The sequence below is a fragment of the Bufo bufo genome, chromosome 6, assembly GCF_905171765.1.
Source record: "Bufo bufo chromosome 6, aBufBuf1.1, whole genome shotgun sequence".
Taxonomy (NCBI): domain Eukaryota; kingdom Metazoa; phylum Chordata; class Amphibia; order Anura; family Bufonidae; genus Bufo; species Bufo bufo.
In genome coordinates this window covers 79,766,360-79,894,695 of record NC_053394.1, presented here as the reverse complement: position 1 = coordinate 79,894,695, position 128,336 = coordinate 79,766,360, and the positions used below count along the sequence as shown (strand labels likewise).

The 128,336-nt window shown below is 43.1% G+C and overlaps 1 protein-coding gene across 1 annotated transcript; it reads right to left on the bottom strand.

The window, feature by feature from the left end:
• Positions 1 to 8,332: 8,332 nt before the first annotated feature.
• On the bottom strand, positions 8,333 to 116,353 carry HTR7 (5-hydroxytryptamine receptor 7). Its single transcript, XM_040436595.1, has 2 exons — positions 115,667 to 116,353; positions 8,333 to 9,086 (listed from the first exon to the last, which is right to left on the bottom strand). Exons 1-2 carry the CDS (start codon positions 116,191 to 116,193, stop codon positions 8,333 to 8,335), a joined length of 1,281 nt encoding a protein of 426 aa, XP_040292529.1. The 5' UTR covers positions 116,194 to 116,353.
• Between the last annotated feature and the right edge of the window lie 11,983 nt (positions 116,354 to 128,336).

Here is a 128,336-nt window from a genome sequence, read left to right as displayed (position 1 = left end):
CGCCTCCCACAGAGGACAGCTTGTCCTTACCTCTGGGCAGCCTGGCACACATGAGCGACTACATGCTGCAGTGCCTGCGCAACGACAGCAGAGTTGCCCACATTTTAACGTGTGCAGACTACTGGGTTGCCACCCTGCTGGATCCCGGGTACAAAGACAATGTGCCCACCTTACTTCCTACACTGGAGCGTGATAGGAAGATGCGCGAGTACAAGCGCACGTTGGTAGACGCGCTACTGAGAGCATTCCCAAATGTCACAGGGGAACCAGTGGAAGCCCAAGGCGAAGGCAGAGGAGGAGCAAGAGGTCGCCAACGCAGCTGTGTCACGGCCAGCTCCTCTGAGGGCAGGGTTAACATGGCAGAGATGTGGAAAAGTTTTGTCACCACGCCACAGCTAACTGCACCACCTCCTGATACGGAACGTGTTAGCAGGAGGCAACATTTCACTAACATGGTGGAACAGTACCTGTGCACACCCCTCCACAGACTGACTGATGGTTCGGCCCCATTCAACTTCTGGGTCTCCAAATTGTCCACGTGGCCAGAGCTAGCCTTTTATGCCTTGGAGGTGCTGGCCTGCCCGGCGGCCAGCGTTTTGTCTGAACGTGTATTCAGCACGGCAGGGGGCGTCATTACAGACAAACGCAGCCGCCTGTCTACAGCCAATGTGGACAAGCTGACGTTCATAAAAATGAACCAGGCATGGATCCCACAGGACCTGTCCATCCCTCGTGCAGATTAGATATTAACTACCTCCCCTTAACAATATATTATTCTACTCCAGGGCACTTCCTCATTCAATACGATTTTTAATTTAATTTTACCATTATATTGTGGGGCAACCCAAAGTTGAATGAACCTCTCCTCTGTCTGGGTGCCGGGGCCTAAATGTGTGACAGTGGCCTGTTCCAGTGGTGGGTGACATGAAGCCTGATTCTCTGCTATGACATGAATACAGATTCTGCGCTGACATAAGGCCAGATTCTCTGTTACGGGACCTCTCTCCTCTGCCTGGGTGCCTGGGCCTAAATGTGTGACAGTGGCCTGTTCCAGTGGTGGGTGACGTGAAGCCTGATTCTCTGCTATGACATGAATACAGATTCTGCGCTGACATAAGGCCAGATTCTCTGTTACGGTACCTCTCTCCTCTGCCTGGGTGTAAGGGCCTAAATGTGTGACAGTGGCCTGTACCAGTGGTGGGTGACGTGAAGCCTGATTCTCTGCTATGACATGAATACAGATTCTGCGCTGACATAAGGCCAGATTCTCTGTTACGGGACCTCTCTCCTCTGCCTGGGTGCCTGGGCCTAAATGTGTGACAGTGGCCTGTTCCAGTGGTGGCTGACGTGAAGCCTGATTCTCTGCTATGATATGAAGACAGATTCTGCGCTGACAAAGGCCAGATTCTCTGTTACGGGACCTCTCTCCTCTGCCTGGGTGCCTGGGCCTAAATGTGTGACAGTGGCCTGTTCCAGTGGTGGGTGACGTGAAGCCTGATTCTCTGCTATGACATGAAGACAGATTCTGCGCTGACATAAGGCCAGATTCTCTGTTACGGGACCTCTCTCCTCTGCCTGGGTGCCTGGGCCTAAATGTGTGACAGTGGCCTGTTCCAGTGGTGGGTGACGTGAAGCTTGATTCTCTGCTATGACATGAAGACAGATTCTGTGCTGACATAAGGCCAGATTCTCTGTTACGGGACCTCTCTCCTCTGCCTGGGTGCCTGGGCCTAAATGTGTGACAGTGGCCTGTTCCAGTGGTGGGTGACGTGATGCCTGATTCTCTGCTATGACATGAAGACAGATTCTGCGCTGACATAAGGCCAGATTCTCTGTTACGGGACCTCTCTCCTCTGCCTGGGTGCCTGGGTCTAAATGTGTGACAGTGGCCTGTTCCAGTGGTGGGTGACGTGAAGCCTGATTCTCTGCTATGACATTAAGACAGATTCTGTGCTGACATAAGGCCAGATTCTCTGTTACGGGACCTCTCTCCTCTGCCTGGGTGCCTGGGCCTAAATGTGTGACAGTGGCCTGTTCCAGTGGTGGGTGACGTGATGCCTGATTCTCTGCTATGACATGAAGACAGATTCTGTGCTGACATAAGGCCAGATTCTCTGTTACAGGACCTCTCTCCTCTGTCTGGGTGCCGGGGCCTAAATGTGTGACAGTGGCCTGTTCCAGTGGTGGGTGACGTGATGCCTGATTCTCTGCTATGACATGAAGACAGATTCTGCGCTGACATAAGGCCAGATTCTCTGTTACGGGACCTCTCTCCTCTGCCTGGGTGCCTGGGCCTAAATGTGTGACAGTGGCCTGTTCCAGTGGTGGGTGACGTGAAGCCTGATTCTCTGCTATGACATTAAGACAGATACTGTGCTGACATAAGGCCAGATTCTCTGTTACGGGACCTCTCTCCTCTGCCTGGGTGCCTGGGCCTAAATGTGTGACAGTGGCCTGTTCCAGTGGTGGGTGACGTGATGCCTGATTCTCTGCTATGACATGAAGACAGATTCTGTGCTGACATAAGGCCAGATTCTCTGTTACGGGACCTCTCTCCTCTGCCTGGGTGCCTAGGCCTAAATGTGTGACAGTGGCCTGTTCCAGTGGTGGGTGACGTGAAGCCTGATTCTCTGCTATGACATGAATACAGATTCTGCGCTGACATAAGGCCAGATTCTCTGTTACGGGACCTCTCTCCTCTGCCTGGGTGCCTGGGCCTAAATGTGTGACAGTTGCCTGTTCCAGTGGTGGGTGACGTGATGCCTGATTCTCTGCTATGACATGAAGACAGATTCTGTGCTGACATAAGGCCAGATTCTCTGTTACGGGACCTCTCTCCTCTGCCTGGGTGCCTAGGCCTAAATGTGTGACAGTGGCCTGTTCCAGTGGTGGGTGACGTGAAGCCTGATTCTCTGCTATGACATGAATACAGATTCTGCGCTGACATAAGGCCAGATTCTCTGTTACGGGACCTCTCTCCTCTGCCTGGGTGCCTGGGCCTAAATGTGTGACAGTGGCCTGTTCCAGTGGTGGGTGACGTGAAGCCTGATTCTCTGCTATGACATGAAGACAGATTCTGCGCTGACATAAGGCCAGATTCTCTGTTACGGGACCGCTCTCCTCTGTCTGGGTGCCGGGGCCTAAATGTGTGACAGTGGCCTGTTCCAGTGGTGGGTGACGTGAAGCCTGATTCTCTGCTATGACATGAAGACTGATTCTGCGCTGACATGAAGCCAGATTCTTTGCTATTCCATGAAGAGACTGATTCTCTGCTGACGTGAAGCCAGATTCTCTGCTATGGGACCTCTGTCCAATTGATATTGGTTCATTTTTATTTTTTTAATTTTAATTCATTTCCCTATCCACATTTGTTTGCAGGGGATTTACCTACATGTTGCTGCCTTTTGCAGCCCTCTAGCTCTTTCCTGGGCTGTTTTACAGCCTTTTTAGTGCCCAAAAGTTCGGGTTCCCATTGACTTCAATGGGGTTCGGGTTCGGGACGAAGTTCGGGTCGGGTTCGGATCCCGAATCCGAACATTTCCGGGAAGTTCGGCCGAACTTCTCGAACCCGAACATCCAGGTGTTCGCTCAACTCTATTCATAATGTAGATTTCTGGCGACAGCCGCCTCGTGGGTCCATCTACCGGCCACCATTTTAAGTCTCCATGGATGCACGTCGCCCCGACTTTCCGGCCAGTATACTCAGGGGACCGCACAAGGGTAGCCCTTACTAGGGTAACCAGACTCCCTGAGTCCAGCAGAGCCTCCGCCAGAGTGTCTCCCACTTCTACCTGGCAAAAATGATCTAGAGACTCTGGGGTACCTGTTACACACAGCCTCCTGGCATATAGCGACTGATGGTAGCCATAGTTAGTGTCCATGGGCGCAACCCGATGGGGAAAGTCAGCCCTTACATGGCCAGGCTCCTGACAACGCCAGCAGACTATCGGAGCCAGGTGTGCCATGGGTGCATCCCGGGCGGGTTTTATCGGCTCAAATATCCGGTCCTGGGGTGGAGATTTCTGGTGTTTGCCGAACCCCCTCCTGACAGAACCCTCCTTTAGATTCCTGGTAGCCTCATAGCGTTCCACCAGGTCCACCATCACAAGGGCATTGCCAGTAGACACCTGACCGATCCAGTGCTGGAGAGGGTATGGCAAAGCCCTCCAGAATATATCTGCTAACATAGGATCCAGCATAGCAGTGGGCCATTTTTGCAAGAGGTGAAGTAAGTTATAATACTGGAGTCTTGCAGGCTCAGCCGGGTTGAACTCCCACTGATGCCCCCGCTGGGCCCGGACCAACACATTCACCCCCAGTCTTGCAAAAATCTCACCCTTGACTTTCTGGTAGTCGGCCGCTTGATCATCCGGCAAGTCAAAATACACCCTCTGGGAATTGGATGGCAGGAACATAGCAACGACCTCAGCCCACGGGGTAGCTTTTCCCTAACGGCCACTTTCTCGTACATTGCCAGGTACACTCACCTAAAGAATTATTAGGAACACCTGTTCTATTTCTCATTAATGCAATTATCTAGTCAACCAATCACATGGTAGTTGCTTCAATGCATTTAGGGGTGTGCTCCTGGTCAAGACAATCTCCTGAACTCCAAACTGAATGTCAGAATGGGAAAGAAAGGTGATTTAAGCAATTTTGAGCGTGGCATGGTTGTTGGTGCCAAACGGGCCGGTCTGAGTATTTCACAATCTGCTCAGTTACTGTGATTTTCACGCACAACCATTTCTAGGGTTTACAAAGAATGGTGTGAAAAGGGAAAAACATCCAGTATGCGGCAGTCCTGTGGGCAAAAATGCCTTGTGGATGCTAGAGGTCAGAGGAGAATGGGCCGACTGATTCAAGCTGATAGAAGAGCAACGTTGACTGAAATAACCACTCGTTACAACCGAGGTATGCAGCAAAGCATTTGTGAAGCCACAACACGCACAACCTTGAGGCGGATGGGTTACAACAGCAGAAGACCCCACCTTGTACCACTCATCTCCACTACAAATAGGAAAAAGAGGCTACAATTTGCACGAGATCACCAAAATTGGACTGTTGAAGACTGGGAAAATGTTGCCTGGTCTGATGAGTCTCGATTTCTGTTGAGACATTCAAATGGTAGAGTCCGAATTTGGAGTAAACAGAATGAGAACATGTATCCATCCTCTGATGGCTACTTCCAGCAGGATAATGCACCATGTCACAAAGCTCAAATCATTTCAAATTGGTTTCTTGAACATGACAATGAGTTCACTGTACTAAAATGGCCCCCACAGTCACCAGATCTCAACCCAATAGAGCATCTTTGGGATGTGATGGAACGGGAGCTTCGTGCCCTGGATGTGCATCCCTCAAATCTCCATCAACTGCAAGATGCTATCCTATCAATATGGGCCAACATTTCTAAAGAATGCTATCAGCACTTTGTTGAATCAATGCCACGTAGAATTAAGGCAGTTCTGAAGGCAAAAGGGGGTCCAACACCGTATTAGTATGGTGTGCCTAATAATTCTTTAGGTGAGTGTAGGTTTCTATGTCGTCTGCGGGGGTCATCTTAGGAATCGCGGCACGTACTGCTTTACGTGTTGCTGCAGGTTTGACTTTAGCTGCTGCAGATTAGCCTCCATGAGGGCCTTCACGACGGCCTCCATTTTGTCGTGGAGCACTGGTTGTAATACCACTGGTTTAATGTACCACTGGTTTAATCCGGTCCGGTATTTGACCTCACCTGGCTGTAAATCAGCCCAGCATCACATGCTGGGAGCAAAATACCTGTTTTCCCAGACAAAACCTCTCACTGTGTCACACACTGTGCAAGATTTATCATCCAGCACCAGCCACTGTGATAAATCTAGTACATTTTTCGACTGTCTAGGCTACTTATACAGTAAATCTACCCCACAGACTGTTGTTTTTGCAGTTTCCTAGTATATAGATGTAGATTTACTGTTTATCCAAGCGTAAAGGGGTTTTCAAGCTAGCAAGAAAATGCTTTGAACACCTTCCCATATCCCATAATGCATTATGATTCCATTAATGTGAAAAACATCATTGTCACCGACACCTGTGATCCTGGTGAGCAACATTTGTGTTTGTTACTGCTCTATAATAGACTACATTTTCCATGAAGCTTTGCACACTATAACCAGTGTGCAGTAGGCTCATCCTTCCATCTCCTGGCTAGTGATGAGTGGCATAGGCAATATTCGAATTCGCAATATTTCGCGAATTTTTGGCCGAATATTCGCCATAAATTTGGGAATTCGAGAATTCGTGATCTCCATTCATTATTTACTTGATTGTGAAAATCAGCAGCGTAATATATTCGCGATAAAAATTTGCGATTTGAATATTCGCGATCAACACTAAGGGGTAAACAACTTTCCTATTGGTTGCTAGGGATGTTGCTAAGTGCCAATATTCGCGATAACTGCGTGAATACGAATATATAGCACTATATTCTAAATATTCGCGAATTCTTGAAGTGGCAATATTCGCAATTAAAATTCGCAATTCGAATATTCGCACTCAACACTACTCCTGGCCAGCTGTCCTTTTCCATTTGCACAAATTACAGTGGGTACTGTGCATGGGTGTTCTCTGCTGCAGAGCTACATGCCCCAGAAGCAAAAACTATTGAGGTCCCATATACTGGGCTCCTAGCCCTTATGATCGGTGTATGGGAAGTCACTGGGTCTAAAAAGACATGGAAAAAAGTGCAAACTGCTCCAGGATCCTCATCTGTAATTTGTAGGGAAACCGGACAAGTGTTCAATCATTTTCCTACAGCATCCCCACAGGATAACTTAAAGGGGCTGTCTCATCTGAGACAATGGGGGCACAACGCTGGGACCTGCACCTATATCGGGAACGGAGTCCCGCAAGGTGGTGGCTGGAGGACTTCAGTCCGGTCACCACCAAGCGCACTTCCTATAGAAGTGAATGGGTGCACACTGCGCATGACAGGCCACCGCTCCAATTCACTTCTATGGGCCTGACGGAAATAGCCGAGCCAGCACTCGGTTATTTTTAGTGGCCCCCATAGAAAATGAATGGAAGGCGGCTGCACATGTGCAGTGTGCCGTCCACCACTTTTGGGTCTCCGTTCTCAATATAGATGTGGGTCCCAGAGGTGGGACCCGCACCTATCAGACAATGGGGGCATATCCTAGCGATATGCCCCCATTGTCTCAGCTGAGACAACCCCTTTAATCATTACACTATCTTCTTTGAAATCAATGTCACTGTAATATACAGATTTGTCCTCCAGAGCAAGATGCATTCTTTTCTAACCACTCTCTTATTTGGGCTAATAGATTAGGGTCCTGAAAGGTAACTAACCCTTATTAAGTCAGAATTCCAAACAAATGGACTTCCTAAACCAGACAAGTAACTTTTGCTGGAGATTGAATTTAAAAACTTTGTGAGACATTTATCAAGACCAGCGTTTTACATACCAGTCTTAGGCTACTTTCACACTAGCATTGTTTTAATCCGGCGTTCAATTCCGACACCGGAACTGCCCGCCGGATCCGGAAAAACGTGTGAAAACGGATTACATTTAAATCCTGATCAGGATTTTGATCACAATGAAAAAATGCATTTTCACATTTTTCGGGTTTAACATGCAAAAGCCGGATCCGGTTTGACTGAACACACAGCGCCAGATCCGGCGTTAATGCAAGTCAATGGGAAAAAGGCCTGATCCGTCGTTCAGTCAAAGTGTTCAGGCTTTTTGGCCGGAGGTAAAAATACTGCATGCTACGTTTTTCTGAAAAGCCTGATCAGTCAAAAAGACTGAACTGAAGACATCCTGATGCATCCTGAAGGACTGACTCTCCATTCAGAATGCATGGGGATAAAACTGATCAGTTCTTTTCCGGATTTGAGCCCCTAGGATGGAACTCAGCGCCGGAAAAGAAAAACGCTAGTGTGAAAGTACCCTTATACTCTGCCCCGCTGGCATCTTATGTGCCACAATTATTAAGATGTTATGCATGCCTTCTAATATTTGCAGTGCATCACTGCGCAGATTTCCACTATAATCTATGCCAGTATCCTGAAGTAGATTATAATAAATGTGATGGGCTGCCGATGCCAGCGTGACACCACTCACCACTTTGAAAAGTTGCGAGCAGTATGTAACACTCTTTGTGACTTTTTGGTGCCAGTTTCCTGGCACAGAAGGGATGATATGTTTCCCCCCTTTGTATTTTTCTACTGAACCAATGAAACCAGTCAAATTGGTGCTAGGAATATTAATCATTCATAATTATTCATGGACGGTACATTTTAGAAGTAATATAGAATGTTATAATCGGTATTCTTACACAGTACGATCAGGCCTTTCTGCCAGCTTCAAAGCCTCATGCATCCCTGCAGCTGACAGCTTCCTGTTGATATTTCTGTACTTGCATTGTAACAGATTTCGATAGGTTGTCCTCAGGTCTCTGTTAAAAAAGGCATAAATGAAAGGATTTATCAGAGAGTTTGCATATCCCAGCCATAAAAAGGTCCTTTCCATCCACAAGGGAATACAGCTGCACTCTGTTCCACAGATAAAAGGTCTTGCGGTTGAAAGTATAAAAAAAGGTAGCCAGCATATAGTGAAAGCCCCTACAATAATTCCAAGTGTAGTGGCCGCTTTCTGTTCTCTTTTAAAAATGGAAATGTTTTTCCTGTCATTTTTCAGCAATTTTGACAGATTTGTACAGTCTTCTGATTCTTTGTGTATTTTTCCTACTCCATTTGCTGCTATCATTCCCTCCCTCTCCTCTGATCGCGGGAACCCGGTAAACTTGTGTTTGGCTGCACTCCGCTTAGCGGCTTTGAATATTCTGTAGTACATGAACAGCATGACTGACATGGGGATGTAGAAGGCAACAGCTGTAGAATAAATGGTGTAGCCAAAATCTTGACTAATTAAGCAAACTTTGTCATCATTTACATTCTGAGCCCAGCCGAAGAGAGGAGGCAATGTGATTGATGCCGAAAGGAGCCAGACGCACAGGATCATTTTGGCCATACATTTCCCGTTTTGCCTCACTGGGTAGGTCAAAGGCCGGGTTATTCCAAGATACCTGAAAATAAGCAGAACAATGTTAAATGGGTTGTCCCACGAAAAATAGTCTACAGTCTACAGTTTTAAAACCTGCATCTGGATCTGAGTACTTTTACAATTGCATGTAATTAAAAATGTATTATAGCTACTGAGTTATTCAATGAAATCCATCTGTACAGCGCCACCTGCTGTTTGCTCTTTTTCTAATTTATCTGTCCTGCTCACTGGAACATGCTCCATAGACTTCCACTAGCTGCAGCAATGGGGAGATCTCTGAATCCATGTCAGGTACAGGGCTAGTTCTAGCTTTTTTAGAAAGAGGTAGTCAATGTACTAGATTATGTATAATTTTCATTATTTACATTATTCATGGTATAACCCCTTTAAGTAATGACAAATATAATGCTCATAGCGGTATTTGGCGTAGCTGGAAATTTGGCCAGAAAAATAACAAATTTAGATTGATGGAAATAAATGTAAGGGCAGAGGAAACATATTCTACAGTGATGTATTAGACAATAAAACAAAGGATAAAATTGCCACTGAAAAAGTCTTGGGGATACTGTGGACAGTAAACTTAAAGGGATTGTCCGTTTTTCCGATTTTGCTGACCTATTCTCAGGATACGTCATCAATATCAGATCAGCGTGGGTCTGACTCCCAGTACCCCCGCTGATCTTCTATTTTTGGGGCAGAGCTTGTGCTCTTCAACATTTAGCTACAAGTCGCTGACACTGCATATTCAGTGCAGAGTAATTACAACTACCCCAGTCCAAGTGCTGCCACCCCTACAAATGGCTAATCAGCGGGAGTGCTGGAAGTCCGACCCTTACCACTCTGATATTGATGACCTATCTTGAGGATAGGTCATCAATGTCAGAAAACCAGACAACCTCTTTTTCTGCCAATGCAAATAACATCATGGGATACATTAAAAGAGGCATAGATGCTCATGACAAGAAGATAGTTTTGCCTCTAGTCACTAGTTTTGTCAGACCAGGTGTTCATGGTGCTAGGAAAGAGTGACACCCCAGCTTTTTTTTTTTCTAAAAAAGAGGATACCTGCACCCTGGATGTTTTTTTACTATAAAAAAAACAGTTCTGTGCCTGCATAGGGCTGCATGCCATGGTGATCCAAGCCACATGGCCATGACTCTAGTGTCAATAGCATCGCAGTCCTGTGACCACCCATTCATGTAATGTTGACCGATGGTAGCTAGCAGCTACCAAAAATAAGTCAAGTGCACCACTAGGTCTCTCTTCACCGCTGTTCAAACATCATGTTAAATTTGGGCAAGAACAAAACCACTTGTTGGAGGTGTGCTTAAATTTGATGAGACACCCATGCATCATGCCCATTTCTAGAGCTGGGCATCTGGCAGGACGCATGCATGTAACTTGCCCATGACACTTTGTTCCCAGAGCAACCTACAATATACTGCAAAAATAGTTGAGGGTGTTTCATATTAATGGTGGACAGGAGGTTGACAACCTTCTTTGCAAAATTAGGTTCTACAACAGATGAGGTGTGTATTGTATGGCTTATCTTACTTCCTTTTATGGATTTTTAAGAATATATAGAGTCACCTCTGATTCTGAGTATCATGTCTTCACAACTTTGATCTAACTCATATTATATTATTCATTAAAGATCACTGAACTTTTTCATATATCATAGCAATATATCAAAGGTTTTGATCGGTGGAGGCCCGAATGCTGAGACACCCACTGATTACTAGAACAAGGAGAGAGAAGTACTCACATAGCATGCTCTCTCTGCTCGCTGCAGGAGACTAAATCAAGACAGGCCGATGGACTTTCTATCGAGTCCGTCTCCTGCAGCAAGGAGAGAGAGCACGCTAATGTGAGCACTTCTCTCTCCTAAATCTAGGGCTCGTCAGAGTCATAAAACAATCAGCACTCGGACTCCCAATATATCAAAACCTTTGATATGTCATTATGACATATCAAAAGTTGTCTTTTTTAAGTTCAGTGACCCTTAAAATATCTTTGGATATCATTATTTTTTAAAATATTTGCAACTTCATATACCAGAGTTTTAAAAAAGCAATAAGTAATTATGTAAATTGCCAATTAACAAAAAGATATTTTCAACCAGGGAAATTTTGCATCTGTCACAGGAGAGTTATTTTTACCCCCCACATATTATCTCTGCACTGAAAAGCTACATCTGAAAGAGTCTGATGTGCTTCTTCATATATCAAAACTTTCACAAAAAAGTGACTATATTGCCAATGCTACCAATTGGAGCTACATTATATTTTTCCAGTGCAGTTAAAGAGGTAGTCACCTAAAAAGACAATGGTGACATATGGCTAGGATATACCACAAATGTCCAGTCGACACGTTCCAGTGTCAATGGGCATCCATGTATTGGCCTGGACACTGAAGAGAGCTGAGAGTGCCGCTGCCACTTCACTCGATCAGTAAAAGTATCAAGGGTCAATTTAGCATTGATGGCGTATCTAAGATATATTCTTGCAATAATCAGTGGGGTGGGGTGGCCCGACGCCAAAAGGCTTAGCCTGGAAGCCGTGGTGCTCCCCTTTTGGGTGCTGGGTTGCAGTAGTCACCATGTAGGGATACACCCAATAGAGTAGGGACCCATTTGAAAGAGGTTGCCATGAAGTGGCAAGTGAGCTTATGTATTTTGATCACAATGTATGCTAAGAACCTCATGTTCATTTCTATAAAGGAAGCATCAAGAGATCTTCGTGTAGAGTTTGAATGTGCAGTCCATGGGGCATATGACCATAGCCCGGCAGCATATTCAGGACTATAATAACCCGGTGGGCTATCGGATGCTGCATCTGAATAATTACGAGGTGTATACCTCATCAAAAATTAGGCACAGCATCCCGCAGTCTGTGCTCCCGAATTGAAACCTAAGCCAGCCCCTTGCTGGTGTAGAATTCAATGTTTGTTTGCACCAGAAAACTAGTGTAGAAGATGATAAATGTGGTGGGGTCTCCAGCCCCGCTTCCTTTTTGTCAAAGACTTGTGAAGAAAGGACACTTGCGCAAGTGAAGTTTGTCACTTTTTTATCATATCTTTAAATCTTTAAAATTTAATTCTGCCCTTAAATCTTTTTATACGGCAATTGTGAGGTATTCCTGTGAATAATATTACAGTTATCTTAACATTATACACTACCACTTGTATTTGAGGTTTACAAAATCATGTAAGCGACCTTTTATTAAATACTTATTACACCTAAAAAATATTCATTTTCACAATGAATATAAAAGCATATTCAAGCCTATATTTTTGCTTGCTGATATTAGCTTGTGTCATTGTTTTACAGCCATTTTCCCTGGTGATTTAACAGGTTGATGTACACAATAAAAGTGGGAACATGCTAACGTTTGTTCATGGTCTTCCAACTGACAAGTATAACATTGGCTAATTCATCAAAGTCATGTCTGAAAAAACCTCATTACCATACACATTCTCTCTTCTATTTCTACCTGGAATGATGACAGTGGGGAGCCAAGGGAACAAGGAAATTATAACTAGATACTGAATATATAGGAGTAAGGCCAACAATTTAGGGCACAGAAGATAGAATAGGAAAATGACTTTCAGGAAGCTTGCACTCAGGATGTAATGTGCACTGATGAATATAAAGTAGAGAGCTGGATTTCTGCTGATATTTAAAATTTCTCTGCATAGATTTTTGGGGTTCTTGACATCTGAAATATTAAATGTATTAAAGAAGAAATCATTGTGTTGTACAATAAAGGAATTCAAGAGGGGCCTGGATGTATTTCTGGAGCTTAATAATATTACAGGCTATAGCTACTAGAGAGGGGTCGTTGATCCAGGGAGTTATTCTGATTGCCTGATTGGAGTCGGGAAGGAATTTTTTATTCCCCTAAAGTGGAGAAAATTGGCTTCTACCTCACAGGGTTTTTTGCCTTCCTCTGGATCAACTTGCAGGATAACAGGCCGAACTGGATGGACAAATGTCTTTTTTCGGCCTTATGTACTATGTTACTATGTTACTAATCCGCTGCTTTGTGACATTCAGAGGCCTCACCATAAATTACACACTATATTTGTTTTACTTAGAAGAACGCCCCTTTGCCCACAGAGTAGTCTTAAAGGGAACTGGTTTTGGGGCCAGTAAACCATCAGCATCCCATTATGCTGCTGGAGTTTAGGGTCCCAAACCTATGCATATCAATCAATCCATCCCTCCAAAGTACAGTAAATAAATTCTAACTCCCCTGGAGACAATAGTATACAAAATCCAGGGCAATAGGTAAGGGCACTATGGGTTATGTGGTTGAAGAACCCTTTCAGTGGTACCTCACTGCATCACAACTGGAGTGCTATCCCAGGTTTTTACCTAGAGACTAGGGATGAGCGAACCCGAACTGTATAGTTCGGGTTCGTACCGAATTTTGGGGTGTCCGTGACACGGACCCGAACCCGAACATTTTCATAAAAGTCCGGGTTCGAGTTCGGTGTTCGGTGCTTTCTTGGCACTTTTTGAAAGGCTGCAAAGCAGCCAATCAACAAGCATCATACTACTTGCCCCAAGAGGCCATCACAGCCTTGCCTACTATTGTCATGGCTGTGATTGGCCAGTGCAGCATGTGACCCAGCCTCTATATAAGCTTGGGTCACGTAGCGCTGCACGTCACTCTGCTGATACAAATGTAGGGAGAGGTTGCAGCTGCGACGTTAGGGCGAGATTAGGCAGTGATTAACTCCTCCAAAAGACTTCATTCAGAGATCGATCTACAGCTGTGGATCATTGAACTGCTGCTATTCAATTGCTCAGTGTTTTTAGGGTGCCCAGAGCGTTTTTCAGTCACTTTTTTCTCGGGTGATCGGCGGCCATTTTGTGGCTTGCTTGTGCGCCAGCACAAGCTGCCACCAAGTACATTTAACCATCAATAGTGTGGTTATTTTTTGCTATATCCTACATCAGGGTCAAGCTGTCATCAAGTGCATTTAACCATCAATAGTGTGGTTATTTTTTGGCCATATACTACATCAGGGGCAAGCTGAGCCTGTCCCCCAAGTGCATTTAACCATTAATAGTGTGGTTATTTTTTGCTATATCCTACATCAGGGTCAAGCTTTCATCAAGTGCATTTAACCATCAATAGTGTGGTTATTTTTTGGCCATATACTACATCAGGGGCAAGTTGAGCCTGTCACCCAGCGCCTAAAAAATAGGCCTCACATTTATATTCATCCAAATCTGTCATTACTGTTTTAGCTGGTCAAGTTATTTTTAGTGTCCGTCAAAGCACAGTTTTTGTTCTGGGTTGAAAAACAATTCCCAATTTTGCAATTCTCAAAATTAGTGGTTTCTGCTGTATCAGGCCTACTTTAAATCTATCCCTAAAAGGGTAGATTAGATTCAAGGTGCTGATAGGGTCATTCTCAAGAACTTCACACACACGCTACAGTGCAGATCCAAGTCTAATTCTGTGATTAAACGTATACCTGTCACCCAGCGCCTAAAAAATAGGCCTCACATTTATATTCATCCAAATCTGTCATTACTGTTTTAGCTGGTCAAGTTATTTAGTGTCCGTCAAAGCACAGTTTTTGTTCTGGGTTGAAAAACAATTCCCAATTTTGCAATTCTCAAAATTAGTGGTTTCTGCTGTATCAGGCCTACTTTAAATCTATCCCTAAAAGGGTAGATTAGATTCAAGGTGCTGATAGGGTCATTCTCAAGAACTTCACATACACGCTACAGTGCAGATCCAAGTCTAATTCTGTCGGTAAACGTATACCTGTCACCCAGCGCCTAAATAATAGGCCTCAAATTTGTATTCAGCTAAATCTGTCATTACTGGTGTGCCTGTATTAGTGTAATACGGTACCTAAATAGATAGCCAGATAGTGTTAGGTGTCTGTAAAAAAAGGCCTGATTTTGAATTCAATACATTGGCCCGAATAATATTTTTCTTATTGTGGTGAACGGTAACAATGAGGAAAACATCTAGTAAGGGACGCGGACATGGTCGTGGTGGTGTTAGTGGACCCTGTGGTGCTAGGAGAGGAAGTGGCCGTTCTGCCACAGCCACACGTCCTAGTGTACCAACTACCTCAGGTCCCAGTAGCCGCCAGAATTTACAGGGAAATTTGGTGAGGCCCAATGCCGTTCTAAGGATGGTAAGGCCTGAGCAGGTACAGGCATTAGTCAATTGCGTGGCCGACAGTGCATCCAGCACGTTCACATTATCTCCCACCCAGTCTTCTGCAGAAAGCGCACAGATGGCGCATGAAAACCAAGCCAATCAGTCTGTCACATCACCCCCATGCATATCAGGGAAACTGTCTGAGCCTCAAGTTATGCAGCAGTCTCTTATGCTGTTTGAAGACTCTGCTGGCAGGGTTTCCCAAGGGCATCCACCTAGCCCTTCCCCAGGGGTGGAAGAGATAGAATGCACTAACGCACAACCACTTATGTTTCCTAATGATGAGGACATGGGAATACCACCTCAGCACGTCTCTGATGATGACGAAACACAGGTGCCAACTGCTGCGTCTTTCTGCAGTGTGCAGACTGAACAGGAGGTCAGGGATCAAGACTGGGTGGAAGACGATTCAGGGGACGATGAGGTCCTAGACCCCCCATGGAATGAAGGTCGTGCCACTGACTTTCACAGTTCGGAGGAAGAGGCAGTGGTGAGACCGAGCCAACAGCGTAGCAAAAGACAAAGAGGGATCAGTGGGCAAAATCAGAACACCCGCCGCCAAGAGACTCCGCCTGCTACTGACCGCCGCCATCTGGGACCGAGCACCCCAAAGGCAGCTTCAAGGAGTTCCCTGGCATGGCACTTCTTCAAACAATGTGCTGACGACAAAACCTGAGTGGTTTGCACGCTGTACCATCAGAGCCTGAAGCGAGGCATTAACGTTCTGAACCTTAGCACAACCTGCATGACCAGGCACCTGCATGCAAAGCATGAACTGCAGTGGAGTAAACACCTTAAAAACAAGGAAGTCACTCAGGCTCCCCCTGCTACCTCTTCTGCTGCTGCCGCCTTGGCCTCTTCTGCTGCTGCCGCCTCGGCCTCTTCCTCCGCCTCTGGAGGAACGTTGGCACCTGCCGCCCAGCAAACATGGGATGTACCTCCAACACCACCACCTGCGTCACCAAGCATCTCAACCATGTCACACGGCAGCGTTCAGCTCTCCATCTCACAAACATTTGAGAGAAAGCGTAAATTCCCACCTAGCCACCCTCGATCCCTGGCCCTGAATGCCAGCATTTCTAAACTACTGGCCTATGAAATGCTGTCATTTAGGCTGGTGGACACAGATAGCTTCAAACAGCTCATGTCGCTTGCTGTCCCACAGTATGTTGTTCCCAGCCGGCACTACTTCTCCAAGAGAGCCGTGCCTTCCCTGCACAACCAAGTATCCGATAAAATCAAGTGTGCACTGAGCAACGCCATCTGTGGCAAGGTCCACCTAACCACAGATACGTGGACCAGTAAGCACGGCCAGGGATGCTATATCTCCCTAACTGCACAATGGGTAAATGTAGTGGTGGCAGGGCCCCAGGCGGAGAGCTGTTTGGCGCACGTCCTTCCGCCGCCAAGGATCGCAGGGCAACATTCTTTGCCTCCTGTCTCCTCCTCCTCCTCCTACTCAGCTTCCTCCTCCTCTTCTTCCACCTGCTCATCCAGTCAGCCACACACCTTTACCACCAACTTCAGCACAGCCCGGGGTGAACGTCAGCAGGCCGTTCTGAAACTCATATGTTTGGGGGACAGGCCCCACACCGCACAGGAGTTGTGGGAGGGTATAGAACAACAGACCGACGAGTGGTTGCTGCCGGTGAGCCTCAAGCCCGGCTTGGTGGTGTGCGATAATGGGCGAAATCTCGTTGCAGCTCTGGGACTAGCCAGTTTGACGCACATCCCTTGCCTGGCGCATGTGCTGAATTTGGTGGTGCAGAAGTTCATTCGCAACTACCCCGACATGTCAGAGCTGCTGCATAAAGTGCGGGCCGTCTGTTCGCGCTTCCGGCGTTCACATCCTGCCGCTGCTCGCCTCTCTGCGCTACAGCGTAACTTCGGCCTTCCCGCTCACCGCTTCATATGCGACGTGCCCACCAGGTGGAACTCCACCTTGCACATGCTGGACAGACTGTGCGAGCAGCAGCAGGCCATAGTGGAGTTTCAGCTGCAGCACGCATGGGTCAGTCGCACTGCGGAACAGCACCACTTCACCACCAATGACTGGGCCTCCATGCGAGACCTGTGTGCCCTGTTGCGCTGTTTCGAGTACTCCACCAACATGGCCAGTGGCGATGACGCCGTTATCAGCGTTACAATACCACTTCTATGTCTCCTTGAGAAAACACTTAGGGCGATGATGGAAGAGGAGGTGGCCCAGGAGGAGGAGGAGGAGGAAGAGGGGTCATTTTTAGCACTTTCAGGCCAGTCTCTTCGAAGTGACTCAGAGGGAGGTTTTTTGCAACAGCAGAGGCCAGGTACAAATGTGGCCAGACAGGGCCCACTACTGGAGGACGAGGATGAGGAGGAGGTGGAGGAGGATGAGGATGAAGCAGGTTCACAGCGGGCTGGCACCCAACGCAGCTCGGGCCCATCACTGGTGCGTGGCTGGGGGGAAACGCAGGACGATGACGATACGCCTCCCACAGAGGACAGCTTGTCCTTACCTCTGGGCAGCCTGGCACACATGAGCGACTACATGCTGCAGTGCCTGCGCAACGACAGCAGAGTTGCCCACATTTTAACGTGTGCGGACTACTGGGTTGCCACCCTGCTGGATCCACGGTACAAAGACACATCGTCCATCTTACTTCATGCACTGGAGCGTGATAGTAAGATGCGCGAGTACAAGCGCACGTTGGTAGACGCGCTACTGAGAGCATTCCCAAATGTCACAGGGGAACCAGTGGAAGCCCAAGGCGAAGGCAGAGGAGGAGCAAGAGGTCGCCAACGCAGCTGTGTCACGGCCAGCTCCTCTGAGGGCAGGGTTAGCATGGCAGAGATGTGGAAAAGTTTTGTCATCACGCCACAGCTAACTGCACCACCACCTGATACGGAACGTGTTAGCAGGAGGCAACATTTCACTAACATGGTGGAACAGTACCTGTGCACACCCCTCCACGTACTGACTGATGGTTCGGCCCCATTCAACTTCTGGGTCTCCAAATTGTCCACGTGGCCAGAGCTAGCCTTTTATGCCTTGGAGGTGCTGGCCTGCCCGGCGGCCAGCGTTTTGTCTGAACGTGTATTCAGCACGGCAGGGGGCGTCATTATAGACAAACGCAGCCGCCTGTCTACAGCCATTGTGGACAAGCTGACGTTCATAAAAATGAACCAGGCATGGATCCCACAGGACTTGTCCATCCCTTGTGCAGATTAGACATTAACTACCTCCCCTTAACCATATATTATTGTACTCCAGGGCACTTCCTCATTCAATCCTATTTTTATTTTGCCATTATATTGCGGGGCAACCCAAAGTTGAATGAACCTCTTCTCTGTCTGGGTGCCGGGGCCTAAATATGTAACAGTGGCCTGTTCCAGTGGTGGGTGACGTGAAGCCTGATTCTCTGCTATAACATGAAGACTGATTCTGTGCTGATATGAAGCCAGATTCTCTGTTACGGGACCTCTCTCCTCTGTCTGGGTGCCTGGGCCTAAATGTGTGACAGTGGCCTGTTCCAGTGGTGGGTGACGTGAAGCCTGATTCTCTGCTATGACATGAAGACTGATTCTGTGCTGACACGAAGCCAGATTCTCTGTTACGGGACCTCTCTCCTCTGTCTGGGTGCCAGGGCCTAAATGTGTGACAGTGGCCTGTTCCAGTGGTGGGTGACGTGAAGCCTGATTCTCTGCTATGACATGAAGACTGATTCTGCGCTGACATGAAGCCAGATTCTCTGTTACGGGACCTCTCTCCTCTGTCTGGGTGCCAGGGCCTAAATGTGTGACAGTGGCCTGTTCCAGTGGTGGGTGACGTGAAGCCTGATTCTCTGCTATGACATGAAGACTGATTCTGTGCTGAAATGAAGCCAGATTCTCTGTTACGGGACCTCTCTCCTCTGTCTGGGTGCCAGGGCCTAAATGTGTGACAGTGGCCTGTTCCAGTGGTGGGTGACGTGAAGCCTGATTCTCTGCTATGACATGAAGACTGATTCTGTGCTGAAATGAAGCCAGATTCTCTGTTACGGGACCTCTCTCCTCTGTCTGGGTGCCGGGGCCTAAATATGTGACAGTGGCCTGTTCCAGTGGTGGGTGACGTGAAGCCTGATTCTCTGCTATGACATGAAGACTGATTCTGTGCTGACGTGAAGCCAGATTCTCTGTTACGAGACCTCTCTTCTCAGTCTGGGTGCCGGGGCCTAAATATGTGACAGTGGCCTGTTCCAGTGGTGGGTGACGTGAAGCCTGATTCTCTGCTATGACATGAAGACTGATTCTCTGCTGACATGAAGCCAGATTCTCTGCTATGGCATGAAGAGACTGATTTTCTGCTGACATGAAGCCAGATTCTCTGCTATGGCATGAAGAGACTGATTCTCTGCTGACGTGAAGCCCGATTCTCTGCTATGGTACCTCTGTCCAATTGATATTGGTTAATTTTTATTTTTTTTATTTTTATTTTAATTCATTTCCCCATCCACATTTGTTTGCGGGGGATTTACCTACATGATGCTGCCTTTTGCAGCCCTCTAGCTCTTTCCTGGGCTGTTTTACAGCCTTTTTAGTGCCGAAAAGTTCGGGTCCCCATTGACTTCAATGGGGTTCGGGTTCAGGACGAAGTTCGGGTCGGGTTCGGATCCCGAACCCAAACATTTCCGGGAAGTTCGGCCGAACTTCTCGAACCCGAACATCCAGGTGTTCGCTCAACTCTAATGAAGACTGATTCTCTGCTGACATGAAGCCTGAATCTCTGTTATGGGACCTCTCTCCTCTGCCTGGGTGCCTGGGCCTAAATATGTGACAGTGGCCTGTTCCAGTGGTGGGTGACGTGAAGCCTGATTCTCTGCTATGACATAAAGACTGATTGTCTGCTGACATGAAGCCTGAATCTCTGTTATGGGACCTCTCTCCTCTGCCTGGGTGCCTGGGCCTAAATATGTGACAATGGACTGTTCCAGTGGTGGGTGACGTGAAGCCTGATTCTCTGCTATGACATGAAGACTGATTCTCTGCTGACATGAAGCCTGAATCTCTGTTATGGGACCTCTCTCCTCTGTCTGGGTGTCGGGGCCTAAAAATATCTGACAGTGGCCTGTTCCAGTGGTGGGTGACGTGAAGCCTGATTCTCTGCTATGACATGAAGACTGATTCTCTGCTGACATGAAGCAAGATTCTCTGTTACGGGACCTCTCTCCTCTGTCTGGGTGCCTAGGCCTAAATATCTGACAATGGACTGTTCCAGGGTTGGGTGACGTAAAGCCTGATTCTCTGCTATGACATGCAGACTGATTCTCTGCTGACATGAAGCCAGATTCTCTGTTATGGGACCTCTCTCCTCTGCCTGGGTGCCAGGGCCTAAATATCTGACAATGGACTGTTCCAGGGTTGGGTGACGTAAAGCCTGATTCTCTGCTATGACATGCAGACTGATTCTCTGCTGACATGAAGCCAGATTCTCTGTTACGGGACCTCTCTCCTCTGCCTGGGTGCCTGGGCCTAAATATCTGACAATGGACTGTTCCAGTGTTGGGTGACGTAAAGCCTGATTCTCTGCTATGACATGCAGACTGATTCTCTGCTGACATGAAGCCAGATTCTCTGTTACCGGACCTCTCTCCTCTGCCTGGCTGCCTGGGCCTAAATATCTGACAATGGACTGTTCCAGTGTTGGGTGACGTAAAGCATGATTCTCTGCTAGGACATGCAGACTGATTCTCTGCTGACATGAAGCCAGATTCTCTGTTACGGGACCTCTCTCCTCTGCCTCGGTGCCTGGGCTTAAATATCTGACAATGGACTGTTCCAGTGTTGGGTGACGTAAAGCATGATTCTCTGCTATGACATGCAGACTGATTCTCTGCTGACATGAAGCCTGAATCTCTGTTATTGGACCTCTCTCCTCTGCCTGGGTGCCTGGGCCTAAATATCTGACAATGGACTGTTCCAGTGTTGGGTGACGTAAAGCATGATTCTCTGCTAGGACATGCAGACTGATTCTCTGCTGACATGAAGCCAGATTCTCTGTTACGGGACCTCTCTCCTCTGCCTGTGTGCCTGGGCCTAAATATCTGACAATGGACTGTTCCAGTGTTGGGTGACGTAAAGCATGATTCTCTGCTATGACATGCAGACTGATTCTCTGCTGACATGAAGCCAGATTCTCTGTTACGGGACCTCTCTCCTCTGCCTGGGTGCCGGGGCCTAAATATATGACAATGGACTGTCACAATGGTGGGTGACGTGAAGCCAGATTCTCTGCTATGGCATGAAGAGACTGATTCTCTGCTGACGTGAAGCCAGATTCTCTGCTATGGGACCTCTCTCCAATTGATATTGGTTAATTTTTATTTATTTTATTTTTATTTTTATTCATTTCCCTATCCACATTTGTTTGCAGGGGATTTACCTACATGTTGCTGCCTTTTGCAGCCCTCTAGCTCTTTCCTGGGCTGTTTTACAGCCTTTTTAGTGCCGAAAAGTTCGGGTCCCCATTGACTTCAATGGGGTTCGGGTTCGGGACGAAGTTCGGGTCGGGTTCGGATCCCGAACCCGAACATTTCCGGGAAGTTCGGCCGAACTTCTCGAACCCGAATATCCAGGTGTTCGCTCAACTCTACTAGAGACTCCAGTGGCATTGAATCACATGGTACAAAACTTTTGAAGCATTGTACTGATGAGGCGTAGTACTGCTCACTCAACCATATGCCACGCACATCAACCAAATGTGAAGTGAGGAGTACCGTCATTGACTTCATCGGTGCAATGTGCATGCTCCTATTGCCACTGGTCACAGACCTGGCTTATGCCAGTTACAATTTCATTTATTATACTTAGCAGGGATGGATGGGTTGGATATGGGAAGGGTTGAAACCCTAAACCCCTGTTTCATTTGTTGGACCGAGGTACAATGTGCCCACCACAGGAAGATATGGTGAAAACTGGATGATAAAAATAAAATAATCTAATAAGTCCTGATACTGTGAACAGTGGTCTTAGTTAAGACGTGAGGATGCAATGGACGATAAGTCTCAAAAACATTGATTTCCACATCCAATGTCAATCTATTGCATTAATTACTGCCATTTTCTACTGTACCCTGATCTGTTGTATTAATTATTGATGTCAATCAGAAATCGTACTTGTGTTAACTGTATAGGGTGCTGTTTAGAGGAGTAATGAGGTCATGATTTTCATTACTCCCTTTAAACACTTCCTTCATATTCTGTCATTGATTGACATAAAACTTGATTACATCTTCTTCCAAACAACCCTTTAACCTCAGCTGTCGATAAAGTCAGGAATATTTTTTTTCAGCTTAACCAGTTTTACTGTACAATTACTTTTATACTTATTAAAGTGAATTTATTTTCTAGACATCAGGACATGTCACCTTGTCAAGTGCTTGGCTTATAACATAAAACAATCAGTTCTAAGATCTCTGCAGACTTTTTTTGCCATGTGTCGGGTTGAATGTTAAAATGTTTACAGTAGGCAGTAAAGAAATATCTGACTGTGTGGCCGTCAAATAGCAAAGATGTCCGAAGGATGTACTGTTCAGGTGCTTCCATATGTCTTTCTCAAGAACACTATACATATATATCATGTAATGTGATTATTAATTGAAATTAGGAAATCATAGACACTGCAGTTGACTGATTACTTGCTACTAGTAACTTTTATACAATATGAAAATGTCCTGTAAATGATATATAATCTATACAGTTCTGTTTTAAACACTAAAGTCAGGCACTAACGGGGCAGAGTTACTAACCTTGTCTAAGGGTCTGTTCATTTAGCAAATTTTGACTCTGAAACCGTCATTGGTTTCCACAGTGGTAGTTCACTTTAAATGCCACAGACCTGCTTACGGCTAAGCTTAATTGATAGGAGCTAAGCGGTAAGCTATTGAGGCTTCAAGTGGCAGCTGTTCCCACACTATGCTAAGAAGGGACATGTCTGCGACTTTAAAGCGCCAGCCCCTGAATTGCAGAACTGTCTCAAATTGAAAACAATGGTCTAATCCCTTCTTCAGGTATCTTCTGTTTGTCATTTTAGGTCACCTGTATACATTGGGTAAAGCAAGGTTTTTAATTGATTCTCTAACTTCATATAACAGCTTAGTGATGTCTATACCTGGCTGCATTTCTGCAGTATGAGGTAACTGTTCATGCTTTATGCTTACTGACCTTTAGGTGGGGCTAGAAAGGGCCATTAGAGTAGAAAACACTTTGTTTTGGAAGATCAGCTCCATTGAAGACATCAGGGTAAGATATCTTGCTACCATCACATCTCTTTGTATCATATGGGTGTCGGCCGAGTGCCATGTTGGGCACTGGTCGATGGAGCTCGCCCATTTGTCTGCACAACTCTCGTGACTGTTACTTTACTTTATTTTTGTATACCTTTGTGTGTATATATAGCACACCATTGTTTTTCTTGTGAAATTCCCAATAAGTATGATGTGTCACATGACCCTCTTCCTATTGACAAAACTAAAGTTGGATTCAAAATGGCCAACTTCAAAATGGCCGCCATGGTCACCACCCATCTTGAAAAGTTTCCCCCCTCACATATACTAATGTGCCACAAACAGGAAGTTACTATCACCAACCATTCCCATTTTATTAAGGTGTATCCATATAAATGGCCCACCCTGTATATTGTAGTAAGGTGAACAGAAATTTGTATGGTAAAGTCCTGGAAGGGGTGTAAATCCCACCCAGGTTCCTCAACTGGGTGAGGTAAATGAAATCCAGAAAGTTAAAATGGTCTCAGCAATGTGTAGGTTTAGTTTATGGGCGGGATTTTATTGGACTGGGGAAGGTAGACTTGGTAGAGGGTCCTCCCCAGTTCCCAGTCTCACCTTACCCAGTGAGCTATAACTGGGGTTTGCCTGTATTGCCGGAGTGTAATGAAAAATAAAGCATAATTTGGACTTTAGCCCTGTGGTCTGCAAGAGAATCTGTCACCACCGACCCCTGCTTGAGAGAGCAATCCCTTACAATATACATATACAGGTGAAACTCTAAAAATTAGAATATCGAGCAAAAGTCCATTTATTTCAGTAATGCAATATAAAAGGAATTGCATTAATGCAGCTTAAAATTAGAATTTTGTGAAAAGGTTCAATATTCTAGGCTCAAAGTGTCACACTCTAGTCAGCTAATTAATCCATAGCCCCTGAGCAAAAGGTACCTCAACATTGTGACTTTGGGATTTCATAAGCTATAAGCCATAATTTTCCAAATTATAACGAATAAAGGCTTGAAATATCTCGCTTTGCATGTAATGAGTCTATCTCATATGTTAGTTTCACCTTTTAAGTTGGATTACTGAAATAAATGAAATTTGCACGATATTCTAATTTTTCGAGTTTCACCTGTATATATTTTTTTTTAACATAGATTAGTAAATTCTTTATGCACAAGTCGTGTTAAGTCTTTAAGATCTAACGATAATACAATTAGTACCAGAATTAGGGCTTGGGCAAAAAAAGTTGATATGAGTAGTTGTCTATTAGACAAGGGAAGGGTGTCAGTTTAAACTATCACATGGGAGCTCTACAAGCTAAATATATATCCGTAGAGTTCATTGACGCAGTCTGATAGTCTGCAGGAACTTGGGCAGTTGAGAGTCTGCCCATTGTAGATATTTGAGTTCATCCAATAGTTAATAAGGAAACATCATGAAAATGCATCTGTGTAGTTTTAAGTTTTTAGTGCCCTGGTGCAGTAGATCCATGACATGCGTTAGAGACTGGAAAATGAAAATATTTATGGAGTTAAAAAGTTAGGTAAAAATAAGGGTTAAGGGAACAGTGTATAGATTCCTTTGACTGTGGGTCCTTTTAAGCGGGGCTTTGACTGTCCATATAGGTAAACTGCCAGCCTTTCCCAGATTCTGTACTTGGGATGAGTTCGTATGAGAACACATGTATTTTGATTTTGAGTCTGTGCAGTTCAAAAAAAGAGAGGGGGAGAGTTCCGGGGACTAAATAACAGTATACTGCTATAAAAGAAAATGTAGTGATGAATCATTTTTATTTGTTTAATACAGATTACCGTATATACAAGAAGAAACAGAGTGAAGATTAATTATAGTTTTCTTTCTTTCACATACAAGGCTACGTTCTTAACTCTTAGGTTGAACGTGCAGCATGTATAGAGGGAAAAAAAGGAAAAAAAACTGTATTCATATACAGTATATGTGATTTTAATGATGATTGTATATAATATGGGGTATCCTTTATATAATGATTAAATCCATGTGGCATTGTATTGATCTTGTTTTTCTGCTTTTTTTAAAACCGCATTTGCATTTGTTTGTATAACTTTCTGTTTGTCGGACGGAAGATAAGAAAAATTTATATTATTAGCCAGAAGGAGGCAATTGAGTTTATAATATGTCTCTCTTAGTGAAACTATGGGTGTGCCTATGAATATCTGTGTGCGAATGCGTAATTGAGCTATACTTGTATGATGAGAGAACATCATGGAGAAGAACTGCACCATGAGCTCTCCACTGAGACTAGAATGGAGTGGTAAGAGGAGGTCCTCCTCCTTTCTCTTCATTTACACCCCATTCCCTATGTTAACTCCTATCTCACTCATGTATATACTACTGCAGACAGTTACAACCACTATTTCCTCATGTACCTCACCCAATAACCATTAAATATTACTGACCACATATATCTGTACACACTGCATCTATTATACCTTGTGCCTTACATATTAGTACACTGCTGTATATACTAGCCAGTAAAGGGTAGTGGGAGGGGCTATGAATGGGGCATGGGTCCCAATTTAGATTCTTGCTATGGGGCCCAGTGATTTCTATGTATTCCTCAGCTCTGAAACCTGTATTTAGGATTGTGATTACACCTGCAATCCCCTCATACATCAACACGGAGGAAGGAGGGATTAGAGACTGTGCGTGCTAGACAAAGTCACAAAGAGTGGACAGTGAACTTTTTTCTTTTGTACTACGTACATCTGGGGAGAAGAGTTCATGTGACCCATTTTGTATTCAACCTGTTTTTTATGATATCGTGCCTTTGAAGCATACCTGATTTTTTTAAAAAGGTTTGCATAATGGCTGTGCTTGTTTGTACAATCATAACTGTAACATAGGTTATAAGGCCGAAAAAGACATCTGTCCATCCAGTTCAGCCTGTTATCCTGCAAGTTGATCCGAGGAAGGCAAAAAAAAAAAACTGTAAGTTAGAAGCCAATTTTCTCCACTTAAGGGGAAAAAAATTCTTTCCCGACTCCAATCAAGCAATCAGAATAACTCCCTGGATAAACGACCCCTCTCTAGTAGCTATAGCCTGTAATATTATTACACTCCAGAAATACATCCAGGCCCCTCTTGAATTCCTTTATTGTACTTACCATCACCGTGTGGTCTGACTAGTGATTTGTAAAGTGGTAGGACTATGTTCCCATCACGGGCATCTATGCCCCTTTTAATGCAAGCCATTATCTTATTGGCCTTGGCAGCAGCTGCCTGACACTGGTTTCTACAGCTTAGTTTTCTGTTCACCAAAATTCCTAGGTTCTTTTTCATGTCATTGTTACTCAGTGTTTTACCATTTAATATGTACTGGTGACTTGCATTATTCCTTCCCATATGCATAACCTTACATTTGTCAGTGTTAAACCTCATCTGCCACTTCTCTGCCCAAGCCTCCAATCTATCCAGATCCCTCTGTAGTAGTATACTGTCCTCTTTCGTGTTAATTACTTTACACAGTTTAGTGTCATCTGCAAACAGTGATATTTTACTGTGAAAGCCTTCTACAAAATCATTAATAAATATATTGAAGAGAATAGGGCCCAATACTAACCCTGAGGTACTCCACTAGTGACAGTGACCCAATCTGAGTGTTTACTATTAATAACCACCCTCTGTTTTCTATCACTGAGCCAGTTACTTACCCACATACAGAAATTTTCTCTCCGTCCAAGCATTCTCATTTTATATACTAACCTTTTATGCAGTACAGTGTCAAATGCTTTGGAGAAGTCCAGATATACGACATCCATTGATTCGCCGCTGTCAAGTCTAGAACTTACCTCCTCATAGAAACTGATTAAATTAGTTTGACATGACCGATCCCTTATGAAGCCATGCTGATATGGGGTTATTTGCTTATTTTCATTGAGGTACTCCAAGATAGCATCTCTTAGAAAACCTTCAAACAGTTTACCCATGACAGATGTTAAACTTACCGGCCTATAGTTTCCATGCTCTGTTTTTGGACCTTTTTGAATATTGCACCACATTTGCTATGCGCCAATCCTGTGGAACACTCCCTGTCAGTATAGAGTCCTTAAATATCAGAAATAAGGGCCTGGCTATGACATTACTTAATTCTCTTAGGATATGGGGTGTATGCCATCTGGTCCTGGTGATTTGTCTATTTTAATCTTTTTAAGATGCCACTGTACTTCTTCCTGGGTCAGACAGGGCACTTTTAATGGGGAGTTTACTTTTACATTCTGCATTTCATCTGACAGTTTATTTGCCTCAGTTAATACAGCGGAAAAAAATATATTTAATAGCTTTATTTTCTCCTCATCGCTCTGTGCAACTCCCCCCTCATTACTCTGTAAAGGGTTTATACTTTTTACCATTTATATAATTGAAGAACATTTTAGGGTTAGTTTTGCTCTCTTTGGCAATTAATCTCTCGGTCTCTAGTTTGGCTGCTTTTATTCGTTTTTTCACATTTTAAAAAATTTTCCTTATAGTTTTTCAGGGCTTTCTCGCTACCCTCCTGTTTTAGTGATTTAAATGCTTTTTTATTGTTATTTATTGCTTTCTTTACATTTCTATTTATCCAAATTGTTGTTTTTTTGTTCCTTAATCTTTTATTTCCATAAAGGTATTTACCTCTCACAATTAGATTTTAGGATGCTTTTAAAAATATCCAATTTTGTGGCTGTATTTTTATTTTTGAGGACTTCGTCCCAGTTAGTTAGGCCTATGGCCTCTCTTAGTTGGCTAAATTTAGCTTTTTTGAAGTTTGGTATTTTTGTTCCTCCCTGAACAAACACTCTTTTGAATGACAATTGAAAGGTTATTACTTTATGGTCACTATTTCCCAGGTGTCCCCCAACCTGCACATCTGTTGTTTTGTCAGGTCTATTGGTTAATACTAAGTCCAGTATGGCCTTCCCTCCAGTCGGGTTCTGAACCAGTTGGGAAAGGTAATTGTCTTTGGTTTTTGCCAAGAACCTGTTTCCTTTATGAGATGTACAGGTTTCAGTTTCCCAATCTATATCTGGGTAGTTGAAGTCCCCCATAATAACCACCTCATTATGATCTGCCGCCTCGTCTATCTCGTTTAGTAGTAGATTTTCTGTAGACTCTGGTATATTAGGTGGTTTATAATAAACTCCTATTAGTATTTTATTATTGTTTTTGCTTCCATGTATTTCTACCCACAATGACTCCACATGTTCATATCCCTCACTTATATCTTCTCAGACTGTGGGCTTTAGACTGGACTTTACATAACAGCAGACCCCTCCCCCTCTCTCCTCATTTGTGAAGGAACAGTTCTGTTTGGGCTTCTCTAATTTTTCTTAAGCCATTTTTACTACCTGTTTCAGCTGCAAAGCTAGATGCATTTCACTCAGAAGCAGGGGACGTATCTCCTCTATAGAAGTCTGCCAGCACTATACTGCTGTGACATCCTTTCCCTTACTACTGACTATGTTTGTTTTCAGCTCTGGCGCTCACACAACAGATAAGGAGGGAAAAATCACACTGACAGTCACACAGGAGACTCCTGTGATGTTCAGAAAATGATGATGTCACTAGGAGGTGGAGCTGTACTAGGGGGAATTCTTGTCTCCATCTGGTGTGCATGCGATGTCTAGCCAACAAGTGATGCCCTGGTTGTGGCCTGTATAGGAGGGTGTGCTGCAGTCTTGTAATGTGAGTCGGCTGAGGGACTGACAAGTAGGCTTAATGAAGGGAGTCAGGAGAAGTGTCACCCAGGAGAAGAGTGGAGAAGATAGAGCTGGCTTGCCAGAGAGAGAGAGTGGTGCAAAAGGTACCAGCAGCATCTAAACCATAACCTTGTGTTATGCACTTTTTACTTGTACAGTGAATTGCAACCACTAGTCTTATGCACCTCTATAGAATGAGGCCTGTTTATTTTTGATCCATACTGACTGCTTATTATAAATGAAGCAAGAGCCACTGAAAAGAACATCTCCCACACCAGTGATCTTGAAACGGCCATAACAGCTAATGATCAGTGCGTATAAAAGTCAGACACTTAGCGATTAGTTGATTGACGGCTGCTTCTGTATTTATTCATAGGATATGATTGTAAATATGTTCTGTCATAGACAGTGTGACTTGATTCTGTATATGCTGTGCAATAAGGCATTTTAATAGCAGAATTCATAGAGTAACAGTGGTTCAGTGCAGCATTACCTCTACTTACTACAGTGATGGTGATTCATACATTATTGTTAGAGATGAGCGAAGTTATGAAATATTTGATTCGGCTGCTTCGATGAATTTCACATAGAAATTCGATGCGTGGTGAATAACTTCTAAATAAAAAAAAAGACCCCTATGGCCCAGAATATCTTAAATCAATATAATGGTTCCAATTACGACAGGCTATCAAAATTTAGTTTTTGGCCTTAAATATAACACTTTAAAATATAACCTTTATTTTTCTATTAGTAAAATAAAAAACAAAAACTGCTCAAGTGAATTAAAAGTTTCAGACTGCACCTTATTATGCTTTTATGTTTTATTAATCATATATAGTGAGGGTATTTTATTCATCCCCTTACACTGGACTGGATTGTTTGTCACTACAATAGCAGCCAGCTGGTGTATAGCTACATAGTTATATCTTATAGATGAAATGCCACTCTATCTCTTGCAGCAGTATTGCTTGCTATATTGTTAATTATCTAACTATCTGGCTCTCCCTGTGCTGCTAAGGAAGCTACAATCCTTCTCTCATTGTCTAAATATAAAGATCCTCCTGCCTGGATCGGTATTAGGGGGTGCCTACAGCACGTCCCTCCAATCCTTCAGTGTACTGGGTGCCAAGCTGTTTATTTAAAAACTATAGTACACGCTCCCCCAACATGTTTCGCCGAGTAACACGGTATCTTCAGGGGTAAGGAGGGCAACCGCACACAGAGCTCTGGGAAGCTGTTCGTTCTCTTAGGAAGGCTCTACGTTACTACAGAAGTACATTTTATAATGCAGTTTATAACAAAATAAAAATAAAAATAATCCCCCCCCCAATCCAGAAAATGAGGATCCCATTCCACCATCCTAATGGAGCTGCAGATTAATCATGTGTCCTGATGCTCCGTTCAATCTCTGTGGGACGGACAGAGATAGCTGTTTATAGAAAATAGACCATACTATATATTAAGGAAAAAACAATAAGCGTATTGGTATTCTTTTAGCTTCTTTAGCATCAGGAAAACAAAAAAGTAAATTGAGATTAAAATCGAGAGACGTCCTTAAATATGTGCTGTAGAGCTGAATTAAATTTTATGCTTTTTTCCGATTTACATCAACATCCCTTAAAATAATCATTGATGAAGTTAGCTGTAATTTTGTAATGTATTCCTTTTACCTTTATTGCTCCTATCTTCCATTCTGTGCTCCTATCTTCCATTCTGAGCTGTGGTCACATGACCATGTCCATGCTGCTATTTAATTCCTGTAATGTTATGTCCATGGGTGTGTCTAGGTAGTGTCTATGTAACTAGCTGGGTAGGAGGAGCTATAGACTAGTTGGGCACTGTTGAGGCAATGCTGAAGCTGTGGCAGAAGGAGAAGGGTGGGTTTATTTGGATACAGGAACAGGAAGTACTACATACAGGATGGAAAAAAACTGAGTGATTTGTTTACATGGAGAAAAAAAGCATGGGGAAGATATACACTCACCTAAAGAATTATTAGGAACACCTGTTCTATTTCTCATTAATGCAATTATCTAGTCAACCAATCACATGGCAGTTGCTTCAATGCATTTAGAGATGTGGTCCTGGTCAAGACAATCTCCTGAACTCCAAACTGAATGTCAGAATGGGAAAGAAAGGTGATTTAAGCAATTTTGAGCGTGGCATGGTTGTTGGTGCCAGACGGGCCGGTCTGAGTATTTCACAATCTGCACAGTTACTGGGATTTTCACGCACAACCATTTCTAGGGTTTACAAAGAATGGTGTGAAAAGGGAAAAACATCCAGTATGCGGCAGTCCTGTGGGCAAAAATGCCTTGTGGATGCTAGAGATCAGAGGAGAATGGGCCGACTGATTCAAGCTGATAGAAGAGCAACGTTGACTGAAATAACTACTCATTACAACCGAGGTATGCAGCAAAGCATTTGTGAAGCCACAACACGCACAACCTTGAGGCGGATGGGCTACAACAGCAGAAGACCCCACCGGGTACCACTCATCTCCACTACAAATAGGAAAAAGAGGCTACAATTTGCACGAGCTCACCAAAATTGGACTGTTGAAGACTGGAAAAATGTTGCCTGGTCTGATGAGTCTCGATTTCTGTTGAGACATTCAAATGGTAGAGTCCGAATTTGGCGTAAACAGAATGATAACATGTATCCATCCTCTGATGGCTACTTCCAGCAGGATAATGCACCATGTCACAAAGCTCGAATCATTTCAAATTGGTTTCTTGAACATGACAATGAGTTCACTGTACTAAAATGGCCCCCACAGTCACCAGATCTCAACCCAATAGAGCATCTTTGGGATGTGGTGGAACGGGAGCTTCGTGCCCTGGATGTGCATCCCTCAAATCTCCATCAATTGCAAGATGCTATCCTATTAATATGGGCCAACATTTCTAAAGAATGCTATCAGCACCTTGTTGAATCAATGCCACGTAGAATTAAGGCAGTTCTGAAGGCAAAAGGGGTCCAAGTATGGTGTTAGTATGGGGTTCCTCTGTATGGATCAGATCACTAATATGATGCTCACAGGTTACAACAGTAGATCTCCAGCTCTCTGAGATTTCCTACCCCATATATAGACTGATGAGCAAAAGGGTAACAATGTTTTGAACTTTGACTTTCAGGCTCCATATCTCACCATATATTAGACACAAAAAATACCAAATTACGGCCCAGAATATTTCATATCACAAATCAATAAAAAAAAAAAAATAGCCAATGGCTATAGTGATTCTGTTTTTGGACTAGTGTATTTTAAAAAATAACCTTTATTATATTTATTTTTTAAAAAGCTTCATGAGCCTAACTTATTAAAAGAATATCAAAAACTATGTAGTGCTATCTTATAGTCATTTATTTTTAGTTATAGTAGGGGATGCACTGTAGGTGGGTGATGTGTTAAATGTAACACAAAACCCACTGTGAGAGAGAGACAGATTCTCTTATAGGGGAGAAGGAGAAAATGAGGGCTCTATCTTTTGTCAGTTGCTTTTCACTGCAATTAGTATAAGAAAAAGGAAGCTATTTTTTTATATTTTTTTATTATCTCTTTATTGAAGAATAGAGACATGTTACAGTTGCATTTGCGGAGCATAATGACATCAGAAAACTTGGATACATCGTAGACAAGCCACCATTCATTTTCTGTTTAAGGTTGTACAACAAGTAAGTCAAAAACAAAACATCCCCCCTCCCTTCCCCCCAATAGCAGAGAACTTATCAGGATAATGCCTAATTTCTGCACCATTCCAATGGGTCATAATAAGACAAGAAATCATAATTCACCAGGAGGTCCTCTGGGGCCTTAGACCTCCAGTTTGCCTAGTTTTCCTCCTAATTGTGCCTCTAAGTACCATGTGGTTTGAGTGAAGGGAGATATCAGTTCCTTATTCTCTCCCAGTGACAAGGCGGCTTCTATGAATTTTCTCCATTTTTTGACAAAGTTGCTTATTGATTTAACTTTATGTATTTCCATTTCTAATCTTTATAAGTGGAGCACTTGTTTCATGGTCCCTAACACTTCTTCCCACGCAGGGGATGAGCTCTGTAACCAATGCCTTAAAATAGACTTCTTAACTGACATAAGCAAGATATATACTCCCTTTTTAGATACCCCTGCTCCCTCTGCTTCTGTTTGGTCCCTCGGTATGTACTGAAAGATACATTGTTGTGGTTTGAGTGATACTTGTACCCCCCAAACAGTCTCAATATACACTGCTCAAAAAAATAAAGGGAACACTTAAACAACACAATGTAACTCCAAGTCAATCACACTTCTGTGAAATCAAGCTGTCCACTTAGGAAGCAACACTGAGTGACAATCAATTTCACATGCTGTTGTGCAAATGGGATAGACAACAGGTGGAAATTATAGCCAATTAGCAAGACACCCCCAATAAAGGAGTGGTTCTGCAGGTGGTAACCACAGACCACTTCTCAGTTCCTATGCTTCCTGGCTGATGTTTTTTTTCACTTTTGAATGCTGGCGGTGCTTTCACTCTAGTGGTAGCATGAGACGGAGTCTACAACCCACACAAGTGGCTCAGGTAGTGCAGCTTATCCAGGATGGCACATCAATGCGAGCTGTGGCAAGAAGGTTTGCTGTGTCTGTCAGCGTAGTGTCCAGAGCATGGAGGCGCTACCAGGAGACAGGCCAGTACATCAGGAGACGTGGAGGAGGCCATAGGAGGGCAACAACCCAGCAGCAGGACCGCTACCTCTGCCTTTGTGCAAGGAGGAACAGGAGGAGCACTGCCAGAGCCCTGCAAAATGACCTCCAGCAGGCCACAAATGTGCATGTGTCTGCTCAAACGGTCATAAACAGACTCCATGAGGGTGATATGAGGGCCCGACGTCCACAGGTGGAGGTTGTGCTTACAGCCCAACACCGTGCAGGACGTTTGGCATTTGCCAGAGAACACCAAGATTGGCAAATTCGCCACTGGCGCCCTGTGCTCTTCACAGATTAAAGCAGGTTCACACTGAGCACATGTGACAGACGTGACAGAGTCTGGAGACGCCGTGGAGAACGTTCTGCTGCCTTCAACATCCTCCAGCAATGCCAGCATGACCGTTTTGGCATTGGGTCAGTAATGGTGTGGGGTGACATTTCTTTGGAGGGCCGCACAGCCCTCCATGTGCTCGCCAGAGGTAGCCTGACTGCCATTAGGTACCGAGATGAGATCCTCAGACCCCTTGTGAGACCATATGCTGGTGCGGTTGGCCCTGGGTTCCTCCTAATGCAAGACAATGCTAGACCTCATGTGGCTGGAGTGTGTCAGCAGTTCCTGCAAGATGAAGGCATTGATGCTATGGACTGGCCTGCCCATTCCCCAGACCTGAATCCAATTGAGCACATCTGGGACATCATGTCTCGCTCTATCCACCAACGTCACGTTGCACCACAGACTGTCCAGGAGTTTGCAGATGCTTTAGTCCAGGTCTGGGAGGAGATCCCTCAGGAGACCGTCCGCTACCTCATCAGGAGCATGCACAGGCGTTGTAGGGAGGTCATACAGGCACGTGGAGGCCACACACACTACTGAGCCTCATTTTGACTTGTTTTTTCAGGACATTACATCAAAGTTGGATCAGCCTGTAGTGCGTTTTTCCACTTTAATTTTGAGTGTGACTCCAAATCCAGACCTCCATGGGTTAAAAAATGTGATTTCCATTTTTTTATTTTTGTGTGATTTTGTTGTCAGCAAATTCAACTATGTAAAGAACAAAGTATTTCAGAAGAATATTTAATTAACGAAGATCTAGGATGTGTTATTTTTGTGTTCCCTTTATTTTTTTGAGCAGTGTATTTCACAGCCTGTTCCCAAATGGGCCTTAAGTTTGGGCAATCCCACAAACCATGTAAAAGTCCCGCTTTAGATAGGGTGCATTTGGGACACTGCCTTAAATAGTGGGCCGGCGCATTTTTATAGGATAAGTCAAAAGCATATGTTGCCCTGTGCATTATTCTAAATTGGATTTCACGCCATTGTTCGTTGCTTTCCTTACATACTCATATCCATCCCTCACCTGCCTAGTTAAATTTAGGTCGTCAAGTTCCTTTTCCCAGGTAGAGAATGTATTTGCAACCAGAGGTAAATTTTTAGTATTGTGGAGTTTACGATACATATCTATCAGGGGGATCATAGATTTGTCAGAACCTAAAAACCTGGCTAATCTGTCTGTCTCCCCTAGCTGCTCAGCCTGCACTCTGCAGTAGGAGCAAATTTGCTGGAACGGAAGAAATGGGAACAGTTTATGCTGTATATAACATGGAGCTCGTCACATGTGATTAGCTTCTGTTTTGCATTATCCAAAATATTATGCAATTTGTGAATGCCTTTTTGTTTCCAGACTCTGTACATTTTGTTGTCTCTTCCCTGGGAAAAGGAGGGCAGCGTCCACAACGACATGTGAGGGGTGAGGTATACGGGCAGTCGGTAGATTTTTCGTACTGCCTTCCAAGCCATGATGGTGTCTCTCAGCAGTATTGATTGTTTGATTTGGGTCGGAATATCTGAGCCTAGTATGCAGTAGTGCTGGGAGATCACATGGGGCGGCTAATTCGCGCTCTATTCTTCCAGCTGAGAAGAAGGAGGTGCCCCACCTATCAGAACAAAGCTGCTAGGTTATAGTGGCGCATGTTTAGCAATTGAAGGTCCCCTCCTATTTTAAGATAGTCAATTTGTCATATGCTATGCGTGGTCTCTTTTTTTTCCAAAGGAAATTTGTGAATGCTGATTGCAATTTCCGTATGTCTGAGTGTTTTAATAAAAGTGGGATGGTTTGTAGGGGGTATAATAATTTTTAGAAGCTAGTCATTTTTTGTAAGTTGGGCCCTCCCATTTTGGGACAGAGGCAGATCTCCCCATCTTTCTAACTCTCTTGTGATCTTCTGGATTAGTGGCGAGTAGTTGAGTGAGTAGAGGGAGGTAGGGGAGTTTCCTATTTTTACTCCAAGGTAAGTGATGTAGTCGTGTCTTACCTCTACCCCGTAATGTTGATGGTTACCCGGTTGCCTTGGAGATCCCAGTCTATGGGCTCTTTCTACTATGAACTGGCCTTGGAGCCCCAGGGCCTGCGGTATTTCTGTAGCGCATATCTTGGCCAGATGGCTTGACGGAACTGACTCTGGTATGCCCACAATTCTGAGATTACTCCTTCTGGAGCGGTTTTCCAGGTCATCGATTTTTTACTTAAGGGCCTGAATGGATTCAAGTGCCTCCTGAGTTTGAGTATGGGCCTTCTCCAGGTCTTCCTCGACTCTGCACAATCTCTGCTCTAACTCTGTGATCTGTGAGTTATGATGTTGTACCTTGCTTTGGAGCTGTTGCAGGGCTGTGGAAACTGTGACTTCTAGTGTGGCCTTGATGTCTGGTGCCAGTAGTTTGGCCACCTCTATTGCCATATGTTTACAGGAGATGGATATATCCTGATCAGGGGACATCCCACCTTCCTCTTCACTTAATGCTGCGGCCGATGTGTCCGTTTGGCATTGAGGTGGTTGCGAGGCGGACCTCGTGAGCCTGCTGGCGTGCTCTGGAGTGGTCGCCATCTTACCCCGCTGTATTTTGTCAGCGCACTGCAGGAGTGCCGGGATTTTATGTGGGGAGCCGCACTTCAGCAGGAACTTGTCCATGTAGTGTACCGGACAGGTTGCGGTGAGTTTCGGGGAATTCGGTAACTTCGTGGTATGTGGGCTCCCTGATTTTCGGGTGGTAGCTGGTGGAGCTACTCACTCTCCCTTCTCCATACACGCGCGCCGGAACTGGGAGTCCCAAGGAAGCTATTTTAGCTAAATAGCTGCTATAATGTACCTTTTGTCTCTCAGGTGCTCTATTAGTTTATTAGAGCCTAAGCAGAAAGCATCTATATTGATTGTTGCTTTTTAAATAATTATTCTTAACAGCTTTATTATTAGCTGACTTAGTTGTCATAAATCAGTTCTTATAAATGCTAAGTAGCTACGTATACCCTAATGTTGTACTCATTAGCTGTCTATTCTGCCTATCTAACTGTCCACCTTTGCTGAATTTAAACTATCCATCTATCTTAACAATGCTTTCCCCTACAACTAAGTAGTTTATGTCTATGGAGCAGGGAGCGCCTACAGGTCGATTCCTGTATCTACGTACATAGCTTTTGTGAACTTTAAAAAAGCTAATTTACTGCTCCCCCAACATGTTTCACCACTGAATGTGGCGTCATCAGGGGATAGGAGCAAATGACACGAGCGCCCTTTTCCTAAAGGTTTTATTAGGGGGATAATGCCTCCCCTTAGCTTTCATGTCCATTCAGAGCGCGATCTGTCAAAACGACACTTAAAAAACAAGAACAACATGATACAGTAGGAAACAGACAACAGACTCATCAAAATATGAGAGAATTAAACACAAATGCCATTCCTATGGCATCTTTTGGTGTCTTGCCATTTTTCTCTTCTGTTCAGCCAACCAACTCAATAATGGAACAGTGACAAAATTTGAATCCACAGCAAACTTCAATAACTGGAAATACATTGATACAAAAATCCAATAATGGACAAAAATACAACTATTGCCCCCCTTTTTTTAGGCCATCCAGGAGTGCAGTTGCGAGACCGAGAGAAATGGGGATACAACAAATATTATCCAAATTAGATAAGGATAAGCGAGAAAACAGGCAGATTATAAATCTAACATCACAGACTTTAATGGAATCTGAAGAATCCCTTTTATCAAAAGGCCTTACTTTTACACCTGTACCATTATATGATAAATTCACATGGATAGAAGACATCAATTTGTTCGCACGGAAGTTGGCACTTCATAAAACATACTCATATTTGGAACATGATGTCAAATATATGAATGAGAAAGAAAGACAATGTGTGGAAACTTGGAAAGTCTAATAAATGAGAATGAAGGCATAGAAATACCCCTAGATCCACCTTTTACAACTTTAAAACCCACATCTAGACTTCCACCACCTTTCGCTCAATATAAGAAGATAGATATATTTGTGAATTTAGTAACACAGGATATTCAGATCTTGAACCTAAAAAAAGCTTGGTGCCAATCTAATCTCACACCTCAAGAATATGAAGCTTTAGAGCGTTTAAAAAAAGATGACATATTGGTAATTAAATAATCGATAACTTCTTAGATAGGCACTCAGACATCTAGAGTACATGCAGCACACAAAATTTTAATTGGTCCCTCTAATCACAATAAAATAAGCAATAATCTATAAAAATATACACCATTAAAAACAATAAAATAATGTAGTAAAATAGAATATTAATCTTGACAGTTCATCAAATTAAAAACAGACCATCAATCCACCCTGGGATAGGCATTACTTAATCCATTGATGCACATAACACCTCATACTATTCAGTGCCTTTCATTTTATAGTCCATCCAATGTTGTAATCAATTAAATAGTTATCCTTTATGTACCCTGTTGTATATAAGTTTCAATTAATGTAGCCCTTTTATTCTTTCCTTATAAGTTTCCACATTTAGTTTATTAGTATGAATGTTCTATCCGAAAGGGGTAAGTGGAACGTATCAGTCTAACGGCATATACATAACTGCTAATAATTGGTACTACACTATTTCACTTTTGTGTTACAGAGGTACTCACTATTCGGTCGGTCTTTGCATGGTATATATGCAATAGCGTTTCCACACTAATTTTCAGTATGGGTTTTTCTTACCTCCGCTTCTAACCTTATTTTGTTGTATATCACCTGTGTTCTTGTGTGAGCGATCGTGTTTTCCGTCAGAATTCGGTGTCCCTCGTGTTACAGACTCCTCCTCCAATAAATCACGTGATGGAGATCAGCCAATTGAGAGGCTCTCTTTCCCTGCTTGCCTGCTAAGCGGGATTTCAAATGATAAATGTCCGTTCCAACAAATGAATCAGCTGATTATATAGTAACTTAATGCCGTTTATTCTCTCCAGCATACGCTAGGTACGAGTATCGTGAAGCCAAAGTTCCTCCCAGACGCGTTTCAAAGTCTGTTAATATTCTGACTTCTTCTTAAGCGGTAACTTGGCTTCTGAATAAGACATCTTTTTATACCTCACTTCTTTTTCCTTCTAATGACCACAAAACACGGTACTGGAATCTTTCCAGGATTTCTTTTTGTTGGGTGCATTTATTCTATATTTTACCCCTTTCCCATTGGTTAACTTGCATTATATCTTCCTTTCATTAGTAATAAATATATCATACTAAAATAAATAGTAAAAACAACATACTAGATTTCATGCGATTCTTATGCGATTGCAATGAGTTATTTTTTACAACTTGCATTTTTTATCTAATAGCTGCTGAAATCCTCTATTTTGTGACCTTAATGAAGGGATTTTCTCTAGTCTATTCATAAAATAGTATAAATTAAATCGAAACAAGACGACAACTTATCTGTTTATACATCGACATATCAACTTCTTTTTTGATGATCCAATTAAGGAATTCATCTTCATTTCGTAGAATAGGGGTGGGTGCTGACTGCCAAGGCAACCTCAGATGTAAGTAATACTATACAATCCGACCTTGCGTCTACAGAAAACCCCCCCCAATTTTTTTCTAAAGGAACCCAAATAATTCTATTTCCGAATTCAGACTCAGCGGAGTGAGGGTATTCAACTCAAAAATTTGTCTGGATTCTATTCTAGACATTTTACCCACATGGTCTCCTCCTCTCCAATCTTTCTCCACCCTTTCTATTGCTGCAAAGCTCAAACCCTTTGCTTGTTGATTATGATGTTCCTTAAAATGCTTGGACAGTGAGTGGTTAATATATCCCTTCTTAATATTGTTCAGATGTTCTGCGATTCTCTTCTTAAACATTCTTTTGGTTCTCCCCACATATATCTTCCCACATGGACATCTTATAACATAAATCCCACTCATAGTATTACAAGTGAGATAATCCTTTATTTTATGTATGTGGGAACTTGTAGGGGACATTATTTCAGTAGTTTTTTTTCGCAAAGGAGGTCAACCTACAACCCATGCAAGTTCCACATCTATAGAATCCATTAATTCCTAGCATCTTATGTACAGATTGTTTGGTTGGCTGTCTCTTTTTAATTGAAGGTGCTATCTTAAGTCCCAAATTAGCTGCTTTTTTAAAAACTAATTTGTGGGGTTGTCGGAATAATGGGGCCTATTATTTTGTCCTTTTGCAAATAATGCCAATTTATTAAATTATTTGTTGTATTTTACGATATTGAGCACTAAAGGGTAAAATTATTCTAAGCACTTGCTCTTTTGTAGATTGTTCATCTATATTTTTCTCAAAAAAAGATTGTCTCTCCAATTGATGTACTTTTGCCAATGCTGTATTTACCAGGGTGGTTAGGTATTTTTTCTCTAAAAAATGTTCTTTCATTTGTAATGCCTCCTCCTCAAATTTTTAATTCTTAGTGCAGTTACGCTTAATTCGTCTGAAATGAACATATGGAATATTCAACAGCCATCTAGGTAAGTGGCAGCTGTTGTAAAAAATAAATCCATTTTTTGCTACTTCTTTGTGGAAGGTATTACATATTAAATTTTCTCCCTCTACAGTAATGTTTAGGTCTAAAAACTCTATGTCTTCATTGTATAGGTTTGAGGAGAAGCGTATATTCCTATAATTTTTATTTATATCCTCCACAAACTGATTCTAGTAAAATAGAATATTAATCTCTACAGTTCATCAAATTAAAAACAGACAATCAATCCACCCTGGGATAGGTATTACTTAATCCATTGTTGCACATAACACCTCATACTATTTAGTGCCTTTCATTCTATAGTTCATCCAATGTTGTAATCAATAGTTCTCCTTTATGTACCTTGTTGTATATAAGTTTCAATTAATGTAGCCCTTTTATTCTTTCCTTACAAGTTGCCACATTTAGTTCATTAGTATGAACGTTGTATCCGAAGGGGTAAGTGGAACGTATCAGTCTAACGGCTTATACATAACTGCTAATAATCGGTACAACACGATTTCACTTTTGTGTTACAGAGGTAATATTGGTAATTAAACCGAGTGATAAAGGAAGCAATATTGTCATACTGGATAAAAAGAATATGTTGAGATTGTTGAGACTTCTTAATGATAGAAAAACATATCAAATTCTTGCCACTAATCACACAGAAAAATATTTGCAAGAGCTGAAACAACTTCTTACACGAGCAAAAACATACAATCTGATTAGCAAAGACGAATTTCAACTATTCCCACCTTTTATGCACTCCCCAAGGTGCATAAAAGGAAAACGCCAATTCCAGGAAGGCCCATTGTGTCGGGTAATGATAGTCTAGCGGAGGGGATAAGGAATTATGTCGACCAAATCCTGAGAAACTTTGTAACAGCATTGCCCTCTTACATCAAAGACACCAAAGATCTTCTAAAAATGAATGACATGTCCCTACCTCCGAACACTTTTTTGGCAAGTTTGGATGTAGAATTCCTTTACAGTAACATCCAACACTCACTAGGCCTCAATGCAGTCAAATATTTATTATACACTAAAAGTGTCACTTTTCACAAACACAATGATTTTGCACACTGACTTATCACATTATTTTCACTGAAGAGATGTCACTATATACCTGCCACATAATTTACTGGCACAGGTATATAGATGACATCCTCATTTTTTGGGAGGGAAGTAAAAACCTTTTTCATGATTTTGTTGACACTTTGAATAAAAATTAAATAGGGATGAAATACACACAAGAAATCCAAGGGGAAGAGATCTGTTTCTTGTATTTAAAAATAAAAAATCTAAGGATTGAGTCCTAAGTACAGACATCTATAGAAAGCTGACTGCGACAAATGGATACCTACACTGGATGAGTTAGCACCCCCTCCCACTGAAAAAAGGTATTCCAACAGGGCAGTACCTGAGAGCGCAGAGGAATTGTTCAGGTGAAAATTCCTTACAGTCCGAAAGTAACGAACTGTATAGACGATTCCAAAAGTGAGGCTATCCCACACACCCTCTAAGGAAGGCCTTCAATAAGGCCAAGACAAAAAGACGCGAAGATCTGATTCAGGAAATATTACTACTACAAAAGCTGATATTATCAGATGTATAGGAACATTTGATGGCTATGCGCATAAAATACATGCAATTTTAAAAAGACACTGGCATGTTTTGACATCAGATCAAGAACTCCAACAGGTCCTGAGTCCTCATTCAAGTATAACATATAGGAGAGGTTTAAATCTTAAGGACCAGCTTGTGCATAGCCACCATCAGGACCAAACAGATCTTATGAGCAATAAAAAAAAATGTGTTTAAAAGGGTTGGTACCATGTGGAGATTGCTCTTTTTGTAAATTTGTAGTTAAGACACATGACTCTACTAATCCCAATGATGGGAAAAATATTAAATAAGACAATTAATAACGTGTAAGACTCAGGGAGTTATTTATGTCGCAATGTGCGACTGCCCCAAACTTTATGTGGGGAAAACCATACAAGAACTCAGATGGCGAATATCTGAGTGCTATTGAAACAAAGATACATCTATTGCACGACATATGAAATATTTCCATTAGAATAGTCCAAAAGGCCTGAAATCCTGGGGCATAGAAAAATGAAAACTGGGACCAAGAGGGGGCAACCTGGACAAAAAAATTATTACAATCTGAATCCAGGTGGATATATAGACTCAATACTATGAGCCCCACTGGTCTTAATGATGGCTTTTCATTCTCAGCTTTTATATGAAATCTAAGGGGAGATAATTAATGTTATTATTATATAACTGTACAGACGTTATGGCTGTACAGCCATATAAAATAACGACAGGAGAGAAAAAATTAACCCAACAAAGATCAAGAAATAAAAAGGGTATCAATTATGAGAGCCATAGACTATATAATTCATTAAATGTCAGTAGACAATGATGGTTCTCAATGGTTAATATATGATATCTTCTCAAATATGAGTGGATGTACAGTACAGACCAAAAGTTTGGACACACCTTCTCATTCAAAGAGTTTCCTTTATTTTCATGACTATGAAGGCATCAAAACTATGAATTAAAACATGTGGAATTATATACATAACAAACAAGTATGAAACAACTAAAAATATGTCATATTCTAGGTTCTTCAAAGTAGCCACCTTTTGCTTTGATTACTGCTTTGCACACTCTTGGCATTCTCTTGATGAGCTTCAAGAGGTAGTCCCCTGAAATGGTCTTCCAACAGTCTTGAAGGAGTTCCCAGAGATGCTTAGCACTTGTTGGCCCTTTTGCCTTCACTCTGCGGTCCAGCTCACCCCAAACCATCTCGATTGGGTTCAGGTCCGGTGACTGTGGAGGCCAGGTCATCTGGCGCAGCACCCCATCACTCTCCTTCATGGTCAAATAGCCCTTACTTTCAAAGTTTTCCCAATTTTTCGGCTGACTGACTTTCATTTCTTAAAGTAATGATGGCCACTCGTTTTTCTTTACTTAGCTGCTTTTTTCTTGCCATAATACAAATTCTAACAGTCTATTCAGTAGGACTATCAGCTGTGTATCCACCTGACTTCTCCTCAACGCAACTGATGGTCCCAACCCCATTTATAAGGCAAGAAATCCCACTTAATAAACCTGACAGGGCACACCTGTGAAGTGAAAACCCTTTCAGGGTACTACCTCTTGAAGCTCATCAAGAGAATGCTAAGAGTGTGCAAAGCAGTAATCAAAGCAAAAGGTGGCTACTTTGAAGAACCTAGAATATGACATATTTTCAGTTGTTTCAAACTTGTTTGTTATGTATATAATTCCACATGTGTTAATTCATAGTTTTGATGCCTTCAGTGTGAATCTACAATTTTCATAGTCATGAAAATAAAGAAAACTCTTTGAATGAGAAGGTGTGTCCAAACTTTTGGTCTGTACTGTATATACAGATGTACCATGGTTAGCACTCCCGCTGTTAACTCAAATTTCTTAACTTATTTCATTATCTTGAGACAAAAGTCATTGAAAAGCAATTGAAGGTGTTTGCTTAGATTAGATAACCAAACTCAGAAATCTCAGAAAAAAGGAGTGTTAACCATGTGGGAATTGTATTTATTTAAGACCTATCAATCCCCTAAAAACAATTGATGCCTAATTCCTACAAAGTCCACAAACATCATGGTATAAATACTCTATGCCGAAACTCATAATATCTATAAGCATATGTGGTATTATGAGTACTGCTAAAAGAAATTACGTCAAATGTCATGTGCAAATACAGCAATGATGAATTTCTTCACCTTTCTTACTTCCTTCTCTTGCTTTCTAAGTTTCACGCGCAGGCGCCGACAGCAGGACAGGAGCGGGGAGTCAAGTGAATTGACTGGAAGAGGTTTGACATCATGTGGGGAAGCGTCTCTGATAGGTTATTTTTGTATATACCTACCTGTCAATAGGTGTTTTTAAGTGTCATTTTGACAGATCGTGCTCTGAATGGACATGAAAACTAAGGGGAGGGATTATCCCCCTAATAAAACCTTCAGGAAAAGGGCGCTCATGTCATTTGCTCCTATCCTCTGATGACACCACATTCAGTGGTGAAACATGTTTGAGGAGCAGTAAATTTGCTTTTTTAAAGTTCACAAAAGTTATGTACGCAGGTACAGGGATCGACCTGCAGGCGCTCCCTGCTCCATAGACATAAACTACTTAGTTGTAGGGGAAAGCATTGTTAAGATAGATGGATAGTTTAAATTCAGCAAAGGTGGACAGTTAGATAGGCAGAATAGACAGTTAATGAGTACAACATTAGGGTAAACGTAGCTACTTAGCATTTATAAGAACTTATGTATGACAACTAAGTCAGCTAATAATAAAGCTGTTAAGAATAATTATTAAAAGGGCAACAATCAATATTGACAGTTTCTGCTTAGGCTCTAATAAACTAATAGAGCACCTGAGAGACAAAAGGTACATTATAGCAGCTATTTAGTTAAAATAGCTTCCTCTTTCTTATACTAATTGCAGTGAAAAGCAACTGGCAAAAAATAGAGCCCTCATTTTCTCCTTCTACCTTATAAGGAGAGAATCTTTCTATCTCTCACAGTGGGTTTTGTGTAAGATTTAACACATCACCCACCTACAGTACATCCACTACTATAACTAAAAATAAATAAAGCTAGCACTACATAGCTTTTGATATTCTTTTAATAAGTTAGGCTCATAAAGCTTTTAAAAAAATAAATATAATAAAGGTTATTTTTTAAAATAAACTAGGCAAAAAACAGAATCACTATAGCCATTGGCTATTTTTTTCATATCTCACCATCCACTAGAGCTTTAAACGTGAGACTACCATCATTTTATAGACAATCATCTAGGGTATCTCATACATAAATTGGACTTGCAACTGTTTGGCATATGATTAGTTATTGATTAATGTAATGTTTTCCAAGAAAAGAGAAACAGCTTATCGATAGTGGTATCTCGGCCAAGAAAATTGCCAAACTGCATCATGTGAGTGCCATGACAGTTGGAAAAATACGAAATGAAGTCTGTCCATCTATTCCAAAGCAAAGAGGAGGACGTTCAGGAAAAATATAGAACTCAACAAGTCGGCTCATCACACGGTTCAAGTTTGCAAAAAAGTCAGAACAATTTGGAACGATGAGATAAAAGTCAATAGACTGGGCTCTGATGGGTGCAAATGGGTCGTGAAGAAACAAAGGAAAAAGGGGATAACGGATCGAGAAATTGAAGTAACTGTCAAGTTCAGTGGAGGAAGCCTGATGATATGGGTTTGTTTCACAGCCAAAGGCTGGATACTTGACCAGGATCAATGGTGGTCTCAATGCTGAGCTATATGTGAGTATCCAACAAGATGAGTTACTTTGTATACTCAAGTACTATGGGTATGAAAAAGACAACATACTGTTCCAGCAGGACAACGACCTGAAGCATATGTTGATATTGGCGAAGAAATGGTTCAATGACAATCAAGTAGAGGTGCTGGATTGGCAACCACAGTTCGCAGACCTCAACCCAATCCAAAACTTGTGGGCAGAGTTGAAGAAATAGCTATATTCGCACCCAAGAGAGTCGACCAGTATGCACCAACATTGGGAACCTGTAGAAGAGACCTCAGAACAGATTTTATCGAGAGCATGCCCAGAAGGATTGAGAGAGAAAGTGTGAGGGTCAAACGGATCTCTTGGAATGGCTTTCCACTAGATCTGAAAGACTTGAGGCGCCTCGGGTGGATAGGAGCGGGGTGGAGAGAAAGTAGGGTGATAGATGCTAGAGGCTGCTCAGGGTTTGATCAGGTCGACAAGGAAGTCTGCCTGTATAGGGTGAGGTAGTGAGCCAAAAAAAAAAAAGGGGGACTGGTGGGTGGGGATACCCTCCAAATCTCGCCTCTTATTTATATAAACCCTTGTGAGCGCCAATAGAGGATTAGTGTTGGGCTGCTAGGGTGTGTGATAGCTTGTTGTTGGGGTTATGTTATATTAATATGTAGAGGGATATCAATTGTGTAGGAAAAAATTGTACAGGAAAAAAATTGTACATACATGTATACACGTATAAAATCTGCTGAGGGAATAAAAGGATAAAAAATAAAAAATAGATTGTACGTAAAAGTGGGATCACTGCATACAGCCTCTATTGCCTAAGAGGCCGTGTTCTGCAGCGTCGTACACAATAGATGTGGTACAGTATGATAGAGCAATGGATAAAAAGTTTTTTTGTTTAAAATTACCGACATATATATTATAATATTGTGGTATCAAAAGTAAGTTTACTCACTTCACGGGGGGGGGCGGTTTACCAGGATAAGCATAATACACCTGCAAACCGAGTACCCCCCCAGCCTGGATCGCTTCTAGAGTTATAACGGATGAAGGCAGCCAAACAACACGGGTGCTTCTCTTCAAAGGTCTTTATTTGCATGTAAAAAATCCGGCTCAACGCGTTTCGGGACAGGCACGTCCCTTCATCAGGAGCAATAGTGTCTCTATGTATGGTCACAGGTATTTATACCCTAATAATCCTATTAGGATCTTTGTTAAAATGGCCACTAATTGGCTAGAAGGCGCCAAAAAACGGAGAAAACGCGCCAAAAGTGCATTGGGGACCGCCCCTGTGTGGTACAGGGCGTTTTTTTTGCTGTTCAGTGATGTCAGCCGGAAAGGGGAGTGTCCGGCTGCGCTTTTTCCATGACCGGAAGTTGTTTGCGTTCCAAGCTGGAACGCATTGTGGTCGCCTTGTAAAGCGGCACTGAGGATATATATGGGGCTATGTAGAAGGGAAGGTTATGGAGGGGCAAAGGATATAGGTGGGCCGCCGTTAGGGGGCGTTTGGCCAGCAGATCTCTGAAGCCGGCTGGGAGGGGGAGTGTCCGGATGTGTTGTGACGTCTGTGCGTTCCAGGTTGGAACGCAACACGTCATCCGGTCTGTTCACCTTGTAAGCTCCTAGGGGCGGTATCGTATTTCCGGAAGTTAGACGCTGCGTTCCAAGCTGGAACGCACGCGATACTTCCGGTTTGTCGATATTCTTTTTGACTGTGTGAGCTGTATGGTCTGCCTTCAAGTTTAAGGGGAAGTGGTGTCACTTGCAGTGGGATCTTCTCTGGGGTGTATGGGCTGGGCTTTGTTGCATAGTAAGGATAGATGTATTGGAGATTCTCCCCATGGCACATGTACAGTTTGTTATAGAAGGGATATACAATATATAAAAATATAAATATAATGTAATGGTGTGAAATATAGGAAATGGTATATAGTAGGTATAAAAAATATGTAAAAAATATATATATATAACCTAATATATATATATATAAATAAGGGGGGTTAAAACAATGGTGAAAAGTAGGAAAAAATAAAAAATAAAATATAAAATTATAAAATAAATAAATGAAATATATTTTCTCTATTTGTGTTATTTTTTCGTTCATTCTTCTCTATATATGTAAATATGGGCAAGTTAGATTTGTGTGCCTACTCTTCAGATGTAGTCTGCCTACGTCGCTCTTTGTTATATCTTTTTCTTTTTCTTTTGTTTCGTGTGTCGTTTGTTCATTTTATTTAGGAATTTCCACATATATCTATACGTACTCCTTGGTGTTTTTCTAAAAATACTTCGGTGTTTTTAAAGAATTAATATATGTGGGAGATACATGTTGGTTGGGCAATCTGGGGTGGTGGCGGGGTTATTTCTATATTGGGTGGTGTTGTGGGGTCTGGCTATTATGGTCAGTTTTTTGTTGGTAGTGGTTGTTGATTAGTAGTTGGCGTGTTCCAGTGATTCGTTTAGGCCAAATGGAGTGAGGGTGTTTAGTTTAAAGATCCAGAACATTTCCTTCCTACATAGTTGTTGGTAGGAAGGGGTTTGTTCAAGGGGGATGACTTTTAGATCTAGGGGGTTGCTTTCGTGTGCTAGTGTGAAGTGGCGTGAGACGCTATGTGTAGTGATTTTTCTTTTTATGTTTGATCGGTGTTCATTCATTCGTTCTCTCAGGGTTTGTGTCGTGCGGCCAACGTAGAAAATGTTGCAGGGGCAATGTAGTAAGTAGATGATATTTTTACTGGCACAGGTCATTTGGTGTAGGAGTTGGATTTTGCCAATGGGGTGTGGGATGTCTATCTCTCTGTTTACTGTTTTGATCATCCGGCAGCATTTGCATTTTTTTGCACCGCATTTAGAGGATCCTTTAAATTCTGGTATTTGTTTGTTAATTGTCGTCTGTGTCGTTGTCTTGAGGGTATTTTTGTTTGGGCATGAAGGGGCTAGGATGTTTTTGAGGGTTTTTGCTCTTCGGAAGGTAAGTCTCGGTGTTTTGGGGATTTCTTTACCTAAGATGGGGTCTTTTAATAGTACTGACCAATGTTTGGTTAGAATGTGTCTGATTGTTTGGTGTTTTTTGTTGTATCTGGTGATTAGCCCTGGTGTGAAGGGAGTTTCTTTGGTTGTTTTTATTTTCGGTTGAAGGCTTTCCTTTTGGTCTATTAGGGAGATTTTCTTTTTTGAGTTTTTAATGAGTTGTGGGGGGTAGTTTTTTTGTAGGAATCTTTGGCTCAGGGTTTCTATTTGGGTTTTCATGGTGTTTGTGTTGGTGCAGTTGCGTCTTATTCTTTTCATCTGGCTGAATGGTATGTTTGTTTTCCATTTGTGGTAGTGACAGCTGTTGAAATCAAGGAAGCTGTTGGCGTCTACGTTTTTGAAGTGTGTACTGGTGGAGATAATGTTGTTTTCACTGTTGAGGTGGAGGTCTAGGAAAACTGCGTTAGTCGGGTTTGATTCTAGTGTGAGTTTAATGTTCCAAGTGTTTTGATTGAGGGTCTGTACAAATGTTTTTAGGTCAGTGTTATTTCCTTGCCAAATGAAGATAATGTCATCTATATACCTCTTGTAAAATCTGATGTTGGGGTGCTTTAGTAGACCATGTTGGTCCTCAAAAGCCCCCATGAATAAGTTCGCATATGAGGGTGCAAATTTGGTGCCCATGGCTGTTCCTTTGGTTTGGATGTAGAAATTGTCTTTGTATGTAAAATAATTATGGTCTAGTATGAATTTTATGGATCTTAGGATGAATTCTTTTTGGGTTGGTGTCATGACTGTGTCGTTGGCCAAGTATCTATTTGTAGCATTGAGGCCTAGTGAGTGTATGATGTTGCTATACAGGGATGTTACGTCTAGCGTGACCCAGATGAAATCGTTTTGCCATGTAACTTCCTCTAGGTTTTGGATGAGGTGTGCCGAGTCTTTGAGATAGGATGGGAGTGTGATGACGTATCTCTGGAGGATACCGTCTATATATTCTGACAGGTTTGAGGTGAGGGAATCTATACCTGAGATGATTGGTCTGCCGGGGGGTTGGGACAGGGATTTGTGGATTTTTGGGAGGAAGTAAAATCTGGCTATGGCTGGGTGGGACACTTTTAGATATTTGTGTTGTTTTTTATCCAGTATTCCCTGTGTTGTTCCGTGTTCAATTAGGTCGTGGAGTTGGGTTTTATATTCTTTGGTAGGATCTAAGGTGATAGGTTTGTAGTAATTAGTGTCTGATAGTATTCTTAGGGCCTCTCTCTCATACTGGTCCGTGCTGAGGATGACTATTCCTCCTCCTTTATCCGCATTTTTTATGACTATATTGGGGTTGTCTTTTAGATTTTTCAGGGCTTTTTTCTGATTGTTGGTGAGGTTATCTTGTTTTTTCTTTGCGGGTATGGTGGTGTCTGGTCGTGTGCAATCTTTACTGGGTGAGAACGTGCTTTTTAGGTCATCTAGGACCATGTTATAATAGCTTTCCAGGTGTGGGCCTCGGCTTTCTAGTGGATAGTAGTTGGATTTGTTTTTGAGGGGGGGTTTGATGGTAATGGTCGGTTCTGGTGTGTCTGTATCGTTGTATATTGTGTTTGATGTGGAGGCTATTACCTCGTTTTTCTTGTCGTTGAGTGGGCATTTGTTTGTGTTGACTGTGCGATTTTTTATGCTGAAATGACGTTGTAGGGTAAGTCTTCTAATGAATTGGTTGAGGTCTACGAAAAGTTCAAAGAGGTCAGGTTTGTTTGTGGGGCAGAAAGATAGGCCTTTGCTTAAAAGTTCTATTTCGGTTTCGTTAAGGTTGTATCCGGAGAGGTTAAAGATGCCTTTTTCTTTGAGTGTGTCAGATACTGATTTTATTGTGACTGGGTTTTTGGTTTGTGTTTTTTGTTTATTGGTGGATTGTTTCCTGCCACCTCTGCATCCTCTGTAGCGGGGTTTGATCTTTTTTTGGGGTTTGAGATGGGGCTGTAGAAGTTGGTGATTTTTAATGGTTCCTGTGTTTTGCAATGGGTTGGATGTGTGGGGCCTGGTGTGGAAATGAGTGTATTCAGGATTTGTGTGCTCGATAGGTTTAGGCGGGGAGGAGGTAATGTCAGAGAAGGGGAGCCCCCCGTTGGTCCTGTCTGGTTGAGCGTGGATAATTGCTCTAGGAGAGGACTTTCTGTTAGAGTGGGGGGTAAGTCTAAAAAATGTTGGTCTGGGCTTGGGTAGGAAGAGCTTACTGAGTGTGTGGTGATGTTAAGTGGAGATGGTGGGTCTAAAAGTTCGGTTGCTGTGTCTGGTCTCGCTGTGTTATGATTTGAGGGATGTGGAGGGTGGGCAATTGGTGGGGAGTGTGCAGCTGTGCATTTGGGTTGCAACGTGTTTTTTGTGTGTAGTGGCTGGGTACAAAATCTTGAATTGTGTGTGGCCTGGGGTGTGGTGTAGATGGATAGTTCTGGGTCATACTCCTGTGGTGTGGTTGGGTTGTTTTGGGTATTGGTTGTTGGAAAAGATTTTTGTGGTTGTTGTGTTCTTTTGTTGATCGAGCTTGAGTTTATTGATGGTGGTTCAAGAGGGTTAGGTGGTCTATTCTGTTTTCCCCACTTGGTGTTTTTTATTGGGTACTTGTGGTCTTGCCTGCTTACAGCTTCGGCGTAGGTTTTTGGATTCTCATTTTTCGCTAGGTTGTAGTTCGATTCCATGGGTTTAGTTATTGGGGGGAAATAGGTATAGGGTGCTCTTTTGTCTTCTCTTGGGATGTGGTGCATAGGGGGCCTTTTGTGAAGTTTCCTTTCCCAAGATCTTACTAGGTCGTTGCTGTAGTCCCTAAGATCTCTGAGGAGTTTGGTGCATTTGGACCGAACAAGGTTGTATTCATATATTCTTAGGGGTTCTTTTTGATAGTTAAGCGGTGGAATTGTGTTGGGGTTGGCCCTATAACATTTGAGGTGATAGTCGAGGTTGGTGGTTAGGTTGCGGCTTGTATTTTTACGTTTGGCTATAAGAATCTTCATGAGTGATTGGGAACAGTTATCGCTGATGTGTAACCAGTCTGTGTTAAAGATGTGGTCGTTAGGGAATGTGGGTTTTAGCGATAGTCTTAGACCTCTCGGAATGAGGTTTAGGGCCAGGTAGATCCTCAGAAAAAAATGATCTATTTCATTGTGGATGTAGTTTTTTGTGTCATTGAGAATGGTATTATGCGATTGGTTGTCTGTCTCTGTCCAGTGTCTGTTGATTTCTGTGTTCCACGGGTTGATCTCGATTTTTTGGATAGTTTTATAGTCATTTTCGGTTAGCAGTAGGGATACTTCTTTTTTTATTCTCGGTATGATGTTACGGATGTCATCTTTCAGGTAGCTCCATCCCGTGTCAGCCTCTTTACCTCTGGTCGTTGGGGGTGGTATCCTCCGACGATCCATAGTGGGTATAAGAGAGAGAGAGAGAAAGTGTGAGGGTCAAACGGATCTCTTGGAATGGCTTTCCACTAGATCTGAAAGACTTGAGGCGCCTCGGGTGGATAGGAGCGGGGTGGAGAGAAAGTAGGGTGATAGATGCTAGAGGCTGCTCAGGGTTTGATCAGGTCGACAAGGAAGTCTGCCTGTATAGGGTGAGGTAGTGAGCCAAAAAAAAAAAAGGGGGACTGGTGGGTGGGGATACCCTCCAAATCTCGCCTCTTATTTATATAAACCCTTGTGAGCGCCAATAGAGGATTAGTGTTGGGCTGCTAGGGTGTGTGATAGCTTGTTGTTGGGGTTATGTTATATTAATATGTAGAGGGATATCAATTGTGTAGGAAAAAATTGTACAGGAAAAAAATTGTACATACATGTATACACGTATAAAATCTGCTGAGGGAATAAAAGGATAAAAAATAAAAAATAGATTGTACGTAAAAGTGGGATCACTGCATACAGCCTCTATTGCCTAAGAGGCCGTGTTCTGCAGCGTCGTACACAATAGATGTGGTACAGTATGATAGAGCAATGGATAAAAAGTTTTTTTGTTTAAAATTACCGACATATATATTATAATATTGTGGTATCAAAAGTAAGTTTACTCACTTCACGGGGGGGGCGGTTTACCAGGATAAGCATAATACACCTGCAAACCGAGTACCCCCCCAGCCTGGATCGCTTCTAGAGTTATAACGGATGAAGGCAGCCAAACAACACGGGTGCTTCTCTTCAAAGGTCTTTATTTGCATGTAAAAAATCCGGCTCAACGCGTTTCGGGACAGGCACGTCCCTTCATCAGGAGCAATAGTGTCTCTATGTATGGTCACAGGTATTTATACCCTAATAATCCTATTAGGATCTTTGTTAAAATGGCCACTAATTGGCTAGAAGGCGCCAAAAAACGGAGAAAACGCGCCAAAAGTGCATTGGGGACCGCCCCTGTGTGGTACAGGGCGTTTTTTTGCTGTTCAGTGATGTCAGCCGGAAAGGGGAGTGTCCGGCTGCGCTTTTTCCATGACCGGAAGTTGTTTGCGTTCCAAGCTGGAACGCATTGTGGTCGCCTTGTAAAGCGGCACTGAGGATATATATGGGGCTATGTAGAAGGGAAGGTTATGGAGGGGCAAAGGATATAGGTGGGCCGCCGTTAGGGGGCGTTTGGCCAGCAGATCTCTGAAGCCGGCTGGGAGGGGGAGTGTCCGGATGTGTTGTGACGTCTGTGCGTTCCAGGTTGGAACGCAACACGTCATCCGGTCTGTTCACCTTGTAAGCTCCTAGGGGCGGTATCGTATTTCCGGAAGTTAGACGCTGCGTTCCAAGCTGGAACGCACGCGATACTTCCGGTTTGTCGATATTCTTTTTGACTGTGTGAGCTGTATGGTCTGCCTTCAAGTTTAAGGGGAAGTGGTGTCACTTGCAGTGGGATCTTCTCTGGGGTGTATGGGCTGGGCTTTGTTGCATAGTAAGGATAGATGTATTGGAGATTCTCCCCATGGCACATGTACAGTTTGTTATAGAAGGGATATACAATATATAAAAATATAAATATAATGTAATGGTGTGAAATATAGGAAATGGTATATAGTAGGTATAAAAAATATGTAAAAAATATATATATATAACCTAATATATATATATATAAATAAGGGGGGTTAAAACAATGGTGAAAAGTAGGAAAAAATAAAAAATAAAATATAAAATTATAAAATAAATAAATGAAATATATTTTCTCTATTTGTGTTATTTTTTCGTTCATTCTTCTCTATATATGTAAATATGGGCAAGTTAGATTTGTGTGCCTACTCTTCAGATGTAGTCTGCCTACGTCGCTCTTTGTTATATCTTTTTCTTTTTCTTTTGTTTCGTGTGTCGTTTGTTCATTTTATTTAGGAATTTCCACATATATCTATACGTACTCCTTGGTGTTTTTCTAAAAATACTTCGGTGTTTTTAAAGAATTAATATATGTGGGAGATACATGTTGGTTGGGCAATCTGGGGTGGTGGCGGGGTTATTTCTATATTGGGTGGTGTTGTGGGGTCTGGCTATTATGGTCAGTTTTTTGTTGGTAGTGGTTGTTGATTAGTAGTTGGCGTGTTCCAGTGATTCGTTTAGGCCAAATGGAGTGAGGGTGTTTAGTTTAAAGATCCAGAACATTTCCTTCCTACATAGTTGTTGGTAGGAAGGGGTTTGTTCAAGGGGGATGACTTTTAGATCTAGGGGGTTGCTTTCGTGTGCTAGTGTGAAGTGGCGTGAGACGCTATGTGTAGTGATTTTTCTTTTTATGTTTGATCGGTGTTCATTCATTCGTTCTCTCAGGGTTTGTGTCGTGCGGCCAACGTAGAAAATGTTGCAGGGGCAATGTAGTAAGTAGATGATATTTTTACTGGCACAGGTCATTTGGTGTAGGAGTTGGATTTTGCCAATGGGGTGTGGGATGTCTATCTCTCTGTTTACTGTTTTGATCATCCGGCAGCATTTGCATTTTTTTGCACCGCATTTAGAGGATCCTTTAAATTCTGGTATTTGTTTGTTAATTGTCGTCTGTGTCGTTGTCTTGAGGGTATTTTTGTTTGGGCATGAAGGGGCTAGGATGTTTTTGAGGGTTTTTGCTCTTCGGAAGGTAAGTCTCGGTGTTTTGGGGATTTCTTTACCTAAGATGGGGTCTTTTAATAGTACTGACCAATGTTTGGTTAGAATGTGTCTGATTGTTTGGTGGTTTTTGTTGTATCTGGTGATTAGCCCTGGTGTGAAGGGAGTTTCTTTGGTTGTTTTTATTTTCGGTTGAAGGCTTTCCTTTTGGTCTATTAGGGAGATTTTCTTTTTTGAGTTTTTAATGAGTTGTGGGGGGTAGTTTTTTTGTAGGAATCTTTGGCTCAGGGTTTCTATTTGGGTTTTCATGGTGTTTGTGTTGGTGCAGTTGCGTCTTATTCTTTTCATCTGGCTGAATGGTATGTTTGTTTTCCATTTGTGGTAGTGACAGCTGTTGAAATCAAGGAAGCTGTTGGCGTCTACGTTTTTGAAGTGTGTACTGGTGGAGATAATGTTGTTTTCACTGTTGAGGTGGAGGTCTAGGAAAACTGCGTTAGTCGGGTTTGATTCTAGTGTGAGTTTAATGTTCCAAGTGTTTTGATTGAGGGTCTGTACAAATGTTTTTAGGTCAGTGTTATTTCCTTGCCAAATGAAGATAATGTCATCTATATACCTCTTGTAAAATCTGATGTTGGGGTGCTTTAGTAGACCATGTTGGTCCTCAAAAGCCCCCATGAATAAGTTCGCATATGAGGGTGCAAATTTGGTGCCCATGGCTGTTCCTTTGGTTTGGATGTAGAAATTGTCTTTGTATGTAAAATAATTATGGTCTAGTATGAATTTTATGGATCTTAGGATGAATTCTTTTTGGGTTGGTGTCATGACTGTGTCGTTGGCGCGTTTTCTCCGTTTTTTGGCGCCTTCTAGCCAATTAGTGGCCATTTTAACAAAGATCCTAATAGGATTATTAGGGTATAAATACCTGTGACCATACATAGAGACACTATTGCTCCTGATGAAGGGACGTGCCTGTCCCGAAACGCGTTGAGCCGGATTTTTTACATGCAAATAAAGACCTTTGAAGAGAAGCACCCGTGTTGTTTGGCTGCCTTCATCCGTTATAACTCTAGAAGCGATCCAGGCTGGGGGGGTACTCGGTTTGCAGGTGTATTATGCTTATCCTGGTAAACCGCCCCCCCCGTGAAGTGAGTAAACTTACTTTTGATACCACAATATTATAATATATATGTCGGTAATTTTAAACAAAAAAACTTTTTATCCATTGCTCTATCATACTGTACCACATCTATTGTGTACGACGCTGCAGAACACGGCCTCTTAGGCAATAGAGGCTGTATGCAGTGATCCCACTTTTACGTACAATCTATTTTTTATTTTTTATCCTTTTATTCCCTCAGCAGATTTTATACGTGTATACATGTATGTACAATTTTTTTCCTGTACAATTTTTTCCTACACAATTGATATCCCTCTACATATTAATATAACATAACCCCAACAACAAGCTATCACACACCCTAGCAGCCCAACACTAATCCTCTATTGGCGCTCACAAGGGTTTATATAAATAAGAGGCGAGATTTGGAGGGTATCCCCACCCACCAGTCCCCCTTTTTTTTTTTTGGCTCACTACCTCACCCTATACAGGCAGACTTCCTTGTCGACCTGATCAAACCCTGAGCAGCCTCTAGCATCTATCACCCTACTTTCTCTCCACCCCGCTCCTATCCACCCGAGGCGCCTCAAGTCTTTCAGATCTAGTGGAAAGCCATTCCAAGAGATCCGTTTGACCCTCACACTTTCTCTCTCTCTCTCTTATACCCACTATGGATCGTCGGAGGATACCACCCCCAACGACCAGAGGTAAAGAGGCTGACACGGGATGGAGCTACCTGAAAGATGACATCCGTAACATCATACCGAGAATAAAAAAAGAAGTATCCCTACTGCTAACCGAAAATGACTATAAAACTATCCAAAAAATCGAGATCAACCCGTGGAACACAGAAATCAACAGACACTGGACAGAGACAGACAACCAATCGCATAATACCATTCTCAATGACACAAAAAACTACATCCACAATGAAATAGATCATTTTTTTCTGAGGATCTACCTGGCCCTAAACCTCATTCCGAGAGGTCTAAGACTATCGCTAAAACCCACATTCCCTAACGACCACATCTTTAACACAGACTGGTTACACATCAGCGATAACTGTTCCCAATCACTCATGAAGATTCTTATAGCCAAACGTAAAAATACAAGCCGCAACCTAACCACCAACCTCGACTATCACCTCAAATGTTATAGGGCCAACCCCAACACAATTCCACCGCTTAACTATCAAAAAGAACCCCTAAGAATATATGAATACAACCTTGTTCGGTCCAAATGCACCAAACTCCTCAGAGATCTTAGGGACTACAGCAACGACCTAGTAAGATCTTGGGAAAGGAAACTTCACAAAAGGCCCCCTATGCACCACATCCCAAGAGAAGACAAAAGAGCACCCTATACCTATTTCCCCCCAATAACTAAACCCATGGAATCGAACTACAACCTAGCGAAAAATGAGAATCCAAAAACCTACGCCGAAGCTGTAAGCAGGCAAGACCACAAGTACCCAATAAAAAACACCAAGTGGGGAAAACAGAATAGACCACCTAACCCTCTTGAACCACCATCAATAAACTCAAGCTCGATCAACAAAAGAACACAACAACCACAAAAATCTTTTCCAACAACCAATACCCAAAACAACCCAACCACACCACAGGAGTATGACCCAGAACTATCCATCTACACCACACCCCAGGCCACACACAATTCAAGATTTTGTACCCAGCCACTACACACAAAAAACACGTTGCAACCCAAATGCACAGCTGCACACTCCCCACCAATTGCCCACCCTCCACATCCCTCAAATCATAACACAGCGAGACCAGACACAGCAACCGAACTTTTAGACCCACCATCTCCACTTAACATCACCACACACTCAGTAAGCTCTTCCTACCCAAGCCCAGACCAACATTTTTTAGACTTACCCCCCACTCTAACAGAAAGTCCTCTCCTAGAGCAATTATCCACGCTCAACCAGACAGGACCAACGGGGGGCTCCCCTTCTCTGACATTACCTCCTCCCCGCCTAAACCTATCGAGCACACAAATCCTGAATACACTCATTTCCACACCAGGCCCCACACATCCAACCCATTGCAAAACACAGGAACCATTAAAAATCACCAACTTCTACAGCCCCATCTCAAACCCCAAAAAAAGATCAAACCCCGCTACAGAGGATGCAGAGGTGGCAGGAAACAATCCACCAATAAACAAAAAACACAAACCAAAAACCCAGTCACAATAAAATCAGTATCTGACACACTCAAAGAAAAAGGCATCTTTAACCTCTCCGGATACAACCTTAACGAAACCGAAATAGAACTTTTAAGCAAAGGCCTATCTTTCTGCCCCACAAACAAACCTGACCTCTTTGAACTTTTCGTAGACCTCAACCAATTCATTAGAAGACTTACCCTACAACGTCATTTCAGCATAAAAAATCGCACAGTCAACACAAACAAATGCCCACTCAACGACAAGAAAAACGAGGTAATAGCCTCCACATCAAACACAATATACAACGATACAGACACACCAGAACCGACCATTACCATCAAACCCCCCCTCAAAAACAAATCCAACTACTATCCACTAGAAAGCCGAGGCCCACACCTGGAAAGCTATTATAACATGGTCCTAGATGACCTAAAAAGCACGTTCTCACCCAGTAAAGATTGCACACGACCAGACACCACCATACCCGCAAAGAAAAAACAAGATAACCTCACCAACAACCAGAAAAAAGCCCTGAAAAATCTAAAAGACAACCCCAATATAGTCATAAAAAATGCGGATAAAGGAGGAGGAATAGTCATCCTCAGCACGGACCAGTATGAGAGAGAGGCCCTAAGAATACTATCAGACACTAATTACTACAAACCTATCACCTTAGATCCTACCAAAGAATATAAAACCCAACTCCACGACCTAATTGAACACGGAACAACACAGGGAATACTGGATAAAAAACAACACAAATATCTAAAAGTGTCCCACCCAGCCATAGCCAGATTTTACTTCCTCCCAAAAATCCACAAATCCCTGTCCCAACCCCCCGGCAGACCAATCATCTCAGGTATAGATTCCCTCACCTCAAACCTGTCAGAATATATAGACGGTATCCTCCAGAGATACGTCATCACACTCCCATCCTATCTCAAAGACTCGGCACACCTCATCCAAAACCTAGAGGAAGTTACATGGCAAAACGATTTCATCTGGGTCACGCTAGACGTAACATCCCTGTATAGCAACATCATACACTCACTAGGCCTCAATGCTACAAATAGATACTTGGCCAACGACACAGTCATGACACCAACCCAAAAAGAATTCATCCTAAGATCCATAAAATTCATACTAGACCATAATTATTTTACATACAAAGACAATTTCTACATCCAAACCAAAGGAACAGCCATGGGCACCAAATTTGCACCCTCATATGCGAACTTATTCATGGGGGCTTTTGAGGACCAACATGGTCTACTAAAGCACCCCAACATCAGATTTTACAAGAGGTATATAGATGACATTATCTTCATTTGGCAAGGAAATAACACTGACCTAAAAACATTTGTACAGACCCTCAATCAAAACACTTGGAACATTAAACTCACACTAGAATCAAACCCGACTAACGCAGTTTTCCTAGACCTCCACCTCAACAGTGAAAACAACATTATCTCCACCAGTACACACTTCAAAAACGTAGACGCCAACAGCTTCCTTGATTTCAACAGCTGTCACTACCACAAATGGAAAACAAACATACCATTCAGCCAGATGAAAAGAATAAGACGCAACTGCACCAACACAAACACCATGAAAACCCAAATAGAAACCCTGAGCCAAAGATTCCTACAAAAAAACTACCCCCCACAACTCATTAAAAACTCAAAAAAGAAAATCTCCCTAATAGACCAAAAGGAAAGCCTTCAACCGAAAATAAAAACAACCAAAGAAACTCCCTTCACACCAGGGCTAATCACCAGATACAACAAAAACCACCAAACAATCAGACACATTCTAACCAAACATTGGTCAGTACTATTAAAAGACCCCATCTTAGGTAAAGAAATCCCCAAAACACCGAGACTTACCTTCCGAAGAGCAAAAACCCTCAAAAACATCCTAGCCCCTTCATGCCCAAACAAAAATACCCTCAAGACAACGACACAGACGACAATTAACAAACAAATACCAGAATTTAAAGGATCCTCTAAATGCGGTGCAAAAAAATGCAAATGCTGCCGGATGATCAAAACAGTAAACAGAGAGATAGACATCCCACACCCCATTGGCAAAATCCAACTCCTACACCAAATGACCTGTGCCAGTAAAAATATCATCTACTTACTACATTGCCCCTGCAACATTTTCTACGTTGGCCGCACGACACAAACCCTGAGAGAACGAATGAATGAACACCGATCAAACATAAAAAGAAAAATCACTACACATAGCGTCTCACGCCACTTCACACTAGCACACGAAAGCAACCCCCTAGATCTAAAAGTCATCCCCCTTGAACAAACCCCTTCCTACCAACAACTATGTAGGAAGGAAATGTTCTGGATCTTTAAACTAAACACCCTCACTCCATTTGGCCTAAACGAATCACTGGAACACGCCAACTACTAATCAACAACCACTACCAACAAAAAACTGACCATAATAGCCAGACCCCACAACACCACCCAATATAGAAATAACCCCGCCACCACCCCAGATTGCCCAACCAACATGTATCTCCCACATATATTAATTCTTTAAAAACACCGAAGTATTTTTAGAAAAACACCAAGGAGTACGTATAGATATATGTGGAAATTCCTAAATAAAATGAACAAACGACACACGAAACAAAAGAAAAAGAAAAAGATATAACAAAGAGCGACGTAGGCAGACTACATCTGAAGAGTAGGCACACAAATCTAACTTGCCCATATTTACATATATAGAGAAGAATGAACGAAAAAATAACACAAATAGAGAAAATATATTTCATTTATTTATTTTATAATTTTATATTTTATTTTTTATTTTTTCCTACTTTTCACCATTGTTTTAACCCCCCTTATTTATATATATATATATTAGGTTATATATATATATTTTTTACATATTTTTTATACCTACTATATACCATTTCCTATATTTCACACCATTACATTATATTTATATTTTTATATATTGTATATCCCTTCTATAACAAACTGTACATGTGCCATGGGGAGAATCTCCAATACATCTATCCTTACTATGCAACAAAGCCCAGCCCATACACCCCAGAGAAGATCCCACTGCAAGTGACACCACTTCCCCTTAAACTTGAAGGCAGACCATACAGCTCACACAGTCAAAAAGAATATCGACAAACCGGAAGTATCGCGTGCGTTCCAGCTTGGAACGCAGCGTCTAACTTCCGGAAATACGATACCGCCCCTAGGAGCTTACAAGGTGAACAGACCGGATGACGTGTTGCGTTCCAACCTGGAACGCACAGACGTCACAACACATCCGGACACTCCCCCTCCCAGCCGGCTTCAGAGATCTGCTGGCCAAACGCCCCCTAACGGCGGCCCACCTATATCCTTTGCCCCTCCATAACCTTCCCTTCTACATAGCCCCATATATATCCTCAGTGCCGCTTTACAAGGCGACCACAATGCGTTCCAGCTTGGAACGCAAACAACTTCCGGTCATGGAAAAAGCGCAGCCGGACACTCCCCTTTCCGGCTGACATCACTGAACAGCAAAAAAACGCCCTGTACCACACAGGGGCGGTCCCCAATGCACTTTTGGCGCGTTTTCTCCGTTTTTTGGCGCCTTCTAGCCAATTAGTGGCCATTTTAACAAAGATCCTAATAGGATTATTAGGGTATAAATACCTGTGACCATACATAGAGACACTATTGCTCCTGATGAAGGGACGTGCCTGTCCCGAAACGCGTTGAGCCGGATTTTTTACATGCAAATAAAGACCTTTGAAGAGAAGCACCCGTGTTGTTTGGCTGCCTTCATCCGTTATAACTCTAGAAGCGATCCAGGCTGGGGGGGTACTCGGTTTGCAGGTGTATTATGCTTATCCTGGTAAACCGCCCCCCCCGTGAAGTGAGTAAACTTACTTTTGATACCACAATATTATAATATATATGTCGGTAATTTTAAACAAAAAAACTTTTTATCCATTGCTCTATCATACTGTACCACATCTATTGTGTACGACGCTGCAGAACACGGCCTCTTAGGCAATAGAGGCTGTATGCAGTGATCCCACTTTTACGTACAATCTATTTTTTATTTTTTATCCTTTTATTCCCTCAGCAGATTTTATACGTGTATACATGTATGTACAATTTTTTTCCTGTACAATTTTTTCCTACACAATTGATATCCCTCTACATATTAATATAACATAACCCCAACAACAAGCTATCACACACCCTAGCAGCCCAACACTAATCCTCTATTGGCGCTCACAAGGGTTTATATAAATAAGAGGCGAGATTTGGAGGGTATCCCCACCCACCAGTCCCCCTTTTTTTTTTTTTTGGCTCACTACCTCACAGAAGGATTGAGGCAGTGTTGAAAGCCAAAGGTGGATTTAAAAAATAACAAAATAATTAAAATGTAAATTTTAGAAGCAAAACAGTAACAATGCAGTTACATGACAATAATCTGCATAACTAATCATATGCTAAGTAGTTGCAATAAAATGATGGTAGTCTCACATTTGTAGCTGTAGTGGATGGTGAGATATGGAGCAAGAAGAACAAAAGTTCAAGAGTAGAGGGTGTCTGGTTCACATAAAAAGGTAAAAAATTGATGGAAACACCACTGAAATTGTTCGGGAACAGCATGGGGAGGATGTCTGGATGCATCTTGGACTCCCAGGTCGCTGCTGGGAACTATGTTGTTCGAGTAGTGCGCCAATTTTTCGGACTGAAAATAATACGCACAAAACCGAAGATATAATCGATTTTAGAGGAAAAATTGATAGGAAACATTCTTTCCTGTATATTTACTTGTATATAAAGTGCAAGTGCTGCCAAACATTACAAGGAAGAGGCACTCTGATACAACCTGTATATCACATAAAGGAGGGCCTCATTCACATTGTGGTACAATTTTTCAGGTAGTGGGACTCCTACACTCATAAAGCCTATACACTAAGTAAAAGGGCTGCCAAAAATTGCAAAGACCCGCCACTCCAATACACCCTTTATTACACATAAATGAGGGCATCATACACACCCTTGAAAAATTATGATTGATGGACTGCTGGTGACCCTCAAAAACATTAGGAGCAAGGGCCTGCTGGTGACCCTCCAAAACATTAGGGGTGAGGGCCTGCTGCTGATCTGACCATCGAAAAAAATTATGGTTGAGGGTCTGCTGGCGAGCTGACTCTCTAAAAGATTAGGGGCGAGTGTCTGCTGCTGATCTGACCTTGGAAAAAAATATTGTTGAGGGCCTGCTGCTGAGCTGAACATGGAAAAAATTATGGTTGAGGGCCTGCTGCTGAGCTGACCATTGAAAAAACTATGGTTGAGGGTCTGCTGGTAAGCTGACTCTCTAAAAAATTAGGGGCGAATGCCTGCTGCTGATCTGACCATGGAAAAAATTATGGTTGAGGGCCTGCTGCTGAGCTGACCATCGAAAAAATTATGGTTGAGGGTCTGCTGGTAAGCTGACTCTCTAAAAAATTAGGGGCGAGTGCCTGCTGCTGATCTGACCATGGAAAAAATTATGGTTGAGGGCCTGCTGTTGAGCTGACCATCGAAAAAATTATGGTTGAGGGTCTGCTGATAAGCTGACTCTCTAAAACATTAGGGGCGAGTGCCTGCTGCTGATCTGACCATGGAAAAAAATATGGTTGAGGGCCTGCTGCTGAGCTGACCATAGAAAAAATTATGGTTGAGGGCCTGCTGCTGAGCTGACCATGGAAAAAATTGTGGTTGAGGGCCTGCTGCTGAGCTGACCCTCTAAAACATTAGGAGTGAGGGCAGCCTAATAGGCATGTTGATATGATGGAGGAGGAGGAGGAGGATGAGAAAAGGAAGATTGAACCATATACCCTTTTTTGTGGTGGAAGGGGTGCATGGGAATACAGTATATTCAATACACCATAAAAGCCACATTTAAAGGGAACCTGTCATCAACTTTATGCGACCTATTCTAACAGCAGAACAAAGTAGAGACAGGTAAGCATGAGATTATGAATACCCATGACTCTTCTCAAGTAGATTTGACTCTTTTAAAGGCCTGTGCTGCAATGATTACGATGCCGGTTCTCGGCAACCACTTACTTTTAGCTCATGAGTCTCACACCGGTGAAATCAGCATTTCTGTCACTACTTTAAGCTGTCCTCAGTGAGGTCAGCATAAAGTTGATGACAGGTTCCCTTTAAAGTGCCTTTATGTTCAGCCGCTTTCCTCTGGTGAAGTAGAGAAGTCAGGAGCAATCTAGGCCTTGTTTATTTTGATGAGAGTCAACTTGTCAGCATTTTCAGTTGACAGTCTGATGCGCTTATCAGTTATTATGCTCCCAGCAGCACTAAATACCCACTCTGATAAAACGCTGGTGGCAGGGTAGGCCAGCACTTCCAAGTCGTAGAGCGCCAGTTCGTGCCACGTGTCCAGCTTGGACATCAAATAGTTGTAAGGCACAAAGGGATCATTGAGAATGCTGACACAGTCTGCTACGTACTACTTCATCATCTTCCAAAACTTTTCTCTCCTTGTGACACTAGGCCGCGCATCAGGGTGAGGTTGCTGGCGGGGTGTCATGAAACTGTTGCCTTGCCTCTGTTGGAACTGCTGTGTGTTCCCCTCGTCTCCCCTCCTCGGTTGTCCAAGGAACTACTTACTCTGCTGCCAGTGTTGTCAGCTGGAAATGTTTGGAGCAATTTTTCCACAAGGACCTTCTGGTATTGCACAATTTTTCTAGTCCTCTCCACCACAGTAATGAGAGATGAGAAGTTCTCTTTGTAGCGGGGGTCGAGAAGGGTGAACAACCAGTAATCGGTGTTGGCCAAAATGCGTATAACGCGAGGGTCACGGGAAAGGCAGCACAACACAATGTCAGCCATGTGTGCCAGAGTTCCAACAGACAAGACTTCGCTGTCCTCATCAGGAGGATGACGCCCCGGGCCACGACCTCTGCATGCACCATCAGCAGCACGGCCACTTCCCTGTTCTTTACTGTTGCCTTCTGCATATTAAATGGTATACATGCTTGCAAGTATGTCAGACGTAGAGATGTCGCGAACATAAAATTTTCCGTTCGCGAACGGTGAACCCGAATTTCCGCAAATGCTCACGAACGGGCGAACCGGGTGAACCGCCATAGACTTCAATAGGCAGGCGAATTTTAAAACCCACAGGGACTCTTTCTGGCCACAATAGTGATGGAAAAGTTTTTCAAGGGGACTAACACCTGGACTGTGGCATGCCGGAGGGGGATCCATGGCAAAACTCCCATGGAAAATTACGTAGTTGACGCAGAGTCGGGTTTTAATCCATAAAGGGCATAAATCACCTAACATTCCTAAATTGTTTGGAATAACGTGCTTTAAAACATCAGGTATGATGTATCGATCAGGTAGTGTAAGGGTTACGCCCGCTTCACAGTGACAGACCAAACTCTGACAGACCAAACTCCCCGTTTAACGCACTGCAAACAACCGCAAACAGTCCATTTGCACAACCGCAAACTCCCCATTTGCACAAGGTTGGATACCAAGCTAGCCATGTCCCGTTCCTTGTCCTCACTGACGTCATTGAAGGTCTCTTCCTCCACCCAGCCACGTACAACACCAAGGGTCCCCGAAAGGTGACAACAAGCCCCCTGGGACGCCTGCTGTGGTTGGTCTTCCACCTCCTCAAAGCCACCTTCCTCCTCTGACCCCTCTTCTTCAGACTCCTCTCTCTGCGTTGCCGCAGGTCCAGCAATTGACGACGACAAGGCTGCTTCTGGTGGTGATGGTGACCACAACTCTTCCTTTTCATGCTCATCTGCGGCCTGATCCAGCACTCTTCGCAGGGCACGCTCCAGAAAAAACGCATATGGGATAAGGTCGATGATGTTGACTTGGGTTTGACTGACCAGGTTTGTCACCTCCGCAAAAGGACGCATGAGCCTACAGCCATTGTGCACGAGCGTTCAGTAACGCGGCCAAAACATACCTAGCTCCGCAGAGGTTGTCAGATAAAAAAAATCTGTTCTTACCAGTTTAATCTCTGTTTTGTCCTCTATCAGTGGCCGGTGTATGGAATAGATTTTAGGAACCGGGAGATGGAAAAAGATGGTTGGTCGGACCTCTTACTTCCAATTTGGGGCACTGCGCGTGTGCCGTGCAATGTACTGTGCCACCCTATATGAGTGGTGTGTTAAGTAGCACTATTCCTATCAGTTTAATCCCTGTTACGTCCCCTATCAGGGGCCGGTGTATGGAATAGATTTTAGGAACCGGGAGATGGAAAAAGATGCTTGGTCAGTCCTCTTACTTCCAATTTGGGGCACTGCGCGTGCGCCGTACATTGTATTGTGCTACCCTATATGAGTGGTATTTTAAGTAGTACTATTCCTATCAGTTTAATCCCTGTTACGTCCCCTATCAGGGGCCGGTGTATGGAATAGATTTTAGGAACCGGGAGATGGAAAAAGATGCTTGGTCAGTCCTCTTACTTCCAATTTGGGGCACTGCGCGTGCGCCGTGCAATGTATTGTGCTACCCTATATGAGTGGTATGTTAAGTAGTACTATTCCTATCAGTTTAATCCCTGTTACGTCCCCTATCAGGGGCCGGTGTATGGAATAGATTTTAGGAACCGGGAGATGGAAAAAGATGCTTGGTTGGTCCTCTTACCTCCTATTTGGGGCACTGCGCGTGCGGCGTGCAATGTACTGTGCTACCCTATATGAGTGGTGTGTTAAGTAGTACTATTCTTATCAGTTTAATCCCTGTTACGTCCCCTATCAGGGGACGTGTATCGAATAGATTTTAGACAACCGCAAAGAGTCTTCAATAGTTGACACAATCATGACATAAATTTTATTCTTCTATGCGTCAATCTTGGTGTAGTGATGACTGTGCTCGTGCGCACGTTTGGGAGATTGCAGGCGATAGCGGTTTTTCAAAGCCTATGGTCGTGCTGAGGTAGTTCAGTGACAGTTAAGTGACCCAGAAAACAATGATTCCGCAGTGTGGGCCCATTGTTGGCCTAGTAGGCTTTAATGATCACCTTAGATGATCACAAAGAAAATTAATGTTTTTTCTATGCAAAATTATCCAGCCGATCGCTATTGGTCTGTTCACAATGAAGCAACGACCTTATCATCTGGGGTGTGCCAACATTGCCATTGCAAACACACTCATAGAGGTGATCGCTTAATTGTGATACGCAAGCCCCTTCACCACAACAAGGTAACGATCACGAAGGGGAATTGACACATGTATGTGCCTTTTTTTTTGTTTTGTTTTTGCAGCCACAGTGCAGCAGCAGAGGCCAGAAAAATTAGGCATGTACACATGCCTGAAAAATTAGGTATTGTTGCAGCCGCTAATACCGGAAAAATTTATATTTTCCAGGCAGAAAGTGCGCTAAAACATTGCGGCTTCAACCCTAGTTGGTGGCGGAGAAGTCACGCAAGTCATCCAACATACAGAGATTAAAAACAGCAGCGTGTGGACCATTTTTAGCCCAAGGCATCTCATCAGGCCTTTTTTAGTCAAATGCAACCCCCACTGTCAGTCCCTTCGGGATCCATGCCTCATTCATCTTAATAAAGGTGAGGCAATCTAGACTTTTTTGACCTAGGCGACTTCTCTTCTCAGTGACAATACCTCCTGCTGCGCTGAAGGTCCTTTCTGACAGGACACTTGAAGCGGGGCAGGCAAGAAGTTCTATCGCAAATTGGGATAGCTCAGGCCACAGGTCCAGCCTGCACACCCAGTAGTCAAGGGGTTCATCGCTCCTCAGAGTATCGATATCTGCAGTTAAGGCGAGGTAGACTGCTACCTGTCGGTCAAGTCGTTCTCTGAGGGTGGACCCCGAAGGGCTGTGGCGATGCGTAAGACTTAAAAAGCTCTGCATGTCCTCCATCAACAACACGTCTGTAAAGCGTCCTGTCCTTGCCAGCAAGGTCGTGGTAGGAGCAGGATTACTTTCACCTCTTCCCCTGTTAGATTCCCGTTGTGCTGTGACATCACCCTTATATGCTGTGTAAAGCATACTTTTTAACTTGTTTTGGAACTGCTGCATCCTTTCCGATTTCCGGTAATTCGGTAACATTTCAGCCACTTTCTGCTTATACCGGGGGTCTAGTAGCGTGGCCACCCAGTACAGGTCGTTCTTCTTCAGCCTTTTTATACGAGAGTCCCTCAACAGGCATGACAGCATGAAAGACCCCATTTGCACAAGGTTGGATGCCGAGCTACTCATGTCCCGTTCCTCGTCCTCACTGATCTCATTGAAGGTCTGTTCTTCCCCCAGCCACGTACAACACCACAGGTACCAGATAGGTGACAACGAGCACCCTGGGATCCCTGCTGTGGTTGGTCTTCCTCCTCCTCAAAGCCACATTCCTCCTCTGACTCCTCTTCCTCAGACTCCTCTTCCAGCGTTGCCGCAGGTCCAGCAAGCGATGCTGATAAGGCTGTTTCTGGTGGTGATGGTGACCACAACTCTTCCTTTTCACGCTCATCTACGGCCTGATCCAGCACTCTTCGCAGGGCACGCTCCAGGAAGAAAACAAATGGGATGATGTCGCTGATGGTGCCTTCGGTGCGACTGACTAGGTTTGTCACCTCCTCAAAAGGACGCATGAGTCTACAGGCATTGCACATGAGCATCCAGTAATGTGGCAAAAAAATACCCAGCTCTGCAGAGGGTGTCCTAGCACCCCGGTCATACAAATACTCGTTGACGGCTTTTTCTTGTTGGAGCAGGCGGTCGAACATTAGAAGTGTTGAATTCCAACGTGTCGGGCTGTCGCAAATCAAGCGCCTCACTGGCATGTTGTTTCGCCGCTGAATATCGGAAAAGTGCGCCATGGCCGTGTAGGAACGCCTGAAATGGCCACACACCTTCCTGGCCTGCTTGAGGACGTCCTGTAATCCTGGGTACTTATGCACAAAGCATTGTACGATCATATTCAACACATGTGCCATGCACGGCACATGTGTCAACTTGCCCAAATTCAATGCCGCCAACAAATTGCTTTCGTTGTCACACACCACTTTGCCGATCTCCAGTTGGTGCGGGGTCAGCCACTGATCCACCTGTGTGTTCAGGGCGGACAGGAGTGCTGGTCCGGTGTGACTCTCTGCTTTCAGGCAAGTCAACCCCAAGACGGCGTGACACTGTCGTATCCGGGATGTGGAATAGCCCCTGGGATGTGGAGCAAGACGCAGCAGCAGAAAAGGACTCAGCCGAGGAGGTTAGCAAAGAGGATGGAGTAGGAGGAGTAGAGGAGGTGGCAGCAGGCCTGCCTGCAAGTCGTGGTGGTGTCACCAACTCCTCTGCAGAGCCACGCATTCCATGCTTGGCAGCCGTCAGCAGGTTTACCCAATGCGGTGTACGTGATATACCTGCCCTGACCGTGCTTTGCAGACCAGGTATCAGTGGTCAGATGGAACCTTGCCCCAACACTGTGTGCCAGACAGGTCATGACTTCCTTTTCCACAATAGAGTATAGGTTGTGGATTGCCTTTTGTGAAAAAAAAATTCGGCTGGGTACCTATCACTGCGGTGTCCCAATAGCTACAAATTTTTTGAAGGCCTCAGACTCCACCAGCTTGTATGGTAAAAGCTGGCGGGCTAAGAGTTCCGACAAGCCAGCTGTCAGACGCCGGGCAAGGGGGTGACTCTGTGACATTGGCTTATTACGCTCAAACATTTCCTTGACAGACACCTGACTGTGGGCAGATGAGCCAGAACTGCTGAAGGTGAGAGGCGGAGTGGCGGGTGGTTGAGAGGGGGCAAGGAGGACAGCAGTGGTTGACCTGGCTGAAGATGCTGGACCAGGAGGAGGATGGTGGCTTTGAGTTTGTGTGCTGCTTGTACTCATCATGTGTTGATCCCATAGGCGTTTGTGATGTGAGATCATGTGCCTTCGCAAAGCAGTTGTACCTAGGTGGGTGTTGGACTTCCCACGACTCAGTTTCTTTTGGCACAGGTTGCAAATGGCATCGCTGTTATCAGAGGCAGACACACAAAAAAAATGCCACACTGCTGAGCTTTGCAATGACGGAATTCTGGTGGTGGCAACAGCATGCATTGATTGGCGTGCTGTCTGGCTGACTTCAGGTGCCGATACATGCTGACTGACTGTGCCACTAGCTCCTTGCAACGACCTCCCCCTGCTTCGAACTCGTCTCCTCCTCCTCTCTGTCTCCCCATCTGAACTTTCCCCCTGTTCTTCTTCTCTTCGAGCGGGCACCCACGTGACATCCACGGACACAACGTCATCATCAACCGCTTCACTTGTATCTGAGAACTCAGCAAAGGAAGCAGCAGCGGGTACAACATCATCATCATCACACTGTACGTCCATGTGTGTAATGCTGCCTGACTGAGACATATCCTTGTTATCTACATCCTCTGGCAATAATGGTTGCGCATCACTAATTTCTTCCAACTAATGTGTAAATAACTCCTCTGACGGATCAAGTGAAGCGGCTGTGGTGCTAGTGTTGGTGGTGGCGGCAGGCGGGCGAGTGGTAACTTGAGAGGTGCCCGAAGCTGAGCTGGAGGAGGATGGTGCGTCAAGGTTCCAAGCGGAAGCTGTAGAAGATTGGGTGTCCTGTGTTAGCCAGTCAACTATGTCCTCAAAACTTTTCGAGTTCAGGGTACGTGGCCTCTGAACACTGGGCATTTTTCTAGGGCCAAAGGAAATCACAGCACCACGACCACGACGGCCCCTGCGGGGTGGCCTGCCTCTGCCTGTCATTTTTTTTTAGATTAGTGGTACTATGCGTGCAAGGTACTGTGCCACCAGATATGGGTGGTGGGCACTGGCAGTGGGCACAGTACACTCTGTGGGCCTGACACACACTGGCAGGCAACTGCAATTATATTATAGAGAAAACATTGTATTGCTTTTTTATCTGCAAGCTACTGTGCCACCAGATATGAGTGGTGGGCACTGGCAGTGGGCACAGTACACTCTGTGGGCCTGACACACACTGGCAGGCAACTGCAATATATATATATATATATATATATATATATATATATAAAAAAAAAGAAGCAGACTGATGTACTAGCCCTAAAAAGGGCTTTTTGGGGTGCTGTCAGGACGCTGTCTTTACAGCAGATAAGATGAGTCTTTGAGGACTGGAGTGGACACAGAACACTGGCCTAGCTAACGATTTCCCTATTAATTCAGCAGCAGCAGCAGCAGCTGCTTCAGAATTAATCTAAGATGGATGCTGTCCTTGCTTTTTGATAGGAGGTGGGAGGGAGGGTATGCTGATTGGCTGGAATGTGTCTGCTGACTGTGAGGTACAGGGTCAAAGTTTGCTCAATGATGACGTATAGGGGGCGGTCCGAACATCGCATATGTTCGCCCGCCGCGGCGAACGCGAACAAGCGATGTTCGCCGGGAACTGTTCGCCGGCGAATAGTTTGGGACATCTCTAGTCACACGTACACTAGCGCAGGTTTTGGAAGTGTATGTGCAAATAAATTAAACTGAATGTCACTGATATTTAACATGTGCAAACGTTATACAGGAGATGTAGAGCAGGCCATCAGCGGCTAAGAAGAAATTAGACTGAATGTCACAGATATTTAGGATGCGCAAACGTTATAAAGGAGATGTAGCACAGGTAATGTCGCTGCCACCAGCAGCGAAAAAAATTTGACTGAATGTCACTGATATTTAGGATGCTCAAACGTTATACAGGAGATGTAGCGCATGTAATGTCGCTGTGACCAGCGGCTAATAAAAAATTACAGGGAATGTCACAGCTATTTAGGATGTGCAAACGTTATACAGGAGATAAAGCGCAGGTAATGTCGCTGCCACGAGCAGCGAAAAAATTTGACTGAATGTCACTGATATTTAGGATGCACAAGCGTTATACAGGAGATGTAGCACAGGTAATGTCGCTGCTGTCACCAGCGGCTAATAAAAAATTACAGGGAATGTCACATGCTATTTGGGATGCGCAAATATTATACAGGAGATGTAGCGCAGGTAATGTCGCTGTCACCGGCAGTGAAAAAATTTAACTGAATGTCACAGCTATTTGGGATGAGCAAACTTTATACAGGAGAAGTAAGGCAGGTAATATCGCTGTCACCAGCGGCGAAAAAATTTAACTGAATGTCACTGATATTTATGATGCGCAAACGTTATAAAGGAAATGTAGCGCCGGTAATGTCGCTGCTGTCACCAACGGCTAATAAAAAATGACAGGGTTATGTCGCTGCTGTCTCCAGTGGCTAATAAATAATTACAGGGAATGTCACAGCTATTTGGGATGCTCAAATGTTATAAAGGAGAAGTAGCGCAAGTAATGTTACTGTCCGCAGCGGACACCATCTACAGAAAAAGTACGATGGATATCACAGATATTTTTAGGATGTGCAAACATTATACAGAAGATGTAGGGCAGGTAATATCACTGTTCGCAGAGGACACTGTTTATGGAAATAGTACACTGGATGTCACAGATATTTTTAGGCTGCGCACACGTTACACAGGAGATGTAGCACAGATAATGTCGCTGTCTGCAGCGGCCAAGCAATTGCACGCAATTTAGCGCAGGTTGGGCTAAAAATATATATTGCTGCCAGACACAACATTAGTCCTTAAAAGGACTTTTGGGTCTCTAACACCAACCCTGCCTAACAAAAAAAATAAAATAAAATTCCAATCCCTACACTATCTGTCCCTTCTACAGCACAGCTCTCCCTAACTAAGACTGGCCGAACCACGTGTCATCGGGTGCTCTATAGCACCGGATGACACGTTCCGGCCAGCCAATCACTGTAATGCCATTAACCAACATTGCTATGGCATTACAGTGAGTGGCAGTACTTACCTGCAGGCTGCATAGCAGCCAACAAACGTGCGGGGAGGAGACTCAAGCATCACGCTCGAGCATACGTGGTATTCGGCCGAACACCGCAATGTACCGAGCATCGAGATGCTCGAGCCGAACTGGTGTTCGATCAACACTAATTGTTACCCTTTTGCTCGTCAGTGTACACTATAAAAAAAATTATGTGCGGAAATATTGTAATCTGTCCTAGCACCTCTACACTTTATATAACTATGCTCTTCAGGTCCCTTACGCACTGAAGATTAATTTTAGGTGTGAATAATGAAATCAAATCATAAAAAATATAGTCCTATGATAGACACTGCTGTTTTGTGGATGTTTCAGGATTAGAATCACTATTTAAAGAGTTTTAGCAATAAATCTGAATTAGAAAATGTCCCAACATTTAATACAAAAATTTGGAAGTGACAACTTGATATTTCACTGTCTTACTGCAGCTGACTTTTGAAATCATAATACCTCAGAGATCATGTAATTCCATTAGAAGATCTAACGTGTGATGATTCTATAACAGTCCATCTTAAGGTTGACGGCTCATCTGGGAGAAACCCTCCCATTTGTACTGAATAGCCACCAATAATATATGCAGAGGATTTCAGCAGATCATCCACAGGACAGATGATATTTCATCTCAAGCCTGACATTGAACACTGCCAGCTTTACATGGCAGGAAAATTATTTAAAAGACTAAAAAAAAATATGTAGCAGTCAGTCATAATAATCTGGAGTTAAGATGTCATTATTGATAGATCACTTTCATATTTCAAGAGGAAGTACATTTGAAAGTCACATCATTATACTTGAGAGCTTTATCTCTTTATGTTCCTCTTTATTGCCTTATACACTTATTCACAGGGGGTCAATAGCTTTGTATAAATATGGCTAACTTAAAAGTGCATATAGTGTTCTAAATTTGCAATATAATCTCCATAACGATTTGATTTCTATACGCTAACCTCACAATTGCTGCAGCAGGAACAGGTGGACCAGAATGCTGACATACACACATCCATGCAGCCTGCCACAGTAGTGAGCAACCAACTACTTAATGGGGGCCTCAGAAGCGGTCCTCGGCTACATTAAATTCAAAGTCTCATGTTCCTCTAGAATTTTTGTAGGCCCTATTCTTCCAAAGCCATAATTCTCCCCCCCCCCCCAAAAAAAAATAGCATAGCCACATGCTCTTCAGGAATATCTGAACCACAAGCCCCTCTTCTACTGTCGAGTCATGCCAAAACAGGAAGCATCTTCACTGTGTGATGCTGCCACCTGCTGGTGCCACTAATTATGTATTCTGCAGAAGAAGGAAGTGGAGACGGAGACACAGGGAATAAACCTTGGTGAGTGCCTTGCTGTCAGTTGTCCACCAGTTGCAATGAGTAAAAAGAGTCCTCCATCCAAATCCCATCTTTGTTTGAAATTACTCATAAAAGGAAAAAGAAAGAGAACTTCAGAACTTTTGTGTCTTTTTATAAGACTAACAAATCAATGAATGATTAAATTAATTGCATATGTTGAACTATTGAGGGTGTTCTATACACCTCACACTCGGCTTGGCTCAGACTTTTGACAACAAATATAAGTTTTATGCTTTTTATTCAAAATTACTCTTTGATGCAAAATTGTATGAAAGGTAGCAATTTCACAATGTGCCGGGTTCTCTAATTGCAGAAAACAATACGGATTTGTTGGTATCATTTCTTTATTTTATAATTCAGCCAAAGGACTTGCTGAAACTGAGACTACTTTCACACTTGTGTTTAGGGATGAAATGATTACTTGATTAAATCGAGTAATACGACACAAAAAAATCCTTGATGCAAATTTTTTGCATCGAGGATTTGTTTGTGTCATGTGGCCATGGAGTGGGGGTGAAGCGCTTGCTATTACTCACCATTCTGTGGTCACCCGCCGGCCCGTACCGCACTGTATCCTGACACATCGTCAGGCCATAGTGAACGTAATCGCGCACTATGACCCAACGCTGTGTGAGTACTGGCGCTGGGGACATGGCTAGGAGAGATGGTGGCACTGGGAGGGGGCAGCTGGTGGCACTGGTAGATCAAGCTGGGGGCACTGGGGGGCAAGCTAGTGGCACTGGGGGCAGTGGTGGCACTGGGAAGCAGTTGGTGGCACTGGGGGGCAACTGGTGGCACTGGGGTGCAGCTGGTGGCACTGAGAGGGCAGCTGATGGCACTGCGGGGAGCCTGATGGCACTGGGGTGGCAGCTGATGGCACTGGGATGGCAGCTGGTGGCACTAGGGGGCAGCTGGTGGCACTGGGGGAAGCTTATGGCACTGAGGGGGCAGCTGATGGCACTGGGATGGCAGCTGGTGGCACTAGGGGGCAGCTGGTGGCACTAGGGGGCAGCTGGTGGCACTGGGGGAAGCTTATGGCACTGAGGGGCAGCTGGTGGCACAGGGGTGGGGGAAGCTGGTGGCACTGAGGGGGCAGCTGATGGCACTGCGGGGAGCCTGATGGCACTGGGGTGGCAGCTGATGGCACTGGGATGGCAGCTGGTGGCACTAGGGGGCAGCTGGTGGCACTAGGGGGCAGCTGGTGGCACTGGGGGAAGCTTATGGCACTGAGGGGCAGCTGGTGGCACAGGGGTGGGGGAAGCTGGTGGCACTGAGGGGGCAGCTGATGGCACTGGGTGGCAACTGATGGCACTGAGGGGGCAGCTGGTGGCACTGAGGGGGCAGATGGTGGCACTGAGGTGGCAGCTGATGGCAGTGGGGGGGCAGCTGGTGGCACAGGGGGGGGGCAGCTGGTGGCACTAGGGAGAAGATGGTGGCACTGGGGGGAAGCTGATGGCACTGAGGGGGAAGCTGATTGCACTGAGGGAGCAGCTGAATGCACTGAGGGGGCAGCTGATGGCAATAAGGGGGCAGCTGATGGCATTGGGGGGCAGATGGTGGCACTGGGGAGCAGCTGGTGGCACTGTGGGAAGCTGATCACACTGGGGTGGCAGCTGGTGGCACTAGGGGAAGCTGATGGCCCATATAAAAATTATATTCCAGCTCACCATATGTCTCCACTGCACGGAACAGACCGGACAAGTCCTTCATGCAGATACATAAAAAAGAAGAGGTTCCAGCATCTGGGATTATAAATGTTGCAGTCATCTTTATTTATCTTCGGTTTAAAATACAAGTGTAGACATCACCTCCCTCCACCGCCCAGATAACATGTTTTGAACTTAGTAGTTCTTACTCATAACCTCATGTGTTGTCTGGTCTCAGGGGTAAAATAGCCTCCACCCTCCAATGAGTGAATGGGGGAAAGGAACTTTGGAGGGGGGAGGGAAACATGACAGGTGATTTATTATGTGCAGTCTGGCCTATGGAGGATTTTCCTCCCTTTTTCCCTCCCCCCTCCAAAGAGAACTTTGGAAAATTTTGATTTTACACATCAGGATGCATCCGTTCTGTTAAGATGCGGTTGTGTGAAATCAAAATGGAAAAAAAACGTATCCATCACTAAATACATTGAAAGTCAAAAGGTGACGGATCCCATTTTTTAGGCTCCTAAAAAAATTGGTCCATCACCATTTTTTTCAGTGATGGATCCATTTTTTCAGTTTTTATGACTGGACACAAAACCACACTTGCAGCGGTTTTGTGTCTGGCCGCAAAGCGGAATGCTGACGGAACGGAAGACATCCTGATGCATCCTGAACGTATCTCTTTCCATTCAGAATGCATGAGGACTAAAGGGTAAAGTTTTATTTTTTCCAAGTATTGAGATCCTCTGCCAACAACGCAAGTGTGAAAGTACCCTTAGGCCCTTTGCAGACTAGCGTGAGTAAATTAGGTCCGGATGCGTTGCGAATATGTTCAGTGAAAAATGTACAATTTCGCAAGCAAGGGCATTCAGTTTTGTATGCGATCTCTTAGCAACCATCCGTAAAAAACGCATGGCATCCACACTTGCTTGCGGATGCGATGCGATTTTCACGCAGCCCCATTCACTTTTATGGGGCCAGCGTTGAGTGAAAATGTACCACTTGGAACCGAACCCGAGTTCGGGAAATGTTTTTTTACAGTATAAATCAATTTCTGAAGTTATTATGCGAAGTCTCGCAAGTCTTCGCAAAGTAATAGCTTCGGCTCATCAGAGCCAATATATTCTAATACTGTAAGGAGCGCTCGCTCCATACAGTATTGAAACAAAGTTTTATGCGAATCGACTTCGGATGTTTCATCTGAAGTCGATTCGCTAATCCCTAGTCTTCATGCTCAGCGCAGGTCCTTTGGTGGGTTTTCTTCAATCAAGATGAAAGCAGACAGCCTCTCCCCGATCAAGTGCATGAGGCAAGTATATATTTTTTTTACTTTTAGCCACTATTTTAGGAAAAACTGATTCATTACCACGAAGCATGAGGAAATTCAGCCTTGTGCCAAATCAAATTTTTCCTTAAATTCAAATTGAAGTCCACTTTCTATCCTTCGATTTGCTTAACACTACTTCACATCTGTCTGTGTAAAATTATAGAAAATTTATAAATACAGAGAATACTCATGAAAAATAAATTGTTCCTAAGGGATAATAAAGCATAGTCAAACATGACAAACATTTCAGATACACATTGCATAGTAAAACCACTTGCCAATAAATACAAAAAGTACTGTACCCAATACCCCAATTTCACAATACTTATCTATTTATAAACAGCTCCTGACATCTTCAATCATTCGTCTTTACTTAATCTTTTTTGTTATTTCTACTTCTGCATACAGTTTATGCTGATTACATTACATATTTGTTATTCTTTAGTTATTTGTGTGCTCTGTTTGTCTTTTTCTACTATTAGTAGGGTTTGAGACCACTTCAAGCAGCCCTCTTCCTCTATAGGAAGGTGCCTGCCTCTTTTGTTTTGTGTTGGAATGTAGTACTCAACATGTTTTGTTGCAATATTCAAAATAAAGAAATCTTAGTGTGCTTGACAAAAATGATTTACGGTGCATACATGTATAGTGAAAGAACAGTGTTACTTCTTACAGATAACAATACAGTTAATGTGGCTGCTTCTTCAAAAATAGGACAGGGAAAAGATGAAAATATTACACAAATTTTAATTTTTATATCTAATGTACCAAACAGGCATTTATTACAGATTTTCCTTCTTCCAGGAAAAGTGGTGGCAGCTGACAACTGAGAATTATGGGGGAGATGCTGCACATACAAAGCTGTCTTGGTGATTTATATAAAATACTGACTAAGGAGAACATTTCAAATAAAGCAATTACTTTATTTTTTAACATTCTTTATGCTGTGGATGGTTGCCATGGAAAAATTGCAGAAAGAGTTTTATCTGCTATAAATCACAGAAAGGCATAGACAAACAATTTACTACATACTGTACATTTGGGGTCATGTATAAAGAGTTTTTTTTATGTTAACCCGCTCCCAACTGACTTATGTATATATACGTCGGCGGTTGGGACTTTAGATATGGCGCCCGCTCGTGTGTGCAGTTGGCACCCGGCGCTAATGTTCACGACCATCGATAATGCCGATCGGCAACTTTTAACCTTTCAGATGCCGTGGTCAAATTTGACCAAGACATCTGTAGGCACATAAACCCAGAAGCACACGCTTCCGGGTGAGTTCCAGCTCCTCCGATGGAGATTAGAGGAGCCAGAGTGTGTGTGACAGCCCCTGTCCTCCTGAGTGATAGGAGGCTGCTGCCTATTAGTTCATATGGAGAGCCTGCCTGTGGCAGGGCTTTGTATGAACTTAGTGTAATTCTAATAGTCTATAAGAAAAACAATCTAGGGGAACAATAAAAAAAACTATTTTAAAAAACTAAAAAAAATATAAAAAATAAAATTCAATTTGGGGTCATGTCAAAATAAAATTTTAATAAAAGTACATAAGCAATTTCAAAAATAAACAATCCTCCCTAGCGTCACCCACAATGCTAAGGAGGCTTGTGTATGAGGGAGTTGTGAGGGACTTGGGAGAGATAGCTGTTGACCAAACAGCCAGCTGCTATTGAATGTACTGTATATGAGCTACAGCCTAAAAATGTTGACTTTGGAAATTAATTTACCCAATTTTCCCAATTAAATTTCTGCATAGCCCAGCATGAGTCAGTGCATTCATTTTCTTAAAAAAATAAAAATAAATACATGATAAGAGAAAAATCCAGTTAAAGGAAAGAAACTACCGGTACTTAAAATGCTACCAAATCAATGCAAATGTATATTGCAGAAGCAAAAATAGAATTTAAAAAAATACCCAAACCATCTCTACTAGGTTGTGCCATCATATAAAAGCTGATGTCAAGATGAGCACTCATTATTAGGGTTGAGCAAACCCAAACTGCAAAGTTCGGGTTTGAACCCGGACTTTTTCCCTGAAGATAGGACCTGCTGAATGAAGATAGAAGGACCTGCGGTGATGTCACCACAGGTCCATTTGCAGGTCATCCAGAAAAAAGAGGATACCGGCTGCGCGATCAAGTAGATGAGTTGAGTTTTTTTTTATTATTTTTAACCCCTCAATGGCCATTTTATTTAGCATTCTGTCTTAAGAATGCTATTATTTTCCATTATAACCATGTTATAACGGAAAATAATAAAGTGAAGTTCGGGGCCCGGGGTAAAGTTCGGGTCCCGAACCCGAACTTTGACCTGAAGTTCGGCCGAACCCGGCAAACCCTAACTTACACGGGTTCGCTCATTTCTCCTTATGCTGTCAAGCTTCTTGGATAATCTGCTCTCTACTCTGTAGTAGCTGGAAAGCTACAATAGTATTCAATAATTATTTTGGACGCAACTTTTTTTACTTTTCATCTTTGTATTTAAAAGCCATGTTTTTTTTATTATCCACATGATACCTGTTTTATGGGCCGAGTTGTAGTTTTTATAGTCTTTATGGTACCATACATACATGATTCATGACTTTCTTCCACAGCTGTCACATCTAATGTATTATATAGCTTTTATACAGGGTGACAGCATGAAAAACAGGGTGGAGGGTGACAGCATGAAAAACACAGAAATTGCACCATTTAAAAAAAAAAAAATTATGGCATTGCGGTAGATACTGTAGTACGTGACATAATAACATTTTCCTGTGGGTCAGTATGAATATGCTATACCAAATTTAGATTCCATTTTTTTCCTACTTTTAGACTTTTTAATTAACTGCTACATCTGAGGGATTAAATTACTGGAATTGGAGACAGACTTTAAAGCAGCCAAAAATTACCTACTGTAGGTTAATGTTGTACTACTAAATAAAGATTGATATATTTCATATATACTGGATGTGTGGTTTTTCATAGTCCTTCTGGTTGTAATCCCATTGTATAGGTTATAGGGATTATTGGCTGGCGCTTCATTACATTTTGAGGGTCCCCTGGTTATTATTTTTATTCCTAGGATATACAACACATGTCATATAGGTGCGGGTCCAAACTCTGGAAAGCTGCAATCTGATTGGTTGCTATGGACAACTAAGCCAGTCTTTCTTTACACCAGTTTTGATAAATCCCACCGTAATCTTTATCCATAACTGTCCAATATATTAAATAGAGCCCCTGCACTGGCGGATCGCTGAAGTTATGTAGAGTCGCCGGCCTCTTCATAACTTTGGCGCATCCAGCACCGCTTCTAAATGTAAGACATCTTCCTTGCTGTCTTACATTTAGACCATTTTCTATGACTCAACCAGGCATAGAAAATGGTGAATGAGACTCCTCCCCGCCACACCCAAACCTGCCATGAGCGGGGAAAAGTCACAGATTAAGGTGCAACTAACTGTTGCACCGCAATCCATTCCTAATATAGGCGTATTTCAGGTTAATAAATGACCCCCTATGTCTCTTGTAATGAAGAAAAAAATAAAAAGAAGTTTGTTCCTTAAAGGGGTATTCCACTTTCCAGCCATATATTTAAAAATATCATGAGCTGCAAATAGTTTAAAAAAATAAATAAAAGAGTTTATACTTACCTCCGTGCTACGATCCTCTTCCTGCTGATGTCTCAACACAGCAAGAAGGGGCTGGGAATGCAGCATAGCCAATCACTGGTTGAGGGAGGTTATCATTGCAACGAGTCTTTGTCTGAACAATGGATAGCAGTGGAGACCTCAGCATCGTTGGAGTGGCAGCAGTGAGGGACTGCTTGGGTGAATATAAGCCCCCTATTTCAGAATTATTCCTCTTAACCTGATTTATCAGCATGCACCACACCTCATGCACTCAGAGGCTCTACAGATATCGTCTGATAACCGGCTCATGTAGCTTTATATCTATTCCCCTATTGTATTAAGATGGCCAGACAATTGTACAAAACAAGCATATCTACCTTTTGTCTCACCCCCATCTCCTCACAAATTGTATGCTCTTGTGAGCAAGGTCCTCCTTCCTCTTGTTTTAATTATTGACCAGTTTGCTGCTATGTTATTTATGACTCTGTTTGTACATGAACCCCCTGATTATAAAGCTCTAAAAATTATTATTATTATTATTATTATTATTAGCCATATTATTTTTTAAAACGATTTGCAGCCTATGTCAAATATTTTATATAATGCTGGATTATTCTGTTAAGGCCCAGACAAGCCTGTCCCTTAAAGGCTATGTACACCTTTGGAGGCAATGTTTGTTTATGATTGCATTTTACTCATTTTTGGCTGAAAATCTAATTTTCAATTGTCCTTTATTAAAAATATTGAGCCATTCTGTCACAAAGGGTTAACTGTTTTTCTAACTGTGTGACTGGTACTTTCACTGTAACTTTGTGCAGGTCATCAAATAAACCTTATCTCTAATCTACTGAGCAGTCAAACACTTATTTAAGCCACCTCCTTAGCAGTAAGATAAGGATTGAACCTTAATGAGTGTTTATAGGTCAGAGACCAGAGATAAGGAGCCCGTCAGCTCCCCAGATGTCGGAAAATACAGAAAGTCCACAGGCAGCTAGTAGAGCATCTCAGCTGTGTACAGAAAAAAGGATTCTATATTTTTAATAAAGACCAATTGAAAAAATATATATTTTCAGCTCAAAATAAGTACAATTCTATAATAAAAATATTGCCCCCAAAGGTGTTCATAGCCTTTAAGGAGTTAACCATATAACTCAATACTGCTAGTACATACTATGCATTAAAGTTTTCAATGGCAGACATATGCAAAAGTATTGACACACAGTAGTATACACAGTTGAGCATACGGTACATATCTCAACTGTATGTCCTAAACATATGGTCAGAGCCTTACACATGCAATAGCTTCTAGCAGAAAACCATTTTTATCATAGCCACTCAGATTATGGGGAGAATATGATAATTCTATATGTGCCTCTAGATCCTGTCCTGGTAATCATATACTGTATGTACCTTAAGTGGTCAACACCGGTGCTTAAAAAGTTGCCCATATATATTTCCAAATTTTTGTCGCCAACCAAGGATTGATACTTCACATTCCAAAGTCATTATTGCATTGTGGACCCTTTTCTTTGTCTTCTTGGATACAACTGGCAGATTGAAAAAATTCTAATATGATTAGAAATCACAGTCTGCAATATCAATGTGTGACCTTGGTAAGGGCCCAAAACTACTACTTACATATCAACGCGATCATGGTAGCAGAGAGAAAGTTTGCATTAATGAAAACTATTAAAAAAAGAGTTCACGAAGAACAGTGAAAATACAATTACACACTGCTATCAATGTCATTATTACGACGACTGTATGGCAATGTACTAGAATAATGCAATTATAATTGAAAAACGTACAGAACACAATTATCAGGAATCAGGATGTGTCAATTCACAGCTGCCACTATCAGAAGCTGTCACTATCAAAAGGCCAGATATAGCCTTATTATTCATTTCATTAATCTTCTATTCATTAGTGCTTAGAATTGCCCAAACTACCACCTTTTCATAAACCATAGTTAAAAGTTCAGTGTGAGCTGCAGAACAGAACATTCTGAATATAATTAATATCAATTCAGAAATCTCTTGGGCTGTGTAGGAGAAAAAGCTCCATTGTTACTATATTAAAGTCATAATTTGCTGCTGAATCTCTAGGGATTATGTTAATTGATGAAGGACACAAGTTTGGAAATAACATATTGCGGTTTCCATCATAAGAGAGCAAAGAATTTATAAAGCGTTTAATTGCTGCTTTATTTAATTAACAATCAGGTATAAATATAATACTCGTAGATAAAACAAAATGCAATAAAATCAGTTTCTTGTACAAAAGTAAGAAATATTTAAAGAGACACTGTACTTTCACACAATTTCATTTCATTGAAAATGGTGTAACTATCACATTTCTAAATAGCTTCATTTAAATAATATGACTGAGTCCACCTGAAAAAGGTTGCAAAATCATGGCCGCTAAGGGTCTCACTTCCACCTAAGTTGCAGTCCACTGCCTGTTAGACAAGATCCGTCCCTAGCAATAAAGACACAGAAGACAGCTCCCAAGAAATGGGTGTGTGTCAGAGCTAGCTGAGATCCTGAGACTGATAAAAGAACTGCTTCTACACTGCTCTGAATTCATAGGATCCCCATGCCTTTCTGTAAGTGTGATTTTTTCCCCTCTTTATCTGTTCTGTGACCTCTAAAGCTGGAAAGAAACATAGTGGAAAGTAAGGGAAAGGACGTCACAACAGTACAGTGCTGAATGATTCCACAAAAAGGAAACCCTGCCCTCCGCTTGTGAGAGAAATGCATCTAGCTGTGCAGATAAAATAGAATATAATTAGGCTCAAAAAAGACATAAAGGAAGTCCAAAAATGACCTGCTCCTTCACATCATGATTGTACAAAGAAGCACAGCCATGCAAACTAGTTTTGGAAACTCAGGTATGCTTTAAGGCAGAGGTGCACAACCTGCGGCTCTTTATACCATTCTGTGCGGCCCACAAACAACTAGTGACAGACATGTACAGTATGTCTATGTCTTGTGGTTGCTCACATGCATTTTTCATGTATTCTCCCATTAGATGGGAGTCCTGGAGGTGTCACTAGACATTAATGGTATATTCAATATGCCATAAATATTGTATTTCAGTCTGTAATACCCCTTTAACTTTTAATTTCGGACCTTGGGGTTCTTTCAGTCTGAAATTGTGGCCCACAACCTGCTTTAAGGACTTTACCGTTTGGAAAAGACAAAAGCGATCTTTTGACATGTTAGGGGACTACAATGGTACAGTTCACAGTTCAGATATGTACCTACTGTATATCCTAAATGGATCTACGAAATAAATTCAGTAATACTTTATATGGAACATTAGATATCTTTATAAAAAGGCAATTTCGGGTGGGAAAGCCATAGCTTACCGCTCATGAAGTAGGACACATCTTCTCTGTGCTTCTAAGCCTCCGCAACACTGAATATGCTTAAAGTGGTAACTGATTTTTTAGATGCTCTCTTTTGACCACAATGTGATCATGACAGCACCTGTTTTAGAGCAAGAATGTGTCACTGAGACTCTTGTATGCTCCTTAGAAGACCAGCAATGGAACTGGAGCTCTGTTTACCTCCTATGGACAATTCTGCCTCAGTTATAGATCCCCTGGCAGCCTCTCAAACATCAGATGGTGCCTCCCTGTTATGTTAGCAGTCCATGCCCGCCACTGGGGTCAAGGCACCACTCCACTTACCCTGTGTCTGTCACAGGTTGCACTCCAGCAGTGGGCCTAGGCACTGATTTCTTGTGTGTCTTTTGGGGAAAATGTATTAAGATATTCTTCATTGAACCTCACTTTATTCTGCCATATTGCAAGCTGTAACCGCTCTTTGGTCCTATGTGTAGCTGATAGGCTGTTTCTAATGTGTTAATCAACTTCTGCTAAATATGCCCTGCTGTTTGTCTTATTATCCGACTGAGCAATAAATTGACTAGTTTGATAAATAAATCTGCACAGGACTGCTTGTAAACTGACTTCTGCCTGATTCCCGGATTTTGACCCTCTGCTGACTGACCTGACTCATACTTGAACACCGTACTGACCCCGTTATACCTGTCCTTACCTTTGGACTGTTCTCCCATATGACCAGTGAGGAGGTACCTGATGACCATGGTCCCACACCCTGAGCTCAGTACCTCTCATCCCTCATGCAGTTAAGAGAGGAGATATTATTATTATTACTATTAAGCAGATAGACGATAACCATGGACAAATTCGCTTCCTAACAGTCCAATCCTGTTATACCTCAGAGGCTCAAACCCAGCCTAGCATGAAATGAGAAGATGCTTGGAGGACCTAGATAATAGGGGCCAACGCCATAACAAAAATGTTAGACTGTTAGAGGCCTTCCTGAGGCTGCAGAGGCCTAACATTTACAAGAAACACATCAGGCTCTGTTTGATCAAATACTGGGCCTACCAACAGAATTGCCTATCAAGCTAAACCGTGATGACAGAGTACTCTTACCTAAAAGGGCTAGTTTTCTAACTTGTGATATAAGTTGCAGTGTGACTGATCTCTATATAAAAGAAAATATCATGCATAAGATGTGCTTTCTATGCAACATCAATTTTTTATTCTTGTATCCACTGTTGGACATCCTATGTAAAAATGGCATCTTTAATTGGGGGGTTCCCTTTAGTTTGATTATGTTTATTTACAATGTAGCAGTTGTGGATTGGGCAGATACCAGTTGGACACAATTGAGTCAAAAACAAACACAGCGCTAATATACAGTGATGAGGAGATAACAGAGAGCGAACAGAGTAACATCAGTGTGCAGAAAAAAAATCTTCTTACTACAAGCCTTATATTGAATAATAGTCAACAACATTATGTGTAAATAAGTATATAGTATATAAGTACACGGTATATAAGTACAAACATGAACATTATAGTGTCACAGCATTAAAAGGTAGGCTTCTGATTACACATTCCCTTTAAATACTGTACAGTACAGTGACATTTATTATGATGTTCATCTGACAGTTTGTACTAATATAATGTGTTTATTTCACACAATCTTATTTCTTCTTATTCATTATAAATTACTGATAGCTCACTGGCTTGCTATTACTATTCACTATAATGGGGCCCGAAGAGCTCGTGCATGAATACCAACATTCTGCCAGACAAAATACTGATGCATGCAGTAGTTTTTTTCTCGGTATAAGGCCCCCTGCACACGAACGTGTGCACCCCGTGGTCGTGCTGCGGCCCGCAAAATGCGGGCCGCAATGCACGAACCCAGTCGTAGGGCAGCCGCAGCGGATCGCGGACCCATTCACTTGAATGGGTCCGCGATCCGGCCTTTCCGCAAAAAGATAGGACATGTTCTATCTTTTTGCGGAACGAAAGTACAGGACGAAACCCCACTGAGGCACTCCGTAGTTCTTCCGTAGGGTTCCGTTCCGTGCTTCCGTTCCGCACCATTCCGCATCTCCGGATTTGCGGACCCATTCAAGTGAATGGGTCCGCATCCGTGATGCGGAATGCCCACGGAATGGCACCCGTGTATTGCGGATCCGCAAATGCGGTCCGCAATACGGCAACGGGAAGCACACGTTCGTTTGCAGGGGGCCTAACGCTGACACTTATGCTGGAAACCTGGCAGACCCAATTATAGTGAATAGGATCTGATAGTCAAAGGTTAGCCATACTCTGAAATCATAAATACACTGATTAAACATTGCCACCACCATTATGCCGTGATGAAATAATACCACCGTACAGTAACTGAATAACACCACTATACCATGACTGGATAATACCACCATACAGTAACTGAATAACACCACTATACCATGACTGGATAATACCGTCATACTGTGACTGGATAACACCACTATACCATGACTGGATAATACCGCCATACTGTGACTGGATAACACCACTATACCATGACTGGATAATACCACCATACTGTGACTGGATAACACCACTATACCATAACTGAATTACACCATATAGTAACTGGATAACACCACCATACTATGACTGATAACATATAAATTAAGTTTGCCTAAATAATCAAAATTATTTTGTCATATATGAGGATTTTGGTACCAGAGAAGCAATGCTAATTGTTGACAAGTAGTATCAGAGTCATATTGTATCCATGGCATTACTGATAAAGTGTGCACTTATAAAGGAATGAAAACATACAAAAGTTAAATTTTTATATAAATTTTATAAAAATTACAGGAAAGGGGTTGTAATTTACTGAATTACATAAACTGGACTCTAAGAAAGCTGGGTGGCCACCTCTGTGGGAGCAATAGTTGTGCTTATATTCCTGCCTCCCAACTTCCCCAGACACCTATATAAAGCCTGCCTTATTATACAGGAAAGGGGTGTATTAGAACATGTTCTATTCTTTTCGGGAGCCGCGGACCGGAAGTACGGCGGCGCGCTCCGGAAATGCAGATGCGGAGAGCATCCATAGAGAATGAAAGGGTCTGCACCCGTTCCGCAATTTGCGGAACGGATGTGGACCCATTATTACGGATGTGTGAATGGAGCCTTATACTGCACTAAATAGACAGGTTTTTCATTCAGGACTCTAGGACAGTTTGGTGGCAACCTATATGGGAACATTGTATTTCTTGCCACCCAACTTTCCCTGACACAGATATGCTGTAAAATTAGCTAGGACAAAATGCTCAAGTACTTACTGGGCAGATATGTTCATTCTGAAACCACAATATGCATACTACCTGGATAAGCTGAAGGCGTCCTGCAAAGTAATGCAAGACCTGCAGCACTTTAAATCAGAAGTGGCCATAAAGCTACCTGGATACATCAACAGCAGCCACACCCCAGACTCTGCTCCGCTCATCTGCCCGGACACCCTGAGGAATGTGGAACATAGATATTATTGTTACAATTAATAGGCTCTAGACATTGTGACATCTGTGGTCCCAGATGCATGGAAGATCAACTTGGAAATCAAAGGAAAAACTCCAGCATCCGATAAAAGATCGTAGATACTTCTTTGTGTGTTTTTAGGGTACAAAGAGCGTTCCGGCGATGGAACTGCCTGCCGGATACGTCAAAACGTATGCAAACTGATGGCATTTGTCAGATGGATCAGGATCCTAATCCGTATGACAAATGCACTGAAATGCCAGATCCGTCTCTCCGGTGTCATCCAGAAAAACGGATCCAGCATTTATTTATTCTCACATTTTTTGCGGTCTTAGCATGCACAGACCGCAATGCAGGATCCGTTTCGCCGGAACACTCGGCATTAATGCATTTTATTAGGAAAAAATGCCGGATCCGGCATTCCGGCAAGTGTTCTGGAATTTTGGACGGAAATAAAACCGTAGCATGCTGCGATATTATCTCCGTCCTGAAAAGGCAAAAAGACTGAACTGAAGACATCCTGATGCATCCTGAACGGATTGCTCTCTATTCAGAATGCATTAGGATAAAACTGATCATTTCTTTTCCGGTATTGAGCCCCTAGGACGGAACTCAATGCCGGAAAAGAATAACGCTAGTGTGAAAGTGCCCTTAATACCAAGCAGAGAACAGCATGGATACCTACAAGTGTCAGGTCTAACAAAAAGATCTTACCAATGGAATTGCCATTGCCTTGTTCTAGTGATGGAAGATTCGGACTTGTAATTTTTTGTGCTTACATCAAATAAAATGGGTTCCCGATCACCAGATTCACTATGTAAGGTATTTACGCCACTGTGGATGAATGACCAAGGCCGCCAGTAACGTGAGACTGTGGAAGTCTTGCACATGTGCCATTACTCTAATTACGGTTTTAAAAACTAATCCGAAACTGGATTCGTCGATTGTGGGGCAAATCATAACAAATCTGGGTTTAGATTTGTTCTCTAATATAGTATGGCATGTGCTGCTGCTAACAGTAACGGCGCATGTGCGGGGCTTTCTTAGTCTTCCGTTACTAGCGGCCTTGCTTGTTCAGCTGCAGCAGAGGAAATACATTATATCGTGAATATGGCAATCGGAAGCTCATTATATTTAAAGGGGATGTGACACTTCAGCAAGTGTGTAGAGAAAGTTAATACAAGGCACTTGTATTGTAATGTACTGCTAGTATCCATATTGCCTCCTTTGCTGGCTAGATTCATTTTTCTATCACATTATAAACTGCTTGCTTCCCTGGTTACAACCATCCTGCAATCCAGCAGCGGTGGTCGTGCTTGCTTGTATGATGTGATGGAAAAATGAATCAAGCCAGCAAAGTAGGCAATATGGATACTAACAATACATAAGTAAGTGCCTTGTACTAACTTTCTCTACATAATAAATGCTATTTGCTGAAGTGAGACAGCCCCTTTAATGAAAACTTCATTCGTCCAAACAGGGCAAATCCGAATCTACCATCACTACCTTGTTTGTGTTCCTATTAAGTACCCAGCCTGCCTGCCCTGTCTGTGTCTTCTTTACCTCATTACAACCCTGGCCTGCCAGTTTATGCAGGGTCTCCTACCAGCTATGCTATAAGTGTGTTGTCTGTATCTCTAATCCTGTATTCTATTCTAAGTGACTGTTTTGGACTACTCCTGCAGTTTTCCGGCGCTTTCTATATCCTGAGTTCCCGGTTGCTTGGACTGGATTCCCTGACCTCAATGGACCAGCTGTCAACCACACTGGGACTATCCCAGGGGGTAGAAGTCTGGTTGCTCCCCTGCAGAGAAGTCCAGATCCCTGTACAGGGGTTAAAGGATGAATACCAGGGAGCACCAGAATAATACACTATGCCAAACTGACAGAGCAGCTTTAGCATTCATTATAAGTAAACGTACACTACTTTAACCCCTTAATGACCCTCGCCGTACATGTACGGTGCTGGTGGACGTGACTTAAGGACTAGCGCCGTACATGTACGGCGGGCAGATCAGGGGGGTGCAAGAGCTTTGCCCGCCCGATCAGCGGCACGGACTCGGCAGTCACTAACAGCCAGGCCCCTGCTACGTACGCCGGCATCGGTGAACACTGACCGTGGCATGCAGAGGGTTCACAGAGGGTACGGGTGCCCTCCGCTTCCCCATCAAGTCCCCGCGCTGCAGTGGCAGGGACTTAATGGCAGAGAAGTTAAGCCTGATGCCTTCCATAGGAATCGGGGCTTGACTTCTATGGAAGACTTTTTAGATCCAGCCCCTTAGGCTGGGTCTTACAGGCAGGCTGTCAGTCAATACATTACAATATAGGATGTATTGTAATGCATTGCAGAGGGGATCAGACCCCAGAAGTTTAAGTCCCAGAGTGGAACAAAAATAAAAAGTTTTGTAAAAAAAAAATGTGTTTTTCATAATAAAAAAAATTAAGTTTCATGTAATAAAAAAATAATAATTCCCCAAACAAAACACATAAAATTGTAAAAAAAAAAAAAAAATGAAAACCAGACATATTGGGTATTGCCACATCCGTAACGACCGGCTCTACAAAAATATCACATCCCGCAAAAAATTAGCCCCAACAATAAAACAATTGGGCAAAAAATGTAAAACTATGGCTTTCAGAATATGGAGACACTAAAACATGATTTTTTTTGTTTCAAAAATGTTTTTAAGAGTGAAAAAAAGAAGACATATTAGGTATCTCCGTGTTCATAACAACCAGGTCATTTTTTGTCACTTTACATCACAAAAAGTGTAATACCAAGCGATCAAAAAGTCATATGCACCCTAAAATAGCACCAATCAAACCATCATTTCATCCTGAAAAAAAATTGCCCCTACATAAGACATTCGCCAAAAAAAAAATATATATATATGGTTTTCAGAATATGGAGACACAAAAAAATAATTTTTTATAAAATACAAGTAAAAGAAAAACTATAAATAGGAAAAAGTGCAAAATAAAATTATTCATTGGTCATATTATGTGGCAAAAATATATTTTAAAAATAAATAATAAAGTGATGATGAAAAAATAAAAAATAAATAAAATACAAATAAAAGGAAACTGTGCAAAATAAGTCAGTGTTCCCAAAGGTATTTTTGTAGCAGAATAATATAAAATAAAATAATAAAAAAAAGAAAAAATAGTAAAATACATAAAAGAAAATAATGCCCACACCAACGAAAACCATTACAATTATCACTCCATTCATGTGAAACTATACATATTGTATAATAAAATGATCCAACACATATAGGGAACTAATTATAATTTGCATATTTAAATAATGACCTATAGTTTAAATAAAAAATAACAAAAAAAAAATTAAAAAATATATCAAAATGCCCCGTGTTATGTAATAAAAATCTGCAAAAGTTATTTTGGTCGTCCAAAAAATAAAAAAGTTACAAGTGTTTGGACCACATGTGCTAAATCACAAAACAGTGACTGGTCATTAAGGCCTTTTCAGGCCTGGTCATTAAAGGGATAACCAATAAGTGCTTTCCGGGCTAGTAAGGCCTCATACACATGTCCATACCTTTTCTTTTGGTACGCAGGACACCAGCCATATGTGTTCTGCATTTTGCAGAACAGAGTAACGGAAGCGGATAGCACATGGAGTGCTGTCCGCATCTTTTGCGGCCCCGTTGAAGTGAATGGGTCCACATCCAAGCCGCATAAAAAAAATGCGGCTCAGATGCGGACTTAAACAATGGCCGTGTGTGTGTGAGCCCTCAGGGAAAATGCTTACTGGTTATTGCAAGTCCCCTACAGTATATCTGGGGGTGCAGAAGGTGGTAATAACCAGTGAGCGCTGTCCTCCGCAGTGAAGTAAAGCACTCATTTGTGAATAGGAGGCAGGAAGGAAACGTTGCCACTTAACCTGTTCCGGACACATGACGTACCGGTACATCATGTGTATTTCCGATCACTGCCGCCCGGCGGGCGGTGATCGGGACAAGGTGCCTGCTCAAATCATTGAGCAGGCACCTTGGCTAAATGCGTGGGGGTCCCGTGACCCCCCCCCCCCCGTGTCGGCGATCACCGCAAACCGCAGGTCAATTCAGACCTGCGGTTTGCGGCTTTTACATGCGGCGCCGGTTGCGGTTGGCGGTGCCATCGGGTCCCCGTGGGGCTGTAGGGGGGACCCGATGGCATGGAAGGCAGCGCAATTCCTTCCTGAGGCATCTGCGCTGCCTTCTGGTGACGAGCCTGTGAGATCCAGCCCCCTGGATCTCACAGGCTGGAAGCTGTATGAGTAATACTCAATGTATTACTCATACAGCCAATGCATTCCAATACAGATGTATTGGAATGCATTGTAAAGGATTAGACCCCAAAAGTCGAAGTCCCAAACTGGGACAAAAAAAAAGTGAAAAAAAAAGTTGAAAAAATAAAGTTTCCCCCAAAAAATTTTAAGTTTCAAGTAAAAATAAACAAAAACATCATTTTCCCCAAATAAAGTTTAAAAAAATTGGTAAAAAATTGGTAAAAATATAGGGGGGGGGCGGAGTATACATATTAGGTATAGCAGCATCCGTATCGATTGGCTCTATAAACATATCACATGAACTAACCCCTCAGATCAACACTGTAAAAAATAAATAAATAAAAACTGTGCTAAATAAACCATTTTTTTGTCACCTTACATCACAAAAAGTACAACACCAAGCGATCAAAAAGGCATTTGCCCACCAAAATAGTACCAATCTAACCGTAACCTCATTCCGCAAAAAATAAGCCCCTACCTGAGACAATCGCCCCAAAAAAAAAATATGGGTCAGAATATGGAGACACTAAAACATTATTTTTTTTGTTTTAAAAAAGCTGCTATTGTGTAAAACTTACATAAATAAATAAAAAAGTATACATCTTAGGTATCGCCGCGTCCATATCGACCGGCTCTATAAAAATATAACATGACCTAACCCCTCAGATGAACACCGTAAAAACGAAAAAATTAAAACTGTGCTAAATAAAAAAAAATTGTCACCTTACATAACAAAAAGTGTAATAGCAAGCGATCAAAAAGTCATATGCACCCCAAAATAGTGCCAAACCGACATCTCATCCCACAAAAAATGAAACCCTATTTAAGATAATCAGCCAAAAACTGAAAAAACTATGACTCTCAGAATATGGAGACACTAAAACATGATTTTTTTTTATGTTTCAAAATGATATTATTGTGTAAAACTTACATAAATAAAAAAAGAGTATACATATTAGGTATCGCTGCGTCCGTATCGACCGGCTCTATAAAAATATCACATGACCTAACCCCTCAGGTGAATACCGTAGCCATTTTTTGTCACCTTGCATCACAAAAAGTGTAATAGCAAGCGATCAAAAAGTCACACGCACCCCAAAATAGTTCCAATCAAACCGTCATCTCATCCTGCAAAAATCATACCCTACCCAAGATAATCGCCCAAAAACTGAAAAAATTATGGCTCTCAGGCTATGGAAACACTAAAACATGATTTTTTTTGCTTCAAAAAAGCAATCATTGTGTAAAACTTACATAAAAATAAAAGTATACATATTAACCTGTCAGATGAATGTTGTAAATAACAAAAAATAAAAACGGTGCCAAAACACCTATTTCTTGTTACCTTGCCTCACAAAATGTGTAATATAGAGCAAACAAAAATCATATGTATCCTAAAATAGTACCAACAAAACTGCCACCCTATCCCGTAGTTTCTAAAATATGATCACTTTTTTGGAGTTTCTACTCTAGGGGTGCATCAGTGGGGCTTCAAATGGGACATGGTGTCAATAAACCAGTCCAGCAAAATCTGCCTTCCAAAAACCGTATAGCATTTCTTTCCTTCTTCGCCCTGCTGTGTGCCCGTACAGCGGTTTATGACCACATATGGGGTGTTTCTGTAAAGTACAGAATCAGAGCCATAAATATTGAGTTTTGTTTGGCTGTTAACCCTTGCTTTGTAACTGGAAAAAAATTTAAATGGAAAATCTGACAGAAAAGTGAAATTTTTTAATTGTATCTCTATATTCCATTAATTCTTGTGGAACACCTAAAGGGTTAACAAAGTTTGTAAAATCAGTTTTAAATACCTTGAGGGGTGTAGTTTCTAGAATGGTATCACTTTTTTGGAGTTTCTACTCTAGGGGTGCACCAGGGGGGCTTCAAATGGGACATGGTGTCAAAAAAACAGCCCAGCAAAATCTGCCTTCCAAAAACCATATGGCATTCCTTTCCTTCTGCGCCCTGCCGTGTGCCCGTACAGCGGTTTACAACCTCATATGGGGTGTTTCTGTAAACTACAGAATCAGGGCCATAAATATTGAGTTTTGTTTGGCTGTTAACCCTTGCTTTGTAACTGGAAGAAAATTATTAAAATGGAAAATCTGCCAAAAAAGTGAAATTTTGAAATTGTATCTCTATTTTCCATGAATTCTTGTGGAACACCTAAAGGGTTAACAAAGTTTGTAAAATCAGTTTTGAATACCTTGAGGGGTCTAGTTTCTAGAATGGGGTCATTTTTGGGTGGTTTTGTAAGCCTCAGAAAGTGACTTCAGACCTGAACTGGTCCTTGAAAAGTTAATTTTTTTTTATTTCTGAAAAATTCAAGATTTGCTTCTAAACTTCTAAGCCTTGTAACATCCCAAAAAAATAAAATGTCATTCCCAAAATTATCCAAACAGGAAGTAGACATATGGGGAATGTAAAGTAATAACTATTTTTGTAGGTATTACTATGTATTATAGAAGTAGAGAAATTGAAACTTGGAAATTTGCAAATTTGGTATTTTTTTATAAATAAAAATGAATTTTTTGTGACTCCATTTTACCAGTGTCATGAAGTACAATATGTGACAAAAAAAACTATCTCCAAATGGCCTGGATAAGTCAAAGCGTTTTAAATAGGGATGAGCGAACCCGAACTGTATAGTTCGGGTTCATACCGAATTTTGGGGTGTCCGTGACACGGACCCGAACCCGAACATTTTCGTAAAAGTCCGGGTTCGGGTTCGTTGTTCGGCGCTTTCTTGGCGCTTTTTGAAAGGCTGCAAAGCAGCCAATCAACAAGCGTCATACTACTTGCCCCAAGAGGCCATCACAGCCATGCCTACTATTGGCATGGCTGTGATTGGCCAGTGCAGCATGTGACCCAGCCTCTATTTAAGCTGGAGTCACGTAGCGCCGCACGTCACTCTGCTATGATCAGTATAGGGAGAGGTTGCAGCTGCGACGTTAGGGCGAGATTAGGCAGATTAACTCCTCCAAAAGACTTCATTCTGTGATCGATCTGCAGCTGTGGATCATTGAAGTGCTATTATTGAATTGCTCACTTTTTTGAGGCTGCCCAGAGCGTTTTTAGATCACTTTTTTTCTGGGGTGATCGGCGGCCATTTTGTGACTTGTGGTGCGCCAGCACAAGCTATCACCAAGTGTATTTAACCATCGATAGTGTGGTTATTTTGTGCTATATCCTACATCAGCTGCAGGCTGAGCCTGTGTCACCGAAGTGCATTTAACCATCAACAGTCTGATTATTTTTTGGCCATATACTACATCTGGTGCAGGCTGAGCCTGTGTCACCCAAGTGCATTTAACCATCAACAGTGTGGTTATTTTTTAGCCATATATTACATCAGGGGCAAGTTGAGCCTGTCACCCAGCGCCTAAAAAATAGACCTGACATTTCTATTCAACCAAATCTGTACTGTTTTAGCTGGTCAAGTTATTTGTAGTGACCGTAAAAGCACACTTTTTTTTCTGGGTTGAAAAACCATTCCCAAATTTGCAATTCTCAAAATAACTAGTTTCTGGTATTTGAGGCCTACTTGAAATCTATCCCAAAAAGAATATCTTACATTGAAGCTAGTGATAGTGTCATTCAGAAAAACCTAAGACACACGCTAGCGTGCTGATAGAAATCTGATTCTGTGATTAAACCTATACCTGTCACACAGCGCAAAAAAAAAACAGGCCTCACATCTCTATTTAACCAAATCTGTACTGTTTTAGCTGGTCAAGTTATTTGTAGTGACCGTAAAAGCACACTTTTTTTTCTGGGTTGAAAAACCATTCCCAAATTTGCCATTCTCAAAATAACTAGTTTCTGGTATTTGAGGCCTACTTGAAATCTATCCCAAAAAGAATATCTTACATTGAAGCTAGTGATAGTGTCATTCAGAAAAACCTAAGACACACGCTAGCGTGCTGATAGAAGTCTGATTCTGTGATTAAACCTATACCTGTCACACAGCGCAAAAAAAAACAGGCCTCACATCTCTATTTAACCAAATCTGTACTGTTTTAGCTGATCAAGTTATTTGTAGTGACCGTAAAAGCATACTTTTTTTTCTGGGTTGAAAAACCATTCCCAAATTTGCCATTCTCAAAATTGTGGTGAACGGGAACAATGAGGAAAACATCTAATAAGGGACGCGGACGTGGACATGGTCGTGGTGGTGTTAGTGGACCCTCTGGTGCTGGGAGAGGACGTGACCGTTCTGCCACAGCCACACGTCCTAGTGAACCAACTACCTCAGGTCCCAGTAGCCAGCAGAATTTACAGCGATATTTGGTGGGGCCCAATGCCGTTCTAAGGATGGTAAGGCCTGAGCAGGTGCAGGCATTAGTCAATTGGGTGGCCGACAGTGGATCCAGCACGTTCACATTATCTCACACCCAGTCTTCTGCAGAAAGCGCACAGATGGCGCATGAAAACCAAGCCCATCGGTCTGTCACATCACCCCCATGCATATCAGGGAAACTGTCTGAGCCTCAAGTTATGCAGCAGTCTCTTATGCTGTTTGAAGACTCTGCTGCCAGGGTTTCCCAAGAGCATCCACCTAGCCCTTCCCCAGGGGTGGAAGAGATAGAATGCACTAACGCACAACCACTTATTTTTCCTGATGATGAGGACATGGGAATACCACCTCAGCACGTCTCTGATGATGACGAAACACAGGTGCCAACTGCTGCGTCTTTCTGCAGTGTGCAGACTGAACAGGAGGTTAGGGATCAAGACTGGGTGGAAGACGATGCAGGGGACGATGAGGTCCTAGACCCCACATGGAATGAAGGTCGTGCCACTGACTTTCACAGTTCGGAGGAAGAGGCAGTGGTGAGACCGAGCCAACAGCGTAGCAAAAGAGGGAGCAGTGGGCAAAATCAGAACACCCGCCGCCAAGAGACTCCGCCTGCTACTGACCGCCGCCATCTGGGACCGAGCACCCCAAAGGCAGCTTCAAGGAGTTCCCTGGCATGGCACTTCTTCAAACAATGTGCTGACGACAAAACCCGAGTGGTTTGCACGCTGTGCCATCAGAGCCTGAAGCGAGGCATTAACGTTCTGAACCTTAGCACAACCTGCATGACCAGGCACCTGCATGCAAAGCATGAACTGCAGTGGAGTAAACACCTTAAAAACAAAGAAGTCACTCAGGCTCCCCCTGCTACCTCTTCTGCTGCTGCTGCCTCGGCCTCTTCTGCTGCTGCCGCTGCCTCGGCCTCTTCCTCCACCTCTGGAGGAACGTTGGCACCTGCCGCCCAGCAAACATGGGATGTACCACCAACACCACCACCTGCGTCACCAAGCATCTCAACCATGTCACACGGCAGCGTTCAGCTCTCCATCTCACAAACATTTGAGAGAAAGCGTAAATTCCCACCTAGCCACCCTCGATCCCTGGCCCTGAATGCCAGCATTTCTAAACTACTGGCCTATGAAATGCTGTCCTTTAGGCTGGTGGACACACACAGCTTCAAACAGCTCATGTCACTTGCTGTCCCACAGTATGTTGTTCCCAGCCGCCACTACTTCTCCAAGAGAGCCGTGCCTTCCCTGCACAAACAAGTGTCCGATAAAATCAAGTGTGCACTGCGCAACGCCATCTGTGGCAAGGTCCACCTAACCACAGATATGTGGACCAGTAAGCACGGCCAGGGACGCTATATCTCCCTAACTGCACACTGGGTAAATGTAGTGGCGGCTGGGCCCCAGGCGGAGAGCTGTTTGGCGCACGTCCTTCCGCCGCCAAGGATCGCAGGGCAACATTCTTTGCCTCCTGTCTCCTCCTCCTCCTACTCAGCTTCCTCCTCCTCTTCTTCCACCTGCTCATCCAGTCAGATACACACCTTCACCACCAACTTCAGCACAGCACGGGGTAAACGTCAGCAGGCCATTCTGAAACTCATATGTTTGGGGGACAGGCCCCACACCGCACAGGAGTTGTGGCGGGGTATAGAACAACAGACCGACGAGTGGTTGCTGCCGGTGAGCCTCAAGCCCGGCCTGGTGGTGTGCGATAATGGGCGAAATCTCGTTGCAGCTCTGGGACTAGCCGGTTTGACGCACATTCCTTGGCTGGCGCATGTGCTGAATTTGGTGGTGCAGAAGTTCATTCACAACTACCCCGACATGTCAGAGCTGCTGCATAAAGTGCGGGCCGTCTGTTCGCGCTTCCGGCGTTCACACCCTGCCGCTGCTCGCCTGTCTGCGCTACAGCGTAACTTCGGCCTTGCCGCTCACCGCCTCATATGCGACGTACCCACCAGGTGGAACTCCACCTTGCATATGCTGGACAGACTGTGCGAGCAGCAGCAGGCCATAGTGGAGTTTCAGCTGCAGCACGCACGGGTCAGTCGCACTGCGGATCAGACACACTTCACCACCAATGACTGGGCCTCCATGCGAGACCTGTGTGCCCTGTTGCGCTGTTTCGAGTACTCCACCAACATGGCCAGTGGCGATGACGCCGTTATCAGCGTTACAATACCACTTCTATGTCTCCTTGAGAAAACACTTAGGGCGATGATGGAAGAGGAGGTGGCCCAGGAGGAAGAGGAGGAAGAGGGGTCATTTTTAGCACTTTCAGGCCAGTCTCTTCAAAGTGACTCAGAGGGAGGTTTTTTGCAACACCAGAGGCCAGGTACAAATGTGGCCAGACAGGGCCCACTACTGGAGAACGAGGAGGACGAGGATGAGGAGAAGGTGGAGGAGGATGAGGATGAAGCATGTTCACAGCAGGGTGGCACCCAAAGCAGCTCGGGCCCATCACTGGTGCGTGGCTGGGGGGAAACACAGGACGATGACGATACGCCTCCCACAGAGGACAGCTTGTCCTTACCTCTGGGCAGCCTGGCACACATGAGCGACTACATGCTGCAGTGCCTGCGCAACGACAGCAGAGTTGCCCACATTTTAACGTGTGCGGAATACTGGGTTGCCACCCTGCTGGATCCCCGGTACAAAGACAATGTGCCCACCTTACTTCCTACACTGGAGCGTGATAGGAAGATGCGCGAGTACAAGCGCACGTTGGTAGACGCGCTACCGAGAGCATTCCCAAATGTCACAGGGGAACCAGTGGAAGCCCAAGGCGAAGGCAGAGGAGGAGCAAGAGGTCGCCAACGCAGCTGTGTCACGGCCAGCTCCTCTGAGGGCAGGGTTAGCATGGCAGAGATGTGGAAAAGTTTTGTCACCACGCCACAGCTAACTGCACCACCACCTGATACGGAACGTGTTAGCAGGAGGCAACATTTCACTAACATTGTGGAACAGTACCTGTGCACACCCCTCCACGTACTGACTGATGGTTCGGCCTCATTCAACTTCTGGGTCTCCAAATTGTCCACGTGGCCAGAGCTAGCCTTTTATGCCTTGGAGGTGCTGGCCTGCCCGGCGGCCAGCGTTTTGTCTGAACGTGTATTCAGCACGGCAGGGGGCGTCATTACAGACAAACGCAGCCGCCTGTCTACAGCCAATGTGGACAAGCTGACGTTCATAAAAATGAACCAGGCATGGATCCCACAGGACCTGTCCATCCCTTGTGCAGATTAGATATTAACTACCTCCCCTTAACAATATATTATTCTACTCCAGGGCACTTCCTCATTCAATACTATTTTTAATTTCATTTTACCATTATATTGCGGGGCAACCCAAAGTTGAATGAACCTCTCCTCTGTCTGGGTGCCGGGGCCTAAATGTGTGACAGTGGCCTGTTCCAGTGGTGGGTGACGTGAAGCCTGATTCTCTGCTATGACATGAATACAGATTCTGCGCTGACATAAGGCCAGATTCTCTGTTATGGGATCTCTCTCCTCTGCCTGGGTGCCTGGGCCTAAATGTGTGACAGTGGCCTGTTCCAGTGGTGGGTGACGTGAAGCCTGATTCTCTGCTATGACATGAATACAGATTCTGCGCTGACATAAAGGCAGATTCTCTGTTACGGGACCTCTCTCCTCTGCCTGGGTGCCGGGGCCTAAATGTGTGACAGTGGCCTGTTCCAGTGGTGGGTGACGTGAAGCCTGATTCTCTGCTATGACATGAAGACAGATTCTGCGCTGACATAAGGCCAGATTCTCTGTTACGGGACCGCTCTCCTCTGTCTGGGTGCCGGGGCCTAAATGTGTGACAGTGGCCTGTTCCAGTGGTGGGTGACGTGAAGCCTGATTCTCTGCTATGACATGAATACAGATTTTGCGCTGACATAAGGCCAGATTCACTGTTACGGGACCTCTCTCCTCTGCCTGGGTGCCTGGGCCTAAATGTGTGACAGTGGCCTGTTCCAGTGGTGGGTGACGTGAAGCCTGATTCTCTGCTATGACATGAAGACAGATTCTGCGCTGACATAAGGCCAGATTCTCTGTTACGGGACCTCTCTCCTCTGCCTGGGTGCCTGGGCCTAAATGTGTGACAGTGGCCTGTTCGAGTGGTGGGTGACGTGAAGCCTGATTCTCTGCTATGACATGAAGACAGATTCTGCGCTGACATAAGGCCAGATTCTCTGTTACGGGACCGCTCTCCTCTGTCTGGGTGCCGGGGCCTAAATGTGTGACAGTGGCCTGTTCCAGTGGTGGGTGACGTGAAGCCTGATTCTCTGCTATGACATGAAGACAGATTCTGTGCTGACATCAGGCCAGATTCTCTGTTACGGGACCTCTCTCCTCTGCCTGGGTGCCGGGGCCTAAATGTGTGACAGTGGCCTGTTCCAGTGGTGGGTGACGTGAAGCCTGATTCTCTGCTATGACATGAAGACTGATTCTGCGCTGACATGAAGCCAGATTCTCTGCTATGGCATGAAGAGACTGATTCTCTGCTGACGTGAAGCCAGATTCTCTGCTATGGGACCTCTGTCCAATTGATATTGGTTCATTTTTATTTTTTTAATTTTTATTTTAATTCATTTCCCTATCCACATTTGTTTGCAGGGGATTTACCTACATGTTGCTGCCTTTTGCAGCCCTCTAGCTCTTTCCTGGGCTGTTTTACAGCCTTTTTAGTGCCCAAAAGTTCGGGTCCCCATTGACTTCAATGGGGTTCGGGTTCGGGACGAAGTTCGGATCGGGTTCGGATCCCGAACCCGAACATTTCCGGGAAGTTCGGCCAAACTTCTCGAACCCGAACATCCAGGTGTTCGCTCAACTCTAGTTTTAAAGTTATCACCACATAAAGTGACACTGGTCAGATATGCAAAAAAATGGCCTGGTCCTTAAGGTGAAAATGAGCCCGGTCCTTAAGGAGTTAAAGAAGTTTCCTAGTTAAAATGATTTTTAACCAGTTCCTGCAGCAAAGTCCCTAAAACAAAAGATTCCTACTTTCCTGCTCCGTGCTGCTTTCGCTGTCTCCATCTTCCAGTCTTCTGCACCTCTCCAGCAAATGACTGACTTTAGAGGTGAAACGCTGCTTGTGGCCACATCACCGCTGAAGCCAGTCATTGGCTGAAGAGGTACAAGTGACTATGCCCATATCCAACCGGATGTAAACAGCACCGGGACTGGAAGATGGAGGCAGCAGGAGCAGGAGAGTATGAATCTTCTGTTTCAGGCCCATTCTGCAGGAACATGTTAATAATCCTTTTTTACCAGGAAATCTCTAAGCCCCTGTTACACGGCACGATATTCTGGACAATTTCTGGGAACAAGTGTTCATAGAAACATTCCTGATATCTGGCCCGTATAATCGTGCCGCTGATCAGCTGGTAAACAAGGAATCACTAGTTTGTCAGCTGATTTGCATACTTTATCAGGATGAAAGATGTACAATTATCGTCAGCACATCTCACCGTGTCATCAGGAATGTGCTACCGATAATCGATAGAAGTGAATGAGGGAGGAATGACTGTGGTAGTGATCATTCCTCCCCAGTCACTTTGCATTAGACTGTGTAATAGGTTGATAAACTTTTTTTTTTGCGGCCCCTTGAAATAGTGCGATGTGACAATGCGGCCCGCAGACCAAAAACATTGTGCACCCCTGGCCTAATGGAATGGTAACAGTGACAATGTGACAATCAGTACATAGTGACAATTTTGCCCAGGGGACTAGCCTCTTGAATTGGCAAGAGAAATATAAAGGAAAATGCATAAACCCACCACCCAGAAGACCTGTCACAACAAAATGCAATGCAATGTTATAGAGCAGGAATCAGAGCTGAAGCTGAGCAGATTGATATATAGTTTTGTGGAAATAGATTTTGTAAAATTTGTAATTCATACATTTATATCTTTGCTTTTTCTGAACTTAAGACCGTCTTGTGAACAGCTGTCAGTGACACAGCTATCTCTGTGAACGCACTTACACATACAATGCTATCAATCACTTCTGTCTCCTCCTCTGTGTACTACTGAAGTCAGAAAAAACTAAGGTTTAACCCCATAAGAACGACTGCTGTACATATATGGTGGAAGTCTAAGGTTTAAAGCTCAGTAGCTGAATGAGCACCATAGATAGCAAGATATCCGGCCTTGTCAATCAAGTGGCAGGGGGCACTTCTTCAGCAGTTCGGACAGCCCCTCGCAGGTGAAGAACTTTTGTTACAAATTAATTTGTACAAATTGATTCACTGGTCTCTAGTACCAAGTCATGCTGGATTGTGCAGCATGCTTTTTAAAGTCTATGTTAGTACAGTAGGTTTCAGGCATAGTAATTAGCGTTGAGCGAATCGAAATTAACAAAATGAAATTCGATCCGAATTTCAGGAAAAATTAGAATTTTTTTCTAAAATGTCTGTAGCACATGTTACAAAGTGAAAGAAGCCTGGGAAGAAGGGATCACCCATAATGCCGTGCATGCAGCCAATCAGCAGATAGCTAGCCCCTGTGATGTCACAACCCTATAAAAATCCTTATCCTGCCTGGTCTTCACCATTTTACTGTAAACTTAGTGCAGAGAGAGATGTGACAGGCGCTAGGGAAAGTCATTAGAAAAGACAAAATGATGCGAGTTTCACTGAACGCATCGGGACCAAATCCGTCATGCTCATGTCAAAGAGGCCTAACTGACCAAATTAGTGAAGTATAAATTGAGTCTTAGGGCTTATGCACACAACTAAATGCATTTTGCGGTCCGCAAAACACGGATCTTCAAAAAAAAAAAATAATAAATGGATCACATCCACGTGACGTCCGTGTTACATCCAATTTTTTTAGATCCATTATAACAATGCCTATTCAGTTTTTTGTGGAACGCCCATGTGGACGTACGGATACGGAATATGGCTCATGCACACAAACGTGTCATTTCAGTTTTTTAGGCCCATATGCAGAACCATTCGCTTCAATGGGTCCACAAAATAACGGAAATGACTCAGTGTGCATTCTGTTTCCGTATGTCCCCATGACCATTCTGCAAAAAAGACACACAGACGTCATCCGTATTTTTGTGGATCTGTGTATTGCAGACTGCAAAATACATGTGGTCATGTGCATGAGCCCTAAGAGTGATGCCTGTCACCTGCCATACTGACACACAGTAACCTTTTCATTACTACAGTGGACTAGCTATGCATGTTTCTGCAATGCACAGTGATGTACACATAGAAACATAGAATGTGTCGGCAGATAAGAACCATTTGGCCCATCTAGTCTGCCCAATATACTGAATACTATGAATAGCCCTTGGCCCTATCTTATATGAAGGATGGCCTTATGCCTATCCCATGCATGCTTAAACCCCTTCACTGTATTTGCAGCTACACTTCTGCAGGAAGGCTATTCCATGCATCCACTACTCTCTCAGTAAAGTAATACTTCCTGATATTACTTTTAAACCTTTGCCCCTCTAATTTAAAACTATGTCCTCTTGTAGCAGTTTTTCTTCTTTTAAATATTCTCTCCTCTTTTACCTTGCTGATTCCCTTTACAAACTCCCTGCAGCCGGGAAATAACTGATTTGTAATGCGCTTCGTGACAAAATTCTATGAATCATTTGAATCGAATTTTTGAAACGCTCGCTCATCTCTAATAGTAATATACAGTAATATAAGAAGACTCCTGTATTCCACTTGAATTTTAGTGCAAAGCTTTTTTATTTAGTGCGGTTCCAGTCAAAACGTTTTCGGCTGTGAAGCCTTCTTCAGTGCAACTGGAGAGGCATACAAAGTGTCACAAATCAATATACAATAATCATACAATGATTACAATAGATATAGGATCAATTGTGTAGTATATAAATTGTCAAAACTAGCTTAAGGTCCACTTCGGCAAAGAGGACAAGTGGTCTCCCCCTCACCACAACAGTGTGGAAGAGGGGAGAGCATTGATCTCCTCAAAAGACTTGGGCCTTAAACAGAAGAGCACCTACAACCCCCCCAAGATCTCCCACCCAGTGGAAACCTTTATTGCACTGGTCACGAGGGACATGGGGAACCTCAGGAGGGACATTGAGAGGGGAAAACTCTCATGTCAATCTAATTTATCCCAGGCTGAGCGTAATGCCCTCTTATGCCTCCAAAAGGACAATGACTTAACCATCAAGCCGGCCGACAAGGGTGGGTCTTTGGTGGTTATGGACAAGAAGGACTACTTGGAGGAGATCCACAAACAATTAAATGACACTAACATTTATGAACGCCTACCACGTAACCCGATCTCAGCCATCAGGGATAATATCCAAAAAGTTCTGACAAACCATCTAGGCAAGGGCACCATAGATAATGAAACAGTTTCTTACCTATCCAAAAAACACCCGATAACACCTGTACTATATATACTACCTAAAGTCCATAAACGTCTTAACAAACCCCCGGGACGCCCCATAGTCTCATCCTCTGACTCCATCCTATCTCCCCTCTCTGAATTCCTGGAAAAGGTCCTTACACCCAAGGTCAAAACCACCAAGTCCTTCCTTCTTGATACATCCACATTCCTACATCTCATAAGGGACATCAAACAGATTCAACCAGACTCTATTTTGGCTACCCTTGATGTGGTAAGCCTTTACACATCGATTACACACAGCAAGGGTCTAGCTGCCACCAAGAGGTTGCTTGAATCAACGGGCACTAAACCAGAAATCTCCTCACTGTGCATGGACCTCCTCCAAATTGTGCTTACCCAAAATTACTTCCTGTTTGAAGACACTTTCTTCATTCAGAAACAAGGTACCGCAATGGGGGCACACATGGCACCACCATACGCCAACTGCTACATGGCCACACTAGAGGAGGACTATATTTATACAAACACAGAATTCCAACAGCATGTAGTAATTTGGAAAAGGTATATAGACGATGTCTTCTGTATATGGAACAGCACGACAGAGGCACTACAAAACTTCCTCACCTACCTAAACTCTATCTGGCCTGAACTGCAGTTCACTTTACACCACAGCAGCACATCAATTAACTTTCTGGACACCATAGTCTCTAAGGATCCCAATGGCCTTCTCCATACTGACCTCTATACTAAACCAACCGACCGTAATAGTTTGTTACACTATTCCAGCTTCCATCCCACCAGTATGAAGAAATCCCTCCCACGTACGCAGTTTCAAAGAATTTCCCGAATAGTTGACAACACGGCAACTAAGGAAAAGAGACTGGACGAAATGTCCACACGTTTCCTAAACAGGGGCTATCCCAACACTGTAATAAAAGAGTGCCTACAACCGAACCAAAAAGTCAGGGAGAACCAGGCCCAAAGGGTACCCTTTGTGCACACTTTTCACCCCTTTGCCCACAAGATTCAACACATCTTACGAAAACACTGGCATCTCCTACACCAGGCGTACCCGCACATTGAGGCATTTTCAATCCCGTTCCTACCATGCAACAGACGCCCCAAAAATCTAAAGGATATGCTCGTGAGGGCAGATGTGGGCTCCAACATCAGGGTCCCAAGACAACTACTATTGCAAACACAACGCAAGGGCACTTTCCCCTGCCTACACTGCACGCAATGCTCACATGTCACTAAGGGGGACAAAATCTTCCACCCCCTCACGGGACAAGGGATCCCTATACGGGGTTTCTATACATGCGACTCAACCAATGTAGTTTACACCATCAAATGCCCCTGTGGCCTGACATACGTGGGTGAAACAACACAGACCATTAGGGACAGAATATGCCAGCACAAGTCTAACATCAGATGTGAAAACAACCACCTGCCCATTCCCGCACACTTCGCAGCCAAACGCCACACTATCGCCCAACTACGGTTCCAGGTAGTGGAACAAGTAATAGTCCCCAGAAGGGGCGGAGACTTATCACGCCTCCTCATGAACAGGGAAGCCATGTGGATACACCGCCTGCAAACACTCGAACCCAAGGGTTTAAACCGGGACTATGACATAGGAAGCTTTATATAATCCCTACAGTATAATCACTTGAACCCATAGCAGCGGCATCAACATAGCCAATGGGCAATCTAGTACAAAACAATGAGCATCCATTATACACAACACACAGCATATACTTGAGTGCGAACAAATTGCATGGACTACCACATGAACCACAGGGAAGATAGAAATACATTGCAGACATTGACCTTTGCTTGTACTATTTAGCTCTAACAATACCTCTATTCTTATTTTAGAGCAGATATTGACCCTCATCTAAATGCGCATTTGAAAACGGAATAGATCATATCCTTTTTCAACTGGTTATCTCCTAGAGGTAATTATAGCAGATATTCCTCTGATGGGCATCCATAGGTAAATATAACATCCACAGGTAAACGATTCCATTGGCTCACCTACTAGAGGTAACTATGACAGATACCCCCCTTATGGACCCCCACAGGTAAATATGACCTTATACCAGCTCTACCCCCATAATACATAGTTCCAGCGCTTCCCCGCTATCCCAGCTACTAACAGACAGCAGTTTCGTATCCCGGCGCATGCGCTTTTGCACACAGCGGCTGGCTATAGCAGACCTCTCCAACAGCCGCACGGACACAGCGCGCGCATGCGCAATGGCATCTGTTAAGCTCCGGACGCCATCTTTGTTGTACCCGGAAGTACGTCAGCCCAGACCCGCCCCTCTAACCACGCCGCGCGGCCGGACCCCACAAAAGGGGAACGGAGACACCACCGGCGGTATGGCACTCCGGATTACAGGCCTTAGCCTACCGGACCGCACGCCAGAAAGGGACACAGAGCCCATACAGACAGCAGCATTCCTGCTGACCACCGAGGAATTGCCCTATCCAAAGCTTCTCTTGGACCTATTGCGGACACAATCCGGGTAAGATCTAACAATTCACTATGGCATAAAGCGATTGCTAGCCATAGGAAATTTACATTGAGTTAATTGCCCCCCTTTTTTCTGAATGTGTTCTGAAATGCATACCTGGTCTACCTTAATACTGTGAAAGTTTTACCTGAGCTGACTCCACAGCAAACTTGATTGTCTGATCTCTCCCCCCCCCGTCGATATGTCAACCTGTGTTCTATAATGTACGTTTAACAAGCTCTGTTAACATATACCACGCTAATCTTGATTCCTATTGTGCGGTCCATGTAACAGTGTTTAGCATTTTCTCTGTCCCACTCTGCAATTGTTTTCTTTAACTCCACCTACCGCCACCTATTGACTAAAACCGATGTAGCACCACCAGTATCACCTCGAACCACCTGCTGACCACAAACCACTCCGATGAAGATCCTGCTGGATCCCCAGATGACGGCCTGACGCTCTCCTCACGTGCCATATCGACACGTCCTCTCCTTGTATATATAATGTATTCGATATAATACCTGGTGATCTACACACCTAGTTTTGACAATTTATATACTACACAATTGATCCTATATCTATTGTAATCATTGTATGATTATTGTATATTGATTTGTGACACTTTGTATGCCTCTCCAGTTGCACTGAAGAAGGCTTCACAGCCGAAAACGTTTTGACTGGAACCGCACTAAATAAAAAAGCTTTGCACTAAAATTCAAGTGGAATACAGGAGTCTTCTTATATTGCATATATCTGGTTTGGGAACCATCTCCTGACACCCACGCCATACAATTGGAGAACCATCCAACCTTTTATCATCAGTAATATACAGTACTGATGTAGTCCGTATTATAGGGATATTACTTGAAAGTTTCTTTACATACAATTTTTTCAAATAAGTGTTTCATGTCAAGGGGAAATGGTGGATATCTCGGATAACCCTGTGCAGAATCTTATGAGTTATCACTTAAAGAGGACCTTTCATGGGTCCAGAAATTATGAAATAAGTAGGGGGTTGTGTAGGGCATAATTCATGGATGCAATCGGCGCTCCGTCTGTCTTGGCTGAGAGCGTCACAGCCAGGGTGAAGTGAGTTTTTTTTGGCAGACAGGGCAGTCTCCCCCTCCTTGTACCGATGCTATTCATTAGCATATCAGGCGGGCAAAGTGAACGGGGGCCACAGCGGGGGAACAGAGCGCCGGACAGACACACTAGTAAGCGATATTACATCCATGAACTGTGCCCTACACAACCCCCTACCTATTTCATAATGTCTGGACCCATGAAAGGTCCTCATTAAATATTATCACAACATTTTTGCTTTGTTAGCCATGACAGCCTGATTCAGCATTTGCCCTCAGCATATTCTAATGCATTCAAGGTTGCTAGGACTATATCATATCTCGAAAGAAAACCACCTCTGTCACCTCTGACTTTTCACTTTGTCAGTGAACTAGATTCACACGATGGCAAAGCTGAAATAGGGAATAAAATATACTACTTGGCTCATCTATATAATGGAGGGAGCTAATTTGCCAAGTAAATAACCTCTTAGCTTACCACCAACTCACAATGTCCTAATAGCATCTTTTAACAATGAGATACTGATTTCTTAGTACGGATGCCTCCATTGAAATCTGAGTCAGAAAGATATACATTATGAGTAAATAACTCATGAAAGAATAAAGTTACGTTAAAACCAAGCACACCATTGTTTTTCGTGTGAAATTCCCAATAAGTTTGATGTGTCACATGACCCTCTTCCTATTGAAAAAACAAAAGTTGGATTCAAAATGGCCGACTTCAAAATGGCCGCCATGGTCACCACCCGTCTTGAAAAGTTTCCCCCCTCACATATACTAATGTGCCACAAACAGGAAGTTAATATCACCAACCATTCCCATTTTATTAAGGTGTATCCATATAAATGGCCCACCCTGTACAGTGACAGCCAGCACTCTAGCTCAGATTCAGTTCAGATGCCATGAAAATTTCTTGGACCCCTCTGCATGTATAAACTGTGACTGGATCATTTGATTAACTGCTGTCACCTCTGACTTTTCACTTTGTCAGTGAACTAGATTCACACGATGGCAAATATCTGTAAAACTACTGAGTGAAATATGATTATGTGATTGCCACTGCTCAGATTCCCAGGGAGCACTAAAAGCCACATTTTACAGTCACTTTACATTTTAATTAAATGAAACTATGTGCAGAACAAGCTGTGCTACATGTCCTGAATCCGTTATTAACATTGCAGAAATCACGCATTGTCCTTATCCCTATATACAGTAATTCTGTCTTACTTCTAGTAATCTATGAATCTTCATATGGTGGCATAAAATTTCTCATGAGACTCAGCCTTGCCATGAAAGAGGCATAATGTAAAGGTAAAAACAATAACAGGACAGACGTACAATAAAATACAATGTCAATCAATATTAGTATGGAATTGTAAAGGCTAATAAAATGAACCTAAAGCAGAGTAAGGGTCCATTCACACGTCCGTTTTTTCTTTCCTGATCTGGTCCGTTTTTTCAGGAACAGATCAGGACCAGATCTGGACCCATTCATTTTCAATGGGTCCTGGAAAAAATCGGACAGCACAATGTGTGCTGTCCGTTTCCGTTGTTCCGTTCCGCATGTCCGTTTAAATATAAAACATGTCCTATTCTTGTCCTGAAAAATCGGATCCTGGTACAATACAAAGTCAATGGATCCGCAAAAAACGGATGACATACGGATGTCATTCCGTATGTCATCCGTTTTATACGGAATCCGTTCCTGGAAATTACATTTTAATTTTTTTTTTTTTTTTTTTTTTCCAAGAAATCCAAACAACTTTATTTGCTTATTGAAATTTATACATGTTTCCGTTTTTTGCGGATCCGCAAAAAACGGATGACATACGGAAACATTTTCAGGAACAACGGATCCGCAAAAAACGGACAGAAAATCGGATTATAGAAAAATACTGACGTGTGAATGTAGCCTTAATGCAATATAATGCTTCGAGATCTAGGCTGCTGATTCCTATTTTTCCCAGTAGAACTTTTGATCCAATTGTAGTGCAGAAACAACACTGAGGAATTGGCAAAAGTATCTGTGGATTCAAGTAAATAGACACTGTGGTTACTACACAGAACAAAGGATCATGAATAAGGCTTTATTAAAGGGGTGATCCCACAAAAAATATTTAGCATCTATCACCACGTGACTGATGAACATGACATCACTGGCCTAGGAAAAGCAAAGAGAAGGCGCAACTGCGAACTAATCAGATACTGATGACCTATCCTGAGGATAGTTCATCAGTTGTAAAGTGTCAGAAAACCCCTTTAAGCCTAGATTTAACCATAAACTACATACAACTACAAAAAAAAATAAGAATTAAAGGGGTTGTCTTGTCATATATATTGATGACTTATCATCAGGATGGGTCATTAATATCTGATCAGCGGGGGTCCAACACCCGGCATCACCACCGATCAGCTTTTTGAAGAAGAGGCAGCGCTCCATGCGAGCACCACTTCCTCTTCATTATGCTGCACTTTGTCTGGACACATCAGTGTAATAGAAGCACCTGAAATTGTAATTCCACTACGTCACCTCTACACAGGAGACAACGCGTGGTGTAATGACCAGTAAGCAACGCTCGCATGCAGCTGATCAGCGGTGGTGCCAGATGCCGGACCCTCGCCGATCTGGATAGGTCATCAATATAAACAGGCTGCACAACCCCTTTAACTTAACAAATGCTTTACATGGGAAACATGCACTTGGAATGATTGCAAGTCGTGAAGTCTGTAGACACTTTGAGAATGCATTTCAAGTTGTCTTTGTTATCATACATGAAAATGTCCCCATACACATGCATACTAGACTCCGCTGGAAGCAGCTTATCTGCTGAGAAGATCAGGCATGTTGACATCCAACAGTCTGATCCTTTTTTTCCCCTGACATCTGTCGTCAAAGGAGTGTTGGATCACCCCCATATACATTAGATGGTCGACTGATACCACTGAACTCAGCAGGTTTGGCCGACATATATCTAATATGTATGACCAGCGCAAACTGACATTCTGGGGGTCAAGACTGGTGCAGGCCTCGTCATAAATAAGGTGCATCCTCCGGCAGCCGGTGCACCTAGATTGAAATCTACTCCAGTCTCTAACCAGAGGAATCAGATGGAAAAAAATTATGAATATTCTAAAAAACGAATACACTGTATAACACTATATCAAATATAGTGCTATATATTCCTTTTTGACCCACTCCTATATTGATCACTTAATATTCGCATATTACGCGATCATTACATTGCCGATTTTTGGAGTAAAAAAAAATTTGAATATAACGAATATTCGAATTCGCGAATATTCAACGAATATTCTATAAAATATTTGCGAAATATTGCAAATCACTAAAGCTCACTGACGCTCATTACTAACAAACAATATCGTAAATACTATTCTGTGTAAAATCCCCTCAAAAGACAAGGGGACACTCTGTCTTCAGAGGCTACAAGGCTTCTTCACCATAAGAGCTTTGAATCTGTTGGATAGTCTACCTAAGAACATGGTCACAGCAGTAGCAGAGGATGATTTAAAAAAAGCCTTAGATCATGACTTCCTAAAACTAAATAACATTGGCATTTATGTGAATGTGTAGAGGTCTGAGTCTCACTCCACTTCCCTTAATTCCCATCCCCACCCATCCCCTGCTTGAACTTGATAAGACTGATGTATTTTTTCAACCGTACTATACAACTATGTAACATTTTCTACAGGACAAGGGGGACATCATAAAATGGTTGTAGGACAAGCTGTCTTTGTTAAGACATTACTGAAAAGTGAGAATAACGTAATGGTAGCAATCACCGAAGATCCAGATCTGCCCTATGGACTAGTGAATACTGAAATAAGTCTAAGAAACTGGAGCCTGTGCAGATTGCTCATGGACATGTAGAATCTCATGACCTTCCATCTCCTGATCGTAAATGGAGGAAATCTGCCTGCTGTAGACCATTTTCTAACCAGCGGAGAGGCTTTCTATATATAATGGTAATGTATCTATTGTTCTGCCACATTTAAAAAGACTCAACATAAAGTGACCAACTCCTTTAATCATAGTTGTCTCATTTTTTAATTTTTGTTATTTTTGTATTAGAGCAGGGATCTACAACTCCCAATATGCAGGAGTTCTAATAAGAGCCAAGCAAATGTGCATGCTGGGAGTTGTAGTTTCACTACAGCTGGAGTGCTGGAATTATGCTCTGTATTAGCGGTTGCAAACTTGGATGCAGCCTTTGCACACTTGTAATTTCATAACAATCTCAGGCCTTAAAGGGGTTGTCCCATCTCAGACATTGATGACATATCGCTGCTATGTATGCCATCATTGTCAGATAGTCATGGATCTTATCTCTGAGCCCTGCTCTTATCTCCAGAATGAGGCCCCGGAAGTGAAAGACAGCACACCACACATGTGCGACGTGCTCTCCATTCACTGCTATGGGAGTTCAGAAAATAGCTGAGCTGGAACGCTCTGCTGTTTTTGGAAGTCTCATGTGTAGCCACCTCTTCATTCACAGCTAAGGGACTGCCGGAAATAATCAAGCCAGCGCTAAGCTATTTTTCAGAACGCCCATAGCAGTGATTGGAGTATGGCCACACTAGCGCCATGCACTCTCCTTCACTTTGGGTGGCCCATTTTGGAGATACTGTAGGAAAGGGTCCCAGAGGGGAGACCCATACCTATCTGACATTGATGGCATATCTTAGTGATAAGGGATCAATGTCTGAGATGGGAATAGCCCTTTAAGTTATTAACCCCTTTACGACATCCACCATATGTGTATTGTGGATATCGGTTCTTTAAAGATGAGTGTCATAGCCAGCGGGTGGCTGCTGTTTTACACAGCACACATCTCTTGGCAATGTCCGTGATTGGAAATCGCTCTAATCATGGATGTTTAACCCCCCCAGATACCATAGTCAATTGTGTTCAAACATCTGAGAGGTCATTTGGAGGGAAGGGGTTCTCTCCAATGCCCAAACAACTTCTCCAGTGATGAAATTGTGGGAGCTGTCTGGTTGTTATGGAACCTGGGAGCCTTGTGAAGACCCACTATAGCAAAGTTCCCATTAATCCTGGCCCAGACAGGACTTTAATAGAAACATAGGGGGTCATTTATCAAAGCATTTATCATAGCAACCAATCAGAGTCAACCTTTCGTTTTGGACAGCTCTTTTGGAAAATAAAAAGTGGAATCTGATTGGTTGCTATGGGCTACTAAGCCAGCTGTACTTTACACCAGTTTGATAAATTACCCCCATAGTGATTTTGCAGACCATGGTATATGAATTTGCGATATTTCGCTAATTTTTGTCTGAATATTCGCCATAAATTAAAAAATTCGGGAATTCGTGATCTCCAGTCATTATTTACTTGATTGTGAAAATCGGCAATTAGAATATTCGCGATCAACACTATAGGGGTAGGCAACTTTCCTATTGGTTGCTAGGGATGTTGCTAAGTGCCGATATTCACGATAAATTAGCAAATTCGAGAATTCATGATCTCCAGTCATTATTTACTGGATTGCGAAAATCGGCAATGTAATATATTCACGATAAAAATTCGCAATTAGAATATTCGCGATCAACACTGTTCGCGAATACGAATATATCTCACTATATTCTAAATATTCGTGAATTCTCGAAGTGGCGATATTCACGATTAAAATTCGCGATTCGAATATTCGCGCTCAACACTAATAAGCACATGTTCAAAAATCCTTGGTGAGCTTAAAAAAAAGTTAATTACCCCCTTTTCCCACTTATAGAAATAGAAAAGAAATGTGATATCAACACATTCGCAAATGCCAGGAATTATTAAAATATAAAAGTATTTATACAGTGAACTTTGTAACAGAAAAAAAAAATCAAAATGCATGAATAACTGATTTTGGTTGCATTACCTACAAAAAATGGCTTGTCCCACAATAGATATTCTACAGTTTTCAAACCAGCACCTGGATCTGAATACTTTTATAATTAAAGATTTAGTATTGCCGCTGAGTAAGTCAATGACATGCATCTGTATAGCGCCACCTGCTGTTTGCGTTTTCTCATTTTTGTGTTTGATTCACTGAGATGGTCGCACATGCCTTCTGAGCTGTAATAGGGAGAGAGCTACAGCAGAAAGGACACTCCCCTTGAGCTGCCGGCTTGATATAAATTTAGGAGAGCAGTTAAAGCAATGAATGTGGAGATCTCTGGACCCGTGTGAGGTACAGGGCTGGTTCTAGCTTTGTTAGAAAGAGATTGTCATGTACTATATGATGTCTGATATTCCTGTTCATTAATCATGGGATAACCTCTTTAAATTAAAAGTTCAATACTTGTAAATACCACAAATTTCAGAATGGAGGTCCTGAGGCATTCAACCCAATATCATCACAGTTTGGCTTAATCATTTCTGTAATTTTGAACTATGCAGCTGCTCCTCCTTGCACCGACTTTTGGCTTTTTTTTTTTGCCATGTGACTTGGAGCCCTATTGATTTCAACAGGAGTGTCATCCTAATCTGGGGGCATAGAAATCTGTCAGGTGCAGGATCACAGCACATTGCAGTTCACCGAAGCCCATTTATTCAGCTAATAGACCTCCACCAAAGCTATCAATGACAGAAGGTGACCAAACACTTCATGCTAAGACTACAAAAGTCTTCTAATCTCTTCTAATCATTGCCTTTCATATAAAATTCTCTTACAGGAGATTATTAAAATCGGTTTAATAAAGGCCTAAAGTCGAGAATGAATTATATGAATATGTTTATGAATAATTCATTCTCCTAATGCCCTTATCCCGTCTAGAACCCCTGCAGAGATGAGTAATATTCTGCAGATTTTTATGAGACGTTCAGCTGCAAAGACATTGTCCCTGAAAAAGTTATTAAATCTGTTAATTGCTGTTAAGAAGACGAGAAACCAATGACTCCTCAAGGAACATTCAGTCCACAATCTTTATTTCTGTTTCTTGCCAACGACAGTAAGTTTTCTCTTTGACGTTATATAGAACCATGGACTGTCATCGATGAGGTTTAACACCATGACTTGCACTGTGCACAGTATAAAATACCAAAAAGATACAGAAAAAAATACATTGATGGCTTGAAAGTTCTTACCTGTCAATGCTAATGACACATAATGTCATTATAGAAGCTGTGCAGCACATCACATCCATTGCTATGAAGACATTACAAAAGACGTGCCCAAAAATCCATTTCCCACCAATGAGGTCGGTGACACTGACAAAAGGCATGACAGCTATGGCCACGGATAAGTCAGCCAAAGCCAAAGATACAATCAGATAGTTTGAGGGCTGGCGAAGTTTCTTTACGAAACAAACAGAAATGACTACTAGGCAATTTCCTGCAATGGTCAATAAGGTGATGAGGGACAGGATGGCTCCTATTATCAGTTTTTCGATGTGCCCATAATTAAGGATCTGCTTTCCACACTGGGTGTCATTTTCATTTACAAAGCTAGAGGTGGGCAATGGACTGTCGCTGGTGGCTTCTTGAATGATTTTCAGGAGAGGGGGGTTAAAAGAACCAGAAATCATTATAGAGGTGCTGAGATCCTCCAAATCTTCTATAACGTAGGACCTGATGTCACTGTATATGCGGCTGCTGTTGATAATGATGACCATCGTGATTTGTGTAGCCCATGTGTAGAGCCCCAAATGCTTTGGGTCCGGCGGTTACCTCACAGTCACATTAATCAAATCACAAGACATTTCTTAGGCTCATCTGCTACTCAAGTCAATATCGTATGAGGACATTCATTCTCGTCATAGAACTAACCTTGTCTCATAGTCACTTCTGGTGGTCCCAACTTCTTTTAAATCCCAAGGCATTGATAGACTACCACTATTCTTGAAAAGTCCACTTAGTAAATGAAGGAATTGTATTTGTGGTGAATTTATTTCTCATCTCCGCATTCAATAATCCAAGCCAGAAAAAAAATGCAAAATGTATTACTCTTCTTATTCAAGTTCCAGAGGATAGAAGTAGTTGCCCTGAGAGCTACTTTTATCAGTGCTTCTTCTTGATGATGCTAAGTCTTAAGGCTGGAAATACTATCCACTTCTGTGATTTCAGTGGTTTCCAGGGTCTTTCATGTCTTAGCAAGAACTCAAAGGCAGTGTGTGTAATTTCTGTTCTGAAGCTGAAAGCATCCAATCTTTCCTCTCCATCACCCAGTAATGTTGCCAAGATGCTAGAATGCTTCATTATGATGGTGACATCTAGTGGACACCCAGGGTATTGTTTATGATCTGAACTGTTAAATATGTACGGACGGGCTACTGAAAATGCAACATTTTGAATTTGGAACTTACAGATGAGCAAATCTTAGAAAATTTGCCGTGCCGCCATGAACCCGACTGGCATATTTTTAATTACAGAGCCACGTATAAATCACTGGAGGCTGAAAATGGATTATGGATTAATAATTCTGCCATAGTCTTTTACAGGTTGTAAATGCAAAGGAAGTTCACTCATCTATACTTAGGCCGTTAAGGCAATAAAATTATGCTTCAGGACATAAAGCTTGCAGTATGCCTTGATATCTCTTTCTGCACTGAGCTCGCTCTGATTAATTTCCGTAGAAGTGTAGAGTTTATAGAAAGTACTCTACGGTTGTCTAAAGTGAGTAAATCTACAGAGGCTTAGCTCATTAACGCAACAAAAACACATTCCAGTAATACAACAAATCACATTAAAATGACCAATCTGACGCAAATGCTGTCAAAATAATGCTGGCTACATCCATAAGTGATCCACAATGTTAGAGGAGCTCAGCTAAGCTATTAGGGATGTGTCTTTTGACCAGCTTGTTGACAGTTTCTAATCACAATCAACAGTATTGTGAAAGAACATATTAAAAGGGTTTTCAGAGACTGGAAACCACCTTTAATATGACTAGGTAGGGTGAAGTGTTTTAAAAAAAAAATGACTCATTTGTCACCGGTGGTCTGATCCTGGTTCTAAGCTCCCTTCTCTTCTGATGACTTGCCATCTACATGAATGTCAACCCTGCCAGGCAATCAAAGGCTTTGGTGGTGGCGGTAATCGTGTGCCATACCTGCACACATCACCAGTGAGGCCATTGATTGGCTGGCAGTGGTGATATGTAGATGGCAGCAGGGACTAGAAGAGAAGAAGAAAGAAGTTTAGGGCTGAAACAGGAATGCAGATGACTCTTATTTTTAAACTCTTGCACCCTGCCTGGTGGTATCAAAAAAGTCTCCCAGTCTCGGAAACTCTTTTTAATGGAGAGGAGGCTCATTCTTGAAATGAATGATAGATGCAGAAGCAGTGAGTGATCAAAAAATGTAACCAGTAAGATTTGCAATTAAAGATGTAAATTATAATGAAAAGGCATTAGCGGAGGGTTAGTGAGTCTAAGTGTACATTAATCCCTTTAGTACATCAGATGGAGGACGGCATGACTTTATGGGGTTATATGGGATTTTTCTAATTCTAGATATCACGGAATGTGATAAAAAAAAACAATACTCACCTATAGTGTTGATTAAGCACCAAAGTGCTCTCGGGTGTTCTACCGAGCACCCGAGCATAATGCAAGTCAAAGGGAGAACCCCAGGCACCCCCTGCTCTAAAGAGGGGAGGGTGTCTGGACTCTAGTTCGGGTTAGGAGTCCCTGCTCTAACTCCATATATAGCTATGTCCATATATGGAGTCAGTGCTTGGTGACACCCCAGTGTATTTAAATCTTATTTAGCCTGTATTTCAGAAAAGTTTCTTCCGGTATTCGAAAAAAAAAAAAATTAAATATGAGACTTCTACTGTACTGTTCTTCTACTGAGACCTATACAGTAGAAGTCTCATATTTATTTTATTTTTTTGTGACTGGCTATGCAGCTATATAGTGTAGTGGTTAAAGGTCTGGGCTGTGATGCAGAAGCTGTGGGTTCAAATCCTTTCACAAACTTTTTCAGAAATAGAGGCTAAACTTAATTTTAACATATATATATATACACACAAGGAAGGAAGGTTGGGCAGCACAGCTGTATAACAGGTACAGGCGGAGTGCCAGCGGCTGTGGAGGCAATCCCCCTCCAAATAATAGGCTGAAGAAATTCCACGGCACATCCAAGGTGTAAAATAGCAGAAAAACTTTATTCACCAGACCCGCAACGTTTCGATCCGCTTCCTGGGATCTTTCTCAAGCACCGACCACTTTTTGGGCAGATTTTCCATTTTAATAATTTTTTTCCAGTTACAAAGCAAGGGTTAACAGCCAAACTAAACTCAATATTTATGGCCCTGATTCTGTAGTTTACAGAAACACCCCATATGTGGTCGTAAACCGCTGTACGGGCACACGGCAGGGTGCAGAAGGAAAGGAATGCCATACAGTTTTTGGAAGGCAGATTTTGCTGGACTGATTTTTTTTGACACCATGTCCCATTTCAAGCCCCCCTGATGCACCCCTAGAGTAGAAACTCCCAAAAAGTGACCCCATTTTAGAAACTACGGGATAGGGTGGCAGTTTTGTTGGTACTAGTTTAGGGTACATATGATTTTTGGTTGCTCTATATTACACTTTTTGTGAGGCAAGGTAACAAGAAATAGCTGTTTTGGCACCGTTTTTATTTTTTGTTATTTACAACATTCATCTGACAGGTTAGATCATGTGATATTTTTATAGACCAGGTTGACATGGATGCGGCGATACCTAATATGTATACTTTTTTTTATTTATGTAAGTTTTACACAATGATTTCTTTTTTTAAACAAAAAAAATCATGTTTTAGTGTTTCCATAGTCTGAGAGCCATAATATTTTCAGTTTTTGGGCGATTACCTTGGGTAGGGTATGATTTTTGCGGGATGAGATGACGGTTTTATTGGCACTATTTTGGGGTGCGTGTGACTTTTTGATTGCTTGCTATTACACTTTTTGTGATGTAAGGTGACAAAAAATGGCTTTTTTTACACCGTTTTTATTTTTATTTTTTTACGGTATTCACCTGAAGGGTTAGGTCATGTGATATTTTTATAGAGCAAGTTATTACGGACGCTGCGATACCTAATATGTAAACTTTTTTTTTATTTATGTTTTACACAATGATTTCGTTTTTGAAGCAAAAAATATCATGTTTTAGTGTTTCCATAGTCTGAGAGCCATAATTTTTTCAGTTTTTAGGGGATTACTTTGGGTAGGGTATGATTTTTGCGGGATGAGATGACGGTTTTATTGGCACTATTTTGGGGTGCATATGACTTTTTGATCGCTTTGATCGGTGTTCATCTGAGGGGTTAGGTCATGTGATATTTTTATAGAGCCGGTCGATATGGACGCGGCGATACCTAATATGTAAGTTTTACAAAATAATATCATTTTTGAAACAATAAAAAAAATCATGTTTTAGTGTCTCCATATTCTGAGAGCCATAATTTTTTCAGTTTGTGGGAGATTATCTTAGGTAGGGTCTCATTTTCTGCGGGATGAGATGAAAGTTTGATTGGCACTATTTTGGGGTGCATATGACTTTTTGATTGCTTGCTATTACACTTTTTGTGATGTAAGGTGACAAAAAATGGTTTATTTAGCACAGTTTTTATTTTTTACGGTGTTTATCTGAGGGGTTAGGTCATGTGATATTTTTATAGAGCCGGTCGATACGGATGCAGCGATACCTAATATGTAAACTTTTTTTTAATTTATGTAAGTTTTACACAATAATATTTTTGAAACAAAAAAATGATGTTTTAGTGTCTCCATATTCTAAGCCATAGTTTGTTTGTTTTTTGGGCGATTGTCTCAGGTAGGGGCTCATTTTTTGCGGGATGAGGTGACGGTTAGATTGGTACTATTTTGGTGGGCAAATGCATTTTTGATCGCTTGCTGTTGTACTTTTTGTGATGTAAAGTGACAAAAAAATGGTTTATTTAGCACAGTTTTTATTTTTTATTTTTTACGGTGTTCATCTGAAAGGTTAGGTCATGTTATATGTTTATAGAGCCGGTCGATACGGACGCGGCGATACCTAATATGTATACTTTTTTTTCACTATTTTTTACCAATTTTTTTTTACTTTATTTGGGGAAAATGACGTTTTTGTTTATTTTTACTTGAAACTTTATTTTTACTTGAAATTTTATTTTTTCAACTTTTTTTTACTTTCTTTTTTGTCCCACTTTGGGACTTCAACTTTTGGGGGTCTAATCCCTTTTACAATGCATTCCAATACTTCTGTATTGGAATGCATTGGCTGTATGAGTAATACTGTGTGTATTACTCATAAAGCTTCCGGCCTGTGAGATCCAGGGGAATGGATCTCACAGGCTCGTCACCGGAAGGCAGCGCGATGCCTTCCTTAGACATTGCGCTGCCTTCCATGCCGATGGGTCCCCCCTACAGCCGCATGGGGACCCGATGGAACCTCCGCTCGCTGCCCGCAGGATAAGGTAAAAGCCGCAAACCGCAGGTCTGAATTGACCTGCGGTTTGCGGCGATCGCCGACACGGGTTGTGACAGGATGGGTTGTGACAGGATGCCCGCTGAATGATTTCAGCGGATATCCTGTTGCGATTAACCCGCGCCGCAATCGCGATTTAAAGTTAGGACGTACTGGTACGTCCTGAGTCCTTAAGGACTCAGGAAATAGGGCGTACCGGTACGTCCTAAGTCCTTAAGGGGTTAAAACATCCAGTGTGTGTATACGATCAGGTATGATGTTGTATCGATCAGGTAGTGTAAGGGTTACGCCCGCTTCACAGTGACAGACCAAACTCTGACAGACCAAACTCCCTGTATAACGCACCGCAAACAACCGCAAACAGTCCATTTGCACAACCGCAAACTCCCCATTTGCACAAGGTTGGATACCAAGCTAGCCATGTCCAGTTCCTTGTCCTCACTGACGTCATTGAAGGTCTCTTCCTCCACCCAGCCACGTACAACACCAAGGGTCCCCGAAAGGTGACAACAAGCCCCCTGGGACGCCTGCTGTGGTTGGTCTTCCACCTCCTCAAAGCCACCTTCCTCCTCTGACCCCTCTTCTTCAGACTCCTCTCTCTGCGTTGCCGCAGGTCCAGCAATTGACGACGACAAGGCTGCTTCTGGTGGTGATGGTGACCACAACTCTTCCTTTTCATGCTCATCTGCGGCCTGATCCAGCACTCTTCGCAGGGCACGCTCCAGAAAAAACGCATATGGGATAAGGTCGATGATGTTGACTTGGGTTTGACTGACCAGGTTTGTCACCTCCGCAAAAGGACGCATGAGCCTACAGCCATTGTGCACGAGCGTTCAGTAACGCGGCCAAAACATACCTAGCTCCGCAGAGGTTGTCAGATAAAAAAAATCTGTTCTTACCAGTTTAATCTCTGTTTTGTCCTCTATCAGTGGCCGGTGTATGGAATAGATTTTAGGAACCGGGAGATGGAAAAAGATGGTTGGTCGGACCTCTTACTTCCAATTTGGGGCACTGCGCGTGTGCCGTGCAATGTACTGTGCCACCCTATATTAGTGGTGTGTTAAGTAGTACTATTCCTATCAGTTTAATCCCTGTTACGTCCCCTATCAGGGGACGTGTATCGAATAGATTTTAGGAACCCGGAGATGGAAAAAGATGATTGGTCGGTCCTCTTACTTCCAATTTGGGGCACTGCGCATGCGCCGTGCAATGTGCTGTGCCACCCTATATGAGTGGTGGGCAGTAGGCACAGTACAGTCTGTGGGCCTGACACTCACTGGCAGGCAACTGCAATTATATTACAGAGGAAAAATTTAATGAATTTTTTATCTGCAAGGTGCTGTGCCACCCTATATGAGTGGTGGGCAGTGGGCACAGTACAGTCTGTGGGCCTGACACACACTGGCAGGCAACTGCAATTATATTACAGAGAAAAAATTAAATGACTTTTTTATCTGCAAGGTGCTGTGCCACCCTATATGAGTGGTGGGCAGTGGGCACAGTACAGTCTGTGGGCCTGACACACACTGGCAGGCAACTGCAATTATATTTCAGAGAAAAAAAAATACGACTTTATCTGCAAGGTACTGTGCCACCCGATATGAGTGGTGGGCACTGGCAGTGGGCACAGTACAGTCAGTGGGCCTGACACACACTGGCAGGCGACTGCAATTATATTAAAGGTTAAAAATTAAATGACTTTTTTATCTGCAAGGTACTGTGCCACCCGATATGAGTGGTGGGCACTGGCAGTGGGCACAGTACAGTCTGTGGGCCTGACACACACTGGCAGGCAACTGCAATTATATTAAAGGGTAAAAATGAAATGACTTTTCTATCTGCAAGGTACTGTGCCACCCGATATGAGTGGTGTGCACAAAGTACAGTCTGTGGGCCTGTGGCCTCTCACACACACGGGCAGGCAACTGCAATATATATATATAGAAAAAATAAAAGCAGACTGATGTACCAGCCCTAAAAAGGGCTTTTTGGGGTGCTGTCAGGACGCTGTCCTTACAGCAGATGAGTCTTTGAGGACTGGAGTGGACACAGAACACTGGCCTAGCTAACGATTTCCCTATTAATTCATTAGCAGCAGCAGCACTCTCCCTGCTCTAAATAACACTGCAGCTTCAGAATTAATCTAAGATGGATGCTGTCCTTGCTTTTTGATAGGAGGTGGGAGGGTCTGGGAGGGAGGGTATGCTGATTGGCTGGAATGTGTCTGCTGACTGTGAGGTACAGGGTAAAAGTTTGCTCAATGATGACATATAGGGTCGGATCGAACATCGCATATGTTCGCCCGCCGCGGCGAACGCGAACAAGCGATGTTCGCCGGGAACTGTTCGCCGGCGAATAGTTCGGGACATCTCTACTGCTGACTTGTCTCAGATGGAGTAGCCCCCCCTGGGAATTATTTCAGCATTGCGACTTCCTCATCTTCCAGCTCCTGCTCCTCGACAGCTTGATCAATGACACGACGCAATGCACGCTCCAGAAAGAAGGCATAAGGTACGATGTCACTGATGGCGCCCTGGCTGCGACTGACCAGTTTGGTGATCTAATCAAATGGTCGCAGAAGTCTGCATGTGTCACGTATGAGTAGCCACTGGTGCGGTGAAAAGAAACCAAGCACCCCAGAACCTGTCCTGCTGCAGAGTTCGTACAGGTAGTCGTTAATGGCACGTTGCTGCTGGAGCAGCCTATCAAGCATATACAAGGTGGAGTTCCAGCATGTCGGGCTGTCACAAATCAGATGTCTGACAGGCAGGTGGTGTCGCCGTGTAAGATCTTCTAAAATGGACAGATATTTTCCTGGCCTGCCGCAAGAAGTCCTGGACCCCAGGGTATTTGGCAACGAATCTCTGCACGACTAAGTTCAGGATGTGTGCCATGCATGTGCCATGCAGTGTGTCATTTTGCCCTGTTTCAGCTCACTCAGCAGATTGGCACTGTTGTCGCACACCACTTTACCAACTGTCAAATTGAGCGGGGTTAGCCACTGATCTGCCTGTGACTGCAGAAAGGAGTGCAGGACTGGTGTAGCTCTTGGCTTCCAGGCACAACAGCCGCAGCACAGCATGGCAATGTCTCACCTGGCATGTCGAATAGGTTCTGGGGAGCTTAGAGGGTGCAGCGGAAGAGGCGGTAACAGTGGAAAAGGAGGAGTCAGCCGAGGAGGAGACGGAGGATGGAGTATGACCACGTGTCTGTGGTCAGATGTATCTTGGCAGCGACTCCGTGTGCCAGAGATACATTCACTTGCCACTGAACGTCGCCATATAGCTCTGGGATGCCCTTCTGGGAGAAATATTTCCTTCCGGGGACCATCCATTGCGGTGTGCCAATGGCCGCAAATTTTCGAAAGGCCTCCGAGTCCACCAGTTTATATGGCAGTAGTTAGCGGACTAGCAGTTCCGACAAGCTAGCGGTCAGCCGTTGGGCAAGAAGGTTATCCGGCGTCATCAACTTTTTATGATCGAACATTTGGGCCACAGAATCCTGCCTTATGCTAGATGAACGCGACAACGGCACGATGGAAGGTGGAGTGGAGGACAAATGGGAGAAGAGAGGAGAAGGAGAAGAGGCAGGATGTGGAGAGCCGGGAGTGTGGCTTTGTGGGTTCTAACGGCGTTGCTCCCACTGGGCTCGGCGGTGATGGGAGGCCAGGTGCCTTCTTAAGGCAGTCGTCCCTAGGTGAGTGTTGGGCTTACCGCGACTTATGCATTGACAGCACAGGCTGCAGATGGTAACACTATTGTCAGCAGCTGACACTGCGGAGCCATGTGCCGGCGCCTTGGGAGCGCAACATGTGACCGTGCATTGTGGATGGCTTGCTCCAGATACATTTGCATATCTGCTGCTCCGTCTCTCCCTCTGAACTCCCTTCCTCTTCCTCTCTTGTGGGCACCCACGTGACGTCCATCGACTCGTCATCATCGTCACCTTCACCGCCACTGACATTAGAGATTTCGCAGTAGGCAGCAACAGTGGGGACCACACTCCTTGGGCTGATCTGGGTACTGTCGTCAGACCGCTGGGTGGCGGCTGTTGCTACCTCCTCTTCCTCATCCGATGCCACGAATGGCTGCACATTGGTAAGGTCTGGGAATGGATGGGAAAATAATTCCTCTGACTCGAGTGGAGGGGCTATGGTAGTGGTGATGGTGTCTTTGGGGTGCACACAGCAGAGAGTGAGGAGGGTTCAGATACAGAGGATGAGGAGGGTGCAGAATCAGAAGGCTGAATGAGCCACTCAATGAACTCTGGTGCGTCCTTTGACGTAATCGCACGCACCTTCTCCAACTTCCCACTTAGGCTCCGGCCTGGTGCACCTGCCCGACCCCTACCACCCCTGCGGAATGGCCTGCCTCTTCCTCTGCCTGTCATTTTCAAAATGACCCTGCTCCAAAGTCCCTAGAGAAGAACAGTATTTGTGGAAGCAGGTACAGTATATCACAGGCCTCAATCAGTATTTGGTGGAAGCTGGTATATCGCACCCCAAAATAATTTTTTTGTTGAAGCAGGTATATATAACCCCTTAATCATTATTTTGTAGAAGCAGGTATATCGCACCCCTCAATCAATATTTTGTGGAAACAGGTATATAGAACACCTGAATCATTATTTGGTAGAAGCAGGTATATCGCACCCCTCAATTATTTTTTTGTGGAAGCAGGTATATCAAACCCCTCAATTAGCTTTTTGTGGAAGCAGGTATATCGCACCCCTCAATCTGTATTTTGTGGAAGCAGGTATATTAAACCACTTAATCAGTATTTTGTGGAAGCAGGTATATTGCACCCCTCAATCAGTATTTTGTGGAAGCAGGTATATAGAACCCTTTAATCAGTATTTTGTAGAAGCAGGTATATTGCACCCCTCAATCAGTATTTTGTGGAAGCCGGTGTATCGCAGGCCTCAATCAATATTTGGTGGAAGCAGGTATATCGCACCCCTCAATCAGTATTTTGTGGAAGCCGGTGTATCGCAGGCCTCAATCAATATTTGGTGGAAGCAGGTATATCGCACTCCTCAATCAGTATTTTGTGGAAGCCGGTGTATCGCAGGCCTCAATCAATATTTGATGGAAGCAGGTATATCGCACCCCTTAATCAGTATTTTGTGGAAGCAGGTATATAAAATCCCTCAATCAGTATTTTGTAGAAGCAGATATATCGCACCCCTCAATCAGTATTTTGTGGAAACAGATATATAGAACACCTGAATCAATATTTCGTGGAAGCAGATATATCGGACCCTTCAATCTGTGTTTTGTGAAAGCAGGTATATAGAACCCCTTAATCAGTATTTTTTGGAAGCAGGTATATCGCACCCCTCAATCAGTATTTTGTGGAAGCAGGTGTATCGCAGGCCTCAATCAATATTTGGTGGAAGCAGGTATATCGCACCCCTCAATCAGTATTTTGTGGAAGCTGGTGTATCACAGGCCTCAATCAATATTTGGTGGAAACAGGTATATCGCACCCCTCAATCAGTATTTTGTGGAAGCAGGTATATCGCACATTTCAATCAGTATTTTGTGGAAGCAGGTATATAGAACCCCTTAATCAGTATTTTGTAGAAGCAGGCATATCACACCCCTCAATCAGTATTTTGTGGAAACAGGTATACAGAACACTTAAATCAATATTTGGTGGAGGCAGGTATATCAAACACCTTAATCAGTATTTTGTGGAAGCAGGTATATCCCACCCCTCAATCTGTATTTTGTGGAAGCAGGTGTATCGTAGGCCTCAATCAAAATTTGGTGGAAGCAGGTATATAGCACTCCTCAATCAATATTTTGTGGAAGCAGGTATTTAGAACCCCTTAATCAGAATTTTGTGGAAACAGGTATATAGAATACCTGAATCAATATTTGGTGGAAGCAGGTATATCGCACCCCTCAATCAATATTTTGTGGAAACAGCTATATAGAACCCCATAATCAGTATTTTGTGGAAACAGGCATATAGAACACCTGAATCAATATTTGGTGGAAGCAGGTATATCCCACCCCTCAATCTGTATTTTGTGGAAGCAGGTATATCAAACACCTTAATCAGTATTTTGTAGAAGCAGGTATATCGCACCCCTCAATCAGTATTTTGTGGATATAGGTATATTGAACCCTGAATCAATATTTGGTGGAAGCAGGTATATCGCACCCCTCAATCAATATTTTGTGAAAACAGGTATATAGAACCCCATAATCAGTATTTTGTGGAAACAGGCATATAGAACACCTGAATCAATATTTGGTGGAAGTAGGTATATCCCACCCCTCAATCTGTATTTTGTGGAAGCAGGTATATCAAACCCCTTAATCAGTATTTTGTAGAAGCAGGTGTATCGCACCCCTCAATCAGTATTTTGTGGATATAGGTATATAGAACACCTTAATCAGTATTTTGTAGAAGCAGGTATATCACACCCATCAATCAGTATTTTGTGGAACAGGTTTATAGAACCCCTGAATCATCATTTGGTGAAAGCATGTATATCACACCCCTCAATTAGTATTTTGTGGAAGCAGGTATATCAAACCCCTAATTTGTTTTTTTGGGGCAACAGGTATATGACACCCGTTGCAAATAGTTGTTCCAATACTGCTTGTCCCTCTTTATAACTACGGTATCGCAGCAGAATCGTACACAACTGCTGCACAATACAAATGCACTATAATATACATTCTATGTTAGAAGGTATATTATAAGTATATCCCACCCCTCAGTATATCACACCTATCAATAGCACACCTATACCAGTCCTGAAAAGGACTTTTGTGTCCCTATTAGCTAGCGTTTGGTGTCCCTAACAGTCTGTCCCTGCTCCACAAAGCAACCTCTCCTTACACTGGCAAAACACAGAATGTAAAATGGCTGCCAGATCGGGTTCTGTTATAGGGTGGGGGTGTGTCCATGTGCTGAAACGTCTCAATTGGTTGTCCTGTCCCACCTGATGGATGTGTCATGGGTCAAAGTTCGGCGCAATGCAAAAGAATATGGCGCATGCGAACATCGCCATATGATTGCATGTTCAGCGAATAGCTGGCAGGTTGGGCAAGATTTACAAAACTCTTCTACCTCTCTGAACACAGTAAAACCGCTGTTGTATCCGGTCCTGCATTTTCTGCCTCCACAAGTGACCCTCAAGAACATGTTGGTGGGCAAGCTCCAATACGATATGCCTTGGGCACCACCAGCTGTTCAACATGCTCACCCCGTTGTTGGTTTACCCAATACAGCATTTCCTGGTGAACGACAAGATGGTGAAACATCGACCCTGCGCCAGGATTTGGTGGTTCACCATCAATTATTTAAACATTCCCCCAGGCCCGGG

Excerpts from the sequence above, each read along its gene's own strand:
- HTR7 (XM_040436595.1), bottom strand. The coding sequence starts at position 116,193 with ATGGTCATCATTATCAACAGCAGCCGCATATACAGTGACATCAGGTCC. Across the intron at positions 9,087-115,666 it reads TGTGTCATTAGCATTGACAG|GTATCTTGGAATAACCCGGC; the intron begins GTAAGAACTTTC and ends GCTTATTTTCAG.